The sequence below is a fragment of the Tamandua tetradactyla genome, chromosome 10, assembly GCF_023851605.1.
Source record: "Tamandua tetradactyla isolate mTamTet1 chromosome 10, mTamTet1.pri, whole genome shotgun sequence".
NCBI classification, from domain to species: domain Eukaryota; kingdom Metazoa; phylum Chordata; class Mammalia; order Pilosa; family Myrmecophagidae; genus Tamandua; species Tamandua tetradactyla.
In genome coordinates this window covers 99,188,389-99,331,612 of record NC_135336.1, presented here as the reverse complement: position 1 = coordinate 99,331,612, position 143,224 = coordinate 99,188,389, and the positions used below count along the sequence as shown (strand labels likewise).

Sequence of the window (143,224 nt, the reverse complement as noted above, 5' to 3'; positions counted from 1 at the left end):
GGCTTACCCTGGCCACCCCACTTCAAAGTACAATCCTCCTGGCACTCCTGACTCTGCTTACAGCACCTCTCACCTTCTACAGTATTACTTATTCACTTGTATTTATTATTTATTGTCTCTCTCCATCCACTAGACTGCAGGCTCCATCAGGGCAGGGATCCTTGGTTTGTTTGCTGGTAAATCCTAAGGGCTGAGACAAAGCTAGCACACTGTAGGTGCAGAATAATGAATGAATGAAGCCAAATAGGTGACACTGGATTTGGTCACACAGAAGTCACTGGTAACCTTGGCAAGGGCCAGCATAGTGAAGAGACTTCAGAAGACTGGAGTGGACCATGGAGCATTGGGGAGGGGAAGTCATAGCAGACACTGTTGGCAATCTTCCAAGAGCTTTAAATGTCAGTGATGACCCATTGCACTCTTTGCATGTGGGGCCTGTGTTTTGTTCATCTATGTACCCCCACCAACCAGTACAGGATGCCTGCCACCACTGGACACATGCTCAGTAAGTGTTCACCAAATGCATGGATCAAGTTGCTCAACAATCAGGAGTAGGATGGGCAGGCCCCAAGAGAAATGAGTCAGGAAATATGGATTAGGGACAGACATGATTGGGAATGAGATGGTGAAATACTGGAATATTAAAGACTTAAATAAGAAGGTGTAGTGGTTTGGAGCTGTATGCACACCAGAAAAAAAAAAACATGTTCTTAAACCTAATCCATTCCTCTGGGAATGAACCCGTTGTAAGTAGGATCTTCTCATGAATTACTTCAATTAAGGTGTGGCTCAACTGAATCAGGATGAGTCTCAATCCTATTACTAGAGTCCTTTATAAGAGTGAAATGAAATTCAGAAAGAGAAAGAAAGAGCCACAGAGGGAACCACGAGAAGGTGAACATTAATGGAACTGGAAGACAAGGAAGAGACCAGAAGAGGCCACCATACGCATTAGGGACAGACCTGATTGGGAATGAGATGGTGAAATACTGGAATGTTAAAGACTTAAATAAGAAGGTGTGGTGGTTTGGAGCTGGATGCACACCAGAAAAAAAAAAAAACATGTTCTTAAACTTAATCCATTCCTCTGGGAATGAACCCGTTGTAAGTAGGATCTTCTCATGAATTACTTCAATTAAGGTGTGGCTCAACTGAATCAGGATGAGTCTCAATCCTATTACTAGAGTCCTTTATAAGTGAAATGAAATTCAGAAAGAGCCACAGAGGGAACCACGAGAAGGTGAACATTAATGGAACTGGAAGACAAGGAAGAGACCAGAAGAGGCCACCATACGCATTGTCATGTGACAAGCTAAGGACAAAAATTTGCTGGCAGTCAGCCCTAGAATGCCACAGTTTTCTGGGAGAAAGCATCAACTTGATAATGCCTTGATTGGGACTATCTTAGCCTCAAAACCATGAACAAACAAAGTCCCCTTGTTTAACACAGCCATTGCATGGAATTTGCTTGAGTGGCCAAGAAAATTAAAACAGAAGGGATGAAGAAAAAGCTAGGAAACTGAGATGGAAGAAAAGAAGCATCTTAGGAACTGAGAAGAGGAGCTCAGGAAGTTCTGGGTTTTAGGGCCCATGTGATGTGGATGGGGGAGATGCAGGCACTCACAACCAGAGGCCCCCAGGGAGCCCTTGATCTCAACTTGGGACCCAGAGAAAGTTGACAAACTGGGGCAATGGGACAGATTTGTACCACAGAATTTTGAGGGCAGAAAGCTCATGCTCATTTCTAAATCCTCCTCGGTACTTATCACAGTACATTACGTCAATCAGTGGCATTATTCTTTGAAGGAACACAAAGCATTCATCGTGGCTTGGAGACTCTCTCCAGCCCATGCACCTTGATATACCCACTGCTTCTAGCTGCACCTGGGGTTCCTCACACAGAAGAAGCCTAAGTTATTCCACCTTGTGATGGAACATACATATGGGGGGCAGACAAAACACTCTATAACAAGACATTTCTGGAATGGGAGTTAGGAGACTAGGCTGAGCTTCCATGGTCACGTCCCAGATGGGTCAGGATACCCCAGGCTGTGCTGAGCAATAAGCAACCTGAAGTTTCAATGTCTGAACATAGTTAAGGTCTGTTTCTTATTCATATCAATCCACTGAAGGTCTATGTAATCTCCAGGGCACTAGTTTTTTCAAACAGTCACTCAGCAATTCAAACTTCTTCAATCTTGGGGCTCCACTGTCTCAACATCAGCCTCCTCCCTGATCACTATGAGTATGGAAGGGTCTCCTGCCAGCAACAAAGTGATTCAGCCAGGAAGTGATTTCACTACTGCTCATAACCCAGTGGCCACGATCCAGTGGTTACATGGTCCTACCTAGTTTCATGGGCTGGAAATGGATTTATCATGAGTGCCCTGGGGTAAAAAGGAAACAGAGATAAGCGCAAGGAGTCTCTACTACTGTCTATAAAAGGAAAATACCATTTGATTCACAAATATTTGTGGATCCTTATTCTGGAGCCAGGCACCCACCTGCCTAGTATCTTCAAGTACTTCACTCAAAATTAAGGCTGAGATATGAGGAAGAAGACATGGTCTTTACTCTTGTGGAAGTTGCAGTCTTGCAGGGGAGACAGCATGTGTGATGGTTAAGTTGGGTCAACTTGGCCAGGCGACGGTGTCCAGTTGTCTGGTCAAGCAAGCACTGGCCTGATTGTTACCGTGAGGATATTTCCTGGATTCAAATCATCAGTAAGTCACCTGCCTCTATGACTGCTTACACCTACATCAACTGAGAAGATTGTTTCAACAATGAGAGAAGTCTCATCCAATCAGTTGAAGGCCTTAAAAGGAGAAGAGATGATTTCAGCAGTCAGAAGGGAGAATTTCCATCTCTACTTCAGCCAACCAACTTTCCCCAGCTTGCAATCTGCCCTATAGAATTTGGACTTTCTCATCCCCACAGTTACATGAGCCAATACCTATACAAAATCTCATATTATATATTATTTATGTATTATATATAGTAGTCGATTCTGTTTAACTAGAGAACCTTGACAATAGAGCATGGAAACCAACATTGCAATGCCATGCTTTAAGAGACTCATGCTACACCCTGGCCAAGCTACTCTGTTTGGAAGCATTAGAAGAGGCACTCTAAAGCATGCAACGCCTGACTTTGAAAGATGGACCTAGGGTCTACCAGGTCACCTGGAGATGAGACAATGCTGTACTCAGACATCCAGTGCCCCAAAGGACAATTGTAAGGTCCATCTCAGGAACTGTAAAGTCTTCCTGCAGAGTTCTAGTTTTCCTCTGTAATATTATTTGGGTCATTAGTGTATGGGAAAACTCTGAAAGTTAATGTGGAATTTCCTGATTTTAAAAGAATCTATCTTTCTCCTATGACTACAACCCTGTGGTCAGCATTTTGGATTCTTCTATAATTCAACGATGATTTTCATGACCAAAAATAATTCAAGATTTTTAGATGAGCAATGATCAGAGCCAACTTGGGAAAACATTAGAGAAGTGTTTTGTTACAGTACTGCTCATTGAATTCATTCCATGTCCTTCTGTGAGTCATTTTAGATGCTACAGCAAAGCAGCCCCGCTTTTCTCTGACCTCTCAGGAACCTCCTGTTGAGATCCTGCCACTACTATCACTGCTTCAATTTTCCTCAGAACTCCTTTTGAAACTTCCTAACTTGACAAGAATACCTATTTAATTAACAACTTTCCTAATTTCCTATTTTCTTTAAGAATTATAACATTTTTACCTAAATAGGAAATTTTTTTACTTTTTCTGGAAGTGCCAAATTCTACTTTTCCAGGCTTTTATACTGCCTAATTATTTTCAAATATGAAAATATCATATTTTGAGAAAATGATTTCTATCATCATATAGGTCATATCACCTGAAGGATTCTGTCTTTAAGGCCCTCTTTGGTTAATCTGCTTCGTTCTTGTTTAATGTCAGACCCAACATCTTCCCACACTGGCTACACGCGGATTCAGTGTCACCCACCGCCCCTCGCTTCTCACTCCTACTCACTTCAGGAGCACACACGCCCTGGTGGTACACTTCTTCCAGACTCCGTAGTTTTTCTCTGGGATGACTTTTCATTGCAAAGTACCTCTTGAAGTAAGTAGTAGAGGTAACAACAATAATAGCTAATGCTTGTTGAATGCTTGCTTACGCCAGGCACCCAGCCAAGCATTTTATCTTCATCATCTCTAATCCTTGCAGGAAAACTGACAAGGGAGAGAATATCAATACTTCCATTTCATGGAAGAGGAGACTGCTGGTCAAAGTGGTGTTTGGTGGTCCCCAACACCAGGCTCTCAATGTCACATATTCTGCTTCTTAGTGCTTTATAAAAAAAAAAAAAAAAAAGAAAAAGAAACCACCCACCATAGGTATTTTTGTGGCTATGTCACAGCCAGACTAGCTGGGCCTGGTAGAATTGGTGTTTCTCATTTGCTGTGACAAATGACTCTTGCTTTGTTCATCTTTCTTAATTTCAGAATTAAATCATGGTTTCTCAGTCATCAGGTGAGGCTTTCTCATTTATAATATGATTAATATCAGTACTCAGACTGAAGGCATTTGAAGTTCAATGAACTTTCTCCATAAGCAATTATCTTTGCTTTGTGATATACTGTTTTTTTTTAAAGAATGCATTTGGTGGTGAATCACTGCCATAATTTATGCTTGTTTCTTTTCTATTTACATATCTGTACATGTTTGGTCCCAAATACACTATTCCTGCTGTGCTGGTTTGAAACTGTTATGTACCCCAGGAGAGTGATATTCTTCTAATCCAATCTTGTGGGGGCAGACCTATTGTGGGTGATTAAATTGTTTACATGGAGATGTGACCCACCCAATTCAACCTGGGTCTTAATTCTTTTACTGGAGCACTGTATGAAGAGAATAAAAGGCAGAAAACATAGAGAGAGCATAGAGCTGACACAGGGCCGAGAAATGAAACCAACAGACACAGACGTTTGGAGATGCTCAGCTAAGAGACGAAACGCAGTTTGCCCCGGAGAAGTTGTGAGAACCCACAAATGCTTAGAGAGAAAGCCACTGGGATCTGAAGCCGAAGGCAATGAACCAGGAACAAGGACGGTAAACACCAGGTGCCTTCTCAGCTGGCAGAGGTGCTCCAGGTGCTGACAGCCTTTCTTCAAAGTCAACGTATCTTACTCTGGATGCCTTAATTTGGACATTGACATGGCCAGAGAACTGTAAATTTGTTACCTAATAATTCCCTTTGTAAAAGCCAATCCATTTCTGGTATATTGCATTCTGGCAGCATTAGCAAATTGAAACATCTGCTAAAATAATTGGTGATTTTATTATAGTATAATTGTCTTTCTTGTCACTTAGGTTTGTTTTTTGATACTTAAATCCAGGATAGGCCATTCACTTTAAAAACGATGGTAGAAACATTGTGATCCCTTTCTTGCGGCGTCAGGAGTTTTTAGTTTAAGTACAGGATTCTAGTCATCTAACTTCAAGCACCAGGAGAAAGAACACAGGACTTAATCTTAGAATAAGTATTACACTGCTGATAGTATAGTGGTGATATCATCGTGGTAACAATGCCATCATGATAAAATCAAATAATCACTCCAGTCCACTGACGGCAAGGGAAGAATTAAAATCTGGAAAAGTAAATCAGATTTCATAGGGATGCCCAAACATATTTCACCCTAACCTCTCTATCACATATCCAACCATCTCTTTCATTTTCTAAATTCAGTTGATTTTTAGAAGTCAATATTCTTGGAAAATTTCCAAGCATAATTTGAAAATTCCAAACTTATTGTCAACAACATGTAAAAAGAGTTAAACATACAGACTTTGTAAAACCTCAGGTGACATCACAGTGGCTCTTGATCACTGGGCCATCACCAACTAACAACCTGCAAAGTGTTGAAACATTCAAAATAATTTGCCTATCTCAGGAAGAAATAATGCTTAAAAAGAACAGGCATCTATTTTTAGATGCAGTGATTTCACACATATCAGACAACCAGAAAGTGAACCAAATCGATTGAGTCACATTTAAAGGGGGAAAAATGCTCTCTAATGGAGAAAACAGATTAAATCATTTGACCTAGTTTTTATGAACAAACTTCATAAAAAGTTTAAGTTCTATACTGCGCAAGTCCTATGATGTTTTATGAAAACTTATCAAAATCAAAATCAATGTTTTAATACAAATTTGGGGGAAAATATTTTTTAACATGTTTAAATGTGTCAAACCTAGAAATAAAACACGCCAAGTCTTAAAACAAGTCTTAGAAATGATGAAGTATAGTAAGTACTTTTCAATTAAATTTAATCGTACATTCATACTTCTTTTTTTAATAAGGCATGTCATAAACTGGGCCAGAGTCAACAAGGCAGACCCCCTACTAAAAGGGGAGGCGTAAAACTCTAGAAGCTCCAAGAGAAACAGAACAAAACAAACAAAACCGTTACATCTTTGGTCTTTTAAAAATAACTTTAGGGTCAGAAAATCCATTCAGCACTTTTAACCGTCCACTCATTATGTGCTCAGCAGCACTTCACTAAGCTTGATGTCCTAGTTGAACAAATGCACTGTCAACCAAGAACAAACAGAGCTGCAAGGCACAAAGGCATGTATTTGGGGTCTTAGAATTGCCATTCAGGGAGCACAAGTTCAGGAAGCAGCCCAAACTGTGCCCCGTCTTGGCAAGTTGTTTTTGGTTGGTGGATATTTAGAATATTCCACATGTCCCTTAGGTTAGGTCATCATCTGAGTTCTTTACCTTGTAGTTATATGGTGTCCGTTGTCCTTGAGCTTTGAGGAACATGTTGCTTGAGGCTTTGCACACTTTGACAGTTGTGATAACTGGCTGAGATTTACCTAAAAGTCGCTTCCAGAATGACCTCCCAACTCCATTTTCAATCTCTTAGCCAGAGTAACCCTATTTTGTTTTATTTCTTTTTATGGTGTTCAATAGTTTTAAAATGTTGTAGTAAGGAAACAACACCATTTTCCTTTTATAGACAGTATAAGCTGCTGTTTGGAAAGGTCCTTGCAGCTAACAGCCCCTGATGAGCTCATTGTTTGGTCTCAGTCTGTCTCACACCATAAATCCAGAACAGCAACTGTCAATTCCCTCTGCCTGTCCAGGACTCAGCAGGGACAAAGCTCGACTCTCTTGATTTGTGGCCATTATATGGGAGGAAGGGTGTGACTGATTGATTCCAGAGCTCCAGTTGCCAACGCCTGGAGGGCAGGAACTATCTAGTCATCTCTATAGTCCCAAAGCCTGGGGCCAGCACTGGCAATAAATACTCAACAAAGCTGAAGGCAGAGATCTATCTGCTCTTTATAAAAAGCTTGTAAACTAATTCACTGATCAAACGTAGGCCTTGGAGTATGGATCCCTTTGCTTGCAGCTTCTTCCCACCTGCACACACCTTTCTCTGTTCCCAAATCATCTTACTACAGCTCTGTGGTCTAGATTCATCCCTTATCATTCAGAAAAGCAAATACCATAAAGGGCTGGCCAGGTACCATGGACATCTGAAGTACTTTCAGAGCAGCTTGATTTACTTGAAAGGCCATGGACTTGGTTGTCAGACTTGGTCCCAGCCCCAATTTTCCCCTTCCTAGCCTCCATAAGCCTTACATTTTTTATGTGTAAAACGGGAATTATTATTCTTAAAGAGCAGGGTGGCTCTGTGGGTAAGAACACAGATGAGGACTTACAGAGACTTTGTGAGACAGCAGCTGTCCCTCCCCTGACCTCCAGTCTACCTCAAGGATGCAGAGTCCTTACAAAGGCATCCACAGTATAGATTTTAATGGAATTGTATCCCTCATCAGTTTTCCTGACAGCAGCTTATGGAATAATGCATAAATTCCACCTAAACCCATTTTCTTATTGTGCATACAGTTTATCATCAAATAGTCACAACTACACACAAAGTCTTCTCCCAATCCTGCATGAGGTCAGGGGTTTGCTAGAAACCTGGGTGCAGGTGTCAATGCAATTACCAACAGTGGCATTTGTTTGCTAAACAGGAGGACCCAGAGGTGTGTGTAATAGTCATTAAGATGATGAGAACAAGGCCCAGGGAGGTGGCACTGCAGGAGGAAGTGCAAAGAGGAGGCCCTTCCTAGAAAGGTAAGCGCATGAGCAGACTAACGCTTTTGGTCTGGGAGGTGACTTAGCTTAGTCTCTTTTTACTTTCATTATGTTTACTGACAAGGCTTCTCAACTGTGAGAGCCCAGTGGGGTCAACACTTGACTCCACCCAACTTCGACCATGCCACAGTGGCCTGTCCCACTGGTTCTGAGCCTAAAGGTGGTTATGCACTCCTTAACAGAAGGCTGGCGCACCACCTCTTCCTCACCTCCCCATTTTCTCCCCTCTCTCCTTCGTGCGACACTTCTATTCATTTCTTTCCCCCTCTTCATTCTTCTTCCTTCCTCTGTTTTCCATAGCCTTGTACTTTTCTAGGAACTTCTCCATCGCTGACCTGCATACAGGAACACTGTCCTCATCTGGAGCAGGCTGATTTAATAGACCCCAAAGAGATCAGGATCTAATTCCTAGAATTTGTGGTAATACTGTATATGGAAAAAGACCCTCTGCAGATGAAATTAAAGATCTCAAGATGTGTTCTGAAGAGTGTCCTGGAGGGCCCTAAATGCCATCACACATTGTCCATGAAAGAGCAAGGCAGAGGGAGATGTGACAGACAGAAGAGAAGGCCATGTGAACATGGAGGGAGAGACTGGAGCCATGAGGCCACAAGCCAAGGAATGCCAGCACCATCAGAAGGTAGAAAAGGCCAGGAACAGCCTCTCTCCTTGAGCCTTCAAAGGGACCATAGCTCTGCCAAAACCTTGATTTTGGCCTAGGGACACAGATACCAGAACTATGAGAGAATATATTTTTAATGATTTATGCCACCAAGTTTGTGCTAAATTGTTACAGCAGCCATAGAAAATTAGTATCTCCTTCTACCCCAATCTAATTTTTTAAAGGGACAACCACCCCATCCACAAGGGCATGTTTAAAATGAAAAGGATGGTTAAGAGAATTATAGTTGATTAAAACTTCAGATTTCTGTGTAGAAGCTTATGTTTTAAACCCATGGAGACCTCCCTCCCCAAACTTATCAAAGGGCTGTATGTGGAATGTGTGCTTGGTACAAGAAATGTAAACAAACTGAATTATGATCTTGCTAATATCAAGCACTGTAACAAAAACTTCTTTCGGAAAACACTAGCCCTCAGGAGCAGATGGCCCTGGCCACAGTCCTAGCAACAGGCCCAAAGTTCTGAGAATACATAGGTTAAAAGACACAGTCTCTCCACCAAAGGAGCACGCAGGCTCCTCAGACTAGTGGAGAAGCTGGCCTGCGAGCAGCCAGTAATTCAGGCTACTAAAAGCACAGCAGAAAAACTGAAGTGCAACGGGAAGGAGGCCTTGCTCCAACTTTGGAAAGAGAAATTGGATTTACCACACAGATGGTAATACAATAACAGCATCCCAGGAGGTGCAAAGAGCCTGTCCCTGCTGCGGCCAGAGGAGCTGGCTAAGGTGGGGACAAAGGCTGTGGGACAGACAGAGATCAGGACACCTCAACACTCCTTCGTAGGTCATGCCCAGTACAGAGGCTACAGACCATTGGAAGCCACGGGAACGTTTTCAGCAGCAGAGCAATTTGATCTGATTTGTATTTAGAAAAATAAATTTGACCAAAGGCAGAATGGACTGGGAAGAGAAAGAAGCAAAACTGAAGCAGAAACCTGGTTGGGCGGCTACAGGATTGGCCAGAGAAGCTAGAGGGCAGCAACAGCACAAGAAGGGTTGGTGAGAACAGACCTCAGCGGCATTTAAGAGGCAGATTTTAGGCCTTTAAGACCAGTTGAATGCAGAAACCGAGAGAGAAAAAGAGTACAAAAAAGCCACCAAGTTTCTGGCTGGGATAACAGGGCAGACGGCAGCCCCATTCATCAAGGAGGACAGGGATAGAGAAGGAAGAACAGGTTTAAGGGAAAATAAAAAGCAGATAGGAAGTTCAGCTATGAACTTGTGGAGTACATGGCTGTGGCTTATCCAGATGGTGCCATCTAACTGGAAGTTGGCTATATAAATGGTGTGAATATTGTATAAATAAACCTATGTTCATATGGAGCTAAAGATCCTATTTGGGGTGTATCCGTGTATGCATAATATTCAATAAAAACGTGACACTCCTAAATAGGCCAGGCAGTGTGTTGGGTATTAGGCAGGTGGAAGTGAATAAGCAACCTGTGGGGAGGATAAGAGGTACTGGCAGGCAAATGCAATACCATATTCACCAGTAGAATTAACATCATTTATACAAGGTACTATGAAGCATAGAGGCAGAGCAGCAAACCTAGAAGGAGGCTGGGGAGGTGGTAAACAGGGGGGAGGAGGGGTAGGCATCCTGAAGGAATCAATATGAGTGTAGATCAGCAAAATAAAATGATCAAGGTAGAATATGTGCATGGTGGTGGGGGAATGGGGGTGCGGTGCAGTGGAGTGGGGTTATAGCACAGGCAGAAAGGACAACTTACGCCAGGGCCCAGAGGCCAGAGACAGAGTATGACATCTAGAGAAGGTGCATGGGTCTGTGTGGGGTAATGGGGGAGAGGGATGTTTTACTCAGCTTAATGCTGCCAGAAATGCAATACACCAGAAATGGGTTGGCTTTTATAAGGAAAATTTATTAAGTTACAAGCCTATAGTTCTAAGGCTATAAAATGTTCAAACTAAGGCATCCAGATAAAGATACCTTGACACAAGAAAGTGTATCATCTGGGAACGTGAGTGGCTGGCGTCTGCTGGTCCTTTGACATCTGGTTTCCCCAGGGGCATTTTCTTTCTGCATTCCCTAAGGTCTCTGCATCGGCTCTAAGTTTTATCCAAAATGGTTCCCTCTTAAAGGACTCCACTAAGCGACCCACTTTGAATGGGTGGAGACAGCTCCATAGAAACTACTTAATCAAAAGGTCCCACCCTAAACAATACTGAATCAGGATTAAAGAACATGACTTTTCTAGGGTACACAACAGTTTCAAACAGGGCCAAGGGAGTTAAGAAGTGGGCCAGGACAAATGAGTAAAAATATGGATTAAAAATAAATAATAAATAATAAGAGGAACAAATGTTAAAATAAATTGAGTAGATTGAAATACTAGTGATCAATGAAAAGGAGTGGTAAAGGGTACAGAAAAAATAAGGGGACAGAGGTTAAAATACATTGGGTAGATGAAATAATAGCGGTCAATGAGGTGGGTAAGGGGTATAGTATATATGAGTTTTCTTCTTTTATTTCTTTTTCTGGAGTGATGCAAAGGTTCTAAGAAATGATCATGGTGATGAATATACAACTACGTGATGACATTGTGAGCCATTGATTATACACCAAGTATGGAATGTTCGTATGTTAAGAATGTTCACATTTGTATACTGTATTGTTAATAAAAATATTAAAAAAAAAAAAAAAAAGAAGTGGGTCAGGGCATCCAGCTCTTGTAGGATACCTCAAGGAGCCTGAACTTAATGGAGAGTAATGGAGAGGCCAATGAAAACTTATAATGGAGTGGCTTGATACATTTTGCTTTTTACCAGGATCACTAGCAGGAGGGTGGATTTTATAAACCTGGGAGAGCTGGGAGAGCAATTAGGAAGCGACATTATCAGGGAAACATATAGGAGGTAGTAGGGACAGGACTTGGTTATGGGCTGAATACTGCAGACCAGGGAGGAGCTGAAGATGGTAGCTAGGTTCCTGGGTTAAGCAACTGAGCTAACCACCCAGGAATTGATGAGTCCAGGGTAAAAGTAACAAGAGAGCCAAGTCAGAATCCTAGGGAAACCCCCAAGAGTGAGGATGGGCAGGAGCAGAGGACCCAGCCCAGGTGGCTGCGAATGAGGGAATTGGTAGAATGTTCTAAATCAGAGAGATCAACTGCAAGATTCTGCTGGGCCGGTTAAGTCAGTTTCTGTGGGCCCTGATGGCAGAACTTAAACGGAAAACCATTAACGTGTCTCTTCTTTAGGACACGTGAAAGAAACAGGGACAGTAGGTAGAAAGGCACACATGAGTAAAGGGTATTGCTTTGATACATGACTAAACTGAGATCAAGAAAACCTGGCTTCTAGGTCTGGGTAACCACCTCAGTGCGGGTCATCCAGCCAATCACAGGGATCCTAAAGCTCAAGGCCCTTTGAAAGCCTTAAAATCACTGCTGCCTACCCACCTCTTTTACATACTTAGTCACCTTTTTCTTCACCACCATTTAAATAGATTAAAGAGGGAGATTTCAGGTGGAAGATTTTACACTTAAAATTGAGTCCTCTTACAATCAGCAAAACTGAAACAAATGACAATAGAACTACTCACCCTGGAACAAGTTTTTAATTTTTACCAACCCAATGTAACATTATTCCCTCCACAAACATAACTTCGTATATTATTTTACATAGCTTTATGTACATAAATCCAACTTTCAAAAATGAATTCTATTTGAAAATTCGCATACATTTGAGAAGTATCGGTACAAATTTAAAATCCAATTTAAACAGACATTTGTCACTATAGAAGGCAATCTCCTTCCCCTTCCAATCTGATCATTCTAGGCTTTAGGGAGGATTAAGATGTTCCATTTGCTTACCCTCTCTTAAGGGTGGGTGTTTACAGTTTGGCATCCCTATCACACTAATTTTCTGGTTTCGATGGAAAATGAAGTGAGTTTTCTAACGAATGGAGGAGCTGCAACAGGCAAACAACAAAGCCAAGTTTACAAATGAGAACTGACAGTATATAAATAAATAAATTCAATGAGCACTAAAAAGAAGTTTTTGTCTAAGGAAACATAGATTACAAGTAGATATCAACGTGGAGTTAAGAGCAACAGCCATCCAAATTTGTTGGCGCAGGATGAACCTGGAAGCCCTGACCTTATTCCGATTCACTCGCAAGCCATCCTCAGAGCTCAGGTCATCTCAGGAGGGAGCAAAGGGAAACTCCAGACTGTTTCTCGGCAAACCCCGCATCCTGGGTGCTTTCCCCGCAGCCCAAACTTGCTGGAGCCTCGAGGTCGCCGCACTCCAGCAGGCCCCCGACGCGGCGCGCCCTGCTCCGGGGCCCGGGGGCGCGCGACCGCCGGGAGGCCGGGGCGAGTGTGCCACCCCGCGTCGCCTGACCTCAGGGTCCTCCTGCCCGGGGTCCCGCGCCCGCGGCGCCACACGCGCGAACCAACATACGAGGCTGAGAGCCAAAGAGCACCGCGGCCGCAAACTCAGAGCCGGGGATCCCGCCGCTCCCGGGCAGACCCGTGAGCGGATCGCGACGTTTGCCGAGTTGACCGCAGCCAGCGCGAAACGCAGCCCCTTCCGCGTCGGGAGACCCGCGGATGGGCCCCGGGAGCGAGCGCGCTTTCTGCCGGCGGCGGGGCCACGCGTGCGGCTCGCGCCCCTTCGCCGTCCTCCCGGGAAACCGTTCCCCGCGCGGCGGAAGGCCAGCTCGCGCGCACCCCGGGGGCCGAGTGGGAGAGGGCCCCGGCGGGCGCCGGCAGCGGCGACAGCTCGGGGACGCGCGACTCCTCGCCGGGCCCGCCCCCCGTCAACCCCCGACGCCGCGCACCGCCCTCGAGGCCACGCCCCCCTGCGCCCGGCAACCAATCACCGCGCTGCGCACGTGACGAGCGCTGCCTGCGATGACCTCATCCCTGGTGTGGGATGACGTCAAATTCAAGATGGATGGAATCACAGCGGCAGCGGCGGCTGCGGCGCGCGCGAGCCGAGTGTGAGCGGAAAGGGGCCCGGCGTCTGCCTCGGGGCTGAAGACCGGTGAGTAACTGTCACGCTCCTCGCTCTAGGAGAACTGCGGGGTTCCCTAGTACGCTACAGCCTCCCCACAAAACGCGGCCTTGCCTGACGTAACTCTGAGGTGATTTCTCTCCTCTTTTTTCTCTCCACCAGCGGGTTGCGGGCTCCGAGCGCTTCTGCGCGTGCGCCAGGCCTTGGCGCTCACCGAGCATGCCCTGGGCTCCCACGTAGCCGATTGTGCCTTCATGCTGCGCATGCTCCGTGCCCGCACTTGGCCTCGCCCTCGCTACTGCGCATGCTCTGTTCCCTCACTGTGCTTTACTTGCCCTCCCTGGGCTGATTGCCCTTAGGGTGGCCGGCGCGCGCGAGTCCGGCGCACACTCCTGGCGTGGAGCAGTAGAAACGCCGTCTAGTGAAGGGCGCGTGCTCGCGTTCTGCGCTGGCGGGAGGGTCGCCGAGATCCGGTGCGGGCCAGGTCCGCGTGAGCTTGTGCGGAAGCGGCAGTCGGGAACCGCACCTGCAGCGTCCTGTGCCGCCGCCTCCATTCCCGGCCCCCGCCTCGATCTCTCGGCCGGGCTGCGCGAGGCTGGCGCATGCATGCCGGGCCAGCGCCCCAAATCAGCTCTGCTCTCCCCGCTCCCCGCCCCCCGGCCGCCTCGCCTCCCGGCCCTCCGGCCGGACGTCTGAACCGCGAAGCGGATTCATTTCCTGCGGAACCCCTGGAAGACCGAGTTTCTTTGAGTTTCCGCCGTTTACCGCAGGCCACAGCACCCTCCGCTGGCCAAATGCTTTTCTCCTCGACTGTCGAGAAAGCCCCCGGCCTCGCGGAGAAAGTTTTGATTTTGAAATCAGCGTCCAGAGGCGTTGCGGAGGAGGAGTGGGTCTCAAGATGTGGCTGTCTCTCAGTCTTAGAGATGCCCGCTGAAAGACTTCCACTGGAGTCGCTTGTGGTCTTTTAAAGGGTTTTCTATTCCCTGGACTTAGTTGATCTGGAACAAGTTAAATATGCCATCTGCGAAAGGGCATACTTTTACATTGTAGGAGAGCCCTGCCCTGGCACGTTGCCCTCGGTTGCTATGCGCTCCCAATCACCAGGGCCCGTGGTTCCGGGAAATATCACATAAGCAGCACACTTGCAGGCGGGTAGTTTGAGGGCAGGTACACCAATAGGATTGCCTGACAGTGGAAAATGAGGTGGGGGTGTGTGGGGGGAGGTCAGAACTTAAACAGTCTAACCCCCTGGGCTCTTTTAGTGCAAGAACTAACAGCTCTGTGCCCCTCTAGCCTCAGAGCATCGGTGTATTACAGCATAGTCCAGTGATTGTTCATGATGATGACTCTGAGTCATCAGTAAGGAGCTTGCATGATGTTCTGCATTCCTCCTTTAAGAAGACAAGAAAGAGGGTTAATCCATTTTAGAAAGATTCTCATTAATAATTATTTGTTAAAATGTTTCCCTTCTGGTGCTTAAAGGAGGAAATCCCTTATCCATCCCTAATGACCAATAATCGTTAAGTTTAAATTTAGGTACCATTAAATACTGATGTTAAAACGAAGTAGAAATTTGGGGCATTGGTTTACTTACAAGTGACTTTCTGATTCTTTCTTCCGTTTTAACACTATTGGTTGTATAGTGTGTCTCTGTGCAAATAAAAATTGAGAAATATAGAACCCCTACTCTCAACGACTTACACATTATTTGGTAGGTAATATTAGGAGAAAATGAAGTTATTCAGGGAATCTCTGGGTAAGAGAGAGATCATTGTAGGAGAAATTCTAGTTGGCCACAAAGCCAATGGAGATGGAGAAAACAGATTTAAGAGCTAGAATTGACAGGTTATGGTGATTGGACATTAAAAAAGAATAGAGTTCTGATTTAGGAGACTTTAGTGGTTGGGCACCCCTAGCCACATTGGGAGTATATGAGGGCAAATGGATGTGGATACCATGCCTGATGTGTCACGATGGAACTGTTCACTGGGAACATGGGAGTCTGGAGTCCCAAGGAGAAGTCTGAGCAGAAATAGAGGTTTGGAGGTTGCTTCCAACTCGTGATTAATGCCACAAGATCTTGTGAGAAAAGCAAAGACTGCCATGTCCTGGGCCCTAGCGCAGATGCTGAGGAAATGAAGGTTAGCAAGTCGGGGACTTGGGCCTTGAAGTTGATGATTCATCTCTTCCATAGATGCTTGCCATGCCTTATGCCAAGCATTAGGAACATATAGATGAAGAAAAGCAAGGTTTCCTGCTATCAAGGAGCCTCTTGAAGGAAATGAATGTGAAAGCAGGTGAATCAAGATGGTTGTGCTGTAATTGCAGAGGGACTAAGTATCAGGTCATTTAGATGACTAAGCTGTCTGCTGCAGGCAAATTACAAAAGCTTTATAAAGAAGGTGACATTTGAACTGGATCTTTGGCTTGAAGTTGGTGAAGAAGTAAGGAGGTTTTATGAGGCAGGTATTAAATGTCCATATTTGCAGGGTAGAAGGTAAAGAGTGTCCCATGTGAATGGGAAGATGAGTTGTGGCTGGCATGTGAAGGCAGTTGTATGCCCATTGCGTGGAGTTTGGCTTTTATCTGGGAAACTATAGAAAAGTCAGTATGGTGTTCTAAAGCAGGGCAGTGATACAAAGATGTGATTTCTGCTCCTGTGTCAAAGCACAGAAAGTCAACAGATATGTACTGTTGTGCAGGATAGCATGTGAGGCATTGTGAAGAGTACCAAGAGATATTAAATAGCTTCTCAGTCCTTAAGGAGCTTACAGTCTCACTGGAGAGACACAAAGGACTAACAGTAGAAGGCAGTGAATAAGAGTACATAAATGGTGCAGGCCGTAGATAGTTTAGGAGTTGAAAGTGAGGTTTGTTCATTATAAGCTGAAGTAATCAAGGAAGGCTTCCTGGAGGAGTTGGAACTTGAGCTAAGTTTTGAAAGATGATTAATGTTCAGTGCATGGCATGCTGGGGAGGGGGGTAGATGAGGTCCATGACATTCCAGATTGGGTCGTGGAATGAACAGAACCAAGTGTGCATGTGTGTGTCAGAGACCGAGTTAATAGGAGTAGAAAGTAAGCACAAGGGGGTATACTAAGAGAAAGAAAATTTTAAAAGTAGTTTGAAACCAGGTTTTAGAGGGCCTTGGAGTCCATGTTTTTAAAAATTTGCATTTTTAGTCTAATGGAGAACCACTGGTTTTATTTTGGTTTTGATTTTAAATGGGGGTTAGAACTGGCTGTTTTCATTCAGGTCTTAGATCTCAGCTAATGTCACATCAGCACATTTCCTGACCTTCTCCAAACCCCTTGTTGCTCCACTACAGCCAAAGCACCCTGTTTTGTTTCCTTTTTGAGTTTATTTTTTTTATGTAGTTGTTTCCTTGTTTATCATCTGATTTGCCTCAGTAGAAAGTGGGGGCCTTATCTGTTTTGTGCACCTCTGTATTCAGATACATTTAACCATAGCTGGCACATCAAAAGTGCTCAATAAATTAGTTAAATTAATAATAGTAATATTATTAATAGTAATTATTAATGTTATATGAACGAAAAAAGCTGTGTTTTAGGAAGTATTCTCATAGAGCAGTAGTATATAGGATGGATTTGGAAGGCATGTTAGGAAGAAATACCACATGGATATTTATTAGGGTCTTTTTATTAGCATGGTACAGAAACTGACTAGCTGGAATGGGGGGAAATTATGTTAAAGCTATAGTGTTATTCTTAGGATTAAAGGAAAAGCAAAAAAAAATTGAGCTGGAAAGGGCAAAAGCCAAAATAACTCCAGGAATCTATGTAACAGGCACTAGCAGACTGCATTTTCAGGCCACCACTGAGATAAATCAGCTCAGACTCACTGTCTTCATTCTTATGAGAACCCTTACTCCAGGGAGAAGGTGTCCAATTGACTTGACTGTGGTTGTGTGCCTCCCCATGAGCTAGGGAAGAGCAGTGCATCAGACTTGAGTTGTTACCAAGAAGAAGAGGAACGGCTGCTGGATGCCAGAATAAACTAACAAAGGTCTTTGCCAGAGGCAGGGCAGCAAACTCAAGAGAAGATTGAGAGCCTGATCTATGTTATAGTAGAGGGATTTGGCTGGATATGGCAGAGAACACATACATCCTTAAAGCAAACTCAACCGACCCTCAAGAGACTGAAAATGTGGTGAGATGGATAAGCTATTCCAGCTTTGAAATCTGAAGAGGGTTAAATAATTTCTGGATATTATTTAATGAGATGATGATATGGCCTAAACTCAGACCTAGCTTCCCATCACCATCTATAGTAAAATCAAATGGAGCCAAATGGACTAAATCCAGAAATGACGCTTAGGGGATGAATTCTGTGTGTTTGTGTGCGTGCGCACACACACACTTGGGTATTGACGCTCCAAAGTCAAATGTAGATAACTTTGGATTTTTTTTTTTAACTAAATGTTTGCTTTGTGATTGGCGTATTCCCCCTTTTTACCAGTATCATGATTAGTACTATATGAGCAATCCCCAACATTCCACAGTGTCCTGTGAGCAAATAAATTGCTTCCTGAAATCAGTATTCTCATAGAACTTTTTGTATACTTTATCACATTATTCTATTTTTACATGCTTTCTCTCCACTGAAATGTCTTCTCCTGGAGGAAGAGACACTGATCGTAGCCCACTCATCTGCATATCACCAGCACCTGTTGTGATGTGTGGCATATAGCAGGCCTTCATAAACATTTACAAAGGGAAGAGAGGAAGGAAATAAAATGTGTACTTTCCATATGGAAAGTGGTGGATTTATCAGAAGCTTGTAAGCATATTGTATCTTTAGCCTTTCACAGAAGTCCCATGTGGTAGGGAATGTTAGCCCCATTTACCGGGTAAGGGAACCTAGTTTTCTGAAAGGGAGAGTGACCTTTACCATGTTAATATCCGATAGGTGACAAAGCTAGGATTTGAGATGAGTAGACTGATTTTGTAGACTTTTCTATGGAGCTGTGCTGTCCTCCATGAGTTGTTAATTATAAAGATTTCTCATTTTGAAATTTCAGGAAACAGCATGAAATAGAAACAACTCAGGCAGAGTTTGGGAAGACCTTGGTGTGCAAGAATCCAAGTGGTAAGCAGGCCAGCCCTGTTGCAGAATCTGGGTTTCTTGGGAGATTTCCTCTGAGCTCTTTCTGCTGCTTGTATATGATCCCTTTCCATATTTTACCTTCTTTTTTTTTAAGCTCCAAGGTCTTGTCACAGTAACTGAAGTGGCAGCAGGAACTCCTGCATTGATGAGTCAGGTAGAGATGAGCAATGGAAAAGGACAAAGACAAAGAGCAGTGGCAATATGTATTCATACTTAAGAGCTTTTAAAGTTATGATGCACTGTCTTTTCTGTAAGTCAGAAATCCTGATTATTCATAATTAAAACGTGTGAAAAAGTGAAGTTATTTGTGCCAGCAAATTTGTTGTATCTGGATCAGAAAAATGCATTGAGGAAACAGTGACTCTAGCAACAAAGCTGGCCTTATCTGAGGGCTGAATAGCAGAAAAATTAAAAGGTTTTGAAAATCCAGTCTACACCACACCAGTCGCAAAGAATTTTGCTGGATTATCTCATAACATTCAGCAATTGTGATGTTGCCTTTTTTTGCCTGCTAAGAATGCATTTCATATTTTTAGTCAAGTTAAAGTTGTTAAATTCAATAAATATATCTTCTCACAAAATTCCAAAATGCGAATTGCCTGTTCGTAGCCAGACCAGGAAAGGGGACATTGTTTTCAGATTTTAGTGACTGAATTCTAGGGGAGAAGCAAGGGCCTGCAGGTGAGGAGCCAGTGTTCTCCCTGTCTCTGCTGCTGCTACTGCTGCTACTTTTACCTTCATCTCTTTAGACGTCAAGGGTCTCTAATGTCCTTATCCTGGGGGTATTGGAGAGAATGGAAGATGTTATTCTCCTGCTTCTAATCCTTGAGTGCCTTTTTTGAGCCCCCAAAGCCCTCTGCCTCCTCTCCTCATCATTGCCTGCCTTCCCCTCAACATCCTTTGCTCCAGCCAGAGGAAGCCGCCTGCATTTCACTTGGGTACGTCAGGCTTTATCTCATCTCTGTCATATAGGACATGCTGTTCCTGTCCCTTGAAATTCCCTTCACCCTTGCTGACTCTTTCACATGTTGTCTGATCCCTTGTAAAATGCCTTTTCTCACCTCCCTCTCATCTGGGTTTGATGCCCATTATCTGTACTCCAGAGACCTCTGCATACATCCCAGCTGGTACTTTGCATAGTGTGCTGTGGTGACTGATGGATATGTCCTGTTCCTACGCAAGACTTTAAACCCCTTGAGACAGGACCCAGCTTGTTAAATTGAAATCTTCTGTGTGTAGCAGAGTTCTAGAGTAGAAACAGGGCAGACTCCCATCTCTGCTACTAACTGGCTGGTTAATTACTTAACCTCTCAATACTTCGGTTTCCTGATTTGTAAAAGGGATATGGTAACAATATCTAGCTCAGGAGATTGAGTGAGAATTAAAAGAACAAACTAGAGGCTGTATGGTCAAGGATTAAAGAGCAGAAGCAGGCATTGTGATATATGATGAAGGCATTAAAAAAGGAAACCTTTCTGATAAAAAAAATGAGAAAATATTCCTTTCTGTGATAGGGTACAGATGGTAGATGACATAACATTTGCTTCTTATCCAGGGATGTAGGAAATCTTAACTTATTTAGTCCTCATACTGTTCCTTAGCCTTTACCTTGTGGTTTCACATTCCTTTGCTGTCTTAGTTTGGCTTCCCCAAAAGCAGACCGTGCAACAAGGCTTCAAATGCAGACCATTTATTTGGGAAGTGATCTCAGGAGGCACAAAATGGAAATAGGGAAAATGAGGCAGGAAGGGATACCCACAAAGGGTACATTAATGAACAGGTTGCTGGTCAGTACAATATCAAAACTAATTCTACCAAAAAATCTGAACTCTTGATCGTTCTCTTAAACTCCATCTCAACTAAGGATAATTCCATTCTTCCACTTATTCCTGCAGGATTTTTGGAGGTATCCTTAACTCCTCAAGGCTGTTATTTCCGACAGTCAGCCTGCCAAATTCTGATGACTCTGCCTTACCCTTCACTGCTGCCAAATTCATCCAAGCCGCCATCATCTCTTACCTGGATTACTGCAGTAGACTGCTCACTGGTCTCCCAGACTCCACTCTTGCACTGCCTTCTATGGTCCATCCTCTAAAGCATAGCCAGGGTGGTCTTCATAAAACATAATTCAGGTCACTGTCATTCCTCTTCTCAAAATCTTCCAATGGTTGGCAACTTCACTAGGTGTAAAAAGTAAAGGCCCTACACAGTCTGTCTCCTCATTGCTTTTTCTGATGGCATTTTCTGTGAGTCTCTCCCAGCACTTTCTGTTCCAGTCTGACTGCTACCTTGCTCTTCCCTCTGCTTGGGATGTTTTCCCTCACCTCCTTCACATCTTCTCAGATGCTATTTTGTTGAATAAATGAATGGATGACACGTAAAGAGCCTAATGCAGTTTGTAATATATTGTAGGCACTCAATAAATGATAACTGTTATTATCATCTCATTGGATTCTCATGATTGCATTGAAAACTTTACTTTACTTTAGAAACTGTCTTATTTTACCACAGATTCATCTGACTTAAAGTCCATGAATTTATCATTGCACAGTTCTGGGGGGCTAGAAGTCCAATATCAAGGTATCAGCAAGGTTTACTTTCTCCCTGCAGTCAGTAATGTTCTGGTGATGGCAGTCCTCTGTCACATGGTAATGTCCTGGGTCTCCTTCTGGGTTTTTCTCTGGCTTCTGGCTTCCTGTATGGCCTCCAGGAATACAGATGAAGGCCCACCATGATTCAGCTGGCTTTCCTATATAGAGCTTCACAAATGAGGCCACACCTTCACAGATAATCCATCTTTCCACAAAGCCCTGTTTACAAATGGGCTGTAGTTAGATTCAGGTGTCAATTTTACCAGGTGATGGCATCCTGTTGTTCTGTTGCTGTGGACTTAAATCATCAGCATGTGAAATTCATCCATGGTTGATCACAGGGGCATGCCTTCCTGAGTGAGTGAGGCTTAAAAGAGAGAGGTCAGAAGAGAGTGCAGAAGCTCAGACCCAGGTGTTTGGAGATGCAGAAGGGAACCTCCCAGGGGAAAGCCGTTTGAACCCAGAAGCCAGGAGGGAAGGCCAGGAGATGTCACCTTGTGCCTTCCCATGTGACAAAGAAAGCCAGAGGACAGCCAGTTGCCTTTCTCCTGAGGAACTGTAAATTTGTAACTCAATAAATTGCCTTTATAAAAGCCAGTCCATTTCTGGTGTATTGCATTCTGGCAGCATTAGCAGTCTAAAATATGGGTTCTCACCTGCAAGGCCACACTTTAAGATTAAAGAGCATGGCTTTTGTTGGGGAACATGATTCATTGTCCCACAGCATGAGAGCTGCTGCCATTGCTGTTTTACACTGGGGAAAACTGAGGCTCAGAGAGGTTGGTTAGGCTAGAGCACTGGCTTTCAAACTCTTGGACTCTGACCCTCAGGAAGGAATATATTTCACACCCTAACCCAGTACTTCCTTGCATGTGTGGCTATGTATGTGCATAATGGAAAACAAAGTTTCACTGTGCCTTAGTTAGTTAGCCTTACTACATTTGGCACATCCTGTCATTTCTGCTCTATTCTAGTCCTTTTTTTGTGTGTAGTTGCTAGTTTCCAACCACTAAACTGACTTTAAGAACTTCTTTTGAAAAACAGTTCTCCAAGCTTAAGTTCTCAGTGCATGGCTGAGTCAATACATGTGGCATTATAAGCTTGTTTTTCTACTGTCCTCTGTAAATGGCAGTGAATATTTGTTCACATGTAAGTGGTTGTATGAGCTTATTGAAAGAAAAATAGGATTAAAAGAGAAATTAGGATGGCTAACACAGGCAGAAAAGGAAGGAAAAAATATTAAAATCACAAGTAGAAGAATTAAAATTTAGCATTTGGTATGAAATGGCAGGCCGGAAAAAAAACTTGGTGCAGTCTGACTAAGGCACTCAGAATAATATTAACAGTGAGTGAAAATAATATTAAAGAATATATTAAAGGAGCTATATAGCATTTGGGTGACCCCCAGGTTGATGGCCTAGTGCGCTCTACATGATGGGTTCTGAAGAGCCTGGATTCTGGGCCAGCAGAACAGATCCTCTGAAACCAGAAGAGAACCAACAAAAGTGCTGGACACCCAGATCAGGACATCTAGACTTTACCCTCCAGAGAATGGGAAACCCATTACAGATATTCTTAGATACTCTGAATCCATTTCAATATTAAAAATAAATCATAATGCTATTTTAAAGAAAGGTTGGCATTATTAAATCCAGCCAAAGAGATGAGATGTAGTTATAGAAGTTTGGAAGGTTTTAAGTGAAGGTCAGATAGGGAAAGTCAGGCATTGTCTCTGTATGGAGTGACTTTGTCTTCCTCAAGAGCCTGGCAGAGTTAATCTGGATCCTTTTTCTTATGATGAATTAAATAGCAATTAAAACCGTAGTTGCTAATAATTGATAGCACAACATTTATTGTATGCTGTTTATGTATCTGATGTTAGCATATCAAATCTTCATGACAACCCTACAGTGGGGCAGATTTTCCATGAGGGTCCTGGCATGGAGAGAGGCCTACAGGCATGCCTCAGGACGGTCAGCTCACCAGGGTGGAACCACTATTTAACCCACGTGACTGGTGCCAGAGCCTGCTCTTTTAGCCGTAAGACCACCTTGACTCACTCTTAGATTGGAAGAGAATTTCTGGGAAATCTCAATTCATACCCCTTAATTTAGAATTAGTAATAATTGAATTTAAATCCAGGCTAATGTTGCTTTTGTGCTATTGTTGAAAATGTGATTTGGTAGGAAAAGAGGGTTCCAGAGATGGCAGAGATGTATTAGCTTTTAAGGAAGCAAGCAAGCTTTTTTATTCATCTTTCACCTTGTTAAACCCTTTGATTCAGTGGTAATTAGCAAATGATTTTTCTTTCCAAATTCTTCCCTTGTATTTTTAAAGATGTTGCAAAACCTCTGCTCTGTAACTCAATGTTAACAAATTCATATTACTTTTAAACATATATGGTAGAAAACATGATATTCTTCAGAATTAATAAGACGTTTTCAGGGATTTTGATAATTCAGTTGTTCTTTAAATTTTTACCCTGAATTAAAAAACAGAACCAAGCATCAAGTGAATAGAGACCATAAATAATAAAACCTTTTATTTTCAAGTATTGCTTCCCTGCACACCTACCAAATTCTAGTAGCCTTTTTGTTGCAATGAAAATGCCTGTATTACAGTCTTTGCTTTCTAAAATTCTTCCTATAATGATTGATGACCTATTTACACCATGAGACTTATTACTTTGTTTTCATTATTAGTTAAATAAGATTGTTCATCCAAAAAACTTTTTGTCTCCTTACTCTTTGCTAGATTTTGGCACCTATGAAAGGCTATGTTACCTGCCCTCGAGGAGCTCTTGGTTTTGCAGGAAGAACTTTCCAGGCATTATTCAGAATAATTTTACATTTTGTCTTTCAGGTAAACCCATACAATGGAGGGATTACTGCATTACATAAATCCAGCGCATGCCATTTCTCTCCTAAGTGCTCTAAATGAAGAACGCCTCAAAGGACAACTGTGTGATGTGCTTCTCATTGTTGGAGACCAAAAATTTCGAGCTCATAAAAATGTCTTGGCTGCCAGTAGTGAATATTTTCAGAGTTTATTCACAAATAAGGAGAATGAGTCACAAACTGTATTTCAGCTTGACTTTTGTGAACCAGATGCTTTTGATAATGTTTTAAACTACATCTATTCTTCATCTTTATTTGTGGAGAAAGGCAGCCTTGCTGCTGTGCAAGAACTTGGGTATAGTCTAGGAATTTCCTTTTTGACTAACATTGTTTCTAAAACACCTCAAGCCCCCTTTCCCACATGTCCCAATAGAAAAAAATTTTTCGTAGAAGATGATGAAAACAGTTCTCAAAAGAGAAGTGTCATTGTTTGTCAAAGTAGAAATGAAGCACAAGGAAAAACTGTGAGTCAGAATCAACTTGATCTAAGCCATACTCTCAGGTCCTCACCTGGCATAGCAGTCAGGACCAGTACCAGTAGACCCCATGTTCCAAAACCAATTGAACCACTTCACAATTTGTCATTAAGTGAAAAGAGTTGGTCACAAGACACTACTGTGGGATATACAAAGTCTCTTGAGCCTCCTGGATCTTTGGATAATCCTAATGGAAGTGATTTGGTGAAAACAAATGCAGTATTGCCATCAAAGCCTCTACAAGGCCGAGAAGAAGCTGTGGAGAATAAGCCAGGTGTAAGTGGCCAGCTTCCAAAAGGAAAAGCTATAGAGCTGGCTTTGAAGAAACCACGGCCACCTGTTTTGTCACTCCGTAGCTCATCGGAGGCTCCCTATCTATTAAAAGAGACTAACAAAGGAAGTGGTCCAGGTGAAGATAGGAACTTACTGTATTATTCAAAGTTAGGCTTGGTGATCCCCTCCAGTGGACCTGGGTCTGGAAACCAAACCGTTGACAAAAGTGGCCCACTTGTGAAGAGTCTTCTCAGACGGTCATTGTCAATGGATAGCCAGGTTCCAATATATTCACCCTCCCTGGATTTGAAATCTTCACAGGGATCGTCTTCAGTATTGAGTGATGCCCCGGGGAATGCATTCTGCGCTTTATCTCAAAAGTCATCTTTAAAACATTGTAGTGAAAATCCTGCGCTGGAGACCAGGACTCAGGTTGTACAGCCTCATCGCCTTAGGTCCTTTAGTGCTTCTCAGTCAACAGACAGGGAGGGTCCCTCACCCCTCACAGAGGTGCGGATAAAAACAGAGCCCAGCAGCCCACTTTCAGACCCTTCTGACATCATCAGGGTCACTGTGGGCGACGCAGCAGCTGCCACAGCAGCGGCATCCTTGTCAGCCACGAAGGACTTTTCTCTGAAAAGAGAGGAAGACCAAAAGGATATGAGCAGGCTCCCTGCAAAACGGAGGTTTCAGGCAGACCGAAGATTGCCATTTAAGAAGTTAAAGGTAAACGAGCACAGATCTCCTGTATCAGAAAATAATTTTGAGGATGGCTCAAGCCCAACTGTCCTCGATGGAAATTGTCTAGATTCTGATTTGAACAAAGATGAATTTGGTGAGTTGGAGGGAACGAGACCAAACAAAAAATTTAAATGCAAACATTGCCTTAAGATCTTCCGATCAACTGCAGGTCTTCACCGTCATGTTAACATGTACCATAACCCAGAGAAGCCCTATGCCTGTGACATCTGCCACAAGAGATTCCACACCAACTTCAAAGTGTGGACACACTGTCAGACCCAGCATGGTGTAGTGAAGAACCCATCGCCAGCCTCTGGGTCCCATGCTGTTCTGGATGAAAAGTTCCAAAGAAAACTGATTGACATAGTGAGAGAGCGAGAAATTAAAAAGGCTCTGATCATCAAGTTAAGGCGTGGCAAGCCGGGTTTTCAGGGACAGACTAGTACCCAAGCACAGCAAGTCATCAAGAGGAATTTACGATCAAGAGTCAAAGGAGCCTACATTTGCACTTACTGTGGAAAAGCTTATCGTTTTCTCTCCCAGTTTAAACAGCACATAAAAATGCACCCAGGAGAAAAGCCTCTTGTAGTAAATAAAGTTCCTAAGCCAAAAGAGCACGTTCCTCTGGAAAGCCCAGTAGAAAACAAGGAGGTTTACCAGTGCCGTCTCTGTAATGCTAAGCTCTCTTCTCTTCTAGAACAAGGAAACCACGAGAGATTATGCAGAAATGCAACCGTCTGTCCTTACTGCAGCCTCAGGTTTTTCTCGCCAGAGCTAAAGCACGAGCATGAGAGCAAATGTGAGTATAAGAAACTGACGTGTCTCGAGTGTATGCGCACCTTCAAGTCCTCTTTTAGCATCTGGCGGCACCAAGTTGAAGTTCATAATCAGAACACCATGGCACCGGCTGAAAACTTTTCCTTACCTATTCTAGACCACAATGGTGAAGTGACAAGTTCTTTAAGACCCCAGCCTCAGTCTGAGCCTAATAAAGTAAACCATGTTGGGGCAACGAAAGATGACAATGTATTCAGTGATTCTTCAGAACAAATTAACTTTGATTCAGAAGATTCCTCTTGCCTCCCTGAAGACCTTAGTCTTTCTAAGCAACTTAAAATCCAAGTCAAAGAAGAGCCTGTGGAAGAGGCTGAGGAAGAGGTACCCGAGACCAGCGTAGTCCCCAAGGAAGCCAGTGCCAGTAAAGACACCGGCCTGTGGCCCTGCGAGAAGTGCGGGAAGATGTTCACAGTGCACAAGCAGCTGGAGCGCCACCAGGAGCTCTTGTGTTCCGTGAAACCGTTCATCTGTCATGTTTGCAACAAGGCTTTTCGCACAAACTTTCGGCTCTGGAGTCACTTCCAGTCCCATATGTCTCAAACCTCAGAGGAGTCAGGGCATAAGGAATCTGAAGTGTGCCCTGTACCAACAAACTCTCCCTCACCGCCACCCCTACCACCACCGCCTCCCCTGCCCAAAATCCAGCCCTTGGAGCCTGACAGTCCCACTGGTTTGTCTGAAAATCCCACTCTGGCCACGGAGAAATTGTTCGTACCCCAAGAATCAGATACACTTTTTTATCATGCCCCACCCCTTTCAGCAATCACATTTAAAAGACAGTTTATGTGTAAACTTTGCCATAGGACATTTAAGACTGCGTTTAGTCTTTGGAGTCATGAACAAACCCACAATTAAAAGACTGACATTTACCTATTATGAAATGGGAGATGGTTTCTGGAATTCAACCTAAATTGTGAAATGTGTAATAGGAAACAATTTTTTTTAAAAAGAGAATAATAAAGGTTGGAAATTGTTATGCTAGAATTGAAATTTGAGGTAAACTGATATTAGTAATGGCCATACTCAATTTTACGAAAACTTAAAATTTTGTGGCTCTGGACCTTATAGTAACAGAATTATTTGATTTCATTAATGTTGACATTTGTTTAATCTCGATTATTTGCATGGTTCCTCATTCTTGGTGTCAGTATAATCTTTTAATTGAGGGTTTTGGATTTTTTTTTTTAACCAGTTTGAAATTAGTGAAATTTCCTTTGATTCTATCAGATACCTAAGTGGTAGCTAAATCTTAGCCATGGTCTTAAGTCCAAAATGCATCAGGAAGAAGTGAAGTAGTTTGCAGTATTGATTTAGATTTTAGAATACTTTAGCAATAAAAAATGATAATTCTCAACTTTGATAAGTTATCCTAACACTTGATAAAAATAAATAATTGGTATTTTGTGGTCATGTAGAACATTTTTTGTATGAAAATTGTGAGAAATTTAAATCAGCAATAGTAATACTTAGATTTTTATAAAATAATAAAAACTTGCTTTCAGTCATTCAGTAAAATTAATGGAGGTCATACTTTAAGGAAGACTTGGGAAATGAAAGTATGATTTATAGAAAGCTTCTAAAGTCGGTTTACAAGACTTCATTAACGTAGGCATTGTGATAAAATACTGCGGAGCTGTGTTGAATGTTAGCTGCATCACACTTCTAAATACAGACTAGCATTAGAAAGACTTGGATGTTTGAGTTTCCTCTGATTTATGCTGTCATGATTTGAAGATCTGAGTGTTCTTGGGACAAAAAAACATACATATGGCAGTAATTTTGAAGTTGACAATTATTAGTTGAACCAGTAAGGTTGGAACATTTATTTATGTAGATACTGAGCACAGCAGCTCTTAGAATTCAGTTACCGTTTACTTCTCGAGTCTTTCAGAGCAGAGGAGGACACTCCACGCTGCAGTCTCTACACGCTTTTCATGAACAATATATACAATATACAGATTTTCCTGTCTCTGGCTTTGTAGAATGATTTTGTCAGTTTTTTAGTTGGGAGTTTTTTCCTCATGATACTAGTGGTGGTAAAATATCAGTAGTGAAACCATTCTGCTGCTTTGAGTCACAACTTAATATTCCACAAATAAGTATTCAAGGGTCCAAAATTAGTATTTCCTACTTATTTTGGTCTGTGGAGTTTAGGCCTCTTTTCTTCTATTTTAGGTAAGTTGTCATCAAAAAAGCCTTTCAGTAGGAGTTATCCAGAGGTTGGTGGGGTGTTGCAAAAGGGAGGCAGTTTTATTTCACTTGTAGAGGGGTGGCTTAGATAGATAGAAGAAATATTGTTAAAACTACAAAATCCTTTTAGGTAGTGATGAGGATTGAAATTTGAAGTTAGGACTTTTTTTTAATTATAAGTTATTCTTTCAAACCAAAAGTAACTCCTGTGACTAAGAAATAATTTACTGAGCACTTAAAATTTGTGTTTTAGCTGAATAGGAGTCTGTTACCATTTGTCTCCTCACCACTAGTAGGGGAAATATTCTTAATTTTTATTGCAATACAAGCATTTTAATGAATGCTAATTGACTATATTATTGAAATTATATGTGAAATTTTGCCTTTCATTTGAAAAATGATCAAACCCCCCACAAATATTTGGGTACATCCTATTTTATTCCTAAATGGGTAGAGAATGGGGAATAAAAGTTGCAGTTCTGATTACTGCCATTTCTATATTTTCTTGAGGAAATCTATGCATTTTAAAGACAAAACTAAAACATGATTTTATATGCAATATCAGGATAGATTACTCTTAATTCATTTCATTCCCTGTATAATGTGGTATTTCTTACTCTGAATCCCTTGGTAGCTGTCATTTCAAAAGAAGACAGTTTCTCTGGGCATCACCCCATACATGGCTGTCAGGGTATGTGTAATGAGCCCATGGTACGCAGTATCTGGGCAGAAAAATCCAGTATCCCAGGACTTGAACCTTTATGCTACATTTTTGAAGATTTTTTAATATTGTGAATCATCAAAAAATATTTTTCATCTAAATATAGATTCTGTGTATCTTTAGATTTTAAAAATTACCAGTGTTTTGTCTTGTTAGTTCACATTTTTATCTAGGCAAGGAATATAAGATAGCAAATAAAATTTTAAACCAAAAACATTTATAATGCAATTCTGGTTTTTCTATTACTTTTTACACCGTACCTTAAGAGCATTAGGCTGAAAGAGTTTATTTTGGTGGTCAGACAATAAACTTCCATTCATGTAGCCATTTTAAATATTAAGAAGTAAAATAATGCAAGACGTGTTAATTGCTGTGTACAGTAAACAGCTTTTTAAAGAATGTTTATCTCAGCCAGTAGGGAAGTAGTGTAACACAAGTTGGTCTTTCATTATTGCACCTCCTTATTTAGCTAGTAAATGTGTTCTTGTGTCTTCTTTTCTGATTGTAATCAATTTTCGAAAATATAGAAAGCGCACTGTTGCTTGGAAGTATTCCAGTTTTCGGGACGCCTGCTTTTTTTTTTTAAAACAGTTGTGGAAAGAATGTAAATTTTTTTAATATATTCTTTGTTAATTGGAAACTTGTACTGAATCACTTCCTTGACATGGGGTGAAGGGACTAACAATGTAAACATGTACTTATCAGTGGCTCGAAGTAAGCAATGGAGATAACAAATACCATGCATTTTTTATAGTAAAAATATTTCAAGATTAATAAAATATTCATCTTTAAAACTAGTTAGAATTATTATGCATTTATAACCTTATCAATATGTACAGCTAACAATTCAACAGTGATGTTATTTTGTGGGGACACATGCGGTTCCTGGTTTTCTGTTTTGGAATAGATTGTTACAAGCCTTCTCTTTTTAAAAATATGCCCTAGCACTTAATTTGTAATCACTGAATCCAAATGCCGCGCCATTGGTGCTAATGAGAGCAGAGGGTATGGGAAAGAATAAAATGCTCTCCTGGACATGAGGTGGTTACGTTATACAGACCAGTAATCAGTCGGGGTCAGGGTGAAAGGCACTCAGGCACCGTTGTAAGAATAAACAGATCCCAAGTTGGCCTCTGATTTCTCTCAAATTGAATTTTGGGTTTGTGTATATACAATCATAATCTGGGACTTTAAGAGGTAAAATTATTTGAATTTTATTGCTACAAAAAATAATCAGATGCCATCCATAACAGGTTTCATTATATATTTGCATCTACTTAACCAGTGTTGAAATATTTACAAATCAGTTTGTCAATTTTTGGTATCTCATTGACTTTTTTTTGCAATAATTGTGAAAAGCATTACTGGTTATATTCTTTACTGAGTGTTCTTTTAATACAAGCTACTAAACTTTAAGTTTTGAAAATAGGTTTTTCTCTGTTGTGGCTTTAGCACTTTAAGAAATTTATTGCTTGCATAATTTTTAATATGCTCATTTAGTATTTTCAAGTGTGTTTCTAGCTTTTGGTATGCCACATGACTAGGGAGAAAACTAAACAATCCATACTTGGATTTTGGAGGAAAAAGAATGAATTAATGTCAGGCGTTTGAAAAAAAAATTCCTTTTAGAGCGCCTTTTGGGAACCAAAGTATTTTACTGTAAGTCTTTAAAAATTGAATTCAGTGCTCTTTAGTCATTTATAAGTGTTGTCCAGATTTTCACAAAGTTACACTTGATTAATACTAATTTTCAAAAGGTATGGTTTCTTATTGACATTAATAAAAAATTTCAAAACTTTTCATTGAATGAATGTTTATTGTTAAAAGAGTAGTTTTATAATTTTTGTGTATATTTTGTAGTCACATGTCTCAGTAGAGAATCATTGTTCAATTTTATTTGGGAATAAAATTTTTGGACTGAAAATTCATAGTAAAATAGGGTTGCTATCTATTGTTAATCCATTGCTTATTTGTATCACAGTTCTATTGTCTGTTTACTTTGCTTAAATCTTGACTAAGAATGATTGAAGTCAATAAATTTGCACAGTACCTTGTTTTGAATCACAGTCTCATTGGCATGTTTTGGAGTTTGATCATTATTAGCTTTTAAATCACTGAAGCAAAAGCCCTTCTTTTTGTGTAATATGAATAGCCATTTAAGACTTGTGGTAGACATGTAATTCTCCCCAGGAGTTTGAGGTTGCTTATAGAAATAAGATTGTACAGTTATTTGGACATCACAAATATATGATAATTGAAACTAGATAAGCATCAATCTTTGCTTAAGCTCCTGCTGTACTTTTACAATAGTAGTTTTTAAAATGATTGTGGGCATATATGCATAAAAAGTTTTTCAGCACTCTGCACTGATATTTAAATATCAGTTAAACCAGTTGATTAACTGGTCTTATTTCCTACTTTAACTGCTTTGACATAGCTTTTTTCTTTTCATTCTGATGAGGGTTTCCTGCAATGCTGGGATGTATTAACTCTTATTTATTAGCTTTCCCTGTAAAGTTAAGAGCCAAGATTTATATATTTCAAACTGTCACCACTAAGTTGACCGTGGAAAATAAAAGGGAAGTGAGAAAAGGAAAATGAGAGAGATTCCTATAGGATCAGTGCCCATTCACTCCTCCTTGGGCTTGCCCTTATGTCTTCAGATGGTTTGGGTTTCCTTTATCAAAACCCTAAACTTCTTTCTCTGGTTAAGTTTCTTGAACAAAAAGCACCAGGAACAAAAGATTGTTTTTAGATCTTCCCACTGCTTTAGCCCTACTTTTGAATTTGTCACCAATTATTGTTTTGGTTTAAAAACTTAGATTTGCTCTTCTTAATAATGGCTTTTTGAAATTTGGGATTGCTATACTCCTGTCATATCCTCTTCTGTCTTTGGCATACCTCAAGACAATAAATACCTATGGTGACAAAAACAGTGCGTCCAATGTTTAATATTTTTCCCCAGCCAGAGGCTAAATCATGGCTCTGTTCTTGTGAAAGTAAGCTTGATGAAAGTTGAGTTGCAGATACTCTTCATGGAAAGGGTTTGTCTAGAGAAAACAATTCCCCATGTTGTCATAGAAGCATTTTAAGAATAGAGCCATGGGAAGCCCTGCTGTAAAATGAGTTGTGGTGTGATGAGATGGGCCATCTCCTCCGTACACAGTAGAGTCCCTTGGTCAGCTCATGACCCTTGCATTCCTTCCAACCTGTATGTTGCCCAGGTGAATGTTTGAGGCTCCACTTGCTGTTCTTGGTATCATTTCCTCCAGGAAATATTTTCTGACCCCTTTCTACACACTTCTCACCCAGGTCCAAGGTAGTTGTCTCAGCTAAGTGTTCCCACAGTACCCTAGACTTGCAAACTCCGATTATTTCCATTTATCCATTTATGTTCTATCCCAGTAGACCTGGAGGGCCCCGAGGGCAAGGGCTCTATTATTCCTCAAATTTTGATTTTCTGTTCCCTTGATTTTGACTCTGTAACTCAATAAGACACCCATAGTGTATTTTAATTTTTATATGGTCCTCAGCCCTAGGAGGAACAGAAATGTGTAAATTGTTGGTTTTAGCTTGACAAATCCCTTGAACTTTACAATGTCGTGCACTTTCATGCTGCCATGATAGGTTCAGATGTGCAGGATGCTTGGATTGTCACTGGCACCACTGAATTCTACTCATTAGGAAAACTGTCAGGCTCTAAGTTCTACTCATTAGGTCACCCCTGTGTGGGTAGTTGCTTGGACAAACTCATCAGTAAATCTAATAGTAGTAATAGCTAGCATTACACATGAAATACTCATAGTTGTATGTGGTAGTATTTGTGAACTATTAACCAGCTTGTTTTCCTCTCCCATTAGTTTTTACTTTCCTTTCCTCACCCCTCCCTTTCTCCATTCTCAGCCTGGTACTTAAGCTCAATACTTGGGCTCTATGACCATTGGTGCCTGCCAGAGCTCTTCCTGGCTTTGGGTTCCAAAGCCCAAATGCTTAGGAGAACATAGAGCGCAAGGGAAAAGGTTTGAGAGACATGACGTTTCTTTGGTAGACTAGAAAAAACTACATAAACTAAGGAGGTTAGAGGGGAAGAAGTGGAGATGAGAGGATAGACAGATGGAGGAGCCTGAGCCAGGTTCTTTGACTTGACATAGGCAAGAGACAGCAATGGATGTGTCAGCAGGCAGCCTGAGCTGATGCTTGAAGACTGGGCAATACCCAGGACTCTCCTTGTGATGCCTTAAGTATGAAAGCATCACCTCCAACAACAACACCCCCTACTCACCTCACATGCTATACTCAACTCCAGGACAAGAAGGAAAAGAAAACCTGAATTGACTGGGATTAAATTTCTGTCACCTCAACACATTAGGAGCTTGTTACAGAAAGTATCTCCTGCACATGTGAATCGAGAACCTCGATTCAGACACACTACAGGCTTAACAAAATACAGCTGAAACCTGTAAAGGTAATCTCCCAATTAAATAGGAATAGATTTCTGCAGATGCTTGAGGTGAGGATCAGTTCACTTTTTCCAACATGGATTAGAAATTTCCAAAACAACCCTTCCCCAGTGTTTGGCAGTACCTCGCTGTCACCTACTGTTCTAGTTTGCTAATTGCCAGAATGCAATATACCAGAAACGGAATGGCTTTTAAAAAGGGGAATTTGATCTAGTTTACAGTTGTAAGGCTGAGATAACGTCCCAATTAAAACAAGTCTATGAAAGTGCCCAATCTGAGGCATCCAGGGAAAGATACCTTGGTTCAAGAAGGCCAATGATGTTCAGGGTTTCTCTGAAGTCCGCTAATTTCTCTTCTGGCTGCTTGTTTGATGAAGCACACCAGGAGGCGTTTTCCTTCATCTCCAAAAGTCGCTGACTGGTGGACTCTGTGCTTTGTGGTTCTGCAGCATTTTGTCGTACTTCTCTGCTCTCTCCCAATCTCTAAAGGTTGCTGGCTGGTGGACTCTGGTTCTCTCACCCTCGTGGCTCTGCTCAGCTCTGCTCTGGCTTTCTTGTTCTCAAAGGCATTCTCCCCAAAAATGTCTCCTCTTTTATAGCATCCCAGTAAACTAATCAACGCATAGAATGGGTGGAGACATGTCTCCATCTGATCAAGTTTCATACCCACACTCGTTTGAGTCACATCTCCATGGAGATAATCTAATTAAAGTTTCCAACATACAGTACTGAATAGGGATTAGAAGGAACCGTTGCTCTTACAAGATTGTTTGGGATTAAAACATTGCTTTTTTAGGGTACATAAATCCTTTCAAACTGGCAACCCACCAAGTTCCATATGTGTTCTACAGGACTCTAATGTGCCATTATTCATTGTGGCTCTACCTATACCAAGACCATATTCTTAACTTTGTAAAATAAGCCTTAATAAATGATGGGAAAGTCATCCCATTTGATTTTTCTTTTTCAGGCATGTCTTGGCTATTCTTAGGCTATATATATATATATATTACTGACAAAACAACATACAAACGTACAAACATTCTTAACATACAAACATTCCATAGATGATGTACAATCAATGGCTCATAGTATCATCACATCACATAGTTGTGTATTCGTCACCATGATTTTTTTTTGAACATTTGCATCGCTCCAGAAAAAGGAATAAAAAAGAAAATACTCATAATACCGTACCTCTTCCCCCTCCCTCTAACCTACAGCTAGTATTTCATCTACCCAATATATTTTTTTCCAATATATTTTAATTTTTGTTCTCCCTACTATTTATATTTCGTCTATATTTTTTACTCATCTGTCCATACCCTACATAAAAGAAGCATCAGACACAAGGTTTTCAAATCACACAGTCACACTGTAAAAGCTATGTAGTTATACAGTCATCTTTAAGGATCAAGACTATTGGAACACAGCTCTACAGTTTCAGGTACTTCCCTCTAGCTGCTCTAATATACCATAAACTAAAAAGAGACATCTATATAATGCATAAGAATAATCTCCAGGATAACCTCTTGACTCTGAAATCTCTCAGTCACTGACACTTTCTCTCATTTCTCTCTTCCCCCTTTTGGTCAAGAAGGTTTTCTCAGTCCCTTGATGCTAGGTCCATCTCATCCTGGGATTTCTGTCCCACGTTACCAGGGATGTTTACACCCCTGGGAGTCATGTCCCACGTAGAGGGGGAGGGCAGTGAGTTTACTTGCCTTGTTGGCTTAGAGAGAGAAAGGCCCCCATCTTAGCAACAAAAGAAGTTCTCTGGGGGTGACTCTTAGGCCTAATTTTAAGTAAGCTTAGCCTATCCTTTGCAGGAGTAAGTTTCATAGGGGCAAACCCCAAGATTGAGGGCCAGCCTATTGATGTTGTTGTCCTCATATTCTTAGGCTTTTTTTCTTTCATGTAAATTTTAGAATCAGTTTGTTAAGTTCTATGAAAGACCCTCTTGGAATTTTGATTGGAATGGTATCAAATCTATAGATCAGTTTGGGAAGAATTGATATCTTCATAGTATTGAATCTTCCTGTCCGTGAGCATTATTAGTCTCTCCATTAATTTAGGTCTTCTTTAATGTCTTGCATAAAGTTTTATATTTTTTTGCATAAAGATCTTGCATATCTTTTGTTGGATTTAGTCCTAAGTACCTGATAGCTTTGTTGCTATGATAAATGATATTATTTTATTAATATATTTTCTGGCTACTGGTAATGTATAAAAATGCAGTTGATTTTTGATTATTGATCTTATGTATACACTTTGCTAAACCATCTTATTTATAATAATTGAGACAAGATTCATTTACATTTTCAGCATAGCAAGTCATATCACCTGTGAAAACTGAGAGTTTTGTTTCCATCTTTCCAACCCTTATGCCTTTAGTTTCTTTACTTGTTTTGATATTCTGATTCATTGTGCCAACTAAAATGTTGAACAGAAGCAGAATTAGAAGATATCCTTGTTTCATCCTTGGTTTTAAAGGAAATGTTTCTAACATTTCCCCATAAAGCATGAGCTTTTTTTTTCTTTAATAGAAATCTTTTTTCAAATTAAGGAAATTTCCTTCTGTCTCTACACTGTTAAGTGTTTTTAACATATTGAATTTTATTGAATGTTTTTTATGCTTCTATTGAGACCATATCATTTTTCCACTTTTATTTGTTAAAATAATAAATGGGATATTTATATATGTACTAATATCAAGCCACATTTGCTTCCTAGAATAAAAGTTGCGTGGTCAAAATGAAATATCTTTTTATATACTGCTAGATTCTGCTTGCTAATATTTTTTGAAGAACCTTTGTTTATATGTTCCTTTTATTATTATCCCTAACTAGTTTTGCCATCAAGGATACTGGTCTGATGGAATAAGTTGGACCCTGAGCAGGCAGGGAGTTTGCAGCAGGGTGAGAGTGAGGGGTGAGTGGGTTAGCTGGAAAGTATTTCTTCCTTTTCAATTCACTGGAATAATTTTTAAAGAAGGGAATAATGTCTTCCAATCCACTTTACGAGAGCTTATCTATGAAATCATCTGAGCCTGGCATTTTCTTTATGAAGAAAATTTTTAATACTGATTGAGTTTCTGTATGTTATAAGATCATCCGGGCTCTGTTCCTTCTTAAGTCAGTTATGGTAAGTATTTTTTTCTAGGAATTTTTCCATTTCATTAAATTTTCAAATATATTGACATAAACATTGTTCATGGTATTCCCTTACCATCTTTTTAAATTTCTGCTAGATCTATAAGTGTATAACATTTCAATATTTTAAATTTATACCTATTCTCTCTCTTTTGTTCTTGATCACTCTTTTAAAAGAAACTAGCTTTGGGGTTTATCTTCTCTATCTTTTATTTTCTATTTCTTTGATTTCTGCTCTTGCATTTATTACCTCCTTTCTTCTATTTTTGTTAGGTTTATTCTCATGCTTTATTTTCACGTAACTTAGCCCATTAGTTTTCTTTCTTCTTTTCTAATGTAGGCATATGCACTGTAGATCTCAAAGTATCACTTTTACCACAGGTGTTTTGATATGTACCCAATTCCTTAACGAACCCTTGAAACCAGGTGTATTTCAGAGTTCAGAATTTTTCAGGTTTTTGATAAGTAATCTCAGTCCCCTCCAAGTAGTTACCAAGATGGGATTAGGTGTGCAAGGATTCTTTTAAAGGAAGCACCTGTGAGAGAAAATGGGGCGGGAGCTGGGGAAGGCTGGAGGTGCCTCAGACCCCAGTGTAGGTCTGACCCCAAGGGAAGGAGAGGGAGGGAAGGAAGAGATTCCCAGGCTGCCTGCTAGGCTGTCTCAGGAAGTTTCAGCAAGACATCAACCAATTCTGTTGTCACAGGAGTCCGCTGTCTCCCAGGAATGAGCCTGCCTTAGACTCCCTACTGTGCTCACTCACTGGCTGGGAGCAGCCCTTGGGAGGCATGGCTTGCACTAAGGCGATGATGGATTCGAGAGTCCCTGGGAGCCCTTTGGAGGCAGTGGGGCACATTCTCACAGCCACCACAAGTAATAAGGAGCATTTATCATGTATTTAAAATACTCCCAGTGGGTTGTAATTAAACACATTAATATGCCTACATCAAAGCATTATGAATATTTACACTAGAGCATCTCATCTCAACAAACAGGTTGTATTTGGCCTCCATATGACATTGCTGCAGACATGCCAAAGGCGTTTTGAATTTCATAATTGAAGATAAAGGTTCATGAGACTCTGTAGCATTTCAATTACTTTTCAGTTCTGAAAATTTTTAAGTTCCCTTTATAATTTCTTCTTGGACCCATAAGTTATTTATGAATTTTAAAAATTTCTAAATGAATGTAAATTTTCTTTTAACTTTTAAATTAACCGTGGTTAGAGAACATGGGCTGCTGGATGCCAATTCTTAGACATGTGTTGCAACTTGAATTATTGCATAATACATGGTCAGTTTTTATAAATGTTCAGTGAATGAGAAGAGTGTGTATTCTTTTATTTGGGCATGCGGAGTTCTGTATATGTCCATTAGATCAAGCTTGTTAATCATGTTTTTGAAATCTCTATCTGTTCTAATTTGTGGTCTGCTTTATTCATATATAAGAGGGGTTGAAATCTAGCATTATGTTGGTAAATTTGTCTTTCTCCCTCTAAGTTTCAAACTTACTGAAAAGTCACAACAATAATACAAAGAACTCCTGTACCCCTTTGCCTCATGCCCCACTGAGGTTTCACAGCTGTCCCAGCAGCAGCTTTATCCCACAGGGACCCATGCAGGATCATGGCATGTGCCATGCCTCTCTCATCTCTTCAATCTGGAACATTCCTCAGTCTGACTTTGTTTTTTTTTTTTTTTTTTTTTATTAATTAAAAAAAGAATTAACAAAACAGTTAGAAATCATTCCAATCTACATGTACAATCAGTAATTCTTAATAACATCACATAGTTGCATATTCATCATTTCTTAGTACATTTGCATCAATTTAGAAAAAGAAATAAAAAGACAACAGAATAAGAATTAAAACAATAATAGAAAGAAAAAAAAACAAAAAAAACAAAAACAAAAAACCTATACCTCACATGCAGCTTCATTCAGTGTTTTAATATAATTGCATTACAATTGGGTAGTATTGTGCTGTCCATTTCTGAGTTTTTATATCCAGTCCCATTGTACAGTCTGTATCCCTTCATCTCCAATTATCCCTTCTCTTTTTTTTTTTTTAATTAACGGAAAAAAAGAAATTAACCCAACATTTAGAGATCATACCATTCTACACATGCAATCATTAATTCTTAACATCATCACATAGATGCATGATCATCATTTCTTAGTACATTTGCATTGGTTTAGAAGAACTAGCAACATAACCGAAAAAGATATAGAATGTTAATATAGAGAAAAAAATAAAAGTAATAATAGTAAAATCAAAACAAAACAAAACAAAACAAAACAAAAACCTATAGCTCAGATGCCGCTTCATTCAGTGTTTTAACATGATTACTTTACAATTAGGTATTATTGTGCTGTCCATTTTTGAGTTTTTGTATCTAGTCCTGTTGCACAGTCTGTATCCCTTCAGCTTCAATTACCCATTGTCTTACCCTGTTTCTAACTCCTGCTGAACTCTGTTACCAATGACATATTTCAAGTTTATTCTCGAATGTCCGTTCACATCAGTGGGACCATACAGTATTTGTCCTTTAGTTTTTGGCTGGATTCACTCAGCATAATATTCTCTAGGTCCATCCATGTTATTATATGGTTCATAAGTTTATCTTGTCTTAAAGCTGAATCCATTCTGCCATTCTATGTCTTTTGATTGGGAAATTCAGTCCATTAACTTTTAGTGTTATTACTGTTTGGATAATATTTTCCTCTACCATTTTGGCTTTTGTATTATATATATCATATCTGATTTTCCTTCTTTCTACACTTTACTCCATACCTCTCTCTTCTGTCTTTTCGTATCTGACTCTAGTGCTCCCTTTAGTATTTCTTGCAGAGCTGGTCTCTTGGTCACAAATTCTCTCAGTGACTTTTTGTCTATAAATGTTTTAATTTCTCCTTCATTTTTGAAGGACAATTTTGCTGGATATAGGAGTCTTGGTTGGCAGTTTTTCTCTTTTAGTGATTTAAATATATCATCCCACTGTCTTCTAGCTTCCATGGTTTCTGCTGAGAAATCTACACATAGTCTTATTGGGTTTCCCTTGTATGTGACAGATTGTTTTTCTCTTGCTGCTTTCAAGATCCTCTCTTTCTCTTTGACCTCTGACATTCTAACTAGTAAGTGTCTTGGAGAACGCCTATTTGGGTCTAATCTCTTTGGGGTGCGCTGCACTTCTTGGATCTGTATATTTAGGTCTTTCATAAGAGTTGGGAAATTTTCAGTGATAATTTCTTCCATTAGTTTTTCTCCTCCTTTTCCCTTCTCTTCTCCTTCTGGGACACCCACAACACGTATATTTGTGCGCTTCATATTGTCATTCAGTTCCCTGATTCCCTGCTCAAGTTTTTCCATTCTTTTCCCTATAGTTTCTGTTTCTTTTTGGAATTCAGTTGTTCCATCCTCCAGTTCACTAATTGTAGCTTCTGTCTCTTTAGATCTACCATTGTAGGTATCCATTGTTTTTTCCATTTTTTCTTCTTTGTCCTTCACTCCCACAAGTTCTGTGATTTGTTTTTTCAGATTTTCTATTTCTTCTTTTTGTTCAGCCCGTATCTTCTTCATGTCCTCCCTCAATTTATTGATTTGGTTTTTGAAGAGTTTTTCCATTTCTGTTCGTATATTCAGCATTAGTTGTCTCAGCTCCTGTATCTCATTTGAACTATTGGTTTGTTTCTTTGATTGGGCCATATCTTCAATTTTCCGAGCGTCATCCATTATTTTCTGCTGGTGTCTGGGCATTTGATCAGATCTCCCTGGGTGTGGGACCCAGCTGGTTGAAAGGTTTTTCTGTGGAATCTCTGGGCTCTGTTTTTCTTTTCCTGCCCAGTAGGTGGCGCTCGTGGCGGTCGTTTGTCTGCGGGGCAGTCGGCCCGGGAAACCGCGCGTGGAGGTGGGGGTCGCTGGCCGTGGCTTGGGGGAGTGCCGGTCCAAATTGCCCAGCTGGCCCGAGACGCCAAGCGTGACGGGAGGGCCCCGCTATCCAATGTTCCCAGTCAGACCGGGGAGCCACGTGCGTGGAGGGGACCCCAGACGCCAGCCGCCCTGGCCGGGAAAACGTGCGCCCCTCGGGTATCTCACCGCAGTGGATTCTCCCTACCCGTTCAGCCGTTCCAGAATGGGGTACGCTGTCTTTTTTGGTCTCTGTCGTGACTCCGGGAGCTGTTTTGTATTGTTTCTGTTTCTTTAGTTGCTTTTCTGGAGGAGGAACTAAGACCCGCGCGTCTTACTAAGCCGCCATCTTCTCCGGAAGTCCTCAGTCTGACTTTGATATTTTCAAGGATTATAGAGTAATCATTTTATAGGGCATCACTCAATTTGAGTATGTGCAGTGTTTCCTTATGATGAGACCCAAGTTAACGCATTTTAGGCCAGAATATGGCAGATCCTGTGTTCTGTTCATTTCAGTCCAGAGTGGCATATGGTGATAGTCTGCTATTGATAGTGTTAATTTTAGTCATTTGATTAAGATAATCTCTGCCAGATGTCTCCACCATGCTTTTTCCCATTTGTAATTAATAAATATACTGTGAGGAGGTACTCTGACAATCTGTAAAATCCCTCATCTCAAATTTATCCACTCATTTTAACTGTTGGTGTTTTTTTGCCTGAATTATTTTTATAGTGGTTGCCAGAGATTTTCTCTTACCACCATTCCCTCTTTATCTATCTGTGGGCTTTCTACTAGAAGAAAGAACTTTCTGTTATTCCCATTAATTTGCTTAGTTGCTTGCTTATAGCAGTATGCACTCCTGGATTTCTAGTCTAGCCAATGGATTAAAGTCAGTTTCCATCATTTTTTTTAATGGAGAAGTTGAATGTTTTATTGTTATTAAAGGGTTTCTTCTTTTGCTGCAAGGCTGCTGCTTCGCTGTGTGAAAACAGCACCAACAAATGTGGAATAGGACTGTTCCTCACCTGGCAGTGTACAGCTAACCACACTTACCTCCACTCTGTTCTTTCCATTGAAAATATCAGAGTATTTTGACCCAAATCCAGGGATTGATGTAAGTAAGTTACAATATTGTAAGGTTTGTGGTAACAATGTTACCCATGCATTACATAATTTTTACAAGGAGTTTTTACCTCAGATAATTTCATGAATCCTGAATATAATAACTAGACCCTAGTCTAAATCACCGAGTATGTGAAAAAAAGTTGCAAATTGTGTTTCTTTGCTATCATTAGAAAGTTAAGGAGTATTTTTTTTTTCAGTTGCTTAGTTGGAATGAGTAGTTTCTGTTTTGTTACTGGTACTGCTAAAAAGTTGCTATTATAAATTTCTATCCACCAGTAATTTAAAATATTGCTGGATAAGTTGTTTCGGACTAGTTATTTAGGGGTTCCATTTTTACTCTTCAATCGATTTTATGTATTTCTCATATGCTTCTTCACTCATTAGTTCATCAAGTTCTGAAGGGTTACTCAGTGTCACTTTAATCAGCCAACCATCTTCGTAACAAGATTTGTTGACAAGTCCTGGATTTTCTGCAAGAGCTTCATTAATTTCCGTTACTTCTCCTGATAGAGGAGAACAAAGTTCACTAGCAGCTTTCATACTTTCCAGAGCACCAAACTCTTCTTGTTTGTTCAATTTTGTCCCAGCCTCGGGAAGACTACAGTAAACAACATCTCCCAAAGTGTCCTGTGTAAAATTGCTGATTCCCACTGTTCCAGTACCATTTTCTGTTGTTTTCCATTCCTGTTGGTCTGTGAATTTCCGCACCGAGGGCAGAGTGGGGCGGGTCGCACAGTGCCATGCTTGCAGGCGTCATTTTTTATTTGGGTACTCAAATTATGCTAGATTCAACCAGTAAAAGCTTCAAACTGGCTTCTTTTGACAGACCCCATTATTCTTTGGGTATTTTCTTATTTCCTGACCCAAGCTGTCCCAAGCTCATCATATTCTTTTGCTGCTCAAACCCTGAAACCACGCATTTTTCTAAAGAACCTGGTTCTTTTTAGTGGAGGGCAGGGCTTGGAAACCAAGATCTGGGATTCGAGTTTGCTTATTGTTCCTGGAGTGTGGCTGCTCCCAGGCCCTCCAGTGGGCAGAGTTAAAGGGAAAAATACACACACATGCACACATCTAGGTTTATTTCTGAATCTTCTAACTCTACGTATCTATATAAAAATTTACACATCCACATTGATAGCTCTAAATCCAATCCAACACCACAGGGTTCATTGTGTGGCTCCCCTTTCCATGTTTGTCCCTCTCCTCTCTGTTGGGGAGAAACCAGGCACCCATCACTTCAGTCTCCCTGCATGTAACCAGTCTCCCAGCCCTACACTGGCCTGCCTGCCACACTTAGGCTGAATACTTGCCTCATACAAGTTTACCTAATGGTTTTTGATGAGGATGGGAAAGAGAAAGGGAGGGAGGGAGCAAGGAAACATTTTTTTTAAAGAAGGGAAATGATAGAGCTCACTCTCATTCTTGAAAGAATTGAAACGTCCCAATTGTTTAGTGGCAATCATACTTTGAAGATTTTGCTCTGGTATCTCCAGTCTCCACTGTTGCACATCAAAGGTGGTCAGTGAATCTAATTAGTTTTCCTTTGTAGATGATCTTTCTTTTCTCTTCAACTTCTTTTACGATTGTCTGTTCAGCTAAGGGTCCTGAATTTTACTCCGGTGTGCCTAGGTGTGGATTTCTAGATGTATGATGGAACTCAATCTGTCCTCCAAAACTTCCTTTTAGTATATTTACTGTAATATAATTAACATACAATAAACTTCACATACTTCAAGTGTAAATGTGATAATTTTGATATATTTATATACCCATGAAATCATCACTATGGTCAAGGTAGTGACCATGTGCATCACCTCTAACACTTTCCTCTGGACATTTCTGGTCCCTCCCTCCTGCCCTCCCTGCATCCTAGGCAACTGCCGTTCTGCTTTGTATCACTATGGGTTGGTTTGCATTTTCTATCATTTTATTTAATTTGGAATCATACAGAACACAGTCTTTTTTTCTGATTTCTGTCATCATAATTACTTTGATATTTATCCACTTAGTGTATGTATCACCTAGTTCATTCCTTTTATTGCTGAGTAATATCCCATCATGTGGCTATTCCATGATCTCTTTATCCTGCAACTGTTTACAGTTTTGGTTATTAATAAATAAAGCTGTTTTGAACATTGTGTATGGGTCTTTGAGTGGGCACATGCTTTCATTCCTTTTGAGTGTGGTATTTTCCTTCTTCCTGAAAGACATTGAAGCTGACATTTCTTGTATGGAGGTCTATTGGTGATTATTTCAGCTTGTTTACATCCGGGAAAAAAATCTTTATTTTGCCTTCAATTCTAAAAGATGTCTTTTCTTGGTATAGAATTGTAGGTTAACAAATTGTTGGCTTTTTTTTTCTTTCATTATTTTAAAGATATTGCTTCACTGTTTCTAACTTGTATAGCTTCCAGCAAGAAATCTGCTGCCGTTATTTTTGTTCCTCTGTGCATAATATGTTTTTTCCCTTCTGGCTGCTTACAAGATGATCTCTTTATTACTAGCTTTATGCAATTGGTTATTATATTCCTTGGTGTATTTTTTTTTAATGCCTTTTGGGTTTAGAGGGGGTTCATTTAATTTCTTGGCTTTGGGGGTATATAGTTTTCATCATATTTGGCAAGTTCTCAGCCATTATTTCTTCAAATATTTTTTCTTTTCTGCCTTCATTCTCCTCTCCTTCAAAGACTCCGGTTACACATACGTTAGGCCATTTGAAATTGCCCCAAAGAGCACTGCTGCTTTGTTCAGTTTTTCCCTCTTCCTTTTCTCTGTTTCATTTTGGATCATTTCTGTTCCTGGGTTTTGTAGTTCACTAGCTTTCTTCTTGAATGTCTAATCTGCCATTTGTCCCATCTCATTTTTTTATGTAATACATTTAGTTTTCATCTTTAGAAATTTGATTTGGATCATATTTATTTCTTCTATGTCTTTACTTAACATGGTTGGTGTTTCTTCTAGCTTCTTGAACATACGGATTACAGTTATCATAACTTTTTAAATGTCCTTGTCTATTAACTCTATCATCTGTTCCATTTCTAGGTTGGTTTAAATTGATTTCTTTTTCTCTTCCTTATGGGTAACATTTTCCTGCTGCCTGGCATGCCAGGAAGTTTTTTTGCATGCCAGATATTGTGAATTTTGTCTTGAGTACTAGATATTTTTGTATTCCTATAAATATTCTGGGCTTTGTTTAGGGACATGATTAAGTTACTTGGAAACAGTTTTATCCTTTTAGGTCTTGCTTCCCAACTCTGTTAAGTGGGACCAGAGAAACATTTAATCTAGGGCTAATTTTATTCCACTTTGAGTGGAGGCAAACGCTCTTTCTGCCCAGTGTCTCATGACTTACACCAAACACTGAATGCACTGTGGGGACTTCTCCCTGTAATCTTTTTTGGGTTGTTCTTTTCTCAGCCTCAAAAATTTCTGCACAAAGATGAGTTGATCGGTACTCCACCCAGGAGTCAAGAGGCCGTCTCTGCACATCTCCGGAGTTCTGAAACTGTGTTGCTTTCTCCTCACTACCCTGAGAGCCTGAGCCACCCCAGCTTCCCTGGACTCCTAACACATGGCCTCAGTGCAGGGACATGGCTAGTTTACCCTGTTTCTCTCCTAACTCTCTGTGATCACTATTCTTTGTCTTCTGGTGTTCAATGTCTGGAAGTTCATTCCTGCATATGTTTCATCTGGAATTTAGTTATTTCATTTAAGACAATACATCCAGTTCCTCCATTTTGGCCAGGAGAAGAGCTGAAACATATTTTATAATCGATAGTTTAACTTTCATGTCCTAAAGCACTGAGCACACATAAATGTGAATGCTATGCTAGAAACTCGTCTATAGAAAATTCTTTCAAATTCCAAACAGCTCATATATGGAAGGGCTTACTAGAGATTGTCTCAAATTTGACAATAAATCACATATCCTTATCACTAAATGCAAACTAAATTTATCCCCTCCTCAACTTACACTTAGGTTACAAAAAGCCCTGTAAGTTCAACACTAACCAGCATGAAAGGAATGATGGTAGAGGGTAGGCTGGAATGCAAAGAGACAAACATCTCTCTTATGCTCAGTTATATGTGTGGTCATTTTTCTATATATTTAAATATGATATTTGTATTAGATATATTGATCAATTGATCAATAGAGAGATAGATAGATAGATAACTTGTGATTTGGAAATGAGGGGCCCTGAAGCTGAAGTTTCATTCATTTCTCCACAGTAAAACTGCCTCCATCTAATTTGTTCATTTATAATGAAAAACCTCACTTTCTTAATCTGATAGTGGCTTACAGCCTGCTGTTAGTCAACGTTTGACTTTGGCTTTCAGATGATCTGGGTGTCAAGGAAGGGGTCTATTGGAGAGTCTTGGGGTGTCCTGTGGCTTGGGGACAGAAGGAAGCACCATCCTTTCAGCTCTTGGTGTTTTGGGTGGCAGAATTTTTATATAGTTAAAATGACAGACACACTAGACCTAATTTTCTCTCATGCATGATAAGGACATTAAGAAATCCAGATGTGACCTTAATTTGTAACACTTTAAACAAGTTTGGAGCATAAGGAAGCAAAGAATTGGTTCTGATGTTTTTGGTGATAATTTAAAAGTAAGATTTTTTTTCTGAGGAATTAAGAGTTGGATCTCCAAGTTGAATTCATAGAGCTCTTCAAAACCAGTTTATGTCCACAAAATTGAAGAACAAAGATAGATTATTGAATAATGTGTAAAGTTTGATTTTTTTTGTCTAATTTCTGGGTTATGTGCAAAATACCCTACAGAGAGCTTAGTCCTCTCATTTAAAATAATTTACATCAAGTGTTGTTGGGTCCCTCAAAAAGCTGGGGCCCCCATCTAATCCCCTACATACCCGCCCTGTTTGGTACTCATTTATTCACTGGAAATTTCTCTTGATTTGTGAAAATGAATAGTTTGGAAAAGACTATATAGCTTTCCAATATGGAAAAGCTTTTAACAGTTCAGTAGGTTGAAGCTCTTTTCCCCAGGACCTTACTTTAATTGGCCCAAAAAATTCCAGCTGGAAGAGTTACTGGGTCTCAGGAGCAATTTTGCAACTTGGAAATTTTATTCTTTGAAATAACCATATTTCCAACACAGTAATAGGACACAGTTCCAGGAACTTATTCTGTTCCCCAAAAGTTTTTTTTTTTTTAATACATTGATGGCAGGACCACATCATGACTTCTGTGGGCCCTAGACACCTTCACATTTGGGGTCCTTTTCCTCAATAAAGAAAGAAAAATTACGTTTTACAATTGCATTGACGTAAAGGCAAATGTAATGACTGGATTTTTTGTTGTTGCTGTTGTTTTTTTGCATGGGCAGGCACCAGGAATCGAACCCGGGTCTCCGGCATGGCAGGTGAGAACTCTGCCTGCTGAGCTACTGTGGCCCTCCCCAGACTGGATTTTAAAGAACACATTTTCCTCAACCCTAAAAGCTCTTTTTTTTTTTCCTTTCTGATTTTAAAAGCACTTAAAACGCTCTGTGGTCCCTAGAAGCCCCATGGGCCTTGGCACTGCGCCTGCCTAATGGAGCCGTCAGCCTGGATGCAGGGATTGTGGAGCCCACGGCCAGGCAGGCTGGCCGAGGAAAACACGTTCCTGGGGCAGAGAAATGGACACCTCAGGGCATGACAACCTCCCAACATTTGTTTTAGCCTGGGTAACTGAGATCGGGAATTCTTATTTGGGATTTAAAAAAATTCTCTTTAAAAAATAAATCTACAGGCCTTTTATTTGTGACATCTGATGAATTAGGTGCTCTGAGAAGCCTTCCTGCTTGGGAGCACTTTGATTCTTGATAAGATGCACTTTCAATGGATTACGAGACTCTTCTTAAGAAGTAGGGAAGTCTTCCAGGCCCCCTTTCCAGCCCACTCCCAACATGCCAGTGAAACTCTGAGCTAGGGCAGAGCTGCGGAGCCTGAGGCTGGGCACTGTGCACCATGTCCAGGCAAACTGAGCCCCGGTCAGTCAGTGGCAAAGTGGGGCACTGAGCATGAGACCCTCTCATTAGGTTTGTACACTGCAGGGGAGGCGGTGAGGAGCATAACATTGTGTAGAGAAAAAAGTTAACGTGGCAGCCAGAGACCGCTGTCCTTAGAAAGGAGCATGGCCACCATTCCCTGAGAACAGCAGGTTGCTGGGCCTAAAACATTTGTGCAAACAATGTGATTTATCTGAGCACCTGCTTTCCTTCTGGGAGGCTGGGATTTTGGTATGAGCCAGGTAGTAGGTGCCTCGGAGACCAGCGCTTTGCAAAGTTTGATTTGCATACAAATCACTTTCAGTGGTCTGGGGCCCACGGGTCTGCCTTTTCTTCGAGCTCCAGATTGATGCCGAGGCTGCAGGGTCTCCTGCTCTTTGAGTACCAGGTTTTCACCCATTCCTGTTGCAGCCTAGAAGAGCCGAGACACCTTATTTTTTTTTTTTTTTTTAAGAGAGAGGGAGGAAGGGAAGGAAAGACAGAGAAGGAAGGAAGGATGGAAGGAAGGAAGGGAGGAAGAAAGGGAAACATCTTTAAACATTTTCTTGTTTTATTATATTTTGTTTGTTTTGTTTGTTTTTTACATGGGCTGGGGCCGGGAATCGAACCGGGGTCCTCCGGCATGGCAGGCAAGCACTCTTGCCCGCTGAGCCACCGCGGCCCGCCAAGAGACACCTTATTTTTAACAAGCACCCCAGAGATTCTGAGTCTTTTAGTTTCCTGGGCTGCTCAAGCAAGTACTATGAAATGGGTCAGGTTAAACAATGGGAATTTATTTGCTTATGGTTTTGAGGCTAAAAGAAAGTTAAAATCAAGGCCTCATCAAAGCGATGCTTTCTTTCTGAAGATTGGCAATCCTGGGCTCCTCTGTCACTTGGCAATGCACATAGTGGCCTCTCCTGGTCTCTCCCTTCTCTTCCTGGTTCCACTGATGTCCAGACTCTTGCTTTCTGTGGTTTTCTCTCTCTCTGTCTGAATTTCATTTCACTTATAAAGGACTCCGGTAACAGGATTAAGGCCCATCCTGATTGAGGTGGGTCACCCCTTAACTAAAGTGGCCTCATCCAAAGGTCCTATTTAAATGGGTTCACACCCACAGGAATGGATTAGCTTTAAGAACATCCTTTGCTGGGATACACAGAGCTTCAAACCACCATACTGAAGGTCAAGCAAGTTTTAAAAACACCGGATCAAGTATTAATTGCCTAATCAAATGGTGGAGAATTCTGCAGCATTCTCTGTTTTCTTGAAGTAGGAAAACTGGCTTGAGGGGGTTCAGGAGTTGCTTTTAAAAAAAATAACAGCAGTAGAAGAAAGCAGCCAAGCTGGGAGGTGGCCGGGCAGCAGGCAGGGATTATTAGGCATATTTGCCCACGAGAAGGAGAGGATGGTCGAGGATGTACAAAATGGCTGTGTGGTGACAGCTGGGGGAGAGAGCCACCCCTCTGAAGTCTAAGATTGTGCAGCCAACTGGAGGCAGAACCAGGTCTCTGCACTTCAATGGTCGCATCTCTAAGTGAGGCCAGTGGCTTGGGGCCAGCAGGTGACAGGATTCAAGGAGAGCATTCCTGTGTCTCGGCCTCAGCACACTTCCATTTCCTATTCTTACTTTGCTTCTGGTTTCTTCACCAAAGACAATGTGCCTCACACTGAAACACGGTCAGCGGGGACCAGATGGGGTGGGTGGGCCATGTAACTGGGCAACAGGCGCACCTTCAGGATTTAGTTAGGGTCAGTTCCTCCAGCCTGGTTGGGTTGAGAGGATTTGCCAGAGTGAGGACAGAACCTGTGTCCTGCAGTGATCTGCTGGGCCTCCAAGACAGGGGTCAGAGGAAGCCTCTCCCCAGCGCCATGCTTCCTTCCTGTGAAGGGCCCTCCACTGATGTCACTCCTGCTCTCCTGTGGTCCTTCACCCATTCAGTCCCTGGGGAGGGCACATGACTCATCTGGTCGGAACATCTGGAAGGACAAGGGGGCCTGATCAGATATTAACTGCCTGGAGAACACAGGATGCCCCTCCAGCCCACCTCTTGTGACTTGGCTAACAGACTGTCAGTCATGTCCTCCATCATTGAGACAAGTGGAGACGGTCTGCTCTCCTTATATACTCATTTCTTTGCTCCCACTTATCCAGCACCCAGGGGGGAAAGAAGGATGCTATCTATTCGGGGCCCACTCAGAGACCTTATTATTCAGTAAAAACAAAAGGGAAAAGTGTAAACGTCCTAAGTTTTCACCAAGTAGCACCCAGGAATTTCATTCTAGCAACCTTGACATGTGGCCCCTGACATTTTAGACGTTCATTACACAGACGATGTGAAAAGCTTTAGAGAGCAGTGAAGATCAAAGCTGGCCAGGATTCTCTGAAATCCACTTGCAGTGAACACCCCTGGTTCCCAAGGCCTGTCTCTACAGACACCTTAGATGCAGGAAACTGAACTCATCATCCACCCCCTGCTCCTTCCAACTTGCTCTCAATCCTTCATTTCTCTGAGGGTGGAGTATCTTATTAACCTTCTCCGTGGGTGAGACCAGTGATTGTCCTTGGCCCTCTCCTCTTCCTCACCCTCCCAAACCCCTTGGTAATGCTTTTGATTCTCCTTCCTCCCCATCTCTGGTCACATCCTCCTTACAGGACTTGCGGGCTCCATTTTCTGTACCCCTACCACAGTCCAAAGCATCCCAAAGCGAGTCTGGATTAGGGGTCCCAGGACAGAGCCTCTCAAACTTCAATGAGCAGCCAAATGGCCTGGGTCCTTGTGAAAATGCAGGCTCTGATGCCACAGGCCTCAGTCAGGGCAGAGGGTCTGCAGGCCTAAGTAAGGATTATACAATTTTGCCTCTTCCTTTTCTTAATCCTTCAGTGGCTCCCCACCCCTGACAGGATAAAACCAGACTCTCAACAAGGACGTCCTCACCAGACCCTGCTTATGTCGCAGACTCATCAGACCCACCCAGAGAAGGTGACGGTCTCACAGGCCTCACCAGAACCCCTGGGCATGCCCACCCCATGTGCTGGCCTTCCAAGGCCCCACACTGTTAGAGTGTTCACCACTCCCACCCCACTTCCACCCGCGTCTTTACAGGATCCAACCCCCAACAGACTCAGGAGGTGTCTTACCTGTGCCGCCTCGTTGCTTTGTGAAATACCACCCCCTCCCCCTTAGCACTCACCACATTGTTTTGAGGTTGTGTGTGGTTGTCTCTTCTTTCAGACTACAGTCTCCAGTCTGGGTTTCAAAGACACAGAAGTTCACTTCTTCGGTGAAGTGCTTGCAGGGGACAGGTAGAGGCTGGGAAGAGCAAAACCGGGAAGCAGGAAAGCCCAGGCAGGGGGTGTTATTAGAGTAGATACGCTGCGGACATGGGGGCCCCCACTGCTTGGTCCCCACCAAGGACCAGTGTAAAATGCCTCTGAGAGTGGAGTTGCAGAGAGAGGGTATTTGTCCTTATCTCCTGCCACCTGTCAAGGTGACCCAGGGGATAGTAATTCTCTGTCTTTTCAAAATCTGTGGCTCTTCCAGAATGGCCATGCCAGAAACCCCAGGGCAGGAAGCAGCTCTGGGACAGCTGAATCCACATGCTGGCAGGTGCTACCTACACACAGCAGGGAGCCAGAGCGGGGCTGAAGCCAAAAGGACTCAAGGTGGACAGCTGCAGCCCAAGGAAAGCCGAATGAATGAATAAAAACAAATGACCTCATTTTCCGTGTGGATGCGGCTCCCAGATTGATAACTCGGTGAATGCCCAAAGCCGAGCCCCTCGGATCCACAGCCGTGTCTCTCCTTCCAGGCGAGAGGAGGAAAGGTGCGTGTCCAGCTCTGCGCGTGCACCGCGGTTTGGAGATTCAGCCTCAGCCAATGACGGCCTCCCTCCAGAACCTCCTTTCCCATCTCCTCCCACCCCGCCTCAGGTTGACAGCAGCTCTCGATTGAAGACTTTGAAGTCATACCCATGTTGGTCAAGTTTTCAGATAAAATAGATGCTGGAAGAATATTTAATATATCATGGATCAGGACAAAACTAAAATTGAAACCAAAACCAAACAAACAAAAAAACTTAGCGGGGCGCATGAAAAAGAAAAGACTCTGCAAAACTTCTTTATACATCGCATAGAAAATTAGGAGAGGTTATCTGAGATTCTAGACTCCAGGTGACCTCCTGGGCCTTGCAAAACCTTTCCAAAAGCGTGCGAGAATCAGCCATTTAGGCAGAGGTGCCGCCGCCCGGCTGCATGGGGGCAAGTGCTAGAATCGGAACGAGAACACCATCTGAAGGCAGAACACTGGCTATGAAAAGAGAAAGGAAAGCGCGCGTGATTAAATAAAAGAACAGGAAATACGAATATGCAAAGTGAATGACAAATTGAAATAAAAAATGACTTCCGCCTGTGGGTACCTGTGGTGATTGTGGTTGCAGCAATGTCCTCTAGACTGCAGCGGCCGTCCCTAGACCCCTCTCCTCTCTTGGGGTGACATGGGAATATGAAATGCCTGAAGACCTCACCTCACTTCTTGGCATGTGATCCGCCAGCACCTGACTTAACTGGATTTCATGTTTCTTAGTAATCCAAGCTCACAGGCTTGCGGCCTTATTCTGTGCCTCTCGATGTAATTCCCTTCTTGTAAAGAACCTTATCAAAGTCAACTACACATAATCCAGAACAGTAAAAACCCAAGAACTAACCCAAAGCCAAGCAGGAGCAGCCGCTTGAAGTGGGAAAGTTGTGGGATCTTGCTGGCTTTTTAAAAGACCAGAAATAGTCTTCAAACAAAACATTTTGTGGTTGCTTTGCATTTTTTTTTAATAGCTATTGCTTTTGAAAGCCTTCTAGTGTGCTGATTAGGGGTTAGGTAATAGAATCTATGTTTTCTCACATTTTATATGCAATACTTATATGTTATAAGAAATCACAGTAGTGCCATTTGGATGAGTCTGTTTTTAGACATTGAAATGAATTGCAAAGGACGGGCTGATGGATTTGGATTCATGTTCAATTGGATCAGAGCAGAGTAGGAGTAGAGGAGACGTAGGCAAAGATGACTTCCAGGTATGTCGGAAAGTAGGCACATTCTCGTACAATCGCTTAAAACTCATATCTATATGTTGCCCCTCACCGAGTAGGTCCTCCATTGGTGAGTTGCACGAAGAATAAATGAATAAAGGAAGGAAACTTTCCTTTACAGAGGAGAAGCCTTTCCCACCAAAGCTGGGTGATTGCTCTCCTTTCGATGCATTTTCTCTCATCAGGTGTTTTGCTATTTATTCATCTGAAGTTAAATATGATGCTTGGTGTGAAGAGTGCATTTGGAGTTGAATGCATTTCCCCATTCTGCCTTCTGGTTATGTACCAAGAGCTGCCATCCCTGCTGTTTATGGAGTGCTGCCATATGTTTATGCATCCTGTTTGCAAATGAGGAAACAGCCGGAACCGGAGTATGCAAAAGGGACCCCATAGCCATGCCCTTGCCTGCCCTTGCACCTGTGCAGCTCCGCCCCTGTCTTTTTCAGCTGGTGTCTCCATGGAGAACCTCCTTTCCTCATCTAGAGAATCAAGTCATGGTCTCTCCTCCGGTCAATCTCTGATCTCTTACCATTTAATAATTCTGTCCTAAGATCTACGAATCACATCTTTGCCCAATGGTTGGTGTTGTGACGCTCAGTCTACTGGGCACTGAATTCACACATGGGCATGTGTTTCTAGGATCTGTAGCCATTCTGCAGCCACACAATTTCAATTTCACTTAATCCTGCTTCGTCCTCTGTGCTGGTTGGACGTGCACCTGCCGGCCTGATTGAGCGGGTGCTCCTTCCTGCATGTCCTGTGGCACCGTTTCTCTTTGCTGCCTCCTGCTGCCTGGTTCTTGCCTTCAGAACTTCTCAGTCTGTTTCATGGTCCTCTCCTTCCTTTATTTCTTCCTTCTTGTGTCGAAGATCAGTTAGATGCCTGCGGGGGCCCACTAGCCGCCCGAGCCAAACCCCTGTGGTCACCTCCACACACCCAATGCGCCCCGAGCTGTTTTCTCCCCATAGCCATCTCAGCCAAATGTAAATTAGAGCGAGTCTCTTCTCTGCCGCTTCAACCACCCCTCCCTCTTGTGGTAGGAACAAAACCCAAGGCTCACCAAGCTGCTGCCTGAGCTGCCCCCATCCCACCCCAGATGGTCTCTCTCCTTGGTCCTTGGGCTTCTGCCCTGGCCACACTGGCCTCCGGAGGCCCCCAGTTTGCACTGCTGCCATGTGCTATTGCAGCCATGTCTGCCCCCCCTGCTAAGTGTGTTCTGCAATGACTGATTTTCTTTCTTATTATACCCCTGCACTTACCCCAGCACCTGACAGTAGGTACTAAGTAATGAAATACTCAACTGATTGGACAGACAGATGGACAGACCAGCAGGCCCAGCCCAGAGTGAACACCACATACCACATTATAAATCAGTCGGTCGGCCTCGCTCTCTCTTTGCCTTCCTTAGCTGGTCCCAGAGCTACAGGATGAAGGAGAAGAAGCCCCCATGGGGCCACTTGGCCCATCTCTCCTGCCTGGCTCCCCTCTGTCCAGTGAGCAATCTCTTTTCTTGGTCTTCTCAGGACAGAACTCATTAAGAATCGTGGGTGGTCCAGCAAGAACAGGCTGCTCTGCCACTTGGCCACACGCACGGGGATAATTTCTCTAATGGGCTCCCTGGACGTCCCCGTGGTCGGATACTCTTATTTATTACATTCCATCGTGAGCAGTGTATTTCGTTCCAAGAGAAAAGGATGCTCCCTTCTCTCTGCCTCTCACTAGAATCTTTAAGTCTCATAAATCCGCAGGCAGGAAGCCCTTCCACTGTTTATGCCTCTGTCCTCTTGCTTGGTGTCTGCTAACACGTAGGGAGGAGGCCCCCTGGCGTGGAGACAGCATCTGTGTCACCTTCAGTCTAACCATTTTTGGAGCTCATGAAGATATTTAGAGAGAGGAGGCAGTCTCCATAAAGCACTCACAGTCCTTGACGCCTCTGTCCCGGATACGCTGCCAGGTGGCTGCTAAACAGATGGCCAGCTGGTCAGAGTGGGGACGCAGGGAGGCGGGGACACGGGGACATGGGGGTGCAGGGACGTGGCCTCTCCACGGCAGTGCCCAGGCTCCACGCCCCTGTCTGCTCCCAGATGGCACAGAACTAACCCATGACATGCCTCGACGGCAACGGGACTTCATACAGTCCCTCTTTCTGCTGTTCTTTCGAGCTTGCTTAGCTTGTTAGATTAATTTTAAGAAAAAGACAGAATGATTTTTAAAAAGCACATCCCCTCCCCTCCCCATTTTGGGTTGCTAAAGCTGACAAAATGCAACATACCAGAAACAGGCTGATTTTTACAAAGGGGTGCTATTAACTTACAAGTTTATAGTCCGGAGGCTGTGAAAAATGTCAACTCGAGGCACCATCAGATGACAGCTGGACTCTGCTGTCACCTGGCGATGCATACGACTGGCACCTCCTCTCCCGGGTTTTGTTTCAGCTTCTGGCTTCAGTGGCTTCTGCTCTTAGTTTCTCGGGGGCTTTTTTCTGTGTTTTATCCTCTAATTAAGGATTCCAGTAAGAGGATTAAACCTACCCTGGGACACTCAGCTGAAATAACCTAATCAAACGGTCCCACCCACAATAGCTGTATACCCGCAGGAACGGGATAAAACCGCATACTCTTCCCTGGGGTACATAGAGCCTCAAACCACCACTCTCCCCAGGCATGGGGGATGGCTGTACATGAACGTTCTGCTCATCTGGGGCCTCTGAGAAGTCCCTCCCAAGGAAATCTGTGTGAGGGGGATGTGGGCTCACCATGCTTTAGCTTCCTTGCAATGCAGCTTTGATGATTTTTTAAAAATGGGTATCCCTGGTTTACTGTTGGAGCAGGTAGTACTGACCAGCCCATTAATGCAGCCTGGCCCGAGTATCACCGGTCCCTCAAGGCGTATCTGATGGAACCGAGGTCTCAGGGCTCCTTGGAGCGAAGCGAGTCCTTGTTTGGTAGTGAGGGGAGTTGTGCCTGGGGAGTCGGGGCTCTTGTCTCACTACTCCAGCCTCCGCCAGGTAGGAGACAAACGCGCAGTCCCACAGAATGGCAGTCACAACACCCATCCGTGTGGTCACAGCGTCACAGCAAGGGTTATAATCAAAACATGGCCCTGTCTTAGTCCTTTTCCATGTTTTCCATTCCTTGTAAAGACTCTGGTTCTTTCTATTTCATAGTATGAGGTCGATCATATGGGTTAAGCCTCTGGGTGGCTTGAACTTGCTCTTTGCTGTTTCTGCTAGAGATTTTGTGATGCCGACTCCACGTTCCACGAAGCAGTGTGGTATGGAACTCGTGGGGCACCCGTGATGGGTGCTGCCCTCCAAGGGGGCTTCTGAGTGGTGCCCAGGGCGGCCCCAACCTGACACCAGTTCCTGTAGGAATGCTGGATGGACTGCTGAGACCAGGCAGTTAAGATCAATTTAAAGCCTACAAATTTTATGATAAATTGACTTTGCCCCTGACATTCACATGGATTGTTCCCAGGTCCTTTTGTCCAGCATCTTGCTGTAAACAGAGCTATCAGGTTAAACCGTACATGTGAATAAAATCAGGAGCTGTGAGGTAGCATCATTTTGTCCTATGACAAAGACAGAAGTGTGAGGCCACGCCTGTTCCTCTCCCTCTGGGACCCAGCTGTCCTTCCCACCGCCTGAGGCTTACTGAGAACAAGAGGAAGATGGAGATGGGGGGTGGGGGTGGGGGCTGCCGCTTTCCTGCCAGCTCCTGACGTTTTTTTGTGGCTCCCTTAGCTCCAGGAGAGTGCAGCCCACTGGCCTGGGAGGGAGGGCTGGGGTAAGAGAAGCTTATGGATGTGCCAGTGGGGGGCCCCCTCCTCTGCAAAGCTCCCTGGGCAGGGAAGGGCTCCCAGGGGAGGGAACTGCCTGAGCTTCCCGGGGGTAACCTGGCCAGTAAATGCTGCACTGAGAGAAGGCAGAGGACGCGGCCCATGACCTGAGGTGCCCACGCGTGCAGCCACCCCTCTGCCACTGCCACCCTGTGTCTGCTTCATTTGACTATTTAGGAGCCACTGGAATAGAAAATGCTCACTTGTAATTAGCACATTAATTACTTGTAGGTAAGTGGGGGCTCTGGGTCCTTTGAAAAGTCCCTTAAGAGTAGTTTCCTTTAACTCTTAAGGAAGCTACTTTCTCCCTCCAGTTATTTAGTTGATTTTATTGGTGTGCCCCAACAAGCCCTTAAAAAAAAAAGTACAAATAACACCAAGGAAAACTTTAAGCCAGAACACAGACAAAAAGTGAACTACAAGGAATAAGGCTCACCCTGGAAGAGAGAACTACCTGTGTCCCCCTTTGCTTGGTGGTGGGCTTGGCTGCCAACCCGGGTGGCTCAGCACTGGGGATGCCAAATGAAGGGGCTGCAGGGGCCGACCCGACCCACTGTGTGGGACCCCTGGGTTCTTCTCCAGGAATCCGGGACCCCCCCCCCCCCCGCCACTGACACCCTCAGTTGGAGCCTCTGTGAATGTTGCTCTTAGAAATTCCCAGGAGAGGGGGATTTCTGTCCTTCGTACCTTCATCTCTGTCTCCATCAGTGTGCCCTCCAGCCAGGCTTCCAGCGCCCCCTGGTAAAGCCCTGCAAACCTGCCTCGTAAACAGCAGATGTACCACAAGTTCGGGTCCCTCAAGACCAGCTCTCCGTGATCCCGCACGCCAGTGCCCAGCGGTGGGTCAGCCTTCTTTCGAGAAAGGGGACACAGGCAGAAAACAACTGGTGCCTTGGAAGTACTTTTTCTGTACGTAAGAAAATACAGGGTTAACTATTAAATATTTATAGGGTCAGGCCCAGCCCTGGTACAAGCAGAAATGCCGAATCACCTTCCTCTCTTGTGGTCTCCCTGGAGCTCCACCTGGTAGAGATGGTGGCCACCACCCAGACCCCAGGCCATGGATGGGTCATGGGGGCCTGTCCAGGTGAGCTCTTGGCCTCTCTGCAGCCCTGGCACGACCCAGGGGGCCTACTGGTCCTGCGCCACCAGGATGGCTTGGAGGTCACATTCTCTTGACTGGTAACACTTGGGGTGGGAGTGGGGTGGGTGGCCCTGGGGCCTCCTCAGGGGGCTCCAGCACCGTGGCCCTGGCCATACTGGGTACCTGGCCTAAGCAGGTGTGTCCATGGCAGGTGCCGGGGCTGGGTTCTCCCTGGAAGGTACTCCAGACACGGCAGACTTGCCTGTCAAGGGAATCCTTGGAGAAACTTCCATCCCCTCTGGGTTTGCAAGACTCTGTGTCTGCTCGACTTAAAGACACAAGGGCAATTCATCTGCTTCTGGTCACATCTTTGCCCGTGATGGTGAGAAATGGAACCCCTGCATTTTCAGCTTTTAACACTTTCCTCTTTTCTGTAGAATTTGTTTGCCTCGATGTTTATTCAAAGGAGGTGGGAAGAACACGGCTTTGGGGATGGACATGCTTGTTAAGTCCCAGCCTGACTGTGTCATTTGCTGTGTGGTCTCTGACAAGTTACTCAGCCTCTCTGAGCTCAGCCTCCTCATTCTTAAAATAGGATTTCACAGGCTTTGCGTGCAGCCATGGAAATTAATGAGACAATTAAGTGGATTGTCTTCTGCCCTCCCTCCCCCAGAGCGATGCTCAATACACCCAGCTCCAACTGCGTGGGTTCCTGCCAAATGCTGCGCCTTGCCTGGTGTGCTCGCGAGGCGCTTGCGGGGATGTGGTGATGTCCCCACAGAAGGGGGACAGCCAACCTCCACTGTAACCACCCCCTCGAGGACAGTACCCCCCACAAGGGGTGGCTCATATAGGGGCCGGTCTTCAGACTCAGAAACGCCCCCCAGCCCCGCTGCTGCTGCTTCTCCCTGGACAGGCGTGGTGGCCAAAGCTCCGGCCTCCAAAAAGATATGTGGACGCTCCAACTGCAGGACCCAGAAAGTGACCTTATTTGGAAACAGGGTCTTTGCAGACCGAGTCAGCTGAGATGAGCACAAACTGGAGTCAGTGGGTGCTGATCCAATGTGACTGGTATCCTTGGAAGAGGGACACTTAGACACAGAAGCCGACAGACCTGGAGAAGGGCACGTGAAGACGGGTGCAGGGACTGCAGTGGATGCAGCCACCAGCCAGGGGACACCCAGGATGGCCGGCCACCCCGGAAGCTGGAAGAGGCAGGGGAGGCTCCTCCCCGGACAGGTTTCAGAGGGAGCTGGCTCTGCCCACACCTTGAGTTCAGACCTCCAGCCTCCACGATGGCTTTGAGACAACATATTTCTTTTGCATTAAGGCACCTAGTTCACGGCCCTCTGCTCCAGCAGCCCTGGGGAACTCAGACGCCTCCTGCGTCGTTGACAAGTATATCAACCAGTCACGCAGCTGACGCCGCTACTGGGCGACCTTTGGCAGGATTAGCCGGCTCCTTGCATTGTCCCCTCAGTCACGACAGGAAACAGACCTCCAGCCGGCCAACGCCTTCGGCTTGGGGAAATGACTGAGTCCGCACATAACCATCCTCTCGAAGCCGGGCAGATGACCGTCACGGCACCCCCCAAGCCCCTCCCCCCAGGCACACAGACTTTGGAGCCACAACCTGGGAATTCAAATACCAGCAACAACCATTCCAATTGCTTGAGCGAGTGGGCGGGGAGGCTTCTCCACCAAGTTCAGAGACAACCTATCAGCTACCTGCAGCATCCCTTTCCCCTTCTAGAAATATAAGATAATTAAAATGGTAGATTAACAGAAGCCTCCACTGTATATTTGTTAAAATATTTAACAAATATACAAGAAGATTTGGCTCAATGGTAATGAACTTGTATCAATAAGTTTAACTTTATGTATTCATTTATTTATAGACATAAAATGTATTTAAGAGTAAATCTGTTTACTAGTTTTTAAAACACATCACCACAGACCCTTCGGGGCTCCATCAGGGCAAGATGTTGAGCTATCCCCACTCTTGATACACTGCGCCTCAAGAACATGGAGCCCAGGGACTGGATACCCTGCACAGGTCAGCCAACACGCAGCTCTGAGCTACAAGAATGACGTTAAAAAAAAACTCTTTAAAAGTGAAAAATTAGAACAACAGGGTTCTAACTCCCATGTCCTGCCCTCTAGTCTCGGCAACCTGTTACTGTAGAACATTCTGAAGAGGCATTTAGATACATTGTTTCTTCCGCTTCCTCCCTGCTCCTGGGACCCAGGTTTGGAGCAATGCCTTTCCAGAATGTTCCAGGCACTGGGTTGCTTCTGATGGGTGCTGGTAAGCCGCTGGGAAGATGGGCTCGCCTGGGCCACTGGGAACTGTGTCATGACCACTGCCATGGGGTCAGGCCCCTTGGGCTTAGGCCCCCAACGCCCCCACCCCACCTGCTCACAGAGGCTCAATGCCGGCGCCCTGGAGGACTCGCCAGCAACTGCACTGTGCCACAGTCATGGGGTTTTCATCTTCCGAACCATTAGAAATAGGCAGCAGTCACCGCAAAGCATGAATGGCTTTGGGCTGTTGGATAGGGCGAGGGTGAGAGCCTTCTAGCAGGAAGCTGCAGTCTCGCTCCTGGGAATGAGGGAGCCGGGTCCTCCCTTGGGGAGCAGGGACTATCACTGTGGGGGGATTGGAGCAGAAGCTATAACTGCTGGAGAACTGAGGCATCCAGACGCCCCCCCCCCCCACACACACACACATTGGGTATGGGGCTAAGGCACAGAAACACAGCAGAAGGAGAGCTGGGTCCTTCTCAGTTTACAGGATGCTTCAGTCTCTGTTGGACGCTTTGACCATCTGCATTGCCCTGTAAGTCCACATTATTATTTTCCCTCCATGTGCTTCTACACAGAAGTAATTCAATGCCCACATATTTACATCCCCTTTGTAAAACTGCCAAAAGGATGACTCATTGCATACCAGGACGGTCATCAGTTTATAGTTCATTTCAAAGCTGTAACTCAGCCAGCTGGGTGAGCACACTTCTGGGGCAGGTCCCCGGGGACGGGCTCCACCGGTCACACCAGATGGGCTGTCTGATGACTGACTTCCAACCCCAACAGATGGGGTGCGCCCACGGGCAGGTGCATTCACCTGGAGGTAGGGAGGGCACAGCGGCGGCTCCAGTCGTTCCAGTTACATTGGCAAGGGGACCCACGGGACTGAAACTATTCGACTGCATAGACCTGGCCAGAATTCAGAAAATAATTAAGACATTTCCTCCAAGTAAGTAGGAAGGGGTTTCCTTTGTTTCTGCTTATAGCATCACAAATACAATAAAAGAAAAGAAGAGCAAATTCTCGAGCCCTTAGTGAGATGGCTGAATGAAGCCACTTGTTCAGTAAGTGGGTCACGTGCAGAAAGTGGGCAGGGTCGTTGGTAGTTCCACGTTCTGATATCCGGCCTAATCAGTAAGGGCCCCTCCCCCGACCTGGGCAATCTGGTTCCACTGCCTGCCAGGCCCTGTTCCCTGCTCCACAAGGCTCTTGGTTCAACCCCCTTCTTAAAGAAGGCCAGGGTCCTTGGGTGTAGACTCCTCCCCAACCCGGGGGTGGGTAACTGCTCCCTGCCCCTCACCCTCAAACTCAAACTCAATTTGGTCTGCACCCACCCTCACCCTGCTCTCCACCCTCTAAGCAAGAAATGCCCTTTCCTGCCAGCCCCTTCCCTTTCCTTCCCTCAACTTCCTTTCAACTTTTCTTGGACCCCCTGGGTTTACCTTCTACTTGGTCTCTCAGCCTCACATTCACTTCCTGTCAACTCTGGGAAGTGATTTGGGCAGCAGGGGGACAGCTGCTAGCAGAGAGGTTTACAAAATTTAATTTTCTCACTCTGCTTACCTCGGCTTGCTGCCCCTTTCCCCATGGCTCACGCCACAGTACACCACCACAGAAGCAGCCCGGGGCCCCGCCTGCTTGCTCCTGGCCTCCCCCCTAGCCCCCTGCAACATCTGCCTCCATGGCGCCTCCGGATCTTTGCACATACACTCCTTCACATGCCCTTACACTTACAGGCCCCCTGCCCAGCTCGGTGCCCCCCATCGACCCCTCCTCTTTAGCACTCAGAGCGATCCAGCACAGGCTGTGAGGCTGTCTTTGTTCTCCAGGGCTTTACATAATTGGCGCCCAATAAATACCAGATCTAGTTCTTAATCTCTTGCTGCCAAACCAGCCCAGAAGGGAGAGGGAGGCTGGGCGGGAGCCCTCTGCGGCCGCGGGGGGCGGGGTGAGCCAGAATCCCCTCTAATATGACCACCTGGGCTTGCCTCCCCACCCCACCCACTCCTGCAGCCCCGGGCTGGGTCAGGGAGGGCTAATTGTTCAGGTCCCTGCAATCCAATCTCAAGGCCAAATCCCCTTTATAGGCCGCAGGGAGGACCAGCCGTTCACTATTTCCTGACTCCGGCCTTGCAACCTCAAGCTCCCCAGGCTTCCCTGGTATTGCTAAGCGTAGGGGTTGACTCTGCCAGGGCAAGGGTGCAGGGAGTGTGTTACTACACACAGGCACAATAAAGAACACATCCGCTGGGGGCGCGCAGGCCGGGGACGCTCAGCCCCCGCGCACCTGGGCAGGGCGGGCGATAAGGGGAGTCCTAAACTGAGCCCCAAGTCCGCCGGGATCCCTCCCGCCTCCAGAGCGCGAGTTGTGGGTTTCTAGGGACTTTCCAAAGTACATTAAAACCAGACGCTGTCTTGCCGGTGGGCAGACGGCGTTCCTAGAAACCACCCTCAAGTGTGCAGTGCGCGCACACGCAAGAACGAGCCGGCCGCGGGCAGCCGCTGCGGCGGGGCTGATGCATTGGAAAAGTCCCGCGCGCCGCGGCTGTCGCGTGGTCACGCTGGAGGCGTGGCGGCGCTGGGGGAGGCGGCGCGGGTCGCGCACGCAGGGGTGACCCGGCTGCCGCGGCAGGCGGGCGCCCCTAGCAGGGCTCGGGGCCCCTTGGACCCGGGCGGGGAGGGCCGGGACTCAGGAGGACGCTGCGGAGCGTAGGGGGCTGGGGCGGCCCCCGCCAGGCACCCGACACCACCCCGGCGCGCGCCCCGCCCCCTCCTTCCCGGCGCCGCCTCCCTCCTCTCCCCGTCCCCGCCGCCCGCCCCGCCCCGCGGCCCCAGCCTGCCCGGGTCACTGCTGGGCCGCCGGTCGGACGCCCAGGGCGGTGCGCCGAGTAGGAAGCGGCCGGGAAACGCTCCCGGGCCGCGGCCCCAGAAATTGCTCCGACGCGCGACCGGCAGCAGCGGCCGCTCGCGCGTCCCCGTTTTCCAGGTGCGCGCGCGGGGACCCAGCGGTCCTGGGCCGAGGCCGGCGCGCGCAGACCCGGCATTTCCTCCCTCCGGGGCCCGCGCGGCCTGCGGGCTCCGCGCTCGAACCCACGCGCGGAGCCGCTCGGGGATCGGGCTCGTCGGCGCCCGGCTCGGCCCTGCCCGCCGCGCCCCGCCCCCGGCCCGCCCCCGGCCCGCCCCCCGCCGCGCCCCGCCCGCCTGGCCTGGCGCGGACTCGCTGCCCGCGGGCTGTGCGCCCTGGACCCGGGCGGCTCGGGGAAGTTGGGGCGAGGCGGGCCGGGTATGCGCCAGCACCATGTCCCGGCTGGGCTCGTGGCTTGATGAGGTCCAGTGGCTTGTCCTGGTGGCGCTTTTCGTGGCGGCCCTGGGCACGGTGGGCCTGTACCTGGCGCAGTGGGCGGTGGCCAGGACGCGACCCCGGGCGCGGCGGCGGGTGGCGGAACCTGGCGAGGCGCAGCGGCCGGAGAAGGACACCTTGCTGACCTGGATCCTGACGCTGGACAGCTGGAGGAGCCAGTGGCAGGCGGCCTGGGTGACGGCCCTGAACGATGAGGCCAAAAGGAAAGGGGTGAGTTTCCCTGAGAGCGGATGATACGCCGGGGGTGATGAAGCTTTCCTGGGACAGGGCATTCTTGAAAGGTAGAGGGAGCACCCCGGAGGTCCAGGACCCTGGCTGGACAAAGTGATAAGAATGGGTTCACCAAACATCAGCGTGTGCCAGGTTCTGGGCTCCAGCAGGAGGGCAGAGGCGCTGTCGGAGGGACTTGTCAGAGGGGCTGAGTCCCCTCTTAGCTCGCACATGCCCTTCCCCGGCTCCGGGGTGGGCTTCACACCCAGCTGGACACGTGTTGATTTTCCACCTGATCTTTGAATAACTGTGGCCTGATATGCTTCTAACTCTAGAGAGCTGAACTTTACCAAGAATTTGTCTTTCCAAAAGGCTTGCATACTTGGGCTTGTTAAACTACCTTGGCGTGTATAACGAGTGATGGCTTGTCGAAGGCTGTCCCTTGACTAGACCCTCTATTTGGTGTTTTAGGTTCATGTGCCACCTCAGAGTCCTCACCCTCACAACTCCTGGGATATAGGTGTTGTTGTCACCATTTTACAGATGAAGAAACTGAGGCACAGAGTGGTTTAGTAACCAACTCAAGGACACAGAGCCTGTGGGTGGCACGGCTGGGGTTTGAGCCTTGGTGAGAGCTTGAGGACTTTAGGATAGGACTCGACTGCCTCACAGTCCTGCACTTAGGTTACTTTCATTATTAATTAATTGGTGGCTTATTTTTACTTTTAAAACATCTTATTGGATGATAAGTTCCCAGCATCTACTATTTTTTAGGCATTCCCTAGAATAAGAACTGTGAGTTATTGGAGGCACCTTGGAGGTACCTCCTGGCCTCTGCTTCCCCCACTTGCTTTCAGGGTACCTGTGTCTGCACTGGCCTGTGTCACTCAGTGGGAAACTGTGGCTTTAGAAGTAGTGAGTGCTGCATGTCTGGACCCATCACAGCTACGCCTCCGCCTGGTCTTTGTGCTGTGGCCTTGATACACATGCCAGGACCATTGTGGAGAAGTTGGGTGACCGTGAATTTCAAAAACAAGGGGAAAAGAGCTTTGAGTATAAATTAGCATAAATCCAGCAGCCCAGAAGACCTTGGTGTGCCAAGGTCTGAGAAAAGAACTTTGTGGATGAGATAAGTCAGTAGACTGGCTTCTGTCTTGGTGCCTGGAGCCTGTGACCCACAGATGGACATTTCCTACTTGGGGGACAAACCCATCTCGTGTGGGAGCCCTAAGACCACATGGCCTCACACATGTGAGCAGACACAGGTGTTTCACACAGCTGCTGTCCGTGAACTCTGATTCGCCCTGCGGCCCCTACCTGGGTTCTGATGCTGAGTCCTTGGCGGGCTGCTTATGTGGGCAGGGGCCAGTCTCATCCCGCTCTCTGTGAAATACGAGCAGGAGTCGGGTATAGGATCTGCATGATCCTTCCAGCTCTAAAACTGGGACTACAGACGGAATTTCAGGCTTGCAGGGGTGACCACACAGCCTGTACATTTGGGATGGTGTCGACTGAAGGACTGCCGCTTCGTTTCCTGTGGGGGTTCAGAAAATATCATTGCTTTAGATACAGCCCTTCCTGATCACCCACATGCCTGGAGGGTGGAAAGAAAGGAGGGAACCCCTGTTCTGCACGTTTGTCTTTGATGAGCACCGAAGAGGATATTTGAAGGTTGCCAGTGAAAACCTGTCACCGGGATCACTTGGCTCTGTGTGGAAGAGGGGAGGGCCTTGTGTGCAGGGAGTGGGAGGGGAGACCTGGTTTGTTTGCATTTTCCCTGGGCTCTATCTGCTGGACGATCAGCCACGATCCCCGGACCTTGGTCCTAAAGTGCCCATAGCACATACCAAAGTCCTCTGCATTGTCCTTGCGTGGAGGTGGATGGGAGCGTCGCCTGACTGTCATTCAGATGGAGGGAGGTGCAGGCAGATAGTAGGTGTGCCCCCTCCCAGCGTGCTAGGCTGCCACTACCTTGGCATGACGGCAGCATGGGTAAGCGGCGCTGGTGTGTGTGCGAGGGCAGGTGTGTCCTGGTCCCGGCAGCCACGCACCAGGAGATTCACTCCCTCCCCCACGTGATTCCCATTAATCCCCGATTAGGGCTGACACTCCAAGCCAGAGACCCACAGTTTAGTGCCGCCCTGCCACCTCGCTGTCCTGTTATCTCTTGGCCCTAGCCAAGAAGGAATGTGATTCTTGGTGTGCTGCTTGGAGAGTGGGGAGACGCTGATAATAAATTAGTTATATCCAGCACCTTCCGTGAAACGTAGATTTCTAGCAAATGGAGACAGTAACCCCAGCCCATCCTAAGTTTTAACCCAGCTTTGCATTTTAGGCCGAAATGAACCCAATGTCTTCTCGTGAAGCCCTTTCCTTCTAGAAAGGGAGACCAAGGTGTGTGAACCAGAGGCGCTGGCCTTGACCCATCCTCAGCTGCACCCACATCCCCCTGTGGGTTGGACCTAAGGTGGGGGTGCGAATGTTTCTTCTAAACCAGTTCCACCCAGAAGGGACAGATAGCCTGAGCTGTTCAAGGCGGCATCTCCACCAGCCTCTTCTCTCTGGCACTCTGAGGAGTGCCCTTCGCCCTCTGGGCGGGCAGCCCTGTAGCTGTTCATGCAGTTTCTTATTTCAGAAGAGACCCAGCTTCTGAAACTCACTCAGTAAATATTTTTAAATATAAGAGATGGCGAGTTGGAGAGACACTATAGAAAATCGTGTTAACCGCTGGCTGGTCGGGTGGGTGCTTGGCGTGAGGGTGCACAGGGGAGTCACGTGCCACGTCTGCCACCTCAACTAGAACTCAGGAGGCTTGGTTGGAGAAGGGCACACTGCCTTTTCTCAAGGCCCAGATGTGAGTTGGGAATTCCTAGGGAGAGGAAGCTGGTGGCAACACACCTGACTCAGCAGAGCATCCATCAGTGTGCCCAGAAAGGGCCAGAACTAGCTCAGCTGCTGGTCAGGCTCCTGCAAGCTGAAAACTAATCCTGTGTTGTCCAAAGGGAAGGGCCAAGGTTTCCTGTTGTTCCCGCACTCTCACGCTGGCATTTACAGACCAGCTCGCCATGACAATCAGTTGCAGCTGTGACGTCCCCGCCCCCCTGACATGCACCTGGAGGCTTGTGTGCTTTCCATCAGGTGGCCCCTAGGAATGCCCTGGCAGGTTGGCCTCCTCCTGCTGGCTCTGTCTGGACCAGGTGTTGGGAGGGGTCTTGTTTTATGCTCTGTGTTCCAGCCTGAGCTGGCTGAGCCTCAGATTCAGAGGGTCACTGAAGTTCCTTGTTGTTTTAGTACTTTGGCCTGGTATTTCTTCTCAGGAATGTCCTACATGCAAATGACCATGACTTTGGATGATTTGTGGTCTTCATAAGGAAAAAAAAAAGATGCTATGTAAATTTAGAACCTAATAGCACTGATTTGTATATGAGCTTCTGCAATTTAAAAAGCCAGTAGAGTGACAACCAGGCTTCAGAGTCTCTGGATTGTTGAATGCCCTTTGAGTTGTGCCCACAAAAATGCAAGCTCCTTGACCAACTACAGTGGCCTGAATCAGTTGGTGAGAATGTGAAGGTCACCTGGGGTCAGGGCCTCCTGCAGCCACCAACCTGACCCCTCCACCAGCTCCAGCCCAGAGCAGCTCTTTCTTGTTGCTCAAACATTCAGGTCATTCCTTTGGTCTGGATCACATCTCTCCTCACTCCTCACTCAACTGCCCTACCTTTTGGTATCTCGGCTCTGAGGTCCTTGACCCTGAGATGCTGCGAGATGGTGCCTAGCCCCACCCCTGCTCCTGGCAGCCTGCCCTGGGCCTCCATGCTGTGCCCAGTGGTCCCTGCACCTGCCAATGAACTGGGGCAGAGCCCGGGTCTGTTAGGACACTGCCTGCCCCACCGCTGCACAAGGCTGGCTCGGAGCCACCCACTGTCACTGGGGATGAGTGGCAGGCCCTGTTAGAAGCATGTCACTGGGGGGGGGAAGAAACAGTGGCAAGCCGTATCACCCCATCTGGACACTGGCCTTCCCTGCTTGGGAGCCGGCCAAGCCTTGGGAAAACAAGCTGTTCAATGTGCTTTGTTTTCACTTCTAAGGAATCGACTTAAAAGAAGCCTCACTGATGACTTTGCAAATTGTCAGGAGTGAGCTCAGGAATCTGGGGCCAGTTGGGGCCTTTCTCTGCACTTGTCCATTCTCCCAGCTATTTGGAGGAATTTGGGGGAAGGATTCCCCCAAGGTGATGTGGACGCCAGCTTAAATGCAGCCAGAGCTCACTTCTGCTCTCATCGGCCCGATGGCAAGGAGTGACGGTCCCTCAGCCTCGTTGGAGAGTCCAGCAGCTCCTTGCTTAGTCCCAGGGTGGCCTCTGGAGCTAAGGCTACCTGGGCTCTGAGTGACCTTGGCCAAGTCTTAACTTCTCTGTGCTCAGTCCTTCATCCACAGACCCGGATAAGTTGAGGTTCAGACAGGAAAACAGAATCTGCTGCTGAGAGAGGAGACAAGAACCAACTGAGATCTAAGACATGGAGCATAATTCCTAGCCTGTGCTAGCAGTCAAGAAATACGCTGCTTCTTCAGCTTTTTATTTTCAACTACTTTTAGATTTGCAGAAAAGCTGTGAACCTAATTCAGGGGGTTTCCATGTGCCCCTCCCCCACCGTCCCGCTGTGTTCCCACATGACGTAGCCAGAATAGAAGTTCAGAACCAGGCATTCGAAGTTGACACCATACCTTTCATTAAACTAAAGACCTTATTTGAATTTTACCAGTCTCCCCTCCCACACTTTTTTTTTGTTCCTAAATCTCACCCAGGATAGCACAGGACAATAAGTTCTTGTTTTTCCTTAGTTTCCTGTGGTTGGTAGCAGATTCTTGGTCTTTCCTGACCTGGCCACTTCTGAAGGGTATTGGCCGTTGTTAAGCTGAACATCTCTCAATTTGGATTTGCTAGTGTTTTCAGGCGTTTGGCCTGAGGTTATGCCTGCCCCAGAAATGCTGTGTCCTTTTTAGTGCGTTATTGCATGGGATTCACGATGTCAGCATGAATTGTTTTTGGGGTGTTGGTCTTGTCCATTGGCTTCTGCCGATTTCACCCCCATCAAGTTGTATCTTCCCCCCCTTTAGTTTGCAACTAGCGGGGGAGATACTTTGAGACCATGTAAATCCTGCTTCCCTTCAAACTCTCACCCATTGATTTTAGATCCCGTCTTTATCTGTTATTTCTGTGAAATTTGTGCCACAATGATTTTCTGTTTCTCTTTTTCCTTCTACATTTATTAATTGGAATTCTACTGCAAGAAAGAGCTGTCATGTCTCCTGCACCTATGTATTTAATGGATTATATTAGAATGAACTCATGGATATTTATTTTATACTATGGGTTCTAATCCAATACTTTTGGTATCTTTGTTGCTGAAATTGTCTGAGCTTTGGCTCTTGGAAGTGTCTGCAGAGGTCTTTTTTTTTTTTTTTAGCATTTCCTTTTTTTCTGATTCCACAAGATGTTTGTTCTAGGCTCATCTTGTATTTCCCTCCCGTAGCCCTGGACTCAACTATGTCTCCAAGGGGCTTAGGTTCCTTTAGTTGGAAGATGGCGCTTAAGGATAAAGATCTGGGTGCCAGCTGCACTCGTTACTGCTGCGATGTCACTGCTTCTATATTTCTGTATCCATCTATCTGTATATGTATATTAAAAACTGTGAGTTTATACCAATATCTTAGATTCCAACTCAATACTGCAAAGTTTTTTTAGTCTTCCCTCTTCCCTTATTTTCCACTTCCTCCACCAAGACCGGAACATCCGGTACTTACTGTCTATAATGTATTGACTTATATGTTTCATCCTGGTATGCCCACAAAGTCATTTCTAGATTGTTCCCCCAGACCCGTGACTCGGTCACAGACCAGATGACAGCAGTTACCTCTTTTCCCACCATCTTTCGGGTGGTTCTGTTGCTCATTTGCAATAAAATTAGGTCCGTTTGTCAGTGTTTGTGTTCCATTTGGAGTCCCCCCACCTCCTGATTGGCTGTAATTGTTGTTTAGCTTTTAGGTTTGTGGCAACCATGTAAAGCATTAGGTTCTAGTTTGCTAGCTGCCGAAAGGCAACACACCAAAGATGGATTGGCTTTCAATAAAAGGGGATTTATTTAGTTAACATTTAGTTCTTCAGAGGAAGGGCAGCTAATTTTCAACTGAGGTTCTTTCTTATGTGGGAAGGCTCGGCGTGGTCTCTGCTGGCCTTCTCTCCAGGCCTCTGGGTTCCAACAACTTTCCCCGGGATGATTCCTTTCCACACCTCCAAAGGCCTGGGCTGAATTGGAACTGCTGAGATGAGGTATACTGAGCTGCTTGGGCTGTGCTACGTTGGCTCTCTCATGTAAGCACCAGCCAATTAAGTCAAACATCATTCATTGCAGCAGGCATGCCTCCTAGCCAACTGCAGATGCAATCAGCAACAGATGAGGTTCACATGCCATCGGCTCATGGCCACAGCAATAGAACTAGGCACCTTCACCTGGCCAGGTTGACACCTGAACCTAACTACCACACATTGCTATGGTTCTAGGAGACAGCTCTGAAAGGGGGTCCTCAGAGAGAGTTGGTACTCATCCCTCATCCCTCCCACCGGCTGCCAGTTCCTCTGCTCCTTCCATCCTCTTCCCCACTGCACACACACCCCTCCAAAAAAAAAGGATAATCTCATTACTTCTGGTTCAGCCTTCCTGTATTTCTTTGCCACCGTGAGCAGATTCCCTGGTGTTTTCATATATCCCTTTTTTCTTACTTACATGAAAGCAACGTTCTCTAGAAACATTCTTGACTTTGCTTTTTTAATTTAAGGCTATGTCCTGGACATCTGCACACTCTGGTGTTTATGGCAGTGTTCACGACTTGCAATGGATGCAGGTGACCTAAGAGTACAACGACTGAGGAATGGAAGAGGGAATTGTGGTGTATACATACCATGGACTACTGGGCAGCTGCAAGAACCAATGAAGTTGTGAGGCATGCAACTAGGTGAATGAAACTTGAGGACAGTATGTTGAATGAAATGTCAGAAACAAAAAGATAAATATGATCATGCCTCACTCACATGCATAATATATAAACTCAGAGAAGTCGAGAGCATGGTTTTCAGATTGGGGCCTATTCTAAAGGATTTTAGATTGTAAGCTTTTACAGAGGTACATATATTCAGGAGTTGTAACTGTTATTTCTAATTTCTGAGATACTGAGCTATTTGTGTATAAACTGGCCATTCCCTGAAACTGATGATATTTATGTGATACCTGAGACTCAGATTAGAACACTGAAGCTATGAAAGTCAGCACTACCCCATATGGCAACTGTTAAAAGTGTTGAAAAAGTGATCAGACTTCTACTAGAGATATGAATGAAGCTGATCTGGATAGGACTAAGGTAAATCAGAATACAGGGTAAAGGATGATATGGTCCATATTTTCACTTTCAGTTTCTGTGTGAGACCAAAGGGAGAGATGTTTATTTGGTGCAAAATTTATTTTGGGATAGCGCATTATCTAATTTAACTTGTGTGGTCAGTTTATTCAAACACCATAATTACATGGAATCTTGAATAGGGCGTGAGGTCTTGTTGGTTTGTCCAGGTTAATGTGATGCCCTGATATATCCCAGAGTAATTTGGGCAAAGAATAAAAAAGTATTTGAAAAGTCCCCTTGGGGGACTGGGGAGAAAGGAAGAAATTGGGGAATTCCTAATATTGAATTGGTTGTGGGGCCAACCAATTCAATAGGCTAAGCCCTTGATCTTGGGGTTCATCCTGTGAAACTTGTTCCTGCAGAGGAGAAGCTAAGCCTCCTTATAATTATGCCTAAGAGTCACCCCCTGAGAACCACTTTTGTTACTCAGATGTGGCTTCTTTCTAAGTCAACTCAGGAGGTGAACTTTCTGCCCCTCCTCTACTTGGAATATGACTCCTCGGGGTGTAAATCTCCCTGGCAACGTGAGACAGGACTTCTGGGGATGAGCCGGGACCTGGCCTCATGGGATTGAGAAAGGCTTCTTAACCAAAAACAGCAAGAGAGAGATGAGACAATAAAGTTTCAGTGGCTGAGATATCTCAGACTTGAGAGGTTATCCTGAAGGTTCTTCTTATGCATTATATAGATATCCCTTTTTAGTTTATGGTGTGTTGGAGTGGTTGGAGGGAAATACCTGAAACTGTTGACCTGTGTTCCAGTAGCCTTGATTCTTGAAGATGAGTGTACAACTATAGAGCTTTTACAATGTGACTGTGTGATTGTGAAACTTGTGTCTGATGCTCCCTTTATCCAGGGTGTGCTGGTTTGAAAGGATGTACGTCCCCTAGAAAGCCATGTTTTAATCCTAATCCCATTTTGTAAAGGCAGCCGTTTCTTCTAATCCCTATTCAGTATTGTATGTTTGAAACTGTAGTTAGATTATCTCCTGGAGATGTGATTTGATCAGGAGTGGTTGTTAAACTGGATTAGCTGGAGGCGTGTCTCCATCTATTTGGGTAGGTCTTGATTAGTTTCTGAAGTCCTATAAAAGAGGGAATAAACATTTTGGAGAATAAGATATTCAGAGAGAGCACAGAAGAACGACATAGCCACGAGAAGCAGAGCGCCCACAAGCCAGTGACCTTTGGAGGTGAAGAAGGGAAGTGCCTCCCAGAGAGCTTCATGAAACAGGAAGCCAGGAGAGAAAGCTAGCAGATGACTCCGTGTTCGCCATGTGCGCTTCCAGCTGAGAGAGAAACTGTGACTGTTCAGCATGTGCCTTTCCAGATGAGAGAGAAACCCTGAACATCATCAACCTTTTTGAACCAAGGTATCTTTCCCTGGATACCTTTGATTGGACATTTCTGTAGACTTGTTTTAATTGGAGATTTTCTCGGCCTTAGAACCGTAAACTAACAACTTATTAAATTCCCCTTTTTAAAAGCCATTCTGATTTTGGTATATTGCATTCCAACAGCTAGCACACTAGAACACAGGGTATGGACAAATGAATAAAAAGTAAGGATAAAAATAAATAAATAATAGTGAGGGAAAGAGGGGTAAAAAGATTGAAATACTAGTGGTCAGTGAGAGGAAGGGGGAAGGGTTATGGGATATATGAGTTTCTTCTTTTTATTTCTTTTTCTGGAGTGATGCAAATGTTCTAAAAATGATCATGGTGATGAATACACAACTATGAGATGATATTGTGAGCCATTGATTATATACTTTGGATGGGCTGATTGACGTGTGAAGATATTTCAGTAAAAATATTTTTTAAAAAAAGTATGTCCTGGAAATCGCTCCATATCAATTCTTGAAGCTTTGTCTCACTATGTTTTGCAGCTGCACAGTATTCCTTTCTGTGGGTACGCCATAGTTTATTCGGCTACTCTCCTATTCATGGGCATTTATGTTTTTCCAGTGTTTTGTGATTATGAACAGTGCTGCAAAAAATAAACTTCTACATGTGTGTTTCCGTTTTGGATACCGTGCATCTTCACAGTAGATTCCAAGGCGTGGGAGGGGTGGGTCCAAAAGTAAGAGCATATATAGTTTTGTTAGGTATTGCCAAATTTCCTTCCAAAGGTTTGTACCTGTTTACACCCCACCAGCAGTGTGTGAGAACACCATTCTCCCCACAGCCACCTGCACACCGTGGCTGCCTGATAAGTGAGGAATAGTGTCTGTGTGCGTGATTTTAATCTCCGTCTCTCTAATTATTGACTTTAAATATTCTCGATATGTTTGCGAGCCAGTTCCTATCTTTTATTGTGATTTCTTTTTCTAGTTTGCTAGCTGCCAGAATGCAATATACCAGAAACGGAATGGCTTTTAAAAGGGGAATTTAGTAAGTTTGTTAATTTATAATTCTAAAGCCGAGAAAATGTGTCAGTTAAACAAGTCTATAGAAATGTCCAATCTAAGGCATCCAGGGAAAGGTACCTTGGTTCAAGAAGGCTGATGAAGTTCAGGGTTTCTCTCTCAAGTGGAAGGGCACATGGCGAACAAGGCATCGTCTGCTAGCTTCTTCTCCTGGCTTCCTGTTTCATGAAGCTCCCTGGGAGGCATTTTCTTTCTTCATCTCCAAAAGTCGCTGGCTGGTGGACTCTGCTTCTCGTGGCTATGTCGTTCTGCTCTGCTCTCTTTGAATCTCCTTCATTCTCCAAAACGTTTCCTCTTTTATAGGACTTCAGAAACTAATCAAGGCCCACCCAAATGGGTGGAGACATGTTGTCACCTAATCCAGCTTAACTGTCACTCTTGATTAAATCACATCTCTGGGGAGATGATCTGAATTCAGTTTCAAACATACAGTATTGAGTAGGGGTTATTCTGCCTTTATGAAATGGGATTTTGATTAAAACATGGCTTTTCTAGGGGACACACATCCTTTCAAACCCGCACACTTCTCCTTTAATTGCTCTGTTTTCTTCTCAGGTGCTTAGTCATTTGTCCCTCAATTTTTGAGAAGGTTTTGTATTGTTGGGTTGTTAGCCTTTCCTGACATAGGCTGTAAATATTTTCTTCCGGTTGGTCAGTTGGTTTTTGGCTTTGTTTATAGTGTTATCATGTAAATTGTTTTGCTCACATGTAGTCAAGTTTATCAGTCTTTTTTTAAAATCTCGCCCCTGGGTTTTTAGTCGGTGTTAGAAAGTCTTTGCCAACACTAAGGTTAAAGAAGAATTCGTCTGTTTTTTTCCCAGTCTGGTTTGCTTTTTACATCCTCGTTTTTTGCATTTAGAACCACGATCCATTTAGCCTTTATTCTATTGTATAAATGAGAAATGGATCTATTTTATCTTTCTTCCAGTTGGCCACCATCAGTTTAAAGGTCTCTCTTTACCCAGTAGTTTGAGACACTACCTTTATCATACAACCAGTCCCGTGTGTACTGGGTTCCAAACTGGACTTTCTCTTCTTTGCCGCTGCTCTGTCCACGCACCAGGGTAGGGCTGTTTTAGTTATGGAGGTTCTGTAGTGTGTTTTAACATCTGGCAGGTCTATCCTCCTTGTAGTTCTCCTTTTCTAGTGCTTTCCTGGCAATTCTTGCATGTTTTCTTCCCCACGTGAGCGTCATGTCTTTGGGAACGTGGGCTGGTGCCTACAGCGTGGATGGTGCCGGGAGGTGTGGGTTTGTGCTGGCGTGCTTACGCGGTCTGCTGCCTGATACTGAGGGCTAGGCAGGGCTGAAAAGGGAAAGAAAGAGGTTATCTCACTGTGCTTATTTTTGCTTACTCATTTGGTTTACTTTTTTTTTTTTTTGAGGGTTTTCCAGCTAAAGCCAGAAAACCTACTAGACAAATTCTAAAAGAGCTGCAACACTCATTTGGTTTACTTTTGAGACCACTGCTTGACCTTAAAGTTCCCAGCAAGATGCCTTCAGGGTTTTAGTGGGGAAGGCCGGGAGTTAGAGGCCAGATGCTGCGTGGGCTCTACCTGGTACCCGCTCAGGTGGTGAAGCCGCCCCCTGCGGTGGTTGATGTAACACTGTATCTCACGACTGGTACAGAAGCTGCATTGTCTCTCCTGCTTGGTGCCCAGCTGCTGATGACCCCACCAGTGGTTGGGTTCCCTGCCTGGCAGTGGGCTCGGGGCTGAGTTGCTGTTCTGGAAGCCACTGGGCCCAGGTCCACAAAACAGTGCTATCCCCAACCAAGCTCGTGGCACACCCCTGCTGGGATGTCCCACCCAAACCAGCACCAGACGGGAGAGCGTCCAGAGCAGTCCTGAACCCAGAATTCCATCATCCCTGAGAAATGGCTTGGATTCTCCCCCAGTGACTTTTTGGGTGGTGGGATAGATTTTGCTAAAACAGGGTGAGGTTGAAACATGTCAATTGAAACGTTGCCGGGCCTTTTAACTTCTCTCTGGACCACTGGGGATTCTTAAGAAATAGCCACACGATAATGTCATTGCTTGCACTTTGCCTGCCAGAAAAGTTTTTGTACCATTTTGCAGCATTTTTGTTCTCCCACTCTTGGCCATGCCTTGTGGTGGAGCTAGCTTACCTTAAGTGCCTCCTCAACAATGGGGAGTCTTTGAAATTGATGAGATATGGTGGGAAGCTGCGGGTTGATTTTTATCTCTTTTAACCAAGTCAGAACTTATTTGAATCTGACATGTTTTCTACTGTGTATGAGAGAAGTTTAAGAAGCATTTTGGCCCAGGTCTTGCTCTTGTATAGAGTTTATCCTCTGAAGGTGAAAAGGACAAGACTTGGTGGGCTGTCAAATCCTGATGTGTTCTTCTGTAAAACGTCAGTCTTGCTGCCTTTCAGTCAGATCAATTTGGAGATTTCTAATTGCCAGAACAAACTGATGGAGGAAGACTTAAGGCCTGGAAGACTTCATGTGAAGGATGTTGGGGAACACAGAGCTGAAGGCAGAGATGAACCAGGAGGCCAAGGAGGCCAAGGAGGGCAGCTGGGTGCTCTGCTCCACAGGGCAGGGGCTCAGGCTCAGCCACCAGGCTGCTTCCTTTCCAGCCGAGGTCTGTTCCCTCTCCATTTCCAGGGAGAAGCTGACCGGTTCCTGGGCATTCCTGTCCACCTACACCTGGGGCAGTAGAAGAGAAGAAGAGGTAGCACCTATAGTAACAGTGGACTGGAAACAAATAATTATCCAAAGCCAAAGTAGAGAACTTTCACCAAAAGAAGGGGGAGACCACTGTCCTAACTCTCCAGGGTGTAGTTGGAGCAGATGCTGTGCCAGCTGCGCAGACCCAAGCTCAGCAGGAAGCAGCCCTGCCCCAAGGATGCTGAAAGTCTTTCCTTACGTTGTAGATATCACGATTCAGAATGCCTTTGCTGTCTTTATTGCAGCACGGGAGACACAGCTTTGGTTTTGCAGCTGTGTTTCGCTCTGTTTCCCATCTCTCTCCCAAAACTGAATTCTCCCCCTGAGCACCCTCCATGGGACCTGGCTCACAGGTACATGAATTTGCTGATATTTGACTGTTGCTGCTATTTACAAGTGGACTGAGATGAGTCTTATCATTTTTTTTTCTTAAGTTTGCAGAGTTTTAAGGGAAATGTATGATTTTTAAAAATAGGCGCCAACAGAACTCATGCTTTCCCACCCTCCTTCTCTGTTCCAGGGCCCGCTGCTCCTCTGCTTTGAGGAGGACCCTCTGCAGCAGCCTCTGGAGCTGGCGGTGCAGCAAGTCTCGAGTGTGGCCAGGTCGACCCAGGAAAAGGTACGCTGGGGGCAGCTCACCCACTGGGCCTTTCTATACAGTGAATTAACTTAAAGCTGGAGGTATGATGCATTTTGTTTTAGAATTATTGAAAATTCAGAAACCTCACTTCAGAATTTAGAAGTCGGGTCCATCAACTGATGAATGGTCTATCCATTCAATGGGATATTATTTGGCCTTAAAAAGAATGAAGTTCAGATTCATGCTATAGCATGGATAACCTTAAAATCATTGTGGTTAGTGAATGATGCTGGGCATAAGAGATCAAATATTCCATGATTCCATTTATATAAACTATCCAGACTAGGCAAATCCACAGAGGCAGAAAGTAGTAGTGGTGGCAGGGGTCTAGGTGAGGGGAGGGCTTGGGAGCAACTGGGAGTGGCTGCTAATGGGTAAAGGATTTCATTTGATAGTGATAAAAGGTACTGAAAGAAGTTGTGGTGATGGTTGCTCAACCTTGTTGTGCCAGTTTGAAAATATTATGTGCCCCAGCAAAACCATGTTTTGGTCCTGAACCAGTCTTGTGAGGACAGCCATTTCCTTTGCTCCTGATTCAGTTTGGTAGGGTGGAGACTTTTGACTAGATGTTCTCCACAGAGATGTGGCAGGCCCAAGTGTGGGTGTGGCCTTTTGGTTAGATGGAGATGTGGCTCCACCCATTCCAGGTGGGTCTTGATTAGTTTACTGGAGCCCTTTAAAAGAGGGAACCTTCTGGAGAGAGCTGACAGAGCAGATGCAGATATGGAGAGCAGTTGCTTCAGAGCTGGCAGAGCCAACACAAGACCTAGATGTTTGGAGATGCAGGGCCCAGTGGACGTTGCCACATGCCTTCCCATGAGATGCTAAGCAAGCCAGACCTGGAGTTGTATCCCAGAGGAGCTAAGTGAAGGTCCACAGATGCCAAGTGAGGAACCCCCACAGGAAACAGAGCCTGAAAGCAATGGAGCCTAGGAGCAAGGGACCAACAGATGCCAGTCACATGCCTTCCCAGCTGACAAAGGTGTTCCGGATGGCATCAGCCTTTCTTGAGTGAAGGTAACCTCTTATTGGTGGCTGAGTTTAGACATTTTCTCAGCACTAGAACTTTAAATTTGCAACTATTAAATCCCCTACTTAAAAGCCATTCTATTTCTGGTATATTGCATTCTGGCAGCTTAACAAACTAATGCAGATTTTTGTACCAGAGAAGTGGGGTGCTGTGGTTTGCAAATACCAAACATGTTGAAATGGCTTTTTAAATGGATAAGGGAAAGATTCTTGAATTGTTGTGAGGAGCTTGATAGAGAAGGCCTAGACTGTGCTTTGAAGAGACTGTTGGTAGAAATGTGGACTCTAAATACACCTCTGTTGAGGCTTCAGACAGAAATAATGAACATGTTGCTAACTGGAAGGAAGGTGACCCTTGTTTTCTAGTGGCAGAGAACTTGGCAAAATTAGGTGCAGGAATTGAATGGAAGGCAGAATTCGAAAGTGATAAACTTGGATATTTAGCAGAGGAAATTCTCAAAGTAAATGTAGAAAATGTAGTCTGGCTGCTCCTTGCAGCTTATTGTAAAATGCAAGAGAACAAAGATAAGTTGAGAACTGAACTGTTGGGTTCAGACAAAGAAAAAGAATTTGGTGGTCTGAGAAATTCTGGGCTTCCAGAAAGTGAGACCCCAGTGAATAGGGCTCGACATGAGGCTATAACCAGACATGGAACCAGTCAGCCATTTCAGAAAAAGCCAAGAGTAGAGATGGAGTTATCCAGAACGGATTTGTGGAAAACTGTATTGTCTGTCAGCTTTGATCCTTGTGTATTTCATGGAAAATCAGCGAATTTTTTGTGAGTTCTATATGAATAGACCCACTGCAAGTCTGGACTTAAAGGGACAGAAGAGGGACAAATTGAAGGAAAAATGGCTTCGGAGGCAGAAACATGGAAGCTAAGGTCTGGAGCCAGGAAATCCCAGGCCAGGAGAGCAGACCCACCCAGACATGTGGAGAAGGTGGGCGTGACCTGGAAACACGGAGGGCAGGCCTTCTGCCTCGATGCTTAGGAAGAGTTTTGCTACCCCAGACCTTGGATAGGGTAGAGTGTGTAAACTGGGGATTGGGGAGAGCCTGGCTGTCACCCCATTGTTCTGGAGGGGTTGAGTGTGTGCCCCAGAGATGACAGAGAACCTGGGTGCTGCCTCGAAGCTTGGAGAGGATGGAGCCAAGAAGAAGATGGTCCCCACAATGAATCTCAGTCTTGCAGTCCTGTCACCCCAGCCTTTGAAGGGAGCAAGATGCTGAGTAGGCCCTTAGAAAGGATGGAACTGACGCTTTCTAAAGCCCTGAAGATAAGTAACTCCCAGACTTGAAATTTAATGGAGTATGCCCTCCAGGCTTTCCTGACTGTTTGGATCCGGTGACCCCTGTGTTCCGTCCAGTTCCTCCCTATGGGAGTGGAAACGTGTATCCTGTGACTGTCCCTCCTTTGTATATTGGCAGCAGATAACTTGTTCTGAGTTTCAGAGGTGCAGAGCCAGAGGAGAAATTTTTTGCCTGACAACAGACCATGCCTGTAGCTGATTTTGATGAGATTTTGTACTGGTTCTGATTTTGTATTGTATTAGGGTTGTTACTGAAATGATGAAGGCTTTGTGATATTATAATGGAATTCATGTTTTTTTGTATATGGAAAGAATGTGCCTTTTTGGCAGTCCAAAGGGTGGAATGTGCTGATTTGAAAATATCCTGTATCCCGGCAAAAGCCATGTTTTAGCCATGATCCAAACTTGTGGGGGGCAGCCATTCTTTTATTCCTGATTCACTGCGGTAGGGTGGAAACGTGATTAGATGGTCTTCACAGAGATGTGGCATGCCCAGTTATGGGTGTGACCTTTTGATTAGTTGGAGATGCTACTCCACCTATTCCAGGTGGGTCTTGATTAGTTTATTGGAGTCCCTTAAAAGAGGAAACATCCTGGAGAGAGCTGATAGAGCAGATGCAGATATGGAGAACCGTTGCTTCAGAGATAACAGAGGCACCACGAGACCCAGATGTTTGGAGATGCAGGGCCCAGCGAACGTCGCCATGTGCCTTCCCATGAGATGCTAAGCAAGCCAGAACCCAGAGTTGTGTCTGGAGGAGCTAAGTGGTAGCCAAAGACACTAAGTGAGGAACCCCCACAGGAAACAGAGGCTGAAAGCAATGGAGCCCAGGAGCAAGGGACCAACAGATGCCAGTTACATGACCACCCAACTGAGAGGTATTCCAGACGGCATCAGCCTTTCTGGATATTTTCTCGGCACTAGAACTTTAAACTTGTAGCTCTTAAATCCCCTTTTTAAAAGCCTTTCCATTTCTGGCATAGTGCATTCTGGAAGCTTAACGCAGTACTACACCTGTGAATACATTAAAAGCCATTGAACTGTACAGCTTAAATGGGCGAATTGTGTGGTGTGTGAATTAAATCTCAGTACACCTGTTAAATATTTTAAATAGCCTGCAAGGTGATGTATAGATTTGAGCCATTGAATTGTTACTTAAGAGTCTGTTTTACTTTTGCTAACAGTCTACAGGCTCAACTTATTAGACTGGTCAGATACCATAAATCATTTTAAATGTATTTCAAAAAATGCCTATAACAAATCCTAAGAAAGTTTCTCCTTGTGCTCTTAATTTATTTTCCATTATTAAAATTGGTTTATTTACTGGTTATGTTCAGCATAACTATCAAATCCAAAGCCCTGCCCCTGGTGGAGAAAGAGCCCATCCTCGCAGCCCGCTCTTGGCGCAGACTTGTAGTCTACTGTCCAGAGTTACAGTTAGCCGTGAGGGTATATTCACTTTTGGTAGAAAAAAAAGGAATTGACTCGTGCTTTTGTTTCAGATCTCTTGCACATGTGTCTATAGAGAATATACATTTAAAACACTAACTCCAATAAAGCTCGGGGCCTCCATTCTTTCCTTTTTCCACCTTCAGCCAGGACTGCCCCGCTAGCCACAGTCATTCTTGGCCACGGCGATACTGTATGTGTGTGTTAGAGCTGCTCTATGATCGCTCATGGATTAATCTGCTTTCATTAGTAAATTAAACACATGTGCGCTACTGAGCAGCTGGGCAGGGGACACTGGTGTGAGCCCAGGGGGCGGAGGGTCTCTCTGGCCCCCAGACCCGCCCCTGCCTTGTCTGTCTCTTCCCTGTGACAGCTAGAGGATGGTTTGTACATTTAAGACTTCTGTCAGTTTTATGTAAAACTTTGCAACAAGTTTTCCTTTACTCCACGTGATAATTTTGCAGTTCATCCAGCTCTGGTCCGTTCACAGTAGCCGCAGTTTGGGACACCACTGCGTGGGTGAGCTGGGGCTTCCTTATTGGTCATCTGTTGATGGATAATCAGGGCTTTTCTATTTTCCACAAGTACAAACAGTGCAGTGGGACACGAGCCTGTTTGTGTCTCCTGTCTCCAAGCAACACGCGTTTCTCAGGTAGACATGGACTGCTGGGTTGGAGGAGTGATCGTCTCGGCGTGACCAGGGGTTCCCGCGTTGGCTTCCCAGCAGTGGCCCAGGTGACTCTGCCGGCCATTGCCATTAGAGGAGTCACGCACCCCTGTAGTGTGCAGACGTCTCTGGAAGGTTATCAGGGTCACTAATTGAAGCCTGTGACAATAGTACAGAATGCTGAAGCTGGAGTGGGGGTCCAGTTTATGGATTGGGGAGCACAGGGAGCTGGGGGGCTGACTTGGTGGAGGACTCTCCTGTGTGGAGTGTGACCCTGGGCTAGGGAGTGCCCTTTCCAATTTTGGCAAATAGTTGCCAATATCTGACACTTTTCCAGCTGAGAGAGTTCCACGGCAGAGAGGAGGAAGCAGAGAGGTGAAAAGAGCTCGGGTCCTTCACATAATTAGTTCTTTCAGAACATTGATTGCCCCGCCTTTGGCCAAAGAAGGGTTTGCCTCTTGCTGTCAAGTGTCAAAAGCTTTATGGCCGGAGGGTCAGGCTTAGCAAGGGCAGAGAGGAGTGAGGAGTGCTGCATGTGCAGCCATCTTCCACCTTGGGGAGCTGAGTCCCCAGCCTGTAAGCCTCCACCTGCCTCCAGTACAGAAATTCTACGTTATCATAAAACCAACCCAAGTTCATTGTAGGAAACTTAAAATTATTAAAAATACTTGTAGTGATTCCCGGTGCCTGCCCATGTTAAAAAAATAATAAAAAAAAAAATACTTGTAGTGACCTCGTGACCTAGTAGTTATACCTCTTAATGCTTTTGTGTTTCCAGGCTTTTAATTTTTTTCTATAATTTAGACTCGACTGTGTCTGTTGTCTTCCATGCTGTTACAATTTCTTCTAAAATCTTATTGATGAATGTATAATGAGTTTGATCATAAGACTCATATCTTTTGAGTGATAGCTGTGCATTTGGTTAAGAGCAAGCTGTGGTGAGTTGGGGTTCAGCTCCTTGCCTCCTGGCTGGGGCTGAGCCTTTTTGGGGTGTCCCTTATTCCCTCTCTGCCTTGGCGCTCCCATCTGGAAACAGTTGTGAGGATTGAATAAGTTATTTCAAGTGAAATGCTTTGAGCATGCCCAGCATATAATTATGCTCAATAAGTATTAGCTCTTTCCCCCATCTCTATTATATTTTTATTCCTGTGTTGATTTTTTTGTTGCTTCCAGAAGTGGAATTACTTGGTGAGAAGCATGAGCATTTTTAAGGTCTTGATGTATATATTGCCAGAATAGCAGCCTCTACTGGGTGATTAAACCATGTTCATTTTCATGCAATCACAGGAAGAGTGCACACTCATTAGAAAGTTGAAAATTATTAGATGTTATTTTAGTTTGTTAAAACTGCTGAGATGCAATGTACCGGAAATGGGTTGGCTTTTATAAAGGGAATTTATTAAGTCATACGTTTACGATTCTAAGGCCATAAGAATGTCCATACTAAGGCATCCAGGGACACATACCTTGACTCAAGAAAGGCCAGTGAACCCGGAGCACCTGTCAGCTGGGAAGGCATGTGGCTGGGGTCTGCTGATTTTAAACAGCTTCTCCTGGAGGCATTTTCTGTCTACATCTCCAAATGTCTCTGTCTGTGTCAGCTCTGAGCTTTTTCCAAAATAGTTCCCTCTTGAAGGGCTCCAGTAAGCAGATTAAGACCTACCTTGAATGGGTGGATACACATCTCCATGGAAACCACCTAATCACAAGATCCCATCCACAATTGGATAGGTCACATCTCCATAGAAACCACCTAATCAAAAGATCCCACCCTAAACAGTATTGAATCAGGATCAAAGAACATGGCTTTTCTGGGGTACACAACTGTTTCAAACTGGCAGACTTGTACATGAAATCTTTTTTTTCACTCTACTCTCTCCTCCTCCTGCCCTCTTCCCCCTAGGATGGGACCACCGGTTAACAGTGTGTCCTTTGAAGCTCCTCACTAATCACAGTCTTATTTTGTTTTACAGCAATGTTCCTCATAGTTCTTTTTTTGTGTGTGCAATCCTATGCTTTATTTCCTCATCGTCCTTGATTTTTATCTTCACTTGGCCCAGAGAGGAAATGAGCACGTGTTGTTGTCTTGTAACATGGCCGCCAGCATTATCTCCTGGGGCCAACCCAGTCTGCCGAGCGCCAGCCTTGGCTCCTGAGCACTTGTCCTCGGCGTCCGTCTGGCTGTGCGTTTGGAAAGGGGTCCTGGGTGGAGTTCAGGGGGTCACGGCTCCCCCCACCCCCCCACCCTCCCATTGGGAGCCGCCTGAGCTCCTGAGAAGGTGCAGTTGGAAGCAGGACGCCCTCGGGTTGTGGGGTCAGCCTTGTCCATTCTTGGGCAAGTGTCCTGGCCGACTGCGCGTGTTCTTACTGCGCCTTCCTGTGAAGGGATGGAGGCAGCTTAATGAGAGTTTTGCTTTTACTGTGTCCCGGGTGGAAGGTGACTCGGCATCCATGTGGTCAGCGAAGACGATGAGATATTAGGCTTCTTTCTGATACTGTTGGGAGAGTTTCTGCTCTTAGAGCGGCCACAGAGGGACATGAGCTTACAACGGCGCCTTCCCTTTTAGCAACGAAGCCGTCTCCCTCCATGGGTTCCAAACTTTTACTGAAGAGCAAGAAAGTGTATTGTTCCCCTGTGTGTAATTCTTGGAAAGAAAAATGACTCTGTAAAATAACCTGAAGACCCTAAGAGGGAATAAAAGAGGTACTAAATTGTGAATTCAGGGGTGTTAGCCTTCCAGCCTCCCCCGCTAGCATGCGGCGACCTCCTTCTCACCTTCCCAAGTCGGCCTGGTCCAGGGACTCACGGCTGGCATTTGGGCCAGAGTGTGGAGCCCGGACTCCAGGTCCTTGGTAACGCTTTGGTCCGCTGGGTAGGAGGGCGGGCTGCCCACGTGGGCTCCTGCCTTGTGTTCGCTCTTGGGCCCCCCTGCAGACCCCTCGTGGAGCAGAATGGGCCCAGCCCTCTCGTGGCGGTGCCGAGGGCTTGGCCTTCCTTTCCGTGGCCCCTGGAGACCCCGTGCACCAAGGCGGTTGCCTTTGCAGATGTCTTGGTTCATCCACAAAACCCCTCCTTTGTGTGTGTCCTGCAGAGAGCCGGAGCTCGCACATCTCGGAGCGATCCGAGTTCTGTCACAGCCCTGGGGATGGGTGTACACTCCCCACCCTGCCCCGCCAGCCTGGGCCACCTGTGGGGAACCCCTGTGCTTGCCTGCAGGACCTCATTTCAGGGGCTGCCTCCAGGCAGCCCCGCATGCTAGTGCAGATCTACTGAGGCACACCTGGGCCTGGGCCAAGCAGCAGCCTCTCCCCCAGGGGTGGGGTTGGGGTGAACGTGGGGGAGGGGCCTCACACAGAAGGCATCTTGAAAACTATTCTTCAGGGGCTACCCCTGCTTTCTGGTCCATTGTCAGCACCCACAGAGCACATTTATTTCACCATGCTGTCAGATGCACTGTTACGTAAGAGCAATGGCTTTCTCCCCTCCCTCTCTTTCCTTTGCCCTGAAATGTTTGCTGTGCATCACAAGGGGCCTTGAGCCCCTCCTCCGAGGAATATTCCATGGCCTCCGGGCACGTGTGGGAGCTCAGAAGCTCTACACGCCATTCCTTTGGGGCGTGAGGACACACAGGTAGAAACTCGCAGATGAAAAGATTGCACACGCTTCAGGGTTGCAGGGCTTATGCTGCGGTGGGCAATCTCGGAGAACGCCAGGCATTTCCTGTGTGAGGCACGATGTGTGTGTCTTTGAACTTGATGCTTCCTTGGAAAACTGCATCGAAAGCAGCAATAGATAGAGCTTTCTAGAGAGTGTGGTCTTGACTTTCCAAGTGTGTTGTGAGAGGCCTTGATTATTTCTGTTGTCAGTGCTGTTTCCAAATAAACCAAGGCGAATTCTGCCATAGGTTAAATAAAAATTGTAACCTACCTGGCATGGCCAAAGCCCCAGCTCGGAAGCAGGAAGAGTGTGGTTGGGTTGGGCTTGTTGGAGGTTTCTCTTCTCTGTCTGCAGTGCAGCGCTGGCACCTGTAAACTCTGCACACTTCCTGGCCGGGCTGCGGGGCCGTGGGAGTGCACGCCCGTGCACATGCATCAGCTGTCACATGTGCTCAGGGCAGTATCAGCTGTGACCGTGTCCTGGGTACAGTACCTCCAAATCTATTTCCATTGGGTTCTCACAGCCACCCTTGCTGTAAGTGGTTCCATGCCGCCTGTATGGAAGGGAAACTGAGGCACAGAGAGGTTAAGTGACATGGCCAAGGGCAGGAACTGGGAAGCAGCAGAGGCAGGCCTTGAGCTCTGGAACCTAGCTCTGGCTGCTGCACACAATAAACAGTGGCCCATTATATCCCTTTTTTGTATTTTTTTTTTATGGTTTGACTTAGGCATCTCTCCCCTCCCACCTCACCCCACCACCGTGAAGGAAATGATGCCATTTGACAAAAAGAGAACTGAAAGGCAATGAGCAGCGTTTGCTTTGCCAAGCCATAGTAACAAATGAACTTGGGCAATTGCATGGGATTCCCCCCGTCCTATGCGCAGGGGAAGCCCAAGCTGCCCTGGATGTGTATTGTGAGATGGGAGTGCATGTTTACTCTCTAAGATTGTCTGTTAAACATTTACATCCGAAACACATTCAGAGAACTGCCGGGGTCTGCTTTCCTGTTTCCTACCTCAGTGAGCCCTTTTGTTTGCAAGGGAAACATGCTTCAAAATTGCATGCCTGTTCCTCCAGTCGGAAGCACAGTTGCTTTTTTTCTTTTAACTTTGCATGACCTGAAATCCCAGATGCCTCATTAACCTGGTGATTACGCTGAGATGCCTCCAGGTTGTGAAATGGTTTCCGACCAGGGTCTTTCCTGGGGCAGACCAGGAGGATCCCCCATTTGACACCTGCCCTCTGGACTGACGCCGAGCACAGAGGCTGCCCCAGATCCGGAGAAGTAGATGGGAGTGCAGAAGGCAGACCTGTGTGTGCAGGGTTGCAGCGTCAAGATTTCGGGGCTGAGTCAGCCTTCTGGTATGGCCGCCGGAGTCTGGTGTGTTTAAACCAGAGCCCAGGCGTCAGGGAAAAGCTTGGACGCGGCAACGTGTCCCCAGAGGGAGAGAATCCACTGCCTGCCTGGAAGGGACCTAATTTCCTCCTGACCTTCAATTTAAAGGAAGTCTCTTGTATATGTCTTTTTGCAGACAGAGCCAACAAAAGAGCACAGCATGTCCACAAGCAGATTTGTAGCCTTTCGCCATGTTATGTGTAAATAGTACCTGCTGGCTGTGTGGGATTGCTGAAGTCTCATTGTTTTAAAGTGTCCCAACAAAGAAGGGCCATGGCGCGTTGCTGCGAGCTGGTGGCAACCCAGGGAGGGGATTCGGTAGCCGAGGAGGGTGGGCATCAAAAACCAGGCGCCTACGTGGGCCCTGGCACACCCTTAGGATAGCACAGAGTCCAGTATCTCCCCGGCACCCCCTGGGTTTCGCTGTCGTCTTGTTTCTGACATTTTTCATTTCAGTCCCCTGAAGGAGCCCTTTATAAGAACACATCTCCAACCACTGATCGTGACTTAGAATCTGCAAATAGGATTCACTTTATAGATGTTCTGATAATATGCAACTTTATAGATTTTACCTTTTAAATTGAAGAGTCTCTGTTGCTGAGGAAGAATGATATTTTTCATCAGGTTTGTGCTGCCTTAATGTTTAGAGAAGCAAGAACAAATTGCAGAAAGTTGGAAAGGAAATCTGATGAGAAATTCTGAATGATGAATGCAGGGTCTTTAGTTCCCACCCTATTCTGGTGTTCTTTGCCCCGGGTGTTAGATAATGCAATGAAGTGAAAACTATTCAATGGCATAAAGTCTTTACATGCATTTTTTCAGCTGTGTGGCTCGTTCCTTTTGGAGACGAAAGTAATTAAATTATTCCAGGTCTCTAGAGTGCTCGAAGAGCAGAAAGAGCTGAGTTGACTGTACAAGAGGTTGAATTGAAAAGGAAATTGCGAAGGACATAGTGAGGTTTGAAGGCATTAGCGGGCTCTCTCGTTGGCCAGCAGGAGCAGAGCTTGAAGGACCACAACCTGGAATTGTTGTGCCCCCGTAATTAAACACAGGAATAGGGTTTCCAGGTCAGACCTGTTCTCATAGGCATGTGCAAATCGTACCTGCGAGTTTAAGGTGCATTCTGGAAGCCGGAGAGAGCACAGATGAGATGAACAAGCCATTTTATCCCCCCGGTTGTAATGAAACTGGCTCACATCTTGGGCGCCTCCCCTCACTTTTCAGGATTTTTGTACATGTCTGGATTCTAATGATGCCGCCACCAGCTTCCTTCTTATTCTCGCCCAAACCGTCAGCTGTCAGCCTCGTGCTCTTTGGGCTCAGCACCCACCTTTGAGACCCTCCCCACCCCAGACCAACCTTCAGAAACCCTCTTGTCCAGATGAAGGCAGTTCATCTGGAAGACCCCACTCAGGCATCTGTTGCTTGTTGTTTTTTTATTTGCATGGGCAGACAAGGGAATTGAACCCAGGTCTCCGGCATGGCAGGTGAGTATTCTGCCACTGAGCCACCATCATGCAACCCTGCTTGTTTTTTGAAATGGTTTATATAATCAAGGATAAAGCAGGTGGGTTTATGGATGGTGGTTTTCAAGAGAGCTCACAGGTCTTGGCTCTGTGGTGGCCCTGTCTGGGGGCTGTGATTTTCCTCCCGTTCCTGGGAACATCTGTCACCCCCACAGATACCCCATACTGTGGCTGCTTCACTTTTACAAATCCAGTGTCAATATCAGACCACTTGAGAGAGTGAGACACTTAAAGCCCAAGCAATGAGGACTTAAAAGCCACATCTCGTGTTCCAGTAGGAACTTGACTTATGAGCCCTGAAATTTGAGTTTTATAGCGTTTTCATGTGTCATGACACATTTTTCTTTTGATTTTTTCAGCCATTTTTAATGTAAAAACCACCCTTAGCTTGCAGGCCATACAAGAAAAATAGGAGGTGTCTCCAGCTTGGCCTGTAGAATGCAATTTGCCAACCTCTAGCCTGAAGAGAGTCATGGCTATCTTGTTCCATTGGCCAGACACTTTCCCAGCCTCCCTTATAGCCAGGCCTGGCCTTGGGATTCTCTTCTGGTGTATGAGACTCACAGAACTGGGAGATTTCTAGAAAAGTTTTTGTTTGTTTGTTTTTTAACCAGAAAATGAGACCCTTATAAGGAAGAAGTCATTTGCCTCTTGCTTCTGGTTTTTGTATTTGGTTATGCTTGGAACTGTTGCAGCCACTTTGTGACCATGAGGCAACAAGTATGAATGCTAAAGTAAATGTGTTAGATGTAGCAAGCAGAAAGATGGAAAGAGACAGGCTTCTTGTTGATATCATTAAGCAGCTTGCTGAACACTGAAACCACCCACATCCATGCTTTGTAAGCAATTGATGATTTTTATTTTAATTTTAAAAAGGCCTTTAAAAAAAAAGAAGTATTTTAAAACTTCCATAGAATCAGGAGTTTCTAAGGAGTTAACTTGGAAACTTAGGAATGCATTCCTGGATCAAAGACCTAAACATTAGAGCTAAGACCATAAAATTCTTAGAGGAAAATGTAGGGAGATTAATCTTAAAGATCTTGTCATAGGACATGGTTTCCTTACACCCAAAGCACAAGCAATGAAAGATAAATGGGATCTCCTCAAAATTGAATACTTTTGTGCATTAAAGGACTTTGCCAAGAACGTAAAAAGGTAGCCTACTCATTGACAGGGTAGGGGAAGAGCATTCCCTGTCCAGCAGAAGGAACCAAACTTAAAGGTCCTAAGATGGTGTGTTGCAGTTGGAGAAGTGCAGCAAGGAGGCCAGTAGGATGGGGAGAGAATGAGTGAGGGGTGCCTGCAGGAGGCATATCATGTGGGGTCAGGAAGATGCTCGTGAGGACTTGGCTTGGGTGTTTCTCGGTGAGAAGGGAGCACTGGGGGCATCTCAGTGACACGATCTAGCTTAGGTGTAAATAGGGTCCTCTAGCTGTGTGGGAAGAGGGGACTGGAGCGGGACAGAGTGAATGCAGACCAGGGAGGTGGCAGCCACATAACTGGGGGCTTGGAGCCATGTGGTCATGGAGGGGTGTTGAAGGGGTCTGTTTGGTTAGGTATTTATTTCAGGTGTGAAAGACTGCAAGGTTTGGGGCCCAAATGACTGGGGGAGCAGAGGTCACTTTCTGAGTTGGGGAAAAGGCGCCAAGGGGAGCGATTGTGGGGGGGAGTCGGGCATTTTATGAATGGACACTTTTGGCTGGGGGTGTGACTTCAAGTACTAGCTTCAGGCACAAACACATCAAGCGCCAGCCGTCCAGCAGCTTCTAGAAGTAGAAAAGGCTGTGCCCTGGAACCCTGTTAGGCAGGTCTGATGACATCAGTTACTCTGATGTCCACAATGCTTGTGGATAAAACAGCTTCTTGAAAATGTGTGAGTAGGCAAAGTAGTATTTGTACATTTGTTTTAAATATACATGTAATTAAAAATAGAGGGAAAAAGAAAGGGCAGCCTACTTGATGGGAGAAAATGTTCAAAAACCACATACCTGATACTGATTTAATATCCAGAATATATAAAGAAATCTTACAACTCAACAACAAAAAAACAAATAACCCAATTAAAAATGGACAAAAGATATGAGTAGACACTTTTCCAAAGAGGAAATACAGACGGCTAAAAGGCACATACATGAAAAGATGCTCAACGTCACTAGCTATGTGGAAAATGCAAATCAAAACCACAGTGAGCTACCATCCTAACACCTATTAGAATGGCCATTCTCAAAAAACCAGAAACCTACACATGCCAGAGAGGATTTGGAGAGATAAGAACATTCATTCGCTGCTGGCGGGAACGTGGAATGGTACAGTTTCCCTGGAAGGCAGTTTGGCGTGCCTCAGGAAGCTGCGTGTAGAATTGTGTTACGATCCGGCAGTCCCATTGCTAAGTAGGTACTTGGGAGAATCTAAGGCAGGGACATGAGACATTTGCACACCGATGTTCATAGCGACATTACTCACGATTGTCAAAAGATGGAAACAGCCCAAATGTCCACCAGTGAGAAGTGGATAAGCAAACTGGTATGTAGACAGGAAGGGCTATCGCAGCCGTGAGAAGGGATGAAGCCCTGATGCATGCACAGTGCGGGTAGTTCCGGAGGACATTCCTGTGTGTATCCCCTAAAGAGCTCAGTGCTTTCTGCTTCGCTGGCTGGCATTAGCTAACATCTGTCCCCCACATCGAGATCCGTCTGGTGGCCGATGAACACCGCCTGGGGACCCTCAAACAGCTGCCCAGCATCTCAGCTCATCTTGACTGGATTTACCTATCCCATTTGAACTTGTTAGTAACTAAACCATCGTGGCTTTCTAGAGTTGGCATATTTCTGTTTTATCTGCTTAGAGAGAGTTGTGTTAACCTAGTTCTCTTTTCGATAGTTTCTTCTGATGAGCTTTGTCTCCGCTTTACTACTCTGCGTGGAAACAAGATGAAATTCCAGTGGCAGGTGGGGTGAGGGACAAAGTGGATGATCTGTAAATAAACAGTAAAGTATCCATTTAAACAGCGGGGGCACGTGCATCCTCCCCAGTGCTGCTGTGCTGGGGGTGGGGAGACGTGGGTTAAGATCAGCTTTTCTACCTGCCACTTGGCATCTGGGTAGATGGCAACCCCTGGCCCTCTGAGCCCTTAGGAAGGCTAACTTGCAGGAGGAGCCACTGCCCATGGCCCATGGAACTCCTGCTGTGCAGAGAGGGTGACCCCGCTTGGAGAGTCCAGGCCTGGCCACTGTTTGTATCGATTGGGAGCATTTAATCCCCTTTTTGGATAATGCCTTAATACACGAAAAGAAGATTACTCATTGTTAAAACCCCTTTCCATTTTGTTCTGGTCCATTTGACAAATGGCGCATTATTGTTCCTGGGGTGGCAGAGACCGAGCTGGCCCTGGAAGGGCTTTGGTCCTGGCCGACGTCCCTCTGAAGAGCTGAGGAAGGCTCAAACTGAATTTTTAATTAGCCTTTTCCAGCTGGACCCTGTGCAGCCCAGGAGGTGGTTGGTCTGCGCAACTGATTTCATTTAGAGGGTGGGGAAGCCTTGGGGCTGGAGGAAGCGAGGGGACTCTGGAAAGATCTGCAGATGTCCTTTTAGTGATTGGTTTTATTTTCCCAACACGGCTTGAATTGTGAGCTTTGGAGTCTTGCATTCTAGAAGTTTTAATTCTTTTTTTTTTTTTTCTTTTAACCAACTGCTTGGGCTATTTATATATCAAAGAATGGGGGCGGGGGGACTTTTTGTAGAACTGCATCCAAAGGAGAACCAGCTCATTCATGTTGGAATCAAAGCACTAATTAGGCTGTCAGTTTTCTTGGTAAAATTCAAATTAAGTTAGAAGAGACACTTCTAAAGAAATAGCAGAAGTAAACCAAGTCATTGTCTTGTTTTTACTTTAAGCAATAAAAGGTCCAGGCAGTTGAGACGAAAGACAGTGAGTTTTCTCTGTGTCGTGTCATTTGTATATGTAATTCATCCGGCATCAAAACATGTTCCTCAAAAAGGGATTGTTTACAGGTCATTTATTTTTAAAATGAATAAATGACATTTCTCATACCAGCATGTTTTGTTCCAACCTTTTGTGAACTCTGGAGATGCAATAACGTGACGAAGCTGTGTAACCAACCCATGGGAATCGGTCTTCTGAGAGTGAGGTTACAAAGACCGTGAAAATAGGGGTGTGCAGCTTTGCCAGGATTGAGTGAAGGCGAGATTTTCTTCTGAAAGACCTATGTCATTTTGGTCTTTTAATTATGGAAATTGGAGATTGACCCCCTGCCAGGGTGGGGGTGGGGTAGAGGGTGGCCCCAGCCCACAGGTCACATTTTTGTTTTAGGGCAGGTGGGGAGTGGGCCTGCACTAGGAAGGGGGCAGGTGGAGCTATTCTGGGAAGGGGGCAGGTGGGCACACGGGCTGGTGGGTAGGTGAGTCCGCACTGGAAAGGGGGCAGGTGGGCACACGGGCTGGTGGGCAGGTGAGTCCGCACTGGAAAGGGGGCAGGTGGGCACACGGGCTGGTGGGTAGGTGAGTCCGCACTGGGGAGGGGGCAGGTGGGCACACGGGCTGGTGGGTAGGTGAGTCCGCACTGGGAAGGGGGCAGGTGGGCACACGGGCTGGTGGGTAGGTGAGTCCGCACTGGGAAGGGGGCAGGTGGGCACACGGGCTGGTGGGTAGGTGAGTCCGCACTGGGAAGGGGGCAGGTGGGCACACGGGCTGGTGGGTAGGTGAGTCCGCACTGGGAAGGGGGCAGGTGGGCACACGGGCTGGTGGGTAGGTGAGTCCGCACTGGGGAGGGGGCAGGTGGGCACACGGGCTGGTGGGTAGGTGAGTCCGCACTGGGGAGGGGGCAGGTGGGCACACGGGCTGGTGGGTAGGTGAGTCCGCACTGGGGAGGGGGCAGGTGGGCACACGGGCTGGTGGGTAGGTGAGTCCGCACTGGGGAGGGGGCAGGTGGGCACACGGGCTGGTGGGTAGGTGAGTCCGCACTGGAGAGGGGGCAGGTGGGCACACGGGCTGGTGGGCAGGTGAGTCCGCACTGGGGAGGGGGCAGGTGGGCACACGGGCTGGTGGGCAGGTGAGTCCGCACTGGGGAGGGGGCAGGTGGGCACACGGGCTGGTGGGCAGGTGAGTCCGCACTGGGGAGGGGGCAGGTGGGCACACGGGCTGGTGGGCAGGTGAGTCCGCACTGGGGAGGGGGCAGGTGGGCACACGGGCTGGTGGGCAGGTGAGTCCGCACTGGGGAGGGGGCAGGTGGGCACACGGGCTGGTGGGTAGGTGAGTCCGCACTGGGGAGGGGGCAGGTGGGCACACGGGCTGGTGGGTAGGTGAGTCCGCACTGGGGAGGGGGGCAGGTGGGCACACTGGCTGGTGGGTAGGTGAGTCCGCACTGGGAAGGGGGCAGGTGGGCACACGGGCTGGTGGGTAGGTGAGTCCGCACTGGAAAGGGGGCAGGTGGGCACACGGGCTGGTGGGTAGGTGAGTCCGCACTGGGAAGGGGGCAGGTGGGCACACGGGCTGGTGGGTAGGTGAGTCCGCACTGGGAAGGGGGCAGGTGGGCACACGGGCTGGTGGGTAGGTGAGTCCGCACTGGGAAGGGGGCAGGTGGGCACACGGGCTGGTGGGTAGGTGAGTCCGCACTGGGAAGGGGGCAGGTGGGCACACGGGCTGGTGGGTAGGTGAGTCCGCACTGGGAAGGGGGCAGGTGGGCACACGGGCTGGTGGGTAGGTGAGTCCGCACTGGGAAGGGGGCAGGTGGGCACACGGGCTGGTGGGTAGGTGAGTCCGCACTGGGAAGGGGGCAGGTGGGCACACGGGCTGGTGGGTAGGTGAGTCCGCACTGGGAAGGGGGCAGGTGGAGCTATTCTGGGATGTGGGCAGGTGGGCATTGGGCTGGTGGCTAGATGGATCTACACTGGAAAGTGAGCAGGTGGGCGTCTTCTGGGAAGGGGCAGGGAGATATGTGGGCTGGTGGCTGGTGGGTCTTCACTGGGAATGGGGCAGGTGGGCAGGTGAACCTACTCAGGATTTAGGGTGTGGTTGGGTGTGATGAGGAAGGGGAGCCAGCCAGGAAGTTGGAAAGGAGAAGAAAAGAATGGACCTGCCCTGAACTTTGTGAAATAGCAGGTCCTGACAAAGTAATTATGGGATAGTTTTTCCACTCAGGGTTTTAGGTTCTAATAAACACACCAGATAAATAAAGGCATTTCTCCTCCTCCCCAGGTGACACCCTGCAGTGGGGTCACAGCTCCTTTGGGACTGCTAGGGGCCAGTCTGGCTTCACTCAGTGTCCATGGCTTGGCTTTGGCCAAACGCACTGGCCGTCTCTCGACCTCCCCACGCCTGCCCCGGTACCCAGTTCCCAGCTTGCCCTGCCTCCCCGCCCACCAGGGCATGCCTGGCACCTGGCCTTCAATTCCTGGACACTCCTTTCTCGGCCTGCTGCCGAGGAGGAGCACTGACCCCTTCTTCTAGAAGCGCTGCCCTCACAGAGGGCTTACAGAAATTGCAGAAATACTTGACGTTTCTCTGTGCTGTGAAAGCTATAAAAATCTTTCCTCTATGATGCTTTAGGATCCACGTCAGGAATAAATCCATGGTTTATTCCTGATGTAGTTACTCATCTTTATCTTATAGATGCTTAATGAGCTCCTTTGTCATTGTGTTTTTTTATGGCTGGGTCATTTTTGTAATTGTTTGAAATTTCATATGTTCTTTGAATTACCTCCATGTTTTTGAAAACCATGATGGGTTAAAAAAAAAAAAAAACAAACATTTAGACAGAAGCAATTTCTTGTGTTCTGGATAAATTTTTTTTTACTTGTGACTTCTAGCATTTCTTTTCTTTTAAAGGTTTTCTTCTTTAGTGACAACATTGCTAATCGCTAATGGCTTTATTACTTGTGACTGTTGAAATGTCTAGGAAATTTCAAATCAGCTGGTTGGAGAAAAAATGAAGTAATATTTAAAGAAAAAAATCTTTGTCACGTGCAGAAGGCTAGTTTTGGGCAAGACAGAGTTTAGCTCCTGAAAAATCCATTAAGGAAAGTTTTAAAGGTTGTTTCTAGTTTTCAAAATACTACATAACAGTGGGATCAACAATGCTCTCCTGACCAAAGGGGTAAAAGATGTGTAATTAATTAGATATCAGTGGCTGAGAGAGTTCAAATAGAACTGAGAGGTTACTCTGGAAGTCACTCTCACGCAAGCTTCAGTTAGACATTGCTACTGTCATAACTTACCAACCTCAACCAAAACCATTCCTGCCAATCCTAAAGAATACCTAGGGCATTATGTAAGATTCAACAAAAGTTCCATGAACTAGGGTAGGTAGCTTTCCAGAAACCTGCAACCTCCAGATGGATCCCTGGACCAGATAAGTCCTGAAATGCAGAAGGGCCAGCCTTTTCAGAACATCAACTAGTTCCATTCCTCTACCCCATATTATCGACAGCCCCTTCCAACATGAAAAAGTTAGAATGGGCACAGCCCAAATATAAGAGTGAGAGAACGATCAAAGGTGATGGTGGAGTTATACAGAGAAGGTCGGCTTTAACAAATGAGTATGAGTGCTGAATAAGTATGTTGATATTTCTTTTAGTCTCCAGTACCTTAGAGCAGCTAGAAATTAAAACCTAAAATTGTGGAATTGTAACCCATTCCAGACTCTAATATCTGTTCTACAACTAATTGTTGCAATATACTTTGAAATTCATTGTTTTTTGTATATATGTTATTTTTCACAAAAAGGAAAAATAAAGAGAAGAGTATAATGGGGAAATAGGATTTAATAAAGAATATGACTGCTGAATCAATATATTGATATTTCTTTTGGTCTCCAGTGTCTTGGAGCAGCCAATAGGAAAAAAGAAAAATCATGGAATGGTAACCCATATCACACTTTAAAATCTGTTGCATAACCACATGTTAAAAATGTCTTGGAAATTTAATGCTTTTTGTGTATTTTTCACAATAAAAATTTAAAAAAAATACTAGGTAACAGAAAAGATGGGAATCTTTTGGAACTTTAAATTCTTGTCCTTGCTGATGTGTGACGTGCTGATTATTTTCTGCTGCTGCATAAAGTTTTATCCTTTCTCTTGTCTTCCCTTTAGGTGGTGTCCTGTGATGTGGTGGGCGAGGCCATTCAGTGTAACGTCAGCATCCAGCCTGTGTCTTCTGAGAACCTGGCTCGCCAGCTGTATGGCGTACGGCTCTCCCCATTTCATTTGCAGGTAAGTAGCCCAGTCATGGAAAAGCAGTTCCCATGAGCTCACAGGGTAAGCATGGCGGGAGTTACCAGGCTGTAAATGCCTGTGTCCTTATTCATTGCCATTCACTTCATAATTCTCCTGTCCTGTTTACAGGACATTTACATGTACAGTGTTAGGTGTAATCCTGCCTGCTATTTGTGCAGCATGACTGGTCTCGTCACCATTTTGTACACTGTGTGTTGTGATCCTGCCTACTTGCTAAAATGTATTTGTAACACCTAATTCAGTACCCATTGTGCTTTTCGTGGTCATTTGGGGACATGTGCAGAATGGAGAAATATTCAGGTCCCCCAGAGCCCACGTCCCCAGGTGAGGTCGAACGGGGCCACGCTCTGTCTTCCTGTTCAGCACTTGTGTTGTAAACACATATCCTAGTCACGGGATATTTAGTGCCATGTTTTTCTGTTTTCTGCATTTCTGTGCTTTGATTTTTTTGTGTGATTTGGTGTTTAAAATGGGTCCCAGCGTGGGCTCGCAGTGCTCTCTAGCATTCCTCAGTGCAGGCCGGCTGGGGCATGCCTCCCAGAGAAGTACACGTGTTCGAGAAGCTCCCTTCAGGCGCACATTAGGATGGCTGGCCTGGAGCCCAGCGTTAGTGAATCAACAGTACAGATTAAATAAGGCATCTTTACACAGAAATATGTGCAATGATGAAGCAGTGATGAATAATAATGAATAATAGTGAATCATGTATTGATTGATCGATGACAGTGTTGCAACAGAGGCCTGCAGAAGTCTCACCCTGTGTTCCCCCAAGAGCCAGAGTCGTTCTCCGCTAACTCAGGGTCTGCAGTGAGTTCAGGAAACAGAACTACAGCAAGTCATGACATGCGGCTGTGTGTGTGTGTCTGCCTACTATTAGGACACATTCACGACCTAACCCCCTCCCCTGGGGGTGCGAGCTCATTTGTAGAGAGGGTTTGAAGGTCCTATTAAGGTGAGGCCGGAGTAAATCAGGGTGGCTTTAATCTGGGGTCCTTATAGGGACAGAAAGTCTAAACAGAGACCAACAACCAAGCAGGGGCAGTAGAAGCCAGAGGAGGAGACAGAAGGGGACAGATGTCCGTGTGATGGGGCATAGACTGAGTTACCGAGGCCGGCAGGCCGTCGCTAGAATGCTGCAAGCCTGGCCTGACGGTACCCTGATTTTGGGCTTCCAGTCTCCAAGACCGTGAGACTATAAATTCCTGTTGTGTGCAGGTATTTGTTTTAACAGTGCTGACACACTGAGACATCCTCAGGTGTGTGTACATGCACATAATACGTGTAAAGTAAATTCAAAGGATGCTCATCGATCAAAAATAGGTGTTAGGGTATTTATGAAGCATTTTTAAAAATTGAGGGTGTTGTTGACTGATAGACTAAGGGAAGGGACATCTGAATTAAAAAGAATGGTCTGTTTCCAAATTGGGCACTGTCCCTCAGAAGCCACCAGCGGCTTGGAAAAACAGCTCCATGGCTGGACTGGGCCATTGTTCTTTAGAGTTTTTGAGAATGTCAACTTTAAAATAGCCTCTTGTTATTTTTGTCAGTTTAAAAACTAGTATTATCACCATTTTTCTGACATGGGTTTTTTTGGTGAACTGGTGCTCTTTCTGTATGTCTGAGTTACCAGATACCAGCGTCTGCATCTCTCACTCTAAGGAAGGTTTTCATGGAAGCTCCCAGTTGGCCAGTGGTTAACACTTATGAATTTCTGGGTCAGGTTTAGAGGTTGCCACAGAGTTGACCCTGGGTTTCCTCTCCTCTGTCCTGGTGCTGTAGTGTTGATTTTTAGGATGAGCCCAAGACAAATGAGACTCTCCAGCATAAGGAAGATGATACCTCTCTACTTCTTTCATGAGGGCGTGCTTTTAAATAACCAGGTGGATGTGCAATTCTATCTAAGTGGCATGTTTCTGAAATCTAGAACCCACTCCTAACCCCATAGCACTCCTTTTTAGAGAATTGGGGGGGAAAAAGTTTGAGTTGGCACTATGGATTCACCCGTGTTCATACTTCCCTGCGCCCGTGAGGTTTTGTACCTTCAAAGCCCAGGACGTATCCACCCAACATTTGACTCACGTTTCAGAACTGAATGAGTCCACAGAGACTGTCGAGCACAAAGCAGGGAAATATCGTTCATGGAGTTTTGTTTATCACATCCTGATGTTCGTACGGTTTTTAGCAGCTGGGAGATAGGCAGCACGATTGTGTCTTCCCTCTCTGAACCGTTTGCAGACAGCGTGGGGGGCACCTCTCAAAGCAGGGCAGCTGCTGCTGACTCGGCGGGCGTCCCAGGCGGAAGGTGGCAGCCTTCCAGCTTCCCTGAGCTTCGCATCAGAAGCCGCGTGGGACTGACCCTGCCTCAGTGGCCCTGGCTTCCCCATGGGAAGGAAGTGAGATGAAAGCGCACCTTTTGCACGAAACCTAGTACTGTGGGGTGAGGGAAGGCTGTGGGCTTGGAAGTAAGTTGTCCTTCTCCCTGCTGAGCTGAGCTTCCTGAGAAGTCCGCAGTGTGGGTCAGAGCTCTTCTTTCCTTCCCTTTTGTCGGGGGTTGAAAGGGAGGGAGAGATTTGTGGACGGCTGGGAGTTTTGCTTTAGAGCGAGCCTCTGGCAGCACCACAGAAGGTGGCGTACTGGTCTTTTAAGACTCCCACACGCTTAGCTTAAGGTGCTGCTGCGGGGGGCAGAGTCTGATAGGGCCCCGGTGGGCCAGACCTAAGCTGCGGGCCCTGCTGCCGCTGCTCCGGGGCTGCGGGGAGAGCCCGTGGCTTGGCTCGTTTGCATCGTGGGCAGAACTGCTTCCTGTGGCTGGGCCCCGACGGCGCCTGCAGACCTCCGCCCGCCTGTGCGTGCCGCCACTTCCCACCCCCGACCCCCGCAGCGGGCAGGCCTGGGGTCCCCTCTCTGACTCTCACTGCAGCCCCCCTCCTCCGGCTTTACGAACGCGTGCCTGTCATATGGGACCCACCCAACCACCCCGGGGCCACCCCGCGATGACCCTTGGGAAGCCCCTTTGGATAGAAGGTCACAGTCATGGGGCCCGGGCTCAGGCCAGGGTCTCGCCTGGTGGCCATCACTCTGCCACCTACCAGCGGACAGGACGCCGGGGTATCGTTAGGTACCGCAGGTCTCTGGGGACTGCTGTCGGGACCAGGCAGGAGGACCAGGACACTGCCCACTCTGTACCCTCTCTTCTGGGGAGTGTCTGTTGGGGTAGAGGTGGGGCTTCCATGCCTGGGAACAAGAATAAAATGCCCTGGCTCCCCTTCTGATGCTCCGCTCTCCCTCACACCTTGCTGATATTCCCAGGGGAAAAAATGCAAAGTGCAGCTAAAGGTTCATTTTTAAAAGGTGTGATATGCTGAGGCACGGCAAGGTGCGAGGGACAAGGCAGCAAACAGGGAGAGTTTGGGTTTGCTAAAGCTGCCAGGATGCAATACACCGGAAATGGATTGTTGACTTTTTACAAGGGGGATTTGTTAAGTGACATGTTACAATTCCAAGGTCGTGAAAATGTCCATAGTAAGGCACCAACAAGAGGAGACCTTCTTGTAGGAAAGACTGCTGGCACCTCTGTCACATGGAGCGCACATGGCAATGTCTGCTGTCCTCCCTTGGGTTGGTTTTAAATGACTCTCAGCTCTTGTGCATCCTTCTGACTTCCCCTGGGGCATTTTCTTTCTTAGCATCTCTAAATCTCTGGGCTCTCTTAAAGGACTTCTACAAACTGATTAAAATCTTACCTCGAATGGGCAGGTCACATCTCTACGGAAACTACCTAATCAAAATGTCCCACCCAACAGTAGGTCTAAGGACTGGATAAAAAGAACATGGCTTTTCTGGAGTACATAACGGTTTCAGGCCAACACAGGAAGTATGAAGGAGTTTGGGTGCCCTCATTTCCATTCTGAAAGTATGTGGTATGCCGAGGGGGATGCTAAGCAATTGTCTATGAAAACAAATGAATAAGTGAGCATACGCATGTGTGCACACACACACTAGAGCATTAAAGCTCTAGTAAAAAGAGCAGACCTCCACTAACTAATTTTATTTTATTTTTTGAATAGCTGGAGTTCCATATGAAAGAAAAGAGAGAAGACATCCAGATTGCGTGGTCCTTCATCAGTGTGCCGGAAATGGCCATTCAGGTCCAGCCCAAAGCACTGCAGGAGGTCAGTCCCTAAGTTTTGGTGATTATTCCGTCAAGTTGTATGTTACAACAACCGCGTTGGAAAACCGAGGATCCAGGCAGGCGTCTGGGACGTTTAGTCTCCTTCCCCTCGGCCCCAGCCGTCCCCTGCCCTGGCTGGCATGGGCTTTGGATTATGCATCTTGGGTGTCCTCGTCCCTTTGGGTGGATTTAATGCGGGACCCTCAACCTGGGCTATGCCCTGGAATCACCTCAGCAGTCTTAAAAATCCCAGTACTGGGCGCCCCCTGGAGTGTGGATTTCCTTGGTCTGAGAGTTTTTTAAAAGCACTTGTGCATGGGGTGGCTTTCCAGAGAGCTGTGGCCGCCAGATGGGTCCCTGGACCAGTTGAGTCCTGAAGCCTGGAGGGGCCGGCCTTTCCGGAACATCAGCTCGTTCCATCTCCCAGGGCTTTTTGTGGACAGCTCTTCCAACATGGAAAAGTTAGAAACTCCACAGGAGAGCAGAAGAAGGACCAAAGGTGATGGTGGAATTATACAGAGAAGGTAGGCTTTAACCAATGAGTATGACTGCTGGATCATTGTATTGACATTTCTTTTAGTTTCCAATATCTTTGAGCAGCTAGAAGTAAAAACCTAAAATTGTGCAATTGCAGCCCATAACAAACTCTGAAATTTGTTCTACAAATCATTGTTGTTCTGTGCTTTGAAATGTATTGCTTTTTTGTATATATGTTACTTTTCACAAAAAAGAAAAAAGGAAAAAAAAAAAGTGATAAGAGATGATGGTATGGTAGCCCATGACAAACTCTGGGATCTGTCCTTATTGAAGAGTGGTTTGAAAACTGTTGCTTTTTTCTTTCTTTGCTTTGTATATATGTTGTATTATGCAATAAAGAAAGTTAAAAAAAAAAACAACACTTGTGCAAGCCAGGCTAAGAACCATCGAGCCAGCAAAACCTTAGGTTTCTGTTACAGTTTTATAAAGGCTGGCGATTAAGTCCTTTCTCCCACCCTGTTGAGATGGCTTGGCTTGTAACTTGCTGTGCCCAAAGACTTGCTCCAAGGGCCAGCCCTCCTTTCTTTCCACGGTTTTTGCAGGGAAGAGTACACTCAAAATTTGAAGGTCATTTCCACCCTGCTGCCCATGATTTGGGAGCAGGCAGTGAGGATGCTAAGTCAAGCTGGCCTTCATCACTTTCACTTGTCTAGACACTGTGAAATCGCCGATACCAAAGCCTTAGGTTCTCGGGTTAAATTACTCCTTTGCAGTGGCTTTCGTGATATTGCCTGGAACTTTTACTCTGATTCGGCCTCCTGTTCGGATATTGTGATAGCTCCATAGCTGGGGCATGTGAAGGCCATCATTTATTTGTCCATAAATATTTTAATTTGTCATGCCTTGGTGTAGGATGCACAGATTTTTCTTTAGAAATTGTAATTCCTTTGAATGTGTAAAAATCGTTGTTTTCACCTGACCATTCAGTTGTACAAGGATGTGTATCAGACATCCCCCTGGCCCCTTTGCCTTTCCTTTATTTATGTCTTCTTTATTCCATAGCAGCATCATTTACTCAGGCCTGACGTGCACACAGAGCAGTTTTATCATTTCACCCTCAACACCACTGCCCAAACAGAGTGTCCCACAGTTCAGGATTTCTCTTCCCGTCTTTCCATCTCAGGATATATCACCCCAAGGGGGGATTGGGGTGGGGGTGGTTACAGAGCCTGTGCTCAAAAATTGTATGCATTAACGTTTTTCCTATGTGGGGTTACGTTACCAACTTATGTAAGTGAAGTTCATTTGCCTCTGTTAGTGTTCTGTTCCCCCTTCAGCCTTGTTGATCTATGTTTTTTTGAATATGTGAAATATTAATGTGGCTCCAAAGACAAAACTGCATGAAAAGTTATGCCCAAAAGTCTACTCTCTTTCCCATCTCCTCGACTCTCGCCCATCCCCTGTCCCTGGTTACCCGTGTCATTTGGTTCTTTCTTTGCCATGTTTCTTCCTGCAAAAACAAGTGTGGGAGCCAGCGCACGCAAGCTTCCTCTCTCTTACCAAAAGGTAGCGCTACGTGTGCACTTTACACCTTGCCTCCCCGCTCCAGTTCTCTGATAAACTCACCGGGAGCCTCCCAGTTACTGACCCTCCATGCCCCCGGGGGAGGAGAATGGCAGCTGGGGGGGGGGAGGGAATTAAAAAGAAGCTCCCCAAGTCTGCTAGCCTGGTGCCCTAAAATAGGATGAATCTTGGGACCTGAGCACCCCAAGCTCATCTCTCCCTCTGGATTTCCCCCTCTGGTAAGTGAGGGAAATTTTCGGAGTTACAAAAGGAAGGTAGATAAACACAATGCAGTCTGTCCCTGCAGTGGAATATTATTCAGCCATGAAAAGGAAAGATGTTCTGGTCCATGTGGCAACGTGGATGAACCTTGAAGACATGTGAAGTGAAAGAAATCAGACACGAAGGGCCCCATGCTGTACAGCCCCATGTGCATGAAATGTCCGGAACAAGCACCTTCTGTAGAAGCAGAAAGCACATACGTGTTTGCCAGGGCCTGGAGGAGGGGGTGGGGAGAAACTGCTGTGTGGGTACGGGGTTTCCTTTGGGGATGATGAAAATGTTTTGGAACCCGACAGAGGTGGTGGTTGCACACCACTGTGAATGTACCAAGATCCGTTGAAGTGTACACTTTAAAATGGCTAATATTATGTTATGTGAATTTCACCTCAATTGAAACAAAAAGTATATCAAGGACCTTATTCAAGAGAGAGATGATGGCAGAGCAGGTAGAAGTGCAGACCTTAGAGCCTAAACACCAGGATTTGTCTCCCAGCCAAGCTACTCACAAGCTGTGTGACCCTGGGCGTGTTAGTTAACTTCTCTGTTCCTCAGCTTACGTATCTGAAATGGAGATAACAATATTGAAAGCAGTTACGAGGATTAGATGCATGTGTGTATATATATATATACATATAGACTTGAGCTTGGCATATTGTAAGGGTGCTATAACTATTACCTATTTTTATTATTATTATTTAGAATTCTTGGCAGGGAGTGGATTTTCAGTAAATGGCAGGTTTGGAGTAAGTTTGCTATGAGAAGATGTGGCTGAGCAGGGCAGAGGGTTTTCAGTGGGTCTGTGGTAGGTCTGGGCTGGACCCCCGGAGCTGTCAATGGCATAGCCAGTGTCAGAGCCAGGGCTGCTGGGCCTTGTCAGATACTTACCCCACCGTACCCTGCTCCCCCCAAAACCACAGCGTGATGCCACGGACCCCAGTGCAGCCCACACAGGTGGGCACATTTTGTTGGCAAACATTCAACTAGGTCCTGTTTTTAAAATTCTCAAAACACAAGGTCTCTAATATTTATTTATTTATTTTCATCACAATTGACTTTTTTTGTGTATGGAAAATAATGTATATACAAAAAAGGAATAAATTTCAAAGCACAACACCACAATTAGTTGTAGAGCATATTTTAGAGTCTGGCATGGGTTACAATTCCACAATTTTAGGTTTTTATTTCTAGCTGCTCTAAGATACTGGAGACGCAAAGATGTATCAATTTAATGATTCAGGAATCATATTCACCTGTTAAATCCTATCTTCTCTGTATAACTCCACCATCCCTCTCTTCAGGGGTGTTGGGCTATGTCCACTCTAACTTTATCATGTTGAAAGGATCTGACAATAATATGGGGCAGGGAGATGGAACTATCTGATGTTCTGGAGAGTCTGGGCCCTCTAGGTTTCAGGGCTTATCTGGTCCGAGAACCTATCTGGAGGTTTCTGGAAAATTATTCTACTGCGTGGAACCCTTGTGGAATCTTACAGATTGCCCTAGGTGTTCTTTAGGGTTGGCTGGAATGGTCCTGGTTGGGGTTTGGCTTGCATAAGAGCAACCTCCAAAATAACCTCTCGACTCTATTTGAACACTCTCTGCCACTCATACTTTATTAGTTACTCTTCTTTCCCCCCTTTTGGTCAGGATGGAATTGCTGATCCCACAGTGCTAGGGCTGGACTCATCCCTGGGAGTCATCTCTTATGCTGCCAGGGAGACTTTCACCCCTGAATATCAGGTCCCACATAGGGGGGAACGCAATGATTTCACTTTTAGATTTGGGCTTGGAAAAAGTAAGGCCACATCTGAGCAACAAAAGAGGTCCTCCAGAAAAAAACTCTTAGGCATACCTATAGGTAGGTTAAGCTTCTCTGCTACCTACATAAACTTCACAATAGTAAGCCTCAAGATCAAGGACTAGGTCTGTTGATTTGGGATAAGGGCTCTAATATTTAAACAAGAGTTTTTTGGGAAAAAACAAAAATGAATTGTCCTTTGCACCAATTGAGATTTTTTGAAATAGACTCTGTTTGCTTTTTTTAAAAAAAATTTTTTTTAGATATGATATACGGCAAAGTTCACATACCTGTAAAGCTCATTGACTCTTTCACAAACTGAACATTCCTGGGTACCCAGCACCCAGATCAAGAAACAGAACAGGCTCAGTTTCCAGAGGCCTCCTGTGCCCCTTCCATTCCCTACAGTTCTAGTTTGCAAGCTGCTGGAGCACAGTATACCAGAAATGGAACAACTTTTAAAAAGGGAATTTATTAAGTTGCAAGTTTATACTTCCAAGGCTGAGAAAATGTCCAAATTAAGGCATCGAGGGAAAGATGCCTTAACTCCAAAGAAAGGGTCATTGAAGTTTGGGATTTCTCTCTCAGCTGGGGGTGGGTGGTGGTACATGGCGACATCTGCTAGCTTTCTCACCAGGTTTCTTCCCCGGGGCTCTGTCTGTTCTGTGGGCTCTGTCGGTTCTGATGGCTCTAAAGCTTTTTCCAAAATGGTTCCCTCTTAAAGGACTCCAGTGAGCAACCCCACCTTGAATGGATGAAGACACATCTCCATGGAAACCATCTAATCAAAGGTTACCATCCATAATTGGGTGCATCCCATCTCCATGTAAACAATCGGAAAGGTCCCACCCTACAATATTGATTGAGATCAGAACATGGCTTTTCTGGGGTCCATAATAACTTCAAAGTGGCGTAATTACCTTCCTGGCACCCACCAAGGGTCACCACTGTCTTGACTTCTGTGTATTTTTTGAAAACTTTTAAAATTGTGAAATATGACATATATGCAAAAAAGCAATGAAGTTTGAAGTACATTGTAACAGTAGCTATAGAACAGATTTCAAAGTTTGGTATGGGTTCCTATTCCACAATTTTAGTTTTTTCCTAGCTGCTCTAAGACACTGGAGACTAAAAGAAATATCGATATAATGATTCAGCAGTTATACTCATTTGTTAAATCCTATGTTCTCTGTTATAACTCCTCCTTTTCTCCCAATCTTTAGGGGTATCTGGGTTACACCCCTTCTAACTTTTTCATGTTGGAAAGGGGTGTAGACAATATGGGATGAGGGTTGGAACTAGTTGATGTTCTGGAGAGGCTGGTCCCTCTGGGTTTCAGGACTTATCTGGCTGGGCTTGGAACCATCTGGAGGTTTAGGTTTCTGGAAAGTAATCTTAGTATGTGAAACTTTTGTTGAATTTTATACGGCCCTAAGTATTCTTTAGGGTTGGCAGGAATGGTGCTGGTTGGAGGTTGGCAAACCCTTCTAGCTGTGCATTATAAGTCACCTAGTATGGACAGATGAGTAAAAAATATGGATGAGAAATGGGCAAATAGTAGGGTGAACAAAGGTTAAAATAGAATAGATTGAAATGCTAGTGGTCAATGAGAGGGAGAGGTGTGGGGTATGGCATGCATGAGTTTTTTCTTTTTTCTTTCCTTTGCTGGAGACATGCAGATCTTCCAAAAGAAGATCATGGTGATGAATGCATGACTATGTGATGATATTGTGAGCCGGTGATTATAACCATGTCAAGAATATTTGTATGTTTGTTTGTTGTTTACAATAAAAATATTTTTAAAAATAAATGAACGAGGGCGCGCCACGGCAGGTAAGAATGCTCACCTGCCATGCCAGAGGACCCAGGTTCGATTCCCGGTGCCTGCCCATGTAAAAAAATAAATAAAAATAAATAAATAAATAAATAAATAAATAAATAAATAAACAAACGAACGAGTTACCGAGGCTGCACAACAAATCACCCCAGACCTAGCAGCTTAAACAATTCACATCTCTTATTTCAGGGTTTCTACAGGTTGGGGGTCTGGCCATGGCGCAGACAAGTCTGCTCAGGGTCTCTCAGGGCCACAGTCAGGTGTCAGCCACGCTCTGTTGCTTTCTGGAGTCTGGAATCCTCTTCCAGACGCGCATGGTTGTTGGCAGAAGTCAGTTCCTTGCCGCAGTGGGACTGAAAGCCCCGTGTCTTTGCTGCCTGTCGGCGGGGGCCAGGCTCAGCCACTGGCGGCCTCTATGGTTCCTTGCCACAGGCCCCTCCTCTCCAATGTGGCAACTTTGTTGAAGCCACAGAAGGATCTCCCTGCTAAGACGGAGTCTTCTATGGCCGAACCCTTGACATTCTTCACCTGTGCCATATTCCACCAATTAGAAGCAAGGCACAGGTCCCATCTGTGTGCAAGGGGAGGGGATTGCACAAGAATGTGGCTCTTTAGTGGGAGGTGGGGGGCATCTTAGAATTCTGCCCCCCCCCCCAGCATGGATGAGTTTTGCCTGTTCTGTGCATGCTAAGCATGGCTGTGAGGTACCTCCGTGCTGTCCAGTGAGCTGGCACCTGGGTACTCAGCAGCATGCCACGTGGGACCGCCCCACGGTTTATTTCTGTGTAGCCATTGTTGGGCATTTGGGTAGTTTCCAGTTTGGAACAATTATGGGTCGTGGTGCAATGAACATTCTGGAGCTGGGAACACGTTTCTGTTGATCATTAACCCCTGTGGTTTTATAGTCCTTGATTGCTGACCGCGTGAAACCGTCTGGCTTTGTCATTCTACCAGCTTGTCTTATTTTTCTTCTTGGCCCTCTTTGTTGACTTGAAGACTTTTTAATCTTCCAAAAAAAAAAACCAAACAAATTTTATGCAAGAAAGGAAAAAACCATGTTTGTGTATTTGGTGAAAAAGACTGGTAGAATATGCTCAGAAATATGAACATATTTCTGTGTTGTGTGTGTCTTCATTTTTAGAATTTCTAAATATGAGCGTGAATTACTTCTGAAATCAGTGGAAAGGCCCCTTTCTCCCAGACAAGCCTGAGCAAATCTCTGACCTTCTGGCGGCTGGAGGCAAGAACGAGTGTAGGCCTAACGTCAGGTTGGCATCACTTCAGGGCTGAAGCGAGGAGACCTGTGTGATTTGCTTATAATTTTGCACAAGTGCTCCGGTAGTAAGTGATGAACGTTGTTTTCCTCTTTCCCAGGACTGGGCCATCGAAGCCAGCGCAGTATCCGAAACGCTCAAAGGGATTTTGAAGCATGTGATTAGTTCTGCTTCCCCATCTGTGGTTCTGAGCATAAAACCTGCGCCCGTGAAGGAGGCTCAGGTAATCCCCATGCCCTGGAAGGGGGGCTTCCGAGCAGTACCCAGGAGCCCCGCCCACCCCTCTTGGGGAGTCCCCGTGCACTTCCCGCGTTGGCCTGGCTAAGGCCGAGCTGGCGCGAGTGCCAGCTGGTATCTGCTGATCATCCCTTGGGAGGGAGCCTCCGGGTCAGCGTGCAGGGCCCAGAGCCCCACGGGGTGCAGGGAAGAGGGTGCCGGGCTGCCCAGCCTGCTCCCTCCTGACCAGGCCCCGGCCTGCCGTCTGTCTGTCTGGAGTCTGGTGTCCTGGATCTCATACTTCCGGAGTTGGAAGGAGAGAGATTGGCTTAGTTGTGGGCGCGCTGCACCAGGGGCGGGGAGAGCCGGGTGCACTGCGGGGCCCGGGGTGACAGCGCTGCTGGGCAGAGCCGACCCCATGCTGGCAGCGGCTTCTGCTCTTGGAGGGAGAGGTGTCTCCGTGGGCGGTGCTAGGTGGCCCCCTTGCCCTATTGTTTCCCTGATGATGACGCCCTCCCCTCCCCGCCAGGCCAGCATAGTAGCCCTTTCCACCGTCCTCTGTCTTGCCCATGGGTTGTTGACCTTCCTTTTTCTTTTTGCAGAATCTCCAGCGCCCTGCGTCTACTTCTCAGGAATCCTGCCCTCCCAAACCTCCAAGGGCTCACAAACTAAAATTACTGGTGAAGAACGTCCGAGCCTCACTGCTCAGTGCTTCCGGTGCTCCAGGTAGAATGGAAGGCCCGGCCGGGGGCTTCGGGGGGCACGCCTGCTGTCCTGCTGTATGGGCAGCGTTGGTCTTCCTTTCGCAGTGGGAGTGGGACTCCACTTCTGGTGTCCTCCTGTGGCTGCTCAGTTGCCTAAGGGCGATTCCTGTCTTTGCTTGAAGAAGAGCACCTGAAAAAAATATAGATTAGAGTTTAAATGAGAGATAGTTAAAAGCACAACCTCGATTTTGCATTTGTGAGATCCAAGAGAAGGAAATACCACTATTGGCAGTTTGCCCTTTTTCCTTATTATTGTATTGAAAGTGCCTTTTTTTTCACTATTTGACCCATAAATACAGTCCCTTCTGGTTATTCACAGTATTATGTGCTATAAAGATGCACCAAACACTGAACCATTGCTCCTGGGGAAATACTACCTCCGGTCCTGCGAGCCTCTGGCCATGATATTTTCATCACCCAAATGATACACAACCATGTTTTATGTATGTCTCTGTTTAAAGATGCCTCGCTCAATCCTTATTGTCAATTCACTCACATTGTCCCCAGCAGTCTTTTAACACCCACCTGAGCGAAGCTGACCCCACAATGGGCAGTTTCCCTGCGAGGCGAGGCACGCCCCAACTCCTCGCACTTGGAACACCAGACAGCACTGCAGTGCCTCACACCAGGCCATTTGAAGCAGGAGATTCACCAGCAAAAAGCCCAAAAAGGCAAAACAAAACAAAACAAAACAAAAACCTGACACTCAATAGGAGTATTTAACAAGTGTGAAAACCGAGATAAGAAAGTGGAATGTTGCCTCCTTCAGTCTCAGCTCAGGATGTGCACATTTCCTTTGCCCTATGCGTGTGTCCACAGGCGACCCCAAAAGCACTGCGAGTATTCACTTGGGAGTTACAAGTAAATTTTAGCAAGTAGGCAAATTCGCAAAAATGGAATCTGTGAAGAATGAGGATTGTTGTGTTAAGTGACTCTGATGGATGTGCAGCTTTTGCTCCCCTAGAAAAGGAGGGGAGCATGGGGGTGGTTTTCAGGGACCCCTTGGTGCAATGCGAATAGACAAAGCATCTTTTTAGGTGACTGGAGTCTTTCTAAGGCACTGAATGTGTAGAAACCGGAAGGACATGCCTTCCCACTGCACCTCAGTCTTACTGAAAGTAGGAATTCACTGTGGTTTCTTACTGTCAAGAACATTAGGAGCCACAGCTTTATTTGCAAGCAGTTTCTTTTCTGGTTCTAAATGTAGAATTTAGAACTGAGTTTCCTGCAAAGGTGGTTTGTTTGTTCTTGGTAATGTCACTTGCAGTTGCTGGCAGCTGGGCGCCTGGCACTTGGTGGGCAAGGGTTGGAGTGGTAGCCCTGGTTCGTACCTGCCCGCGTCCGGGCCCCGATGCCCGCCCCAGCTGGGTCTGAGTTTCTCCCTGCAGGGCTGTTGTCAGGATGCGGTAAGACAGCGTGTGTTGAATTCCTAGCATAGCCTGGCTCTGCGAAGCGTCGGGACATGCTAGTGATTATTGATGACACGGTGTGTTCGGCGCTTTATGCTTGTCTTGAGGCAGAAACAATTAGCGAAGTGCCTCATTATGTGGATCAAAGACACTGGTGAAGGTCTGTGGCTGAGCCACGTCAGGTGTGAAAACACATGGCTGTTGTAAGTAGGGAAATGGGTCTTCTTGAGGCACTCCCCCAATTCAGGAGCCAGCCCAGGGGCTTTCTACTGACCCTTTCTTTGGCAGGCAATGGCCTGTCCAAAAGCTGGGGATCCACTCTTCTGCAGTGGGTCACCCACGGAAAGGTCCTCCACCATGGGCCGTGCCCGGGAGAGCAGGGGTCCTGGCGTCAGCCTGCGGCGTTGGCACCAAGTGCAGGTAAAGGTTCTTTAATCCCCAGAGTCCTGCGCTTTGGGAGTTTGTAAATGGCCAATGGAAAAAGGGAAAGAAAAATGACAGTCAGAAGTGATGAGCCAGCAGCTTTGTCAGCTAACTCCTCCTTTTATATATAAAAATTTCTTCAAGGTAGTTTAGACAATAGACTAAAAGCCCCTTTCTGTGACTTCAGGTTTCGTCAGGCCAGTGTGCATAGTGCAGCTAGACGATCCTGCCCAGAGGTTCTGCAGCTCCTCAGCGAAAAGCACTACTGACCTCAGCTGGGAGGAGGAATTCAGCTTGTGAGTACATGGTGGGGATATCGGGGCTTCAAGTCTGAGGTCACGTTGCAGCACCATTTATACCAAAACAAAACTGAAAGGTGAGCTAAGCATCCAAGGTGGCTTTGAGTCAAATGTGGAATTCTTTCTTCCTTTTACATATTTTTATTGTAAACAACAAACAAACATACAAACATTCTTGACATACGAACATTCTTGACATACGAACATTCTTGATGTGGTTACAAGCTTACCATCTCATCACATAGTTATGTATTCATTATCATGATCATTTTTTTGAGCATTTGCATCTCTCTGGTGAAAGAAATAATAAAGAAGAAACTCATACATACCATACCCCTTACCCCTCCCTCTCATTGATCACTAGCATTTCAATCTACCGAATTTATTTTAACTTTTGTTCCCCTTATTATTTTTTCTTATCCATATTTTTAACTCATCTGTCTATACCGTAGATAAAAGGAGCATCAGACACAAGGTTTTCACAATCACACAGTCACATTGTGAAAGCTATATCACTATACGATCATCTTTAAGAAACATGGCTACTGGAACACAGCTCTACATTTTCAGGTTGTTCCCTCTAGCCACTTTAATACGCATGGATTTCTTTTTAAGGCAGTTATAGGTAATAATTTCTTCCTCGCCCACATCCCCATACCCTATTGTCATTTTGGCAAGAGACAATAGTTGGGCCTCACCGTTGCCTGAGAAATGCTCATGGCACAGAGCAGGGCAGAAAGACACTTCCAGTCAATACCAAGACTGGGCAAAGAAAGTAGGAAGAGAAAAGAAAAGACCACTTTCACTTACGATTAGTGACGTAAGAATCGTAGCGAACATTATAACATAGAATCCAGCAGCACGTTAAAACCAATTCGGCATGACCAGCGAGTTGATACCAGAAAGGTAAGGGTGGTTTAATATGAGGAAATCTATTAATAAAATTCACTGTATCATCACATCAAAGTGAGAATAATCATATCATCTCTGTAATGCCCAAAAGACATTCAGTGAAATTTCATACTCATTTAAAATACTGATTTTAAAATTCTTAAAACAAAATGTGTGGGTACTTCTTTAATAAGATTTTTAAGAATCATCATAAATGGTAAATACCAGAGGTATTTCCACTAAAGTCAAGGGAAGGATGACCACTGTTTTGTTCTGTAAGTGCTGGCAAATGCAATTCGAAAAGAAAAATAAATTTATGTAAATACCAGAGAGGAAGAAGCAAAACTGATCATTATCAGGAGATATAATTGTGTATCTGGGAGACTTGAGAAAAGCAACTAAGGCTATTAGAAATAATAGCAGATTGAGGGAGAAATAAAACTAGAAAAATTAATAGAAATGATAATTCAAGAAAGTGGCTGATTATAAAAATATAGAAAAATCAATCACTCTCTAATGCTTAAACAAAAGGCAGTTAGGAGAATTAATGGAGTAAATGTGTGTATGTGCAATGCATACACACAAACACACACATATAGCTTTTCTGAATCATTAATGAAAATATGAATAATCCCTTAGAAGACTGGAGAAAACTTCTGAACTGGAAATAGAAAAATAAAAAATATAACTGGCCAGAGACTTCTGAAGAGGGGTACAGCCTCAGAAATAGTTCATGTAAGCTTAAACACAAGAGATAGATTTCTTTTCCATTCACAGGTTGGTAAAGAAAAAGAGGTGTTGATAGTAGAAGTGAAAATTTTGGTAACCATTCTGGAGATTGGCCCTATGTATGAAAAAACTTCTTCAATGTGTGTGTGTGTCTTTCAACTGGAAATGACAATTTTTCTAAGGAAATAATCCCACAGTATGCAAAGATGACTGTATAAGAATACTTAGCTTGTTTATAATGATGAGAAATTGGAAATAGCCAGCCACTTTAAGTGTTGGTTTTTAAGGAGTGAGTTAAATAAGATCTCATAGAGCCAGATATCGGAATACTAGACAGCCATTAAAAATGATGTTGCTTCTGTAGTTGCCAACACAGAAAGATGTCCATGTATCATAAGTGGAAAAAATAGGCTACAAAGGATGAGAGAAGTATATTATGCTCCAGATTGCATTTTTACAAAGGTTTATGTACTTTCCTATACGGTACTGCGACTACACATGGCTCTTTAAATTTAAATGAATTAAGATTAAATGAAATGAATTTCAGTTCCTCAGTTACACTGACCACATATTTTAATGCAATTTTATTGCCACATGTACATATGCCATGCAGTTATCCAAAGTATACAATCAGCGGCTCACAATATCATCCTATAGTTGTGAATTCATCACCACAATTGATTCTACAACACTTTCACCACTCCAAAAATTAAAAATAAATAAAGAAAGAAAGAACACCCAAAATATCCCATACCCCGTATCCACCCCCCCATTATTTATTTATTTATTGTCCTATTTTCTTTCTTATCTGTCCATACATTGGATAAAGGGAGTGTCAGTCACAAGGTTTTCACAATCCCAGGTCACACCATGAAAACTCTAGTTATACAGTCATCTTCAAGAATCAAGGCTACTGGAACACAGCTCAACAGTTTCAGGTACTTCCCTCTAGCCACTCCAGTACTCCATAAAGTAAAAATGGATATCTATATAATCATAAGAATAACCTCCATATAACCTCTCAACTCTGTTTGAAGTCCCTTAGCCACTGACGCTTTATTTTGACTCATTTCTCTTCCCCCTTTGGTGCACTGACCACAGCCAGCGTGGCCAGCGGCTGCCATCTCGGGCAGTCCATGCACAGAGCGTCCCCCATGGCAGGAATGCTGGTGGCTCCCAGACGCTCTGTGACTGTGTCTGGTGGCGAGATTACAGATCACGTTCATTTTCTTAGTTATACAGCTCTGTGCTTTCTTAAATATTGGTGATAACTGTGTTCCTTTTTATAATAAAAAAAATACCATTTAAAAAGCATAAGAATGCATGGCATTTTTAAAGCACTCACAGCTTTTCTTCCCTTCCACAGTGAATTGAATGCCAACTCGAAGGAGTTACACCTGCAGATTTCAGAGGAGGGCGGGTCCTCCGAAGGTGGGTGCTGAGCAGGCGGACAGGGTGGGTCATCCAGCCACCCAGACCTGGGCCGTGGGAAGCTGGGAGCCGGGCACCCCAGCACCTCAGCCACGCCAGGTCGCCACAGGGAGTGTTTGGCCCAAAGTCAGTCTCGGTTCTTTTTTTTTGTTTTGATTTTAAATGTTAGCCTGACAGCATTATTTTTTATTATTTTTTTAAATTTTTCACATGGGCAAGCACCGGGAATCAAACCCAGGTCTCCGGCATGGCAGGCAAGAATTCTGCCACTGAGCCATCGTCGCACTACCCAAGTCTCGGTTCTTAATGTCAGTGTTTAACAAGTCATACAGCTTGGAAAAGAGCATGTCTAAGTAGGATTTCCTTGTAAAAGAGCCATAGCAGCTTAAATGGGACATGTGTTTTAGATGCAAGAAAGCAAGAACTAAAGGTAAAACCTTGGAGGTGACTGTGGACCTGGGTGTCTGTGTGTGTTTGTAAATCAGTAGTTTTAATATTTATTACATTGTTAAAAATTACCCTCAACATACCAAAAGGGGGGAGGGATCCTTGCCTGGCTTATCTGGCCATGAAATCAGGTCGTCTCGATAACCCCCTAAAACTAGAAAGGTGAAGGGAATAACCATCTTTAGCTTCTAGTTATCAGCAGGGACTTTGAGGCCATTTCCTGGATTCTGGGACCAAGTGAGAAACCCGTGAGAAGAACTGACTTTCCTGAGACAGCGAGGGTTGAGCCCGGGGCAGGCAGCTGTTTGCGTGGAGAAAAGTCTGCTTCCAGCCCCCCTCCTTGGGCCCCACCCCCGGGGGCTCCATCCCGATTACAGCCAAGTCTAGCCTGATGGGACATGAAATTTCAAACTTACGAAAATGAAACATAGTACAAAGAACAACCATTTAGCCTCTACTCAGACTCATCTATTCTTAACATTTTGCCTCATTTTCTTTATCACTTGCATTCTTTCTCTTTCACTCTGTTTCTCAGTCTCTCCCTGTCTCTTTCCCTGTCCCCGTCTCTCTCTCTACACACGTGTACGCACACACTCAACATCATATTGTTTCTGAACCAGGTGACAGTTGCTTTCAGCCTGGCCTTTTGGTCCTGTATTCTTCCCTGTGTCTTTCCTAGGAGGGGATATTCTCTTACATGCCCACAGTACAGGCAAATTCGTGAATAATTTACCTTGACACAATTATTTTATCTGATCTACTGCCCCCATCTCAACGTGTGTAGTCAATCCAATAATATTCTTGATTGCAGTTATTTTCCACTTCGGAACAGGTTCACTCTCCTTCTGGAACATTTCACAGTCTTTTCACTCTCTCTGGGCAGTGGGATTCTAGAAGCCTCCTGCTGGCCGACCATGTTCAGGGCAGCAGTGCGGCTGGTTCTCGCCCTGGCGTTGGCCTCTTGTCCCCGGGGAACCCTGTGGAGGCCACAGCGGTGCTCCTCGCCTGTCCTCCTGTCTTCCCAGGTCTGTATGCGGTGACGACCGTTCCTTTAGACTTGTTTAAGAAGCAGCCCTCAGGACCACAGAGCTTCGCGCTGCCGCAGGGGCCCGTCGGCGGCAGCTGGGAGCCGGGCTGGGTCACGGCGGAGGTATGGCCGGCCTCCTGCCCGTTGACCCACCGTGGGTGGGGGCGGCTTGGCTGTGTCCGAGTGTCCTCTTGTCCCAGTGGGATGTGAGAAGCTCGTCTTCCCTCGGAGCACATTCAACACAGAATGCCCACGTGGCCTGACCCCCCCCCTACCCCCCACTTCTCATAACACCCTGAAGCATGGAAAGCTGGGCCGCGAGCAGATGGCCGTGCCCAGCCGTCCATCGCGGCATCGCCCACAGTTGCCCAAGGGCAAGATCGATGGCGGTGTCCGCGGACGGCCGCGCGGATCAGCAGCGCCCGGGTGGGACAAAGAGCCTCGCTCAGCCCTGGGAAGGCGTGAGGCTCCGGCGCAGGCGTTCGCCCCGTCCGAGCGCGGTCCCGGGTGGGGCCCGCTGGCACCTGAGTCCACGCGCGTGACCCCCAGAGGAGCAGCCCGTGGGGAGGGGCGGAGAGTGGGTTCGCGGGGAGGGCAGCCGGGGAGGGACGTGCGGATAGCGCGTGTGTCGCAGGCTTTTCAATAAAATTAAAGGGGAAAGAAATGAAATCAGGAACAGACGAAAGGGCAGCTCCCCCGAGGAGAAGCCCACTTCATAGCCCTCGTTTCCGGACTGGAGGGGAGCAGACCCTCTGCCCTGGTGTCCGGTGGTCTTTCCATCCCGCCGTTCCCGCGCCGAGTGACCGGGTCTCTGCAGTTCTCTTACGTAGAACCCGGAGACTCGAAAGGCTGGCAGATGCCCTCCCCTGTTGCCGCTGCGAAGGTAGAGAAAGCCCGCACGGTGCTGCCCTGCGGCACCGTCGTCACGACCGCCACCACCGTGAAAACCAAGCCTCGCTGCGACGCGGGGCGGCCGGCCACCCCGAGCTCCGGTGAGTCCCCAAAACCCCGCCAGCCGCCCCCCGCCGGCGCGCCTTCTGTCGCTGCCACCCGCGGGGGCTGCGGGGCTGAGTCTCCTTAAGAAAGACCGCGTCGCTGGGGAAGCTTGGCTTTCGCTTAATTTTGTGTGTGTGCACGTGTGGATAGTTCTGTTGCCATTTTGTCCAATAAAGACACGTAACCGAAGCAAGGTGCGGCCCTGTAGTATATTCTGCAGTGCAACACTGAGATACATACGATGGGCGGTCCGCTTTGGTGACGCTCGAGCCATGTTATATGAAGTGTCCGTTACGTTTACGTGGGGACGCAAACTTTCTTGAAAATTTAGATATACGTGGTCGGGGTAGAGTGTCTTACATTAAAAAATATTTACAAGCAGGTTGGCTGGGTGGTTATTTAGATCCAGCTGAATTCTGGACACTACCCCGAGGCTGCCACCCTGGAGATGACTTCTGTATGTGATTTATTTTTTTTTTTTTTTTTTTTTTAAAGACAGAGAGAAGGAAGGAAGGAAGGAAGAAAGGGAAACATCTTTAAACATTTTCTTGTTTTATTGTATTTTGTTTTTCCGTTTTTTGTTACATGGGCTGGGGCCGGGAATCGAACCGAGGTCCTCCGGCATAGCAGGCAAGCACTTTGCCCGCTGAGCCACCGCGGCCCGCCCATGTGATTTATTTTTAAATGAGTGCATAAGTATTATGTAATCTCCCCAGAAGAGGTTGCTTGAGACCCTACTTGAATGCAAAGTAAAAAGTGAAATTCTGTTTTAATTAAAATGTTCCTGGAATTTTATTTAAACTGGGGTTCTCAACACCAATTTAGACCCAAATGATAATAATAAAGTAAAATATAAAAAACATCCAAAAAATAATAATATAAAAAATAAATATATAAAAAGCAAAGACTAAGAAAGATTGTTAAAATGATCTTCAGATTTGGTTTTGTGTTGGATGAGCAATGAAGTGAGAGGTATGACCTCGCTTTTCTGTAGCTGTGGGCTCACGGGGCTTGTTGTGTGCCCTTTATCATGCGCCACTTTCCTCAGCAGAGTCACCCACGAAAACTCCCGTTAGAGTGAAAGTGATTGAGAAGGACATCGCGGTCCAGTCCGGCTTGTGCCAAAATGCTCCCGTCAGCAAAACCTTCTCTTCCTCAGACACAGGTAATGGAAAGTTCCTGCCACCCTGTCCTACAGCCACATAGTATTCCAGCATATGTGTATACCCCAGTTTGTGTATCTGCTCGTCCATTGATGGACATTTGGGCTGATTCCAGAGTAAAGTCATGACGCATGCAACAGGGTGGATGAGTCTTGACGACATCATGTTGAGTGAAATTAGCCAGAAACAAAAGGACAAATACTGTATGGTCTTGCTGATATGAAGTAACGTTTATGAGCCAATTCTGAGAGTTTAGAGGTGAGAACACAGGTTATCAGGAGATAGGGTAGAGGTTGGATGTGTGATGGTGAAGGAATACTGAACGTTCAGTGGGACTGATTGTAAAGATACAGGAATGGATAGCACAATATATGTGATTGTCACACAATACTGTGAGTATAATGAGCAAAGCTGAGTCTGAGTATGCTTGAAAGAGGAAGGCTTCCCCCAGAAGGGAAGACAGAGGATAAAAACTGGTATTGTGTAAATTAGCGAAACCTGGAGTGGACAGTGGTGGTGATTATATGTACAAATATAGGAAAATTTTTACTTGAAGGATAACAATTAAATGTCACCATTGCAAGGTATTGAATATGGGATGGTATATGGAAAAAACACAATCAATGCAGCTAGAGTATATAGTTAACAGTAACATTGTAGTATTCTTTCATTAATTATAACAAAGGAACATACCAAAGCTAAATGTTAAAATAGGGATATAAGGGAGGGATATGGGATTCCTGTTGTTACTGTTTCTCTTTTTCTTTTCTCTTTTTTTTTCTTCTGTTCTTTCTTTGCAGAAGAAATGGAAATACTCTCATATAGACTGTGGTGGTGAGTGTATAACTAAATGATTATACTGGGGACCATTGATTGCTCACTTAGGATGGATTGTATGTATGTGACTAAAACTGCTTAAAAAATAAACTGAAAGATGCACGTGCTGGAGAAGATGCTACGAGAGAGAGAGATACACACACAAAAAAGCTCACTCATTCTCCCTATTCGCATCTCTCCAGCCACTCTAACATACCCCTTTCTCACCTGATAAGAAGTAAATACTCCAGAGTATTTACTTTTTTTTTCTGAGTAATCAGCAAAGAAGTAGAAGTAGAAAAAAGGAAATTGAAGTTGACCAATCACCAGGAGTGACACCAGTACCCCACTTTCAGTTCTAGGGAATATTTTAACAGAATAGATACAACAACTCAGTTTGCACTTGATAAAATTTCTGAACATTCTTGTTTTCTTTTTGTTCAGTCTACTCATTACATTAATTTTGTAAAATATCTAGGACTCATGGGCCATAATCACAAAAGCCATTGATCATTGTCTCCTACTGGCCCTTTAAACCTGTTTGATGGGGGTAGTTTCCCCTTCCCATACCCCTCCCGTGGTGAATTTCCCATTTTCTATGGCCACCTTCAGGTAATAGACATCTCTAAAGAGATGCTTCCTGGGCCTTTAAACCCCAGCACCATCTAAATTCAGTGACTGAACCCCCTCCACCGATCGCTCTTTCTGACCTTGCCAAGGTCAAAGATGGGGCAAGGAGGAGTGGACCCGAGCCGAGAAGGGTCTTAGTTGACGGGCACTGTCAGGAGATGGCCTTGTATTCTCTCGACCTGGGGGAAGACCCGACCCAGCTCTTATCTGCGGGGAGTTTTACAGTTCTCTCGCTCCCGCCTGGCCGGGGCCCCCAGCTGCCCAGGTGTTGCAAGGCTGTCCTTAGTGCAGCTTCCGCCCCTGCAGCCCCCCACCTCCGACGGCAAGACCCCGCCCTGCCTGGGGATACTCGGCTCCTTGTCCACACTCGGGGCTGCTCGAGGCGCGGCAGAAGGAGGCAGCTCCCCCTGCGCACTGGGAACCCCACACCCTGTCTCTCCTCACTGCAGTCAGGCGCCCTCGCCACACCCTTTGAAAATACAGCACCTAGGACACCGTCAAAACTCCGCTGGGAGAAGTACTTTTTTTAAAACAATGATTTTATTTTTAAAAATTATTTATTCCCATGACATTTACACAACCTAAAATTTCCCCCTTTAACCACATTTAAATATGTGATTCAGAGCCGTTAATTACCTACAGAATGTCGTGGACCGTCACCGCCATCCATTACCAACACTTCCATCGTCCCGGATGGAAACTCCGCACCCACTGAGCATTCAATTCCATTCCCTCCCACAGCCCGGCCCCTGGCAACCTGTGCTCTAGTTGCTGGGTGTATGAATTAGCTTATTCTAATGATCTCATACCAGTAAGATGAGACACCATTTGTCCTTGTGTGTCTGGCTTATTTCACTTCACATGATGTCTTCAGGATTCGTCTACATTGTTGCATGGATTGGAGCTTTGTTCCTTCCTTTCAGCATCTTACTGCTTTGGCGGCTTGGTCATTTAATTTTCATTGAGGCAGGATAGTGGAGATACAAGCGTTGACTCTGGGTCCGCCTCCTTGGCTGCCACACAGTGTCCCCGTTTGTCAAATGGGGTTAAACATGCCCCTCCTTCAAGGATTATTCTGATGATTACATGACGTAATGTGCACCGAGCCCGTTGAGTGGTGCCTGAGAGGTATTAACCTTTCAGTCGCTGTTGGCCAGTGTGTGGCTGTGAACATGGGAAGGAGTTCTGTTATTAGCTGGCCCTTCAAGGCCCTGGTGACATTTATTTGCTCATCACTCTTGGGATAAAAAAAAAATGAGTAAATACATTTCCTTCCAAAGTTCAGAAAGTGCTAAGAGGTCACAGAGGGTTTTTTGTTTGCTTGCTTTTGATGTTTTTCATCAGCTGTATTAAAGAGCTGTAGAAACAACAAAATGCCTGCATCTTAAGTGTTTACTTCATCGAATATCATGAAACCACATGGGGAATCAGGCTCTACATCAATGGTCAACAATCCACGGCTCATGCCCTCTTTTTTTTTCAATGCAATTTTATTGACATATATTCACATGGCATATAATCCATCCAAAGTATACATTGATGGCTCGCAGTGTCATAAGATGGTTCATCACCACATTCATTTTTTTTATCCTCACATAGTTGTATATTCATCACCATGATCATTTTTAGAGCATTTGCATCACTCAGAAAAAGAAATAAAAAGGAAAAAGCTATACATCCCATACCCCTTACCCCTCCCTCTCTTTGACCAATAGTATATTAATCTATTCTTTTTTTTTTTTTTACTCCTCATCACCCCCATTATTTAATTATTTTTGTCCTTATTTTTTTACTCATCTGTCCATACCCTGGGTAAAAGGTGCATCAGCCATAAGGTTTTCACAATCACACAGTCCCACTTAAAAAGCTATATTGGTGTACACTCATCTTCAAGAATCAAGGCTATTGGAACACAGCTCAACAGTTTCAGGAACTTCCCTCCCAGCCACTCCAATACACCATAAACTAAAAAGGGATCGCCATATGATGCATAAGAATAACCTCCAGGATAACCTCTCAACTCTGTTTGAAATCTCTCAGCCACTGACACTTTATTTTGCCTCATTTCTCTCTTCGCCCTCTTGGCCAGGTGTCATGCCCTCTCGTTGTGAACAAAGTTGTACTGGAATCCAGGCATGCACGTTCATTTATATGTGGTCTTTTGGCTGCTGCTGGGCTGCAGAAGTGGCGCTGAGTAGTTGTGACGGAGAATGGGTAGCCCGCAGAGCCTAAAATACTTATTCTCTGCCTTAGTCTGCCAGGGCTGCTGTAACAAGTGCCACCCACTGGTGGGTTAAACAACAGGGATTTGTTATCCTCCAGTTTTGGAGGCCAGAAACCTAAAATCTAGGTACTGTAGGGCATGATTTCCCTGAAGCCTGGGCACCTGGAGGTGGCTTGCCGGCCGGGACTCTAGACTTTGCTGCCAGCATACGGCCATCATCTCCTCCATCTCCTCCTCCAGCTTCCACTTCTGGGCCCCAATTCCCTTGGCTTGCAAGGCCTCCAGTCATATCGGATTAAGGCCACCCTGACTCAATTGGGCCTCGTCTTCAAAGATCCTATTTACAAATGAGTCTACACCCACAGGATAGGATTGGGACATGAACATTCCCCTGGGGGAAGCGATTCAACCCCAGCACTCTGTCCCTTTCTAGAAAGTACATGCCGACCTGTGCTGCAGGCCTGGGCCCTCAGCCCCGGAAGCGCCGCAGCAGTTTCTGACTGCGGACGTGCTCACCGCTGCCTTCCCTCTGACAGAGTTGCTGGTGTTGAACAGCGTGGACCCAGTGGCGGAAGTCGCCATCCGACAGCTCAGCGAATCCTCCAAACTCAAACTGAAGTCTCCCCGGAAGAAAAGCACGCTCATCATCTCGGGCGTCTCCAAGGTGCGGGCACGGCTGCCCCCCCCCCCGCCGCCGCCCCCGTGGAAACGCTGCCACGGTCTTGAGTGTAGTCCAGAAAGCTCCACATGCAGACGTCAGACGCTGTGCAGGGCGGTAGGCCGCCCGCGGGTCGTGGGACAGCGGTGGGGGAGGGCTGAGGGTCAGCCCCTCGGGGGCCGGCACAGGGGCCTGAGAGCGGGACAGGAATTCCAGAGCTGAGTGACCCGCTTTTTTAAAACTAATAATTTTTAGATTTTTAAATTTAAAACCTTTTTTTCTCAAACACTCCTTCTTCCCCTCTCCCCAATTCATCAGATAATCTCTAATCTACCTTCTGTATCTGCTAACTCACTATTTCCAGTCCTCTCTTATAAGTGATATCATACAATATTTGTCATTTGTGTTTTGCTTCTTTCACTGAGCACGATTTTTTCCAGGCTCTCTGGTGTTGCAGCAGGTCTGAGAACTTCATTCCTTCTTATGGCCGAGCAATATCCCACTGCATGGATAGGCCACGTTTTGTTTGTCATCTGTTGGATGCCTGACTCATTTCTGTCTTTCGGGTGTTGGGAATAATCTGCTGTAGACGTTGGTGGACGAGTATCTGACACCCTGCTTTTACTTTCTTGGGGTTATACCTAGAAATGGGATTGCCAGGCCATATGGTGATACCACATGTAACTTTTTGAGTAACAGCCATGTTGCTTTAAATGTTGCCATTTACCCTGGGTGTGGGGGGCTGGGCTCAGTTTCCACTGGACACCAGCTGGCAGGTGGGTTTAAGCATCAACCAAGGGCGTGGCAGGGGGGTGGGATTAGGGGATGGAGTTAGGGGAAACGCCATGCCTCGCTTAGGTTTCCTGGGTGCACTTCCAGTAGCAGCCAGCAGGGGGCAGCCAGCATCTCTGGGAAGTGCCATGCCCAATGTTTGGATTTTCTTTAGGTCTGTACTTTACAGTTTCTTTAAGGTTCTGTTTTAGTATTTTTGGGAGCCCATGGATCTTAGCATCTGATGTGTTCAATCCATTGTAATTATTTTTCTTGTGGCTCACATTGCCCCCACCTTGAGTCAGTGGGAACTTCTTCAAGACAGCAGTTAAATCAGCAAAGTGCAGTTATCAATTGTCGCTAGGCAAATTCACCTGTGTCACTGCCACCCAGATCAAGAACAGCACGACTGGCCCCCAAGAAGCCTTCCTGCCCCCTTCAGTCTCTCTCCCACCCTCAAGGAACCACTGTCCCACCTTCCAACCTCCCAGATTAGTTTAGCACCTTTATCTTTTTTACACCCAAATATATCCCTAAGAGGATACAAAGTGAGGACTGATGCATTTCTACCTAGAGTTAACATAGAGATGCTGTAGGAGCAAAGATGGAAAGGCAGACTCATTCTGAAACACTGAAGTTCCTCTGTTGCCATTTTTCCTATCTTCTACTGAGAAAGTCCAGTCTTCCATCTCACCTCTGGGGGGGTCAGGGGTGCCCCCAAACCCTTCCAGTGCTGGGCCGGTCTGTTGGAGGGAGGCTGTTAGTGGCTTCCATAACACCCTCCAGCCCTGGGAACCTTAGGCCATGCTCCAGAGGCCTCGCAGCCTGGTGGCTCTGACCGCTGCTGTCCATGGAGACATGCGTTGGCTGCTTTCTAACCCCCGTGACGTGGAGCTGCCTTCTCGGAGGGGTGGGTTGTGTCGCCAGATACTGTGGAATCCCCAGTCAAAGCAGATCATGTTTTGGAGGGTGCTTTCCCACTTTCTTCCCACCTCTGTTCCCTTTTATATCTCTTCTAATCACTGCCTCCCCCCCACCCCGAGTTTGCATTTTCTTGGCCTCTGTCTTACGTAACCTGGGCTGCAGTTACAAAGTTCCACAAATGGGTGCTCTGTGGAAATTCATTTTCTCATGGTTTGGGAGGCTAGAAATCCAGACATTGTGGTATTGGCAAGGCTGTGCTCCCTCTGAAGGGAGACTCTGTTCCTTGCTTGTCCCCTGGCTTCTGGTGTTTGCTGGAGGTCCTTAGCGTTCCTAGGCCTGCAGGCACCTCACTCCTGTCTCTGCCTCTGCCGTCACATGCCGTCTCCCCTATGTCCGTGTGCCCACATGTCCTCCTCTGAGGACACCACTCATCTTGGATCAGGGCCCACCCTAGTCCAGGCTGACTTCATGTTTTATTTCACTAACGCTGTGGAGTGCAATATACCGGAGATGGGCTGGCTTTTACAGTGGGGATTTATTCGTTTATAAACTGACAGTTCTGAGGCCGTGAAAATGTCCAAATCTAGGGGTCACCAAAACGATCCCTTCTTCCTGAAGACAGGCTGCTGGCCACCCAGAGCTCCTCTGCCGAATGGCCGGACACACGGCAGCAGCAGCTGGTCTCTCCTCTTCCCGGTTTCGCTGCGTCCAGCTTCCGGCTTCACTGGCTTCCTCAGTGTCTGTGGCTTCCTCACTCGGCTTCTGTGTCTTTTTCTCCTCGTCTTCTGTGTGTCTTTCTCTGAATTTCATCCTGTTATAAAGGACTCCAGTAAGAGGATGGAGACCCACCTGGGGCAGACTCAACTGAAATAACCTGATGGAAAGGTCCACCCGCACTAGGTCTACACCCGCACTAGGTCTACACCCGCACTAGGTCTACACCCGCAGGAATGGATCAGCTTTAAGAACATGATCTTCTGGGGTCCATGAAGCCTCCAGACCATCATACTTCATTTAAGCAACCACATCTTTAAGGACCCTGTTTCTCCAAAAGGGCACTTTCCACAGGACAGGATTTAGGGTTTAGGACTAGAGTGTGTCTTTGTGGGGGGTGGGGGGAGCTGGGGTGCGGGGACAGTGTTCCCCACAACAGCCCCTGATGGTGCCTGTGCCCTACAGACCTCACTGTCTCAGGACAGCGCAGCCGCCCTGATGCTGGACTACGCGGCTTCCATGGACAGTGCCGGCCAGGAGGGCACCCAGCGCGGCCCGGAGGCGGCTGATGCATCCAGCCCCCCCCCAGAGGACGACCTGCCGGCCCCGGCCTCGCCTGCCCGTGAGCCCTTGGAGAACGAACTTGATTCCTGGGGCGTGGCAGAGGAGTCCCAGGCTGCGGGCTGGAGCAACCAGGCCCCGCTGGACCTGGCCGGGGACCTGGGTGGGGACGAGCTGTCTGAGAGCTCCCTGAGTGTCTCTGAGTCGGGACCCGCAAGAAAGCGTAAAGGTACCTGCTTCCGTCGCCTGCTGGACTGTCCACTTGGTGGCTCCGGCGCTCGTGCTACTTTCCAAGCTAGATTTCAGTTTTTATCATCTGTTTTCTTTGCCTTCATCCTCTACAAACTCCATCCCACCCTCACTGCACCCACCCCTCGGAAAGCACCCTATGTTCTGTGCTGAGCCCACTGAGTCTGGGTTTAGGCTCAGGCCCTGGGGTGGGGGAGAATATTCAGGTCCCTACTGAGTGTGAGTGGCTTGTTCTGATCCTTTGATGAGCTCATCTCTCTCCATTTAGGGCCCAGTTTGTGTTCCCCTCAAGGTTTTTACAGGGGTCCCCAAAAGCCATATACAGTGAAGGGGTCAGAGGGCAAAGCTGGGCAGAGACTGGCCACTCAGAGTCCCCTCCAACTGAACAAAACCCAACCTCACCACATGAACCTAATCAGATCTGCAGCAAGAGAAGCTCCCCTCCTCCCTAGAGCAATCTATCAATTGCCTTCACTGAGTGTGTTTGCAGGAAGGAGGTAAGCAGCTCACGCATGACTGGCTTCCATTAGCACTGAATACCTCACAACTGGAAGTTTCTTGCACGTGTGCAGTTTTATGCAGGCAGTGCCTCAGAGGTAATCGCAACCTAAGTATATTTGCCGAAGGAAAGTGGTCTTGTGGCTCAGTGTCCACTGCATTTGCACCAGGTCCTGACCCTTTAGGGAAGACGCCACGAGCCTCAGCTTCCTGCAGGGACAGCGCTCAGCTTGTGTGTCCAGCTCCCCCAGACTCACCCACCAAACAAAAATAAGGAAACCCAGTGCAGAGGAGACGGCCGGCTGGAATACAGGTGCTAAAGCAAGGCTGTGGCCAGTGGATGAGCTCAGGGTGAGCCCTGGTGGAGGCTCAGGGCACCCCTCCCCTTCAATAGGACGTGGTGCCCCAAAGGTGTGCAGTTGAGGAGCTGGGGGTGGGGGAAGCCATGTCTGCTTGCTCTGCTGCGACTTCTCTTCTCCTTTGTGCTCGTTGCTGGGGACAGTGGTTCTCAACCAGGGGTCGTTGTGCACCCCCCAGGAGACACCTGGCAGTGTTGGGAGATATTTTTGGTTGTCACAACTGAGTGTGAAGTGTGTATGTGCGTGCATGCATTTGCTACTACCATTTAGGGGATGGAGGCCAGGGATGCTGCTAAGCGTGCCACAGCACCCAGGACAGCAGAGAATGGTCAGGCCTCAGGGTCCCTGGTGCCGAGGTTGGGAACCTGCTGCAGAATGTCCTTCTGTCTGTCCATCCTCGCCCCCACCTCTTTCCTTCTTTTTGTGTCATGCCTCTCAGCTGTTGGGTGGTTGCTGCTTTCACCCATGACCAACCCACCTTGCCTAAGTGGCGGGGGAAGGAGAGGTGGGAGGGAGAGAAGAGGAAGGAGAGAGAGGGCAGACTCCCAGCATGCAGTTTCCAGGACACAAACCTGAGGAACGAAGCTACTTGCCTCTGGGGCTGGCCCCCGGGTGGCTTGGGAAGCTGTGACCTTGGGCGTGACCTCTATGTCCGACTCCCTTGCTTCTGTTCATAAAACTTGGGTTCAGAGTATGTAAATGGGACTTGAATGTGTGTGGGTCCGCTCTGGATGTACACACACCTCTGAAGGGAGAAGCCTTGCCGCTGGGCAAGGTAGAAATAAGGAAGTAGGGGAGGGGGATGCCCCTTCTCTCCTTTCTCCCAGTGGTCCATTCCTCTCCCCCCAGCCTTGCAGCCTCCCTCCTCTGTCTGAAATGCTTCGCCTTGACACACCCAACAGATCCAAAGGCCAGTATTCATTCATCCCATCAGTTCCTCCTTCCCTCCCACTTTTTTTTCCCCAGAGAAGCAGTTTGCCTGTAGTAGCTTGTGTGATGGCCATCTGTTCCTTTCCTGGCCAGGTGGATGAACACTGCCTCAAAAAAGGGGTCTTCGAGGCCCTGGGTGTCAGGCAGGTGTGCTGGGGGCTGCCCCCAACATTGGCTTCTGGTCCACTCCAGATGGCTGGCATTTGAGAATGCAGCAAGGACATTAGCTGGGCAGCGCATTCCATCCCTACCAGCACGCCCACCTAGACCAAAGATTCTTTAAAAGGACACACTTGGCAGTGTTTTTAAAATTGGTTTTCATGCCGGCATTTTCTAGAAGATTTGTGCTCAGCTTCTCCAGGTGACTGTGTCAGAATGTGAGATGATTGTGTGTCATGGCTCCAAATGGTTTTGGTTTTCCACCCCAAACTTGAAATTGGAGGTGCAGGGAACAGCTCTGGGGAGTTTTTGCTCATTTTTAAACTAAAGCTAAGTTTTTCGTGTAAGAACCACCTGTATCTTCTGACTTAGCGGGAATTCTCCAGGAGTACCTGGATGTTTAGAATCCCCCTGGAATTTGCTGGCTGAAAGGGTCTGTATTGTGACGTTGCAGCCAGTACTGAAATTCATGCCCAAAATCTAGGCTTATTTTTAGTTGAAAAATATATAGCTTGAGCTTTTGATAAAAAACCTTGCCAATGTCCTGCATAACCACTGTACGTATATATGTACATATAACGTAAATGGCTCCAACACTCACTGTCTTTCATTCTTATTTTGTTCTTGCATACTTTTTTCCCTTTTGCTTCTCTGATTTCATCCTGCTCTCATGCTCTGTTAACATAAGAGGATCGCTATGCCAACCAGAATTAATTGCCTGCACAGTAAGTTATTTTCATCTTATATGTTTTTAAAAGAACAAAGTGTAGCCTTATTATGAGAAAAATGTATAGTACTATATCAGAGCAGGGAGTTGCTTCCCTGTCCCTTCCTTTATTCCCCTCTGTTTCCCTTTTTTATTCCCAGGTTGCTAGTGCTGCCATTTTCTTCCTTAGAAGCACCTGGCTCGGGTTAGCACAGCACCCAGCTCAGGTTAGCACAGCACCTATGCCTCTGCTGGGCAGGCTGCCATGTCCTCTGAGGCCACAGGACACCTCTCAGGAAGGGTGACTCCCAGGACCTCCTGCACTTCTACTAAGTAGCCATTCTTGCAAGTGGACCATCTGTGTTTCAAATTAAAATCTAAAGCCGTGCTTTGGGGAGCAAGCTCATTTTTTTGGGGGGGTGGTACATGGCCTGGGAATCGAACCCAGGTCTCCCGCTTGGAAGGCAGGCATTCTAACCACTGAACCACCCATGCACCCCAGCAAACTAACTTTAAGCTTGGTTTTGGCCATTGTTTTCTTGCCTACTGGGCTTTAGGATGGATTCTGCACTTAGCTATTAATATCTGTTAGAATCCATAGAAAAATAGGAATAAATTAGGAAACTTTGCCACATTAATGTTATAATATGTGGTCTTTACCTTTGTGATTTTTTGTTTTAATCTTGCTGGACTCAGGAAAAGACAAATCCCCCATTAAAAAAATATTTTAAAATTGTGAAATGTATATGCAGAAAAGCAATGAATTTCAAAGTACAGTTTAACAAATAGAGTAAATTTGAAAGTATAGTATGGGTTATAGTTCCTCAGTTTCAGAAATTTCCCTCTGGTTGTTCTAATACATCAGAAACCAAAAAAAAACATCTACAAAATAATTCAGCAGTCACAATCATTTGTTAAATCCCAGCTTCTCTGTTACAGCTCTTCCCTCTCATTTGATTAGCTTCTCAATATTCAGGACAAATCCCCTATTTTTATAGTCTGGAAATTTGCCTCAAATTTCACATAACCACTGGTGGATTTTTCTCCTAAGAAATCTTTAAGGCTGAGAGTGGGGCCTTGTGTTGGTTTGAAAGTATCTTGTACCCCAGAAAAGCCATGTTTTAATCCTGAGCCAATCTTGTAGGAGCAGCCTTTCTTTTGATCCTGATTCAATACTGTAGGCTGGAAACTTTTGATTAGATTATTTCCACAGAGATGTGATATGCCCGATTGTGGGTATGACTCTTTGATTAAATGGAGATGTGACTCCACCCATTTCAAGTGGGTCTTGACTCGTTTACTGGAATCCTTTAGAAGCGGAAACATTTTGGAGAGAGTCAGGAAGTGACAGAAACCTCAGGGCTGACGGAGCAGAGCTGATACAGATATGGACACTTAGAGAACAGAGACACAGATGTTTGGAGATGCTGGGAGCCCAGTAGACATTTCCATGAGAAGTTAAGCAAGACAGAACCTGGAGAGAGCCAAGGGAAGCCAAGAGATGAAGGCAAGCCCCAGGAAGCAAAATGAGGGACCCCCACAGGAACAGAAGCTGAAAGCAACAGAGCCCAGGAAAATTAAGGTTATCTTTCCCTGGATGCCCTAGTTTGGACATTATTATAGGCTTAGAACTGTAAACTTATAACTTATTAAATTCCCCTTTTTAAAAGTCATTCCAGCTCTGGTAGACTGCATTCCAGCAGCTTGCAAATTAATACAGGCCTCTTGGGGTAGGTAGGGTGGCCTGGAATAAGTTGCAAGGTTTTATAAAATCAAAATAGCAACAACTACTCTTGTCCTATTGCTCACTCCCCAGTCAGCACAGGGAAACAAGTTCCGTGGGATCCAAGCCAACCATGACTTACAGAGTGTTAGTTGTCATCGGTAGAGGCAGGCAGACAAGTAAAACCAACACAGTGTTATTTCCCAGCAGACAAGAAACTGCTTGTCCATGTTTTACTCCATGGTGGAGGTGCCACACCAGATAGCCAGTCACCCCGAAGACAATTGCAGCATAGCAGCTGAGTTCGAATCAACTTCTAAAATTTTCTTTGGAAATGAAAAACTAAGTAATACCTGCTGTGCTCGTTTGCAAGCTGCCAGAATACCACATACCAGAGCTGGAACTGCTTTTTAAAATGGGAATTTAATAAGTTACAAGTTTATAGCTCTAAGGAAGTAAAAGTGTCCAAATTAAGGCATGAACAAGAGGTTACCTTCACTCAAGGAAGGCCGATGGGGTCAGGAGCCCCTCTATCAGCTGGGAAGTCATGTGACTGGCATCTGCTGGTCCCTTGCTCCTGGGCTCTGTTGCCTTCAGCCTCTGTTCCTGTGGGGGTTCCTCACTTTGCTTCTCTGGGTCTGGCTTTCATCTCTTGTCTTTCCTTGATTCTCTCCAGCTTCTGGCTTGCTTAACATCTTATGATGATGTCTGCTGGGCTCCAAGCATCTCCAAACATCCGTGTCTCTGTTCTCCGTGTGTCCGTATCTGTGTCAGTTCTGCTGTGAAGTTCCTGTCAGCACTGAGTCTTCTGTCATTTCTCTCATTTCTGACTCTCTCCAAAATGTTTCCTCTTTTAAAGGATTCCCATAAACTAATCAAGACCTACCTGGAATGGATGGAGTCACATCTCTACCCAGCCAAAAGTGAACACCCTTTGATGTGGGCATGCCATATCTCCTTGGAGATAATATAAGCAAAAGACACCAATTTCCATTATTAAATCAGGATTAAAAGAAAGGCTGCTCCACCAGATGGAATCAGGATTAAAACATGGCTTTTCTGGGGTACAGAATGCTTTCAAACCAGCACACTTGTTTCGGGTATCACTGCTTATCCCAGTCATCGTTCACATTGGATGAGTGAGTCTCCTGGCCCTGCCGATGGGTTTGTATTGCTAGAATGTTCTGTCCCACCCACATCACCAGTGTCCCTTTATCGAGAATTACATTGTTCTGGAAATCCTGGCAGAGTCCGTGCCCAGCTGAGGGTTTGGCTCTGTGACCACTCTGAGAAGCACGGCCCACCCATTCTGTCTCGGGGACCCCACCCCACTGAGCACCGACACACCTTTTCCCAGCTGGCTACCACGTGGGGACAGGACTCGCACTCTTTCAGCTTACCCACCATCCTGAGCAGCACAGAAAAGAGCGTGGGTGTGAGAACACGGGCCACAGAGAAAGCCTGGCTCTCCCCCAGGCCCACTCTACTGAGTGCCTCACCTGGCGCAGAGCACATCGCCTCTTGAGCCTCGGTTTCCTCGTCTGAACTACTGCAGAGGATGTTGGAAGATTTCAGCCCAGTACTCTGGATCCTCACATGCCATCCTTTGCACGAGAAGCCGATGTCGTCCCCATGGAAGCCGTGATAAGCCAATTAGAGGAACACATGGGCCCTGACGAATTATGCTAATGACTCCAGGAAGATTTGCAGAGGGACCTGTCATGTTGAATGACGACATTTTACAAAGCAACAGGTCTGTCTGTCCCAGAGGGCCATGCTGTGGTCATGAACAAGGATGGAATTTCTTGTAGATATTGAACAGAAAGTAGCTCCATCTTAGGTCTGCCAGTGCTGTGCGTGGAAGCAGGCACAGGGTCAGCTGGACAAGGAGATGCCTACCAGTCCTTAGATCGTGGGGCAAGCTGCAGCCAGCAGCCGCTGACTTCAAATCCAATCTGTTACACAATCTTTCTAGTCTACCGATTTTATGTACAGGTGAAATTCCTTGGTCATCTTATCTTAATACGGCAAGAATTTGAATTTTAGGCTTAAAGTGAAATTTCACTTAGATGTGTTAAAGCAATTGCTTGAAAATGTGCACGTTCCCTTTTCCAATGCGTTGAACATAGCCATTCCCTGCCCAACCCCCTCTTAACCCAGTGCAAATCCTCGCCTCTCTGGCAGGGTGCCTGCAGCCAGGGCTTGTGTCCCCGTCTCCTCCACACAGCCCTGCCCCTACTCGGCACATCCCAGAGACAGTCAGATGTGAAGAGCCTCAGAAGACATCCGAGCTCCCTCGCTCAGGTCCCTTCCCCCAGGTGGCAGCAGGTGGTCCTTGGCACAGGGCTCCAGGTAGTCCAAAGAACAGGGGAGGCCAACCTGACCCAGACGAGTGCTTTTCAACCCCAGCTGCACGCTGGAATCTCCCATGATGAGGGGGGACTGCTGTTAAAGGTGCTCATGTCCTGCCCCCTGGCCGCAGGAGGTTGCCCACCTTGGGGGGCAGAGGGGTGGGGACGAGGCCCAGAAGTGAGAGTGAGCGAGGCGAGCAGGTGGCTGCTGAGGTCCCTGCCCTCGGGCGATGCTTGCATTGAGGAAAGGCCAGTCTCCTGGGTCTGTGGCTCTGGGATGCCTGGTCCTGTCGCCGACGGCCCCTCATGCCATCCTAGGCAGAGACAGACTGGCCGGTCCCACCAAATCCTCTCTGAAACCTCCTTTTTCAGCCTGGGAGAAACCAATGGTTCTGGGGATAGCTGCGGGGAGCGGCCCCTTCCCCAATCTCAGCATCTGTTTGCCTAACGAGGAAGGGGAGTGGAAGTCAGCTGCGGCTGCTGTGCCCGTTTTATAGTCAGCACCATGCCAGCTGCCAGCCGATGTCACCATCCAGAGACATTCACAGAGTCACCGTCTTCAGGATTTTGTCCAGAGTTTTACCGGGCCTCAGACTTTAGGAATTCAAAGAAGTTGCAAAAGAGGGGCCTGAGGATCATATGAGAGACATCACCGCGAGAGGACACTGGAGAGGCTGGCAGAGGGCGGCAGAGCCAGCTGGTGTGGCTGGAAGGGTCTGTCGGTGGCTGTCCAGTCCCACGCCTTTTCCAAACCCAGGAAGATGGACGCTGGAGGCTCGGGGTCCTCTCCTGGAAGCTAGCTCAGCAGCTTCCAGCCACCCAGGCAAGGGGGCAGGCCCTGTGCGCATGAGGAGAAGGAGGGAAAGGCCCTTTTAGGGTTGGCAAGGCAGAGACCAATTCCAGGAAAAATCCTAATTATGAGCTGAAACTTACACTTGCTATTTAAGAAATGGAAAAGCCCCGTTTCTGCTGGGAGCTTAGCATGGCCTGAGGACTGGAATGTCAGCCCGCATTCTCCAGCACGCTGTACTTTCCGCCGACTTGCGTCTCTGAAATCAGAGGAGAAAGGGCTTTCTGAAGAGGGGACAGCACAGCCTTGGCCCCACCCCACCAGGTTCCTTTACTGACCTTTAGTGAGATACTATCCTCCAGCTAAAACGCTCATTTAAACAAACAACATAGTTAGAACTATGGACCTAGCCCTACCCATTTCTTCTGTGAAATTGAGCCATGGAATTGCAATCTGCCCGTTCAATAAGGGTTTTAAAGAGGGTCGGTTTGGTAACCAAACCGACCCTCTGCCCCAAAGAATGGACCATCGTGCTAACCGTGATAAAAAGTACGCCTGTTTTATAAGAGGGAAAAGCGCGAATGTCCGGGCTTCTCCCCAGACCTGTGAAGTCGGATTTTCCCTGCGAGGGACCAGACACCTGTCGTCTCAGGGAGATGCTGGGTGACGCAGGTGGGTCGGGTCGGAGGAGCTGCTGTACTGCTCCTTCCTGGCTCCTGACTCTTCTGGGTGACATGCCCGGGTCTGGGGGCCAAACAGAAGGACGCAGGGTGTTTCCCAGCCTTCACGTGAAGGACAGTGCCAGGCGGCAGTGCCTTCCCTTTTCCCTCCCCTTCGCCTCCTCCCTTCTGCTCACACCTCCAGAGCCCAGACCACATTTCAGCGCTAGGTACCTGGGAGACGGGCTTGGGAGACTGGCCCTTCGGGGAGCACTCCCTGCTGCCAGGAGTCACAGCGCCTCGTCCTCCAGTTCACCCGGGGCTGGATTGGGGTGCCCCCCGCTGCCTGGGGTGGAAACCCCAACGATTCAGACAGACGTCCCAGATCTTCCTGCTGCTTCTCTGTCCCGAGCGTGCCATCAGGAACAACTTCCATCAGCGCCTGGGGGCTGCCAGGCTCACCTGGAGCAGAGCCCTAAGCCACGGTGTCTGTGCTAGTCAGTTTCTCTGGAGAAAGAGAACCAACAGGAGAGATCTGCACATACGAGATGTATAAAGGTGTCTCACGCAACCGTGGGGGCCGGGGGTCCACAATCCACAGGGCAGGCTACAAGGCAGGTGGCTCCGATGCAGGGTCTGGATGAACTCCACAGGAGAGGTTCGCTGGCTGAAGAAACAGAGAAAAATTCCCTCTTCTCCCTTAAAGGTCTTCACCTGATTGGATTTTCTTGTTGTGGGAGGTACGCCTCAGCTGATGGCAGAAGTGATCAGCCACAGAGGCGTTCACCTGGGGGATGACGTAATACACCAGCCCTCCAGTTTATCTACCAGCCTCGAAATAGCCCTGCCGCAGCAGGCAGGCCCGTGCTTGCCCGACCAGACACCTGGGCACATCACCTGGCCAAGTTGAACCTGGACTCACCTATCACAGTCTCTAAGATGAGAAATAACCTCCCGGGGCCCCAAAGCTGAGTGGCCTGGTCAGCTCAGGGCTGCAGGGCTTCTGTCCTGGGAGACCCCATCACTGCACAGGTGGGCATTTTCCCCAGAAGATGCCTTTTGATATATGGGGTAGTTCGCCACATGGCAATCGCTCAAAAATGTGGAAGTTCCCTTTTCTAAGTATTTTGAACACACCTGTGCCTTGCCTGTCTCCGAGCCTGGTGCAGATTCCTTCTGGGGGTGGCTGAGTCCCCACCCCCTGCCTCCCCACAGCCCTGGGCTCAACCCCAAACTCATCAGTGCAGGTTTATTAACCTAGCTAGGGTTTTTATTCCTAGTGTGCTGAGTTTTACAGAGATTTGAATGGCTCCAGGAAATGACTTTTTTTTCTTCTTTTTTTTTTGCATGGGCAGGCACTGGGAATCGAACACGGTTCTCCGGCATGGCCCGCCCAGAAGTGACATTTTATGTCCATCAGATGTAGCACGTTAGACCCATGGACAAGAGTAAAATCATTTACACACGTTTACTTACCCTCCTTTTCACTCCCTTCCCCACAGTCCTTAAAACCCCAGATGCAGACTCCCAACTTTGGATAAATGTTTTTTGTTTTTTTTTTTTAAATCCAAATGAGTCTTCCTAATGGGTTATTTGGCTGTAACCAAAGAAAAATGAAAAAAAAAATATTTTTTTTCTTTGTCAGGTTTGACCAGATTAACTTCAGCCCCTTCCTGGCACTGCCCAGCTTTCTGTGCTCCTGAACCCGGGCAGACTGATCAGGGTCGAGCGGCTCGTCCTGAAAGTCAGGTCCACTCAGCGGCCTCTTAAAGCCTTGTGCATGTGTCTTTCCTCATAGTGCATGTTGAGGATGCATAAACACTTGGACAGGTCTAGGTCAGCTTTCTCCTCCTGCCCTTTACTGCACCGGTTGGCATGTATTTCATGTACCTTCAAGAGTGAATTAATATTCTTTATCCTCTCCATTGAGAGAGGAAAACATAGAGGACTATTTGTGTGACATGGCTATTGAAATACTTGTTGGATTTGTCTATTACAGGGAAGAATGAATTCCTGAATTAATCATAAAGCTCAGGAAAATAATGGTTAGACCTGCCTCCTTGTAAAGCCATGTGCAGATGATAATGAATTTCACAGGCCAGCTTGAAACATTTACTCCCTCAGCTCCTTCACCTTGGCTAATAGGATGTTAAATTAATGTGTAAAAGAGTAAACAGATTAGTAAATTCTTTCTCTTGCTGCTACATTAGCTGGTGCTTAATTTTAACGAACCACTGCTGTTGAAATTGTCATTCCTGCTGTTTTTTTTTTTTTTTTTCTCTCTGTATTCCATGCCCTAAGACCTGGCATCACAGACAGATGGGCCACACCAGGTGAAGTTGAGGTTTTGTAGGTTAAAAATGGCTCAACCTTAGCAATTTCATAGGGCGCCATTGAAGATACATACAATAGAATATGGACTTATAAAAATCCTTAGTCCCAAAAGAACAAATATTATTTTCCTCTCCTAAGAAAGTGATTACCTTTGTTCTCGGGGCCCTAAATTTGGTTTTATTAATGTGCCCATCCTTTTGGGGATAGGTGACAGGGCTCTACCATTTATACTATCTTAGTTTGCCAGGGCTGCCGGATAAATAGCACAGACTGCTTGGCTTAAATAATAGGAATTTACATCCTCACGGTTTTAGAGGCTAGAGGACTGAGGTGAACATTTTGGCAGGGTCGTGTTTCTCTGGAGCCTGTTCTGTTTTGGCGGGGGCTGCCCCCATCTGACCTCTGCCTCCACCACTTGGACATCTCTCTCCCATTTTGCCTCCTACCACGTCCAGATTTCCTTTGCTTGTAAGGACTTTTTTTCTTTAGCCATATTGGGAGAAAGCCCACCCTGATTCAGTCTGGCCTCACCTTAACTAATAGGATCATCAGAGGTCCAGTTTACGAATGAGTTCACGCCCACGGGACAGAAGGTCAGGACACAAACTTGTCTTTCGTGGGGGCGTGATTCAGCCCTTCCCAGCACCCTTCCAAACCAAGGGGAGTGGGTGTGGCAGAGAGGGCCCGGGGAGGGCAGGGCCCCAGCGGGGAGGGCAGGGCCCCAGCGGGGAGGGCAGGGCCCCAGCCGGCCGGCTGCCCTTTGGCTTGATGGGAAAGTCTGAGATGTGAACACCCGGAACAGTCAAGGCCCCCTGCTTCTGCGTTCAGAAGCTCCTCATTTCACGTGGGGGACCTAAGCCTCTCTGCTGGCCACTTTCCACCGGGGCCCCGACGGGCTTTTCATTCACGTCCTCTGGGCTTCCTTTGTCCCTTCGTAGACGGACGAGCTGTTCCCGCGCTCTGTCCCCAGCCCCGCTGACCCACTCTCTCTGCCTCTGCTCTTCCAGGAGGGATTTTAAGGAAGGGTGCGAAGCTGTTCTTCCGCCGGCGACATCGACACAAGGACCCAGGCATGAGCCAGTCACACAATGACCTCGTGTTCCTGCAGCAGCCCGAGGCGGGCAGGACCAAGGCAGTGACTCTCACCAGGATCCTGAACAAGAAACTGCTTTCCAGGCACAGAAGCAAGAGTACCATGAACGGCGTCGCCGGGGACCCACGCGTGGGACCCGCGCCTGCGGCCTCCTGCGCAGCCCACCCCGAAGACCAGCACCCGCGCTAGCTCCTGCCCCGGCCCGAGCGCCCGCCAGCCCACCCGAGCCGCTGCCCTGTCCACCTTGGCTTTTCCCACAACCTGGTCTCTTAAAGGGGGAAAAGCTTGAGTCTCCGATCAGGAGGTTTCCCACAGAGAGAACCCCCGAAGCCCGACTTGCCCCCCAGATGCCCGATGAGACCCAGCGGTCCCACGTCTGGGGCTGTGGTCAAATTTAAGAGTTCGGGTTAAATGGTGGAAGGAGATTTACATTTTAAACTGAATAACAGACCGTAATGGACTGTGCGGAGGGTACGGTCGGGGGACACTCACAAGGGCCATTTGGGGTCCATGCTCAGAGGCACCCCTCTGTGCTGTCACTGTGAAAGGAACATATATGGGTCACCTCTCCTACCTGGCTGCTCAGAATGAAAGAGTGCAGCGGGCCTGGGTACAGGGAGTGGGAACAGGCAGGATTTGGGGGAAATAGAGAAATTTGGGTAGGAATGGAAACATTGTCACAAATGTAAGAAGACATTTGCCTTTGATATTAGCCATATAACTTGAAAAATTATGCAATTACTAAATATATCCTACGCATCTTATGTTGAACACTTTCCTAAGTTTACTTTGAGCCTACTTGCAAATGGAAGTAAGTTATTCTCTGTGGTGTCTGATGCTCTCCCATCCGTGGGGCAGTTGACACCAGGATCATTTTGCTCCCTGGCATACCTGCTAAACAAGAGCGCTGGGCAGCTTCTCAGAGAGAAGTGAGGAACAGTAAGTGACAGCTGATAGAACACCTTATTCGTGAGGGTTCCTTAGTCCAAGCTTGATTTGCCAAATGTTGCCAGCAACCAGAACAAAGGACTTAGAGGGCAAAAGAAGAAATTACTTTGGTCTCAGGTGCCAGTCTGAAATCAGAATGGAAGTTTTATTGACAAATGGGTCAATCTTGCATCCAGTTCCCTTTGTGAGCTCTTCAGCATTCTTCCTTTAATAGTACTCGACACTTTTGTTTTGATTTACAGTGAAAAAAATGATAAACTTGGCCCACAATTTTAGTATTTCTATGCATCTTTCAAACCACTTTCTTCGTTAGTATGCTTTTCTGTCTAAGTGTGGTCACAGTTTTCATCTAGGCCATTCCTTTTGATTGTGTCACTTATCACAGAGGTGCTTAAAGAGCAAATGTCATGGAGTGGAATGTTTTGACAGTTTATTAAGATTCATTTTCCTCCAATAAGATTGAAAAGCCTGTTTTGAAACCTTCACTTTTGCTTAAGCATATATTTCAGGGGTAATAGAGCCTTTGATGAACAAAAACCTTTCTAAAAACTAAAATTATGAGTATTCTTTTTTCTTTCTTTTTTTTGAGGAAGGGATTTGAAAACTTTTAAAAATATTTTAAAATGCACATTTAAAAGTTCTTAAGAGCTCTGGGAATTATCAAGTGACTTTAACATAACTTTTTCACCGTACTTTGTTTTTAAAGGTTATATTCCAACTTTAATCATTTTAAAATTGCACTGGGAGTTCCAAAACATGTTAACAGGAAAGTGGACCACAGAGGTCGGGCGTGCTGATGGTTTGTTTGACTTCAAGTCTTAGAGCTGTTGCTCGTGACATGGGCAGAAGTGGGGATATCGAGAATTCATTCTAAGAGGAGGTTATGTGTCTTAAGAATTTCAAACACCAATCAGAACCCTCCAGGACAATTTTTGCTCTTCTTTTTGAAGGGGAAGGGGATGGTTTTGAAATTCAGATGGAATCCATTTATTCAAGTGTGAAGATTTCAGAGTTTTAGAAGGCACCTTCTTGTGCTCCCAAAAAGTTCTTCGACCATTTCTGTTCCCAGACGGGCCCCGTGAGTGTCCTGCTCACTGTTTAATACCTTTAGCTGGGGCTCGGCTTCCTTGGGTCCCCTGTCACTTAGAACCTTTTGGGGACCTTGACATGGTGGCCAGGCTATGTCTATCCTGCGTGTGTGAAGCAGGTGACTTTAAAATGAGAGGACGTCCAAGTTCCTCTCCTCTGTATGTCAGGCACATGGCCCAATCTCCTCAAGATGCACATGGCTTCCAGCCAGTGGCCTTCTGTGGAGTTGCCGAGGGCCCTACCGTCACCGGGCGGCTTGCAGGGAAATGAAAGAGGAGAGGCTTGGACGTGTGTGTGTTAGGGGAGCATCAGAGGGGGAGCGCCCTGACAACACTGATACTGTGAATACTTCTTTCCCCCAGCTGTGACCCGGGTTTGTTTGTTTGTTTTTTTAACAGTGTCAGGTATTTATGTTCAAGTGAATGTCATGAATGTTAACCCTCAATTAGGATTATACACAAAATGCTAAAAACACTAATTTGTGACACACTTTTATTCCCTTTGCCTTTTTTTTTTTTTAAATCAAGTTGTAGTGGCTTGAGGATTTTTTAAATTTAGACTTGATGACATTTTCGCAGAGGGTTTTAAAGGCGGTTCATCGTGAATCCTGATACTCACGATGTCTGGATCCCGGAAGGAGGTGCCCCCGTGGCTTTTGGTGGCTGCGGCCCCTCCACGCTGGCTTTGTGTACGGGTGTGCATGTGTGCTTGGTGGGGTGGGGGGGCGGTGGGGATTTTCAGTGTGTACATTTTAATGTAGCAGTAACACAGAAGTAGCAATCTCACTATTTCGGTTGAGGAAAAGGTTGTAGACGGAGCACTTTACTGAAATCAGGCTTTGAGTTTAAGTCCAAAGCCAGCCCTTGATTCCTTGTGGTTCTGCGGTGGTGGGCGCTGGAAGTCAGGACGCTTCTCTACCACATGGACAAGGCCTCCTGCCCTGCCCCAAACCTGCCAAGACCTGAATACCAAAGCAGCCGGTGTGGACACTTAAATCCTGCAATGCAAACTCAGGTGACCTTTGATGAATTTTCTTTAGCATTCCTATGTCTGAGGAGGTATCAGAAATAAGGCAGCCTATCTAGTTGACTCCACTGCCAGCTGGTCAGGAATGTACCAGGTGTAGTTTAGGCTTGTAGGTTTTCTTCAATGTCATGTCAACCCTACATTTAAAAAAAGAAGAAAAAGAAAGATTCTAGGTGTGTGCACAGCTTGATGATCGAGTTTGGTGATAAGTTTCCATTACAATGATTGTATTCCTCGGTAGCACTTTAAAAACAAGTTACAGTCCTGTGCAGTTGGGTACTGGGCAGGTTCGTTTGGAGAAAATGTGGTTGAAGCATGGATGAAATTTGAAGAAATAAACGTGCACATGAAACACGAGTTACTGAGTCGCTTTTGCCTCTATCCTGAGTTGTCTCCGAATGATTGCCTTTGCATTGCCAAGCGCCTCAGTGGCCACTGCACACACAGTTAATTGACGCAAAAAAAAAAAGCAAGCCACGTGCTCCTTTTTGCTTCTTCCTGGATTAGTTCCTGGCAGAGGTCTCCTCTCCCAGCAGGCTTCTCATGTGATGTAGGAGCACCCTGTTCAGCTTGGGGCTCATGCCATTCACTGCAGGAAGCCCCAGTGAGCTTTTGGGCACAATGAGTTGTGGATGCTGTACGTGTCAGGGTATGGCCTGGGGTCCCCCAGTGGCAGCGCTTGGGGTGAGGCTGGCCTGGGGGAGTGCATTTGGGATGTTGGGGTACAGGAGTGGCATGGGAAAGAGAGAAGCCAGCACAAGGGTGTACATAGTGGTTGATGCCCTGTGAGGGTGGCTGTGCAAGCTGGGGGACCTGCACGGAGCCCTATCTACTTGGAGCAAAGGGGGAAAGCGCTGATCCTATCCCTATCCCGGTGGGTGGCTGTGTGCAGAGTGGGCTCCTGCGAGGAATGGGGGGTCATGGGTGCAGGGTGGGCACCTGCAGGGCACTCAGCCCGGCCATGTTGGGCAGTTCTGCACTGTGCACGGGGCTAGTGGCCACATGCACAGGACTTGTAGAGGTGACTGGGTTGGGGGTGCACAGAGGTGTCCTTTATGTCCCCACCCACAGGCCCTGCATCTTCTTCACAGGCATCAGTTTGTGTTTCCTTCAGCTTCCCCCACTGCTGTGCCCAAGCATTACAGGACTTGTTTTGAAGAAAGGGGGGTTTGGGGAAATTACCAGACACTCCAGGGTCCCCTCTCCGTCCCCTCTTGTTCATACCCCAACCCTGCCTCAGCTACCCTGACCTACCTGCTGGGTGCAGGGTGGAGGTGGCCGACCCCTCTCTTTCCACCTGGGGATTGGCCTCAGAGGTCCAGATGGAGTCGCAGCTTCAGGAGGTAGAGGGAAGGGTCTGGAAGGATGGTGATGCTTGGCGCCTCGGATTCTAAATCCCCAGCTCTTTGTTCTGGATATTACAAGGTGGTGGTGGCACTGCATCTTGTTTGGAATTAGAGATGCCTCAGGATGGGATGACTGAACTGTCCCTTCCTGTGTGTGACCAGTGGGGTCTCCTTTGGACCATTTGGAGATGGATGAGCTGCTGAAAGGTCAGATTTACTCCTCACCTGAGCTCCTGCTGTCCGGCTCCAGGTCTACGCTGGCTTAATTACTCACTGCAGCCTCCTGCATTAGCTGTGGAATGTGCACCCTTCAGCCCCTTTACATGCCCTACTTTCTAATTGATCTCCCCAAGGTGGCTGCGACCACTGGAGGGACCTGGGCCCTCCCGGTCACCTGTCACTGTGTCCCTGCTGCCCGTGTCACTCATCCCCAGGCTGGCCCCAGCTAGGAGGGCAGTTCCTGAACCCCTTGAGTCTAGGGCAGTGTCCCCACCTGGTAGGGCAGCGATGATGGTCAGCGGAGCACCCTTCTATGAGCAAGTAAGGGGGTTTGCTTCCACCCATCCTACCCCATGCAACCCAATGCCCAGTTTTGGGGCTGAGCAGGACTCAGGAAGGAAGTACATTCAAACATGCTATTGCCCTGTCACCCCTAAAAACCTAGGAGCTATGTGTATATACCAATAAATAGTTTATTAATAAGAAATTGTAGGTTGCTTACAAAAGAGGCCTGGGTATCAGGATGGGTGACAGCGCAGTGCCCTCCTTCTAGGGAGATCTGCCAGGTCCCCCTCCCCAGAGGTGACCCCTTTCACCCAGAGACCAAGCTTAGCCTGGCTGTGCACCACAACTGTCCACAGGGACATTGCTATGTTGTGCCCTACACATGACACAGGCATTTGGAGCTACTGTTATCTTGATGTCATGCAGATCAATAAATTAAAGTTGAATTTTTGGGCTCCTTGGTGTTATAAAAAGCTAGAAAAAGATGTGACCATGTAAGAGCAGACACTAATTGAGCACTTTCTGTGTGCCAGAAATTTTGCAGTGTTTTACGTGTAGTGATCATATACTCCTTGAAACATCCCCATGAGTTTCGAGCTGTCTCAACCTTACAGACCAGGAAGTTGAAGCACAGAGAAGCAACTTGCTCAAGTCACACAAAAGAACCAGAATTTGAGCCCAGCCCTATTTGGCTGGAGAATCAGTGCCCTTAAGACCAAAATTCTGCTGAATTAGACTGCTCTCTACATCTTGCATAGCCAGGTTTTTTTAAAAAAGCTAGAGGTGGGGAGAAGAGATGGTTAAGGATAATAGTCTGCACTCAAGGAGTTTATATTTCAATTAAAAGAAAACTAAAGCTGATGGAACATGTTAGTTGGAAAGTCTCCATCTAAGGCTGAGGGCACTGCGTTGCCTGCTCTTGGGGCCATCCAGTGAAGTGGTTACATCTTGAAGCTACATCTAGTCTCTATTTGGGAAGAATCAAGTGTTCATAGGAAAATTCACTGTTAATAATGGACACTGTTCGCTGTATTTGTTAATCTCCCCTAACTTCTTATTTTTCAAAATTTCAAACCTAAGAATAGTTCTAGTAACCCATATTCTCTTCATCTAGATTCACCAATTTGACCATATTTGTATCTAATAACCAATCGTTTAGCTAACTATATCATCTATCCATCCATCATCCATATCTATCTCTAAATACATCAGTCTATCATGTATCTTCTGTTATCTTTCATCCATCATCTATCCATCCATCCATCATCCA

The 143,224-nt window shown here is 46.0% G+C and overlaps 2 protein-coding genes and 2 non-coding genes across 10 annotated transcripts; 2 read left to right on the top strand and 2 right to left on the bottom strand.

Annotated features, from left to right (window-relative positions):
- The first annotated feature begins 8,113 nt into the window (after window positions 1–8,113).
- ZBTB21 (zinc finger and BTB domain containing 21) lies at window positions 8,114–31,741 on the top strand. Of its 6 annotated transcripts, none has more exons than XM_077118966.1 (3): window positions 8,114–8,147; window positions 18,869–18,936; window positions 24,408–31,741. In XM_077118966.1, the coding sequence occupies exon 3, from the start codon at window positions 24,421–24,423 to the stop codon at window positions 27,622–27,624; it is 3,204 nt and encodes a 1,067-aa protein (XP_076975081.1). In that variant the 5' UTR covers window positions 8,114–8,147; window positions 18,869–18,936; window positions 24,408–24,420; the 3' UTR covers window positions 27,625–31,741. The 6 variants fall into 6 exon arrangements, with proteins under 6 accessions (XP_076975081.1, XP_076975084.1, XP_076975079.1 ...); XM_077118964.1 differs by lacking the exon at window positions 8,114–8,147 and adding an exon at window positions 13,731–13,857; XM_077118965.1 differs by lacking the exon at window positions 8,114–8,147 and adding an exon at window positions 13,855–13,957.
- Window positions 31,742–63,844: 32,103 nt separating this feature from the next.
- On the top strand, window positions 63,845–140,461 carry C2CD2 (C2 calcium dependent domain containing 2). 2 transcript variants are annotated; one of them, XM_077118963.1, is made up of 14 exons: window positions 63,845–64,195; window positions 77,291–77,389; window positions 96,552–96,671; window positions 100,763–100,867; window positions 108,198–108,320; window positions 108,916–109,039; window positions 111,097–111,205; window positions 114,195–114,259; window positions 115,732–115,856; window positions 116,551–116,725; window positions 117,781–117,894; window positions 122,099–122,226; window positions 125,095–125,419; window positions 136,956–140,461. In XM_077118963.1, the coding sequence occupies exons 1-14, from the start codon at window positions 63,923–63,925 to the stop codon at window positions 137,228–137,230; spliced, it is 2,160 nt and encodes a 719-aa protein (XP_076975078.1). In that variant the 5' UTR covers window positions 63,845–63,922; the 3' UTR covers window positions 137,231–140,461. The 2 variants fall into 2 exon arrangements, with proteins under 2 accessions (XP_076975078.1, XP_076975077.1); XM_077118962.1 differs by having other exon boundaries at window positions 117,778–117,894.
- LOC143648991 (U7 small nuclear RNA) lies at window positions 75,458–75,519 on the bottom strand. The gene has a single exon (XR_013158874.1). It is a non-coding gene; the product is annotated as a U7 small nuclear RNA (small nuclear RNA).
- Window positions 128,515–128,586, bottom strand: TRNAG-UCC (transfer RNA glycine (anticodon UCC)). Its single transcript has one exon. It is a non-coding gene; the product is annotated as a tRNA-Gly (tRNA).
- Window positions 140,462–143,224: the final 2,763 nt, after the last annotated feature.

Bases quoted from the DNA above. Each gene is read 5' to 3' on its own strand.
- C2CD2 (XM_077118962.1), top strand. From the start codon at position 63,923: ATGTCCCGGCTGGGCTCGTGGCTTGATGAGGTCCAGTGGCTTGTCCTG. The intron at 109,040-111,096 runs GTAGAATGGAAG...CTGTGACTTCAG, and splicing joins CAGTGCTTCCGGTGCTCCAG to GTTTCGTCAGGCCAGTGTGC. The intron at 125,420-136,955 runs GTACCTGCTTCC...CTGCTCTTCCAG, and splicing joins ACCCGCAAGAAAGCGTAAAG to GAGGGATTTTAAGGAAGGGT.
- ZBTB21 (XM_077118966.1), top strand. From the start codon at position 24,421: ATGGAGGGATTACTGCATTACATAAATCCAGCGCATGCCATTTCTCTC.